Raw genomic sequence first — 144,179 nt, 5'->3', positions numbered from 1 at the left:
CCTCATTTAGAATTCGCATGTTTATCTTCTTTATTTTTCTTCCGAGAATAATGGTCTTCGTCTTGTTTGCGTTCATCTTCATCCCATACTTCTTACAACTGTCATTTAGTTCCAGTATCATATCCCTTAAAACAGCTCCATATCATCAGCAAATCGTCGGCCTGGTTGGCGCAGTTGGTATAGCGCTGGCCTTCTATGCCCGAGGTTGTGGGTTCGATCCCGGGCCAGGTCGATGGCATTTAAGTGTGCTTAAATGCGATAGGCTCATGTTAGTAGATTTACTGCTTGTAAAAGAATTCCTGCTGGACAAAATTCCGGCACACCGGCGACGCTGATACAACCTCGGCAGTTGAGGGCGTCGTTAAATAAAACATAACATTTTATCTTCAGCAAATCTTATGCACTTTATTCGTCTTCCTCCTATTATTACCCCTCCCCTGTTATGAAAACAAGTAAATGTTTAACAGAGTAGGTGATAAAGGGCATCCATGTCGTACTTCTCTCCCTATTCGACTTACCTCTGACGTTTCTCCTATCCTGACATTGACTTGTTGTTTCATATAAAGATTACTTAGTTGAATTCATCATTTAATTTTAATATAACATGTGTGCCAAATAGATCTTCAGTTTTCTTCGAAAGTGACATGTGATCTAAGATAACACGTGTTTGAATGAACCGATTTTGACAAAAATGTTATTATTATAGCCTCTACTCATTAAGTTCATAGGCTAAGCCTAATATTTAATCGAAAGTAGTACAGTGCTCTATGTTATTAGCAGGGAACGGATTTATATGGACTAAAAATATATGAAATATGTAAATATATATGTAGTTATTTTTACCAAAATATGGAATTAAATATGGATTTTTACCAAAATATGGAATTAAATATGGACTTAAAATTATAAAAAAATGACTATGTACGTTAAATATTGGTACATTTTAATCAAACTAAACAAAAAATATAATGGACGTACCTTATCTTCCAATGTAGTTTCAACAAAACACAATTTTTATTGTCTGTTACCATAACAATAGGTTACAAACATTTCTTTCAAGTGCTGAAAAGTGAATCTTCTTCTATTGTCTCTGAGGATAGATTTATACTGACTAAAAGAGCGTTCGACGTCACAAGAAGTAACTGGTACATAATTCAATTTCACAATGTCTGCTGGGGATAAGTCCAAGTTAATCTTCACTGTTGATTCACCACTCATCACAGCAACAACCTTTTGTAGTTCTTCATATCCAGGGTTTTTTGAAAGTACAGTGTCCACCTTAGCTCTTACTGCATCTGCAACTTTACCTCTACCACGATTCAGTTGTTCCACAGTACTATTTATAATTTCAAAACTTTCAGATAGTGAAAGGTGCCTATTTTGGAGACTTTTGAGCGTTTTTATGATGCATGAAAATGTATGCTGAATGTGAGCTAAGTCATTCTTCACACTTATGTCACAGGTAACTGTTTTCGCAGTATCAATTGAGACTGCATCTTCAGAGTCCAATGCAAGGAGAACATTGTTAATAGAGTCTATATGTTCGGCATAATATTCAACTGCTTCTAGCCATGTACCCCATCTAGTTAAAATTGGCTTTGGTGGCAATGGAATTTCAGGGTACATTTCTTTCAACACGTTAACTCTACTGGGAGCTTTGAGAAATACTTTTTTCACTGATGAAATCAACAAATCTACTTTAGGGAAATTGTCTCTGACCACTTCTGCCACACGATGAAATGCATGCGCCACACAAGTAAAATGAGTCAATTTAGGATATACAACAGATAATGCTTGTCCAGCTTTGACCATATAAGGGGCAGCATCGCTAATAAAGAATAACACATTATCGTACATAATACCCTTTGGCCACAGGATACCCATAGCTTCGTTGAACAGTTTAACTATAGTTTTGTTATTGCACTTTTCTAGAACATCACAATGTAAAAGAATTCGTTCAGAATATTGTTCACTTAACAAACCGATAACTACATTACCAACAAGTCTACCTTCTTTGTCGGGAGTCTCATCAATGGAAACCCAAATTGAACTATCTTTAATTTCATCTCTTATCTTCTGTATTGTCTCATCGTAGATGGATGGAGCATACGTCTTCCTAAGTGTTGACTCATCCGGGATTGTATGTTGAGTATATTTTTCAAGGAATTCCCTGAAGACCTTATTCTTTAGTTTGTAGAGAGGAATATCAGCAGAGATGAGAGAACGGCACAGGTCGATGTTAAACTCAGATCTTACATTCGATGTTGTTGGTTGTGTTAAAAACAATTGTCTCTGCTTGGAATTTAGTTGTTTGTTGGCCTGATGTTTACTAGTTGTAATGTGTTGTTGCACCAGGAACTTTTGTGTAGATGATACTGCACACTGACACAAATTACAAAATAATATTTTATTGTCAGTTGATAAACCATCTTCTTTAAATTCTGAAATGTAACTTGTTAGTTTTGATTTTAAATTGACTGAATGACGTACTTTTGGCATATTTACCGTCTTTATAGTATGATTTACAAAACTGAACCTATGTGTACTCTGACTGGCATTTAACTGTTGAGCTGCACAACTGAAGTCTGTTAAAGATTTTAAATTAAATTAATACAGTTTTGTAACTTACTTTCCCATTGTTGATAGGACTGCTAATTTTCAAATAACTCTGATGTTAAAGGGATTACTGAACATGTGTTTAAATCTCTATTGTTGAAATGTATTTTTAAAAGTTAATGGAATTTTGTTTTGTTTTATTGTTAAACCTAATATAATATGGACTGTTTTATATGAAATATGGAAAATATATGGAAATTAACGAAAATATGTACTAAACTCTAAAATATGGAAAAATATGGAAAATAAAAGTAGGATTTTTCAACCCTACACATTGTGAAACATAAAGATAATGCAAAATATAAATTATATTAGCTTTATAAGTAAATATGTATTTACATATAAATCCTTTCCCTGGTTATTAGTTTTGTCACCTTGAATTGGACGGAGTTACGCAATAAGAGACTAAGCGCCAGAAACCTGTTTCGAGATATTGGCCATTGAAATAAATCTGTTTTTTTTTATAAAACATTTCCTGCAAGAAGTATTATAACATTCATACTATTACAAAAAATAACACAAATAATACCAAAAAAGGCTAACCGATTTTTAATAAGAGACCAGCAGTTGAATTAATATTTCAAAGCAAAATAAATAAATGAATTTTATCCAATAAACGAATTTTTGCTTATAAATAGCAGCAAAATTCAGATATCCCAGTCTTGATTTTTTTTCCGAGTTAAATTAGTCTGCCATCAACAGATTTGTGCAAATATCTCATTTTTTCAAATTGTCGGTTGGTCTATTATTGCGTATCTCCGTTCAATTGTAGTTTCGGTCCATTATGCGCCGCTGACCGATAGCATTGTAGTTGTGATTAGATCTAGACAATTATTGAGTGAAAAATGTCTGAAAGATGATGATGGTAATGTTTCATTTTTATCATTATTTTATTTGTGTTTATTGTTTTATTTATTATTGTAGTATTTTTTTTTGTGGTCTATTTAAGTGCCTGGTATGCGTATCTCAGTTCCGAAAAATTACGTTGGTTTTTAACTAAATTATTCTCGTCGTGCTGTTGCCATACCGATCTTGTGTGTCGTCGAGTTTCATAAGCATGAAATTTTAGATGACGCAGGTCATGCTCCCTATTTCCAGGGTTAAAAATGGAAGCGTCCTCAGCCACTAGAATACCTATTTATCTGTCACGCTGCCTCCGGCAGTGCTGGATACTGCAACAAGTGGCAAAGGTTTGCGATATCATTCACTGTCTCCTGCACATTTATCACAAAGTTAATAATAGGCTAGAAGGTTAGCGCAGTTGGTACAGTGCCTGGCTAAAGCCTGAAAAGTAATTGCGAATTACTTATTAACCATTTACGTTCAACTGCAGAGGCTATTCGGACAGGATAATTAATGCTCAAATTTTATTATCTGTATGTTCCGTGAAACGAAATCATTAGTATCGTACGTGGCATTAATTTCTGAATAAACGGTTCACCTTATGCAAAAAAGACAGACATAAATTGTATTCAGTAGCGGCTGGTGAACGAAATCCTCGGTGAGGCCTGTAGTAGGCCTAAGTAGTTTAAGCAGGCTACCTTCCATACAAAATATTTATTACTGATGATACTTTATTATTATTATTATCATTATTATTATTATCATTATTAATGAAAAATAATAACATGTCAATCTTCAAATAAGTTGCTATGCTGTGAATTGATTTCAGTAGGCTTAACTATTTAATTTTTATAAAGCAACGAATACTATGCTAAACTGAAGAAGCATGTGTTGAAATTCCCCTGGAAATATTTTTCAGATCGCTGAAGTTTCAGTAGACACACTGTTCTCTCTTTTTTTTGTTTGTTTTTGTTTTGTTTTTTGACAGCAACAAGCATGGCCAACAGAAAAGTTTATTTCGCACCCCATTACCAAAGACTCACACCAGGATGCATTGAAAGTTCGCGTTTTAAGATTATCTTTCTGAAAAATTTCCAGTGATGACGTAGGTCTCTCTTAATTTAAAACTTTCCATTTTTCAATATTATTTCATGTCGATAACAATGAATTTATTACAATTATCATTATTATTTCTCGCATTTCTTTCGATTTCTATTTTCCCGAAACACATAACAACAGTGGACCACACGACGATTCACCACTGTTATTCTCATCCCAACCGACACTTGAGATCGGCATTGACAAAAGACCGGGTTCTGACTGGGAGAAGTGAAGGCTGATGGGCGTGGAAATACCTGCTAGGCCACGAGGCCACAAGAAATGGGCCTCAGTTTCAGCTTTCCGAGTGCAATCTTAAAACCCGTGCAAACATACGAAATGCAGAAGCCAGACCCGGCACGAGCGATCCTGGTCTCAGGAACAAATTTTACTGCAAGACAGGTCTAAATACATCACAAAGTTTTCTACCTCTACAACTCTATACGCTTCATTGAAATAACTAATATATGTTATATACGACTAAAAACCACTCAACTCTTGAGTTTAAGGAAGAAAAGTGACTGAGGCCCAGCCTCACTTGTCTCAGCCAATTAGCCGCCAGTGATTATTTATCTTTTTAATATCTATCGCGACATTCATAGTAAACCTTAAAATTTTATAGAGAAACGAAAATATCGACAACGAAACTTTCCACACAACTTATTTTTTATTGGTTGAACTATGCGTTGTAGAAAAATATTTCATTATAAGTATTGGTTCTATTTCATACAAAGAACTCAAACCCCTAACACTCTGTATGACGCGGAGGTGGTGGAGCAGTAACGGAGTGAGTACGTATGGCAAGAGAAATGCCATAACAGTATAGAGATTTTTGGAGAAAATGTACCTCTTTTTCGACAAGTATCACACATATCAAAGTTTAAGTTTTGGTAAGAATACATAGCTCAAAGATGATTAGCTGTCGTAGGAATTCAACTTGGAAACACACCTTTTCATGGATTCCTATATTAAAGCCTTTGATATGGCGAATAGATTCAAATTATGGACAATACTGTATGAAAAATAATACCCCTTACACTTAATGATACCACAGTCTAGTCTAGTATATACAGTCACGAAGCTCAATACGTAGTAAATATGCATCCATAGATAGTTGCTAACCACTAGGATCGCTACTATCGCCTCATCACAGACAATGCGAAATAGTACTTGCACACTTTACTAAAGATTTTTATTTATTATTATTATGTTTTTTGGTCATACAGAATATATGATATGGTAACAATTAATAGGCCTATTAGAGGAGAAAAATTCGCCCCGGCGCCGGAGCGAATTTTTCTCCTCTAATATTAAGTACTTGCACAGTCTATTGTTCCTAGTACTCTCATAAACTCAAGCTTCGTGACTGTATATACTAGACTGTGATAATACTATATAGAACATATATGAATATACAACGATATAGGCCTATACTGTATTAATTAGTAAATCAAATAGGGAAGAAGTAAAAACTAAACAAGGATTAGAATAGGAATGCTTACTATCCCCAGCGTTATTCACTACACACGATGAACCGTAAGTAATGTCATTAATTTCAGGGGGTTATTTATTTATTTATTTATTTTATTTATTTTTTTTTTTTTTAGAAATTTTCGAACAAAAATTTTAATAAAATTTCACTCCTTTTGCTTTCTTTTCGAGATAAAAATTGTTCTATATTAAATATTTCGTAACGTGTTTTCGGATAGTCATTGATTTACTTTCCAATATGCTCAGTCAATTTAAGAGAGCAGTTTATTATGACAATAAATGATTGAAAGAATTTTAGTTTTGCTCTTTTAGTGTGCAGAAATTTGATCCGAATTTTCTACTCACATATCATCCCTGTTCATTTATTATTGTTGTTATTATTATTATTATTATTATTATTATTATTATTATTATTATTATTATTATTATTATTATTAAGCACAATGTTAAATTTTTTAGTAGAATCGTAAGATTCCAAACTTCAGAAACCAGTCGTTGTGAGTACAGGTATGTAAATCTCATTGCAGATGTTAGCAGCATGTAGATTTCAAATGAAATTTGATATTTAGCCATGCCACTAAAATTTATGGGCTATATCCAAGTCCACTTTTAAAGTACGACCACAGCTTTTCATTCGAGTAATAATCCTTTCTGATATTCCTGTAATGTAGTCACAGGTGACAGCTGAAGGAGAAATGAGATTTTTATCTAATTTATAAATTTATGTAGCTGGTGGTTACTAAAGATTGTAATTTTAACATGTAGATGGTAATATAAATAATTATCAATAGTTGCATAGTGCAGTTACTGAGGTGAAAATAGTGGTTGACTGAAAATAAACTGAATTGTGAATGATAATTGACATTGGAATCTGTCACGAATCGAAATAGATATTACATTACTTAGCCATAGGCGCCTCACATATCTTTCAAATTTCCCTACATTTTTAGGCTTCACTTCGATAAAAGGGTTCGCTTGTATTCAAATTTATGGACACTTGGACTTTTTTTTCATATGGATTGCCTCATATTTACTACTTATATGCTTGATACAGTGAAGCTTCTAAATACTCTAGTGGAAATTATAATTGTCCCATTGCTATACGAAATTAACATAAAATGAAACTACCTTCTTTTGACACATGTCTTGTTTAGTTCAAATGTTTAATAATGACAATCATTTTGAATGCAGAATTTTATACAGTAGCACTTATATTAAAACGATTGAATAACGTACAATATTTTACATTTGAAAAAATCTAAACATGAATAATTCGACTGAAACGTTTAACATTAGCATATCTAACGTTAGTGCAAACGTTAATGGAATACGGAACTACATGTTAGGATCCCTATAGAATATATCAGGTAAATTCCTTAGAAAGAATCCAGTATAGGGCAGCTAAATTTGTTAAAGGTAAAAGAGAAGATGTAAACGATACGATAAAAGAACTTAAATGGGAAACTTTGGAAAACAGACGTAGGAAAACTAGAATAACATCATTGTATAGAGCACATCTAGGTCAGAAAGCAAGGGTAGACATAACGGCTCGGTTAGAAAAGCCAACGTACTATGGTAGGAACGATCATGATTTTAAAATCAAATGTAGGAAACAGAAAACGGATGTAGGTAAATTCTCATTTTTAAATAGAACTATAAATGATTGGAACGACCTACCTGCAACGGTCTTTGAGGGCTGTCCTTCCTTAAGGAGATTCAAGAATAACTTAAAAAGTTGTGTATAAAGTGCAAATTAAAATTAAGGTGACATTTAACTTTTAATTTTTTAAGGTGACATGTATTTACTTAGCCTGACGAGTTACTCCCTTGCTTTGAATTGTAAATTATTTAAAAATAGCATGTAAAAGGGTCTTAGACTAGAAATGTTTAGCTTAAATGTAGGTAGTTCTGTTTATAAGTATGCATAAGGGTGTAATTGTTTGTCTTATTTGAGCTGTTGTATCAGTGAAGCGTGGTGAGTCAGTGAAGTTATGGTTTTACAGTGCAGTGAATAGTTCCGATCAGTGATAATTTATAGTGTCAATGAAATGTGCCCTAAAGTGTCAGTGAAATGCGTCATAGTGCCACTACAGTGAGTGAGATGAGAGTAAAGTGAAAGACTATTGAAACTTATGTAGGGCCTATACATATGTAGGTTGTATTGTAAAATTAGGTTATTTTATATTTTATTATTAATTGTAATTATTGTGTTAAATTGTATTGTGTATTCTTATTGTATTGTGTATATAATTGTATTGTGTATTGTAATTTTATTGTGTATTGTTTATATTGTGTATACCACTGCCACCTGGTGCTTGCCTACTTGCAGTGTAAATAAATACATACATTAGTTATTTAAATGTTAAATAAATCTCATAATTTTGTCCGTTTTCTTGTGGCTTTCTGAATTATACTTCCTAGGTAGATATATTTTTACTTCAGGGGCTGTTGCATAAAAGATACTAGTGACAAGTGATAATTTACTAATATATGGATGACAAACGACAAGTCTTAGTAATTTATATTGCATAACACAATTTTACTAATGTCTCTTGAATAGCATATTTTACAAGTGAAAGGCAGCCATATTGATGAATTCTGTTTTAGATTATTGCGAGGAAAGTAGTGTTATAATACTAAAATCAGATTTAAGTATTATTTAATTTTGCATTTATTTAATTAAGGAAGAAAAAGACAATCATAGTCTGTTATGCTCACAAAATATTCAACATTTATGTGTTTCATTGTTGTAAAAATTACGCGAAACTATCTTTGCGTCATGTTTCTCAATAAAATAAGAGAAGAAAACGATGTATAACTATTTAGACAGTTTTTTTTTTTCAAATTTGACAAAGGAAGAAAAATGAAAATAAATGGAAACAATTACACACGTACGCTCAGTCAATTGGTCGGGTACTTACTTACTTATTGGCTTTTAAGGAACCCGGAGGTTCATTGCCGCCCTCACATAAGCCCCCATTGATCCTATCCTGAGCAAGATTAATCCAGTCTCTATCATCATATCCCACCTCCCTCAAATCCATTTTAATATTATCTTCCCATCTACGTCTCGGCCTCCCTAAAGGTCTTTTTCCCGCCGGCCTCCCAACTAACGCTCTATATGCATTTCTGGATTCGCCCATACGTGCTACATGCCCTGCCCATCTCAAACGTCTGGATTTAATGTTCCTAATTATGTCAGGTGAAGAATACAATGCATGCAGCTCTGCGTTGTGTAACTTTCTCCATTCTTCTGTAACTTCATCCCTCTTAGCCCCAAATATTTTCCTAAGAACCTTATTCTCAAACACCCTTAATCTCTGTTCCTCTCTTAAAGTGAGAATCCAAGTTTCACAACCATACAGAACAACCGGTAATATAACTGTTTTATAAATTCTAACTTTCAGATTTTTTGACAGCAGACTGGATGACAAAAGCTTCTCAACCGAATAATAACAGGCATTTCCCATATTTATTCTGCGTTTAATTTCCTCCCGAGTGTCATTTATATTTGTTACTGTTGCTTCAAGATATTGGAATTTTTTGCACCTCTTCGAAGGATAAATCTCCAATTTTTATATTTCCATTTCGTACAATATTCTGGTCAAGAGACATAATCATGTACTTTGTCTTTTCGGGATTTACTTCCAACCCTATCGCCTTACTTGCTTCAAGTAGAATTTCCGTGTTTTCCCTAATTTTCTCCTAACATATTCACGTCATCCGCATAGACAAGAAGCTGATGTAACCCGTTCAATTCCAAACCCTGCCTGTTATCCTGAACTTTCCTAATGGCATATTCTAAAGCGAAGTTAAAAAGTAAAGGTGATAGTGCATCTCCCTGCTTTAGCCCGCAATGAATTGGAAAAGGATCAGATAGAAACTGGCCTATACGGACTCTGCTGTAAGTTTCACTAAGACACATTTTAATTAATCGAACTAGTTTCTTGGGAATACCAAATTCAATAAGAATATCATATAAAACTTCTCTCTTAACCGAGTCATACGCCTTTTTGAAATCTATGAATAACTGATGTACTGTACCCTTATACTCCCATTTTTTCTCCAATATCTGATCAATAGTCGATCTATTACGCCTAAAACCACACTGATGATCCCCAATAATTTCATCTACATATGGAGTTAATCTTCTCAAAAGGATATTCGACAAAATTTTATACGACGTCAACAAAAGTATTGGTCGGGTACTAATGGTACCAATTGGAAATATACACGAGCGACAATTTTGCCGAACTTTAGAAAGAGATCTGTGCTATGTATTTACATATTATGTTTCAAATGAATATTATTACTAATTTTTAAATTATTATTTTTATTTTAAATACAGGGTTTAAGTACTGTCAAAATAGCCTTCTCTTGGTTAGGGGCCTATGAGTAAAATCGTGTTGCAGGACCTAAATAAGGCTTTGCAATAGCAAGCAATATCTCAAATATAATTTTTGACATACGAAATCTTTCTTTAAACTGGAAATCTTGAAAATCAGTATTTTTCCTTGGCCTAACTTTTTTCCTCTGCGTTTATATGAATTCTTCTTCACTCTCACAGCTTGAAGATGAAGTCATATTACATTAAAAATAGTATTTCTACACAATTAAGAAAGTTTACCAAGAACAAAGGAATGATAGAAAACGTTCTCGCGATTCTATTAGTAAAAGAAATGAAACTGTCAGTGATTACTCGTGCTTATTACATGTCGTGACAAATTTACCAATACAGATTTATGAAAGAGAAATGACTTATTTACTAATTTGTCACTAGTAAAATAGTAATTTTAGCTTTATGCAATAGGCTCCAGAAGTTAGTTTTAAGTCTTTGGACATCACCTTTCCCTATAAAATATTTTTTAACTTTCCTCATCTATCCTACTGCAGTCCCACTTTTCAGGGAAGCTAATAACATTGGTGAGGGAAGCTCTGCAACGCACGACTTTTCTGTCGCCAGCATAGAAGTGTGATAAGAAATAAAGAGTCGCAGTACAGACATTTTGTTGCAAGGCGTAAGAAAGTATAACTCGACCGAGGCGAGTGGAGACGCGGGCGTAATGTGAACTATCGCGACGACGCTATACGAAAGCAGGAGAAGTAAAAGTGGCGCTCCGGGCTGCAGGACTCCACTGGCTTTGGTCGAGTAATACGAGTAGAGTTATCACATGACTGACGGTGGCTTGTGTGTCTCGTGTCCGGTACACAGCACCGTCGATATAGGATAAAGCCAATGTCTACCTACTTAGATATAATACTCGGAGCAAGTCCCCAACAATCGGCAAGCATCATGGTTAAGTGCGAATATATTGAATAAGCAGTCGTGGACAGCCGATAAGGGGTAGTCCTCCAGCTTGGGGGTTGGGCGAAGGGCTAACAACCCATCACCGTAAAAAACAGCTTGTTACGAATCCCTACAATAAGCCTCGGAATAGGACTGATTCTCTGGCACGACCACTAGTCTTTATAGAACAGGAGGGGTAACATTAGTAGCAAAAGAACTAGCTAGATATAGAATAGACTTCTTGGGAGTACAAGAGGTTAGGTTAGATGGGAATGGCATATCACAAATAGGAGATTACTTGTTGTATTATGGGGAAGAAAACAATAATCACCAATTAGGAACAGGATTCTTTGTTCATAAAAGAATAAAATCAGCAGTAAAAAAGGTCGAATTTATCAGTGACAGGTTATCATATTTAGTACTTAAGGGTAGATGGTGCGACATCATAGTTATAAATGCTCACGCTCCTACAGAAGAGAAAGACGACCATATAAAGGATAGCTTCTATGAGGAATTGGAACATACTTTTGATCAGTTCCCTAGATATCACATGAAAATTTTATTGGGGGATTTCAACGCTAAAGTAGGACGGGAGGATATTTTTAGACCAACTATTGGAAAAGAGAGCCTACACGCAATTAGCAGTGACAATGGAGTTAGATTAGTCAACTTTGCCACATCGAAAAATTTAATTGTCAAAAGTACATTCCCCCATAAGGATATACATAAATATACTTGGACTTCTCCAAATGGATTGACACACAACCAAATAGATCACATCTTGATAGATAAACGGCGACATACTAGTATAGTAGATATTCGAACTTTCAGGGGTGCAGACTGTAATTCTGACCATTATTTGGTGATTGGAGAATTAAGAGAAAGATTATCAGTAGCCAAGCGAGTAGAGCAACAAGTTAATATTACTAAATTCAATATTTTGAAATTAAGGACGAGGAAGCTAAGCAAAATTATCAGGTCGAAATTTCGAATAGGTTTGCCACTTTAGAAAGTTCCGACGAAATTGAGAAAGAATTAGATGTTAATAGCGTGTGGGAAAATATCAGAGATAGTATCAAAATTGCAGCTGAGCAGAGCATAGGTTATTATGAAACTAAGAAAAAGAAACCGTGGTTTGATGAAGATTGTTGCATAGTAGTAGAAAGAAGAAAGCAGGCAAAATTGAAATTCTTACAGGATCCAGTTGAGGAGAAGAGAGATAATTATTTCAATGAAAGACGGGAAGCAAGTCGTACACTTAGGAATAAAAAGAGAGGTTACTTGAAGGAAAAACTGAATGAGGTTGAAACAAATAGTAAGAATAAAAACATTCGAGATTTATATAAGGGTATAAAGGAATTTAAGAACGGATATCAGCCAAGGGTAAACGTGATCAAGGATGAGAATGGTGACTTGCTTGCAGACTCTCCATCAATCCTAAACAGATGGAAAAACTATTTTGCGCAACTACTAAATGTACATAGGCCAAATAGAAATGATCGGGACGAAATTGAAATACAAACTGCTGAGCCATTTATACCCGAACCCACGCTTTCAGAAATCGAAATTGCGATAGAAAATCTGAAAAAGTACAAGTCTCCAGGTGTCGATCAAATTCAAGCAGAATTAATACAAGAGGGTGGAAGTGCATTATATAGCGAAATTTATAAACTTGTACTTGCTATTTGGGAGAAGAAAATTGTACCAGAACAATGGAAGGAGTCCATAATTGTATCTATTTTTAAAAAGGGGGACAAAACCAACTGTGGTAACTTTCGAGGAATATCACTTTTGTTAACGTCGTACAAAATTTTGTCCAATATTCTTTTGAGAAGATTAACTCTGTACGTAGATGAAATTATTGGGGATCATCAGTGCGGTTTTAGGCGTAATAGATCGACAATTGATCAGATTTTTTGTATTCGACAGATAATGGAGAAAAAATGGGAGTATAAGGGTACAATACATCAGTTATTCATAGATTTCAAAAAGGCATATGACTCGGTTAAGAGGGAAGTATTATATGATATTCTTATTGAATTTGGTATTCCGAAGAAACTAGTTCGATTAATTAATATGTGTCTCAGTGAAACATACAGCAGAGTCCGTATAGGTCAGTTTCTATCTGATGCTTTTCCAATTCACTGCGGGCTAAAGCAGGGAGACGCACTATCACCTTTACTTTTTATCTTCGCTCTAGAATATGCCATTAGGAAAGTTCAGGATAACAGGCAGGGTTTGGAATTGAATGGGTTACATCAGCTTCTTGTCTATGCAGATGACGTGAATATGTTAGGAGAAAATCCACAAACGATTAGGGAAAACACGGAAATTTTACTTGAAGCAAGTAAAGCGATCGGTTTGGAAGTAAATCCCGAAAAGACGAAGTATATGATTATGTCTCGTGACCAGAATATTGTACGAAATGGAAATATAAAAATTGGAGATTTATCCTTCGAAGAGCTGGAAAAATTCAAATACCTTGGAGCAACAGTAACAAATATAAATGATACTCGGGAGGAAATTAAACGCAGAATAAATATGGGAAATGCGTGTTATTATTCGGTTGAGAAGCTCTTATCATCCAGTCTGCTGTCCAAAAATCTGAAAGTTAGAATTTATAAAACAGTTATATTACCTGTTCTTCTGTATGGTTGTGAAACTTGGACTCTCGCTTTGAGAGAGGAACATAGGTTAAGGGTGTTTGAGAATAAGGTTCTTAGGAAAATATTTGGGGCTAAGCGGGATGAAGCTACAGGAGAATGGAGAAAGTTACACAACACAGAACTGCACGCATTGTATTCTTCACCTAAGATAATTAGGAACTTAAAATCCAGACGTTTGAGATGGGCAGGGCATGTAGCACGTATGGGCGAATCCAGAAATGCATATAGAGTGTTAGTTGGGAGACCGGAGGGAAAAAGACCTTTAGGGAGGCCGAGACGTAGATGGGAGGATAATATTAAAATGGATTTGAGGGAGGTGGGGTGTGATGATAGAGACTGGATTAATCTTGCACAGGATAGGAACCGATGGCGGGCTTATGTGAGGGCGGCAATGAACCTTCGGGTTCCTTAAAAGCCATTTGTAAGTAAGTAAGAATATATCTAGCTATGAAATTGCTGGAGAGCAATACCCTTAAAATTTGCGACGTTTTCAAGGCGTTGAATAATATTTACTTCGTGGGTAATACTCAGACATGAACGTGTTTGTGACATGATGCCTTACCGGTATGCGGAGACTTGGATTCTCTTCACAACAAGGGACCACGTTACACTGTTCTGCTGCTTTCTTTAGCCTCAAACGTATTGCATTGAGAAATTTTAATGTGAAAAAAAAGTTTATATCGCTGCAGCGCGCTGTCTGAGTCCGTTTATAGTATGTCCGCTATGAGAAGTCATTTCTCCAAAAGAGTGTACGTAATTATACAGGAAAAATTCAACGTTATTAAGAGGTGTCGTTTAGGAAAATCACTGGAATAGGCCCTATGACAAAATCAAAATTTATCTGACGATTTGACGATTTCCTGAGATGTTGATAAAGCGTCGTAAAATAACCTACTTAAAAAATTGACGATTTTATTTATTAAACATGTACCATAGGCCCAGTTCTGCAGGGTTATTCACGAGGACGTACCGCCATTTACGGAGCTTATTTCCGAAGACATTCTGAGCAAAAAATGTCATATAAACATGGGTCCTATTCTCAATATTTACAGAGTTACGTTTCGTTATTGGAACGCATTGCTGTGAACGCGTGATCTTGGTCAGCGTGCAGTCAGCAACTAGCGCGAACACTACGGAAATCAAAGATAGCCGAGTGCAGTTACGTAGAGCGACAAGTGCCGTTCACAAGCGTGCGGCCAAGTGTACTCAAGTGGACGGTGTTTTTAAAATGTGTTGTAAACTCTCCAAGACTATAAATTAGGATACAAAATTGAACTGCAAATAATTAAATCTGTGGAATTGGTGTGATTTGTAATAATTGTTGTGATAAGTGCGTAAAAATAATGTTAATTTTCTAATTAAAAATAGAAAAAGATGTCTGTACGAAGGAACTAAGGACTTCACAGCACATTTTTAACTTATTAATACTTGCCAATTAAAGAAATGATACTTCTGAATGATTCATTCTCTATTTGTATTATTCTTTTACCTTCAAACTAAAGAAAAAACGTACTTTACAAACAACTTTAAATTAGTGTACAGTAACTCTGAAAATATTGAGAAGAGGAACTATGTTTATATGACATTTTTTGCTCAAAAGTCTTCAGAAATAAGCTCCGTAAAGGACGGTAAATCCTCTGAATCCCCCTGTATATTGTGTAGATATGGCAATTCATCTGTAAGAAAAGCATTATCCATGGAGGCGTATAATCTTAACTAAATTTGAAAATAGTACTCATAATGCTTCAATTGATTATACTTACACTATGTTCTCTGATGAACCGTTTGCAGCCATTTATTCACTGAAGATTTTCTAGGATATTAGTTCGCTACGTACTTTAGTAATTGAATGATGCAGATCATTGATATGATTTGGTTGAATGTGATGTTCTGAAAAGGTTTTAATGTATGACCGCAACAGTCCACAATTAGGAGGACCTCATTATGCTTTTCCTTATGCAATTACTCGTTCAATGATGCTTTTCAAGCAACGAACTTATTTATCGCCATTGTGTTTTATTGATGAGAATAGAGGTATGGAAGAAGCGCGATGTATTCAGCGAAACCTGTTCTGCAATCGTTTTGTTCAGCACATATCTCGTTAGGGTCATTGCCTTATTTAAGTAACAATAACTCATTGACACGGGCCGCCACTGATATAAGCCATGACTTTTCCGTCTGTTTTCCCTGTCTTATTATCCTAGCCGCGGGGCGGTTAACCGAGGTTTAGTGTACAAGTTTGGAGAAAAACGCCGGAATTGGGTTTGGCCGCACTGCAGCTTTACGAGCCACTTGTCTCTCCGCTCATTCTAATTAAGGCGGCCGGTTTATTGCCGGAGTCACTGGCCGCGTGCGTGCGGTGCTTTATTACTCGTCGTTACTGCAACAAGACAGAGGCGGGCCCCGTCAATCGGCGACCGGGTCGGGGCCGAGCCGCCGCGCCGCGCCGCGAGCTCATCGGAGGCTGTTCAAAGTTGATGAGGAGTCATATGCGTGAGAGGAGGACCCGAAGACTTTGAAGAAGGAATACTGTTGCTTATATATTTCACAAAGTATGCTGAAGCTCGAAATCTGGGTTCTTTGATGTAATGGCATAAGTACTTTGTCCCAGGAGGCTACTATGAAACGGATGAGTGCGTGCATGTAGCAAGTGAAGTGCTTGTCGACTCACGCGAATCCTGTTCTGTCAAGTTGGACAGAACAAAACATGGACCACTTTAACAATTACACTAATATTTACAATTTATATTATTGAAACTATGTACGCTAGAATACGCTATTTTTACTATTTACATTACGATAAAGAATGTAGGTCTACATTGATAAAACATTTTTACACTTATTATTTATTCATTATTTATGTACAGTGTTGTGCATTGTAATGAAAGGTATTTTATTTTATAATTCTATAGCCTACTTATTTTGTAAATAGTGTGTAAAGGGGCTTCAGCTATTGACTACTCTCAGAAGTCGATTATGAAATAAACTGCTTTTAATCTGTAGAATATGATTTTTCTTCAAATATAACTTTTGTGAAATGTGATTTTTATTTTTCATATATCAATGAAATATAATTTCTTTGATACAAATTATTGTCTTATTTAACACTAAATTGTAATTGTTTAACTCTTCAAATTACGTGTAACTAAACACATCGACATTTACTATTATTATTATTATTATTATTATTATTATTATTATTATTATTACTACTACTACTATTTTTATTATTATTATTATTATTATTATTATTATTATTATTATTATTAGCATCATTATTATTATTCCATTGTTTTCTGTGATGCTGTTATTTATGTTTGCTATGCTTTTTTGTACTGGTTAAGTGGAAGAGAAGGCCTTATGATCTTAACTCTGCTAGTGAAAATAAATGAAATAAATAAAGAAATAAATTTAAATTGTAGGAAACATCATTGTAGTATCAGTCTTTATCAACAGTAATCTCATTAGAGGCTTTGATTTGTCTAGAGAAAGTATAAAATCGAGCGGGATTTAATTGACTATTACACGATTAGACTCTAATACAATTAAATATTAACTGACTTACTAAAATTCTATTTTACTAATGTTAGTTTCATCAAAACGTTTGAACGGAGCAGCCATTTTCATTTGGCTATCTGTGCCAGGGCTGGGCACCGGAAGTGAATCCAAACTCTAAACGGGAAGCTTAATATTCATTCGTGACAGCATCAACGCTGCGCTATGTTCGACGAGGAAGAAGGGTTGAAGAGAAGTCATATGGCTTCCCATGAGAAAGTAGAATCCGCTCTTTTGGTGTCCAGCCATGATCTATGCGGTAAACAAATGACGATCGCAAAGCATGTTTTATAGTACCGTGAAGAATTTGCAGTTTGAAATGTTGGCGAACAAAGAAACAAATGGTAGGGAGCTGATAAAAACAGAAGAAAGTATATGAAGATTAGAAGAAATGAAGTACTCTAATATAATAAAACAGATATTAATTGACTTATTAAATTCTATTTTACTAATATTAGCTTCACCAAAACGTTTCAACGGAGCCGCCATTTTCAGTCGACTATCTATGCGAGAAACAAATGATGATCGCAAGGCATGTTTTATATAGTACCGTAAAGAATTTGCAGTTTGAAATGTTGGCAAACAAAGAAGCAAATGCTAGGGAAGTGATGAAGCAAGGTGATAAAAATAAACTTGTGCCAGGGAAGTGATAAAATTGTATCGATAAGCAGCTATGATTGGTTGAAACACGTCCTTTCGTACCGTTTTATTGGTCAAAAGTAGTAGTAGTAGTAGTAGTAGTAGTAGTAGTAGTAGTAGTAGTAGTAGTAGTAGGAGCAGCAGTAGCAGTAGCAGCAGTTTATTTATTTATCCTGGCAGAGTTAAGGTCATAAGGCCTTCTCTTACCCTCTACCAAATCACAAAGTATACAAACAGTGAAAATTTAATAAAAAGTTAAATCACAGTATACTAGCATATTAAAAATAATAATAATAGCATAACAAAATCGACACTAAACACTTTATGTGTAGTATGACGCAATAAAAGTGTATTAGTCACTATAATGCATTGTAAACAGTCTGTGAGGTCTAGTTTTGAATCATGAATAGAATGTCACTTCAGCACAAACGAGATGCTGTGGCACGCGTCAAGTATGATGTCACGTCAATATAGTCTATGAATAGCTAACCTTATATCCGTACGCCCTAGGACAAAATACGGTCCCTAGACATAAGATACTTGACTAAGTGAGGCTATGAGTGAATGGATGGGAATGTTGTTTGAATGAGTGAGGAAATGAGTGAGAAACTGTGTTATTCAAAGTTTCATTAAATGAATGACTGAAAGCATGAAAGAGTGACTGAACAAGTTACTGAAAGAAAGATAATGAATGAACTAGCGTATAAGTGAGAGAGTGGTTGAGAAAGTTAATTATTGTGAACGTGAGTGAACGTATTTGTGACTATACGAATATGTGAGAGAATGACTTAACGAATAAGGGAGAAAATGGATGAATGAAGTTTATACCATTGTGAGTTAATGCAGTGAAAAGTGAGTTAGTTTATTGAAGTATGATTGAGTGAGTGAGTAAAGAAGAAAGTGAATGGGTCACTGAGAGAGTAATAGTAATATCGGATGAACAATTTATCTCCCGTCCGGAAAGCGGCAATTTTGACTATCGGGAGGCGCACTCTCACACACTGGTTAAGAAGGAAGCAGAGTGTGTGATTCGACGAACTGTTAATACTAAAATTACATGGATATGATTCTCCGTTCCTCTTTGGTGAGTTAATGGAGAGGGAGCGAATTTCTGTCTTATTCCAAAAGGATTCTGCGATAGCACTTATCAGTCAACTATTACGTACGAACTTCATACAGTGTGCAAGGATAGAGTTATCAGTAGGAATGTGTAGCCTTCTGGATCCAACCCCTTTATCTTTGTGTAAATTTAAAAGATAAAGTGTATAAAAATAATCCACGTACCGTTGGATAGCTCAAAAATTATATTCGGGGGGGGGGGGGACATCGTCTTCATTTCTCAAAAGTAACTGGAACGAGTGATGCTTCATTCCATAAGCAGGTGCCAAAAATGTTTGCAAACAAGAAAGCAGCTAGGTTCAGGATCCACTTTCCTAATGTAACTGGCGTTATAACTGTTTATATTTAATAATACTGGGAGAGGGAATGAGCTAGGAAGGAAGAAGGAGGTAAGTGACCGAGTAAGTGGTGAATATGTGAAGGAGGGAATCAATGACTTATCGAGGGGAAAAGAGATCATGAGTGAATGAGTTACTAATTTTCTTATTGAGTGCGTAATGAACGAGTTAGTGAATGAATGAGTAGATGATTTCCTGGGAGGGAAATGATTGAATGAGTGAGTTGAGAACATGAGTTATAGATTCAATGAATGTGTAAAGGAGTGAATTACTGGATGCTGAGGGAGAGAATGAGCTAGGGAAGGAGGTGAGTGAGTGACTAAGTAGTGAATATGTGGAGGGTTACTGAGTGAAAAAGAGACTATGAGTGAATGGGTAAAGGAGAGAGTACGTGGAGGAGTTACTGAAGGAGAATGAGTGAATAAATGAGAGAAGTGAATTTAAACAACTAATGACTGTTTAAATGGATGAATTTAATGGATTTGTATTGGCGTGTCTGACTGTGAGTCACGTCTTGCAGCTGCAAGTATGTGTGGGTGCTACCAGTGCTCGATAGAAGGACCCTCATTTCTAAGAGTATAATTCCGCACATCCCTCTTCTGGTAGCTTCCCCTGCAAATTAAGTAACTCTCTACACCCCCTTCAACCGCGAGACCTGTTCGCTCCATTTAACAGTATTGCATCCCCCAGTATTTCCTTGTCTTTGCTTATCCGCACCCTAATTTAGTTCACCCGAGCGTACAAAGGGGTGAGTAGCGGCATTTGGACATTCATCCACTACCCTGCAACTTATTGACGTCATCAGCTCCAAGATGTCACAGGATCTTCATTATAACTGAGGCGCATCAAGGTAATGGAGGAAAGTCGTGCTATAAGCGACTTTACAGTTGATATTCGTAGGGATGTTTCATTAGGGAAGCTGGCTTAGCTAGGGTGGGCGGCACTCGTGGGTGCAGCCTTGGATTTGTGGAATAGCGTGAGTAGATGCTTTACATGACTTTTAATTTTTACATGTTGCCGTGTCCGAGGCTAATGTTACACTTGTGAGTAGTTAATATTTTTACGTGGAGAGGTTGTCGGCCTCTCGCTCAACCCCCAATATGGAGGACCGGATTTTTCTGTTGGGTTTTGCTTCAAATAGCTGATAGTTTCAGTTTTCAGACGTTGGAATTTTGCTTCCACTATCTCACGTTTGTTGAACTAGAGATTCGACCTGGATGTGGGAATCGGTTGCTGGCAGAGATGTTAAATAATCGTAAAATGGACTTCGCTCATGATTTGAAGGGCTCAGAGCCAAAGGCGACCAACCCACAATTTTGTATTGTACACTATTAAGCCTTTTTTCAAAACTATACATTGTTGTTATAGATTCATGCTATATTTTTGTATTTATTCAATGTAGACCAATTAAAATAAATTGTGAAACCAATCATTTTTTGTCAGGATCCTCTCAATTTCAACACTTATTTACTTATTTTGTAATTGTGGGTTAGTCGCCTTTGGCTCTGAGCCCTTCATTTGTGGTTTTCAAAATATATCACCTGTGAGAGCTCCAGAGGCGCAATAGCAGCCTTTGCCCTAACATTTTCCAGAACGTGTGAAACAATAAAGAACTGCTTTAGAACGACGTTGTAGAATAAAGACAAACAAAATTTAACAAAATCATGACCATGCCTGCTCTTTGTATGACAGTGAAATATGGATCCTGAAAATTGAGGACAAAAGCAGAATTCAGGAGACTGTAATGAAATTTCTCAGATGAGTTAAAGCATGCCAAACTTCATAAGCAATGAGAGAGTCTGAGAAAAACTGAAGGCATTTTCCGTAAATGATAGGCTAAAATTGAAGAATATAGATAAAGATGGCACCAATATATTCTAAGATCGGGAGACTATATTCTGTCAAAGCTAGGCTTTCTTTCACTGTCCGCCAAATGGAAGAAGCATGGGGTGACCGAGGAAAAGGTGGAGCAATGGACCGGAATACTGTAAGCAAGAATGTCTAATCCGTGAAGTAGATGATGATGGTGATGATTACGTGTCACTTATTGTTGCGGCTGTGATGTACGCAACAGCTAAGACGTATGTGGCGGTCGAGTATTTAGATCCTACCTAGGGCATAAGTGTTTCTTCTCTGAGTGATGTCCTATGTTGGCTCATGTGAAGATCGGGACATCGTCTTGATTTCACATGGAGGTAGTGCCACTATTTGTTCGTCTAGTATTTTTATATTCGGTTATTTAATAATGCTGTATCAACTACTAGGTTATTTAGGGTCGTTTGAATTTGTGATAGCGAAGTGTTATTTGGCGAGATGAGGATTCACTAAGCATTACCTGGCATTCCCCATCTCGGAAAAAACTCAATCAGATCATCAGTCTAAGCGGGAATCGAATCCAAACTCGAGCGCAGGTCTAGTATTAGATCGAGAGAAAATTATGGACCTCGACCGTCGACCATTCCGGACTGTAGAACTAAAGCAAAAGGAGACATTGTGATGAAAACTCTAAGTATTTTAGCAGTGTTTAATTGATTAGAGCTTAAACTACAGGAATTCATTTAAAAATTCCGTTCCCAAGTACTGTGGGTATAAAGGATCTATCAGGATAGATAATTCATTCCCGTCTTCAGCAATACTGTCTGAGGTTGGAACATGTGATGTCAAAACGTTCGAGAACTTAAATTTGAACACCCAGTTGAAATATTACGATCTACCGAAGTACATAAGATATTTCCGTGCAGGAATTCTACGTTATCATATGATGAATGATCGCTGAAGCGGCCACTTAATCACTCGTAATGAGAGCACCTCTGGACATCAGTGTGTTGGACATTGTGCCACTGTCACACATCTGTGACACAATGCATGAGAGTTGGCCACTAAAGGAAAACTAAGAGGTGGAGCTTAAACTGAGAGGATTCAATCCTGCATCGGAATTGGAATCCGGTGTGGCTTAGTGGATAGAGCGTCAGCACGTAGAGCTGAAAACCTGGGTTCGAATCAAGGTGCCGGAGAGAATTTTTCTCCACTCCACCGATCCTTCATCCTTCACCCAGTTGAAAATTGAAAATCTAAAAAATCTCATCACAACCAAATCATTGTAGAAGACTGAAATGTTTCTAAAAAGTGTAAGTAGGCCTGCCCTTATTACCAGGAAGCAGCATCTCGAACTGATTCGACTTTTTAGTTCAATATTATGAAGTAGTACTTATTGCTTACTTTCTCCCTCCGTCATTTTAGATGACTGCACTCTTCGCTTTGTACGCCGATCAGAAACCAGAAAGATTATATTGCTGAAAATCTGTTTTTGTTACTGTTATTTCCGTTATTACGTACTTCATATTCGCCATGCACCATCGTATTATCTGTCATCAACGCTAAAAGCAGTTTCTTAGATTTTTAAAGTGAACCTGAACACTATTAAACGATATGCAGAAAATGCACCTCAAGCTTTGGTGGCAAAGTGACACCGGCAGGCTGACTGAACAAATGACAGCTGACCGATGGACCGATTGATTAAGTTAGGGATTGACAAACAAACCGACAGACCTTTTGGCCGACTGATCGACTGGAAGACCATCCGACTATCGACTGACCGAGTGACAGATAGATTGACCGAATGATCAACATACCGACCGACTATCGACTGTCAAACTAATTAGCTGACCGTCTGAACGAATGACTGATTGGCCGACTGACGGCGTGACCCACAGATCGATTAGAGACAGACTGAGAGACCGGCGGAAAGTTTTTTTTCCAATAAGGTGCTTCTTCAGCTTCGGAAACAGGTGAAAATCCGAAGATGTTATGTTTTATTTAACGACGCTCGCAACTGCAGAGGTTATATCAGCGTCGCCGGATGTGCCGGAATTTTGTTCCGCAGGAGTTCTTTTACATGCCAGTAAATCTACTGACATGAGCCTGTCGCATTTAAGCACACTTAAATCCCATCGACCTGGCCCGGGATCGAACCCGCAACCTTGGGCATAGAAGACCAGCACTATACCAACTTGCCAACCAGATCGACAAAATCTGGAGATTCCAAGTCCGGACTGTGGGGTGGTTGCTCAAAAATTGACCACGAAGCAAATCCTTTGTCTTTGTGGCAGTATGCGGGCGATTATTGTCATGAAGAAAAGCAATTCCACCCAAGAGCATGCCTCTGCGGCGGTTCTGAATAGCCCGATGAATATCTGATCGAACTTCGCAGTCGGTGGAATTATCAACATGTGGGTTGATTAAAAAACGCTACACAAATAATTAATATTTACGCCCCAACAACTGCACCAGCCAAATGTTTACATTATGCTGAATACAGCTAACGTGAGGCCGGATGCAACGAAACAGCTGCGTAGTTAGTATGCGCAAACGTTATTTTATGAATCACCTAACCTAGTAGCCTATTTCCTTGAGGTACTTCTATTTTCCTGACATCACGTCATCATTTCTTCATTTACTATCATGCATAAAATGAATATAGTGTTATAAACATAAACGATATTTTAGCATATTCAACCAAAAAAAAAAATAATAAAATAAAGGGAATATTAATACCAGAAACCAATTCATCCCAAGGAGATAATTATTCGGTTTAAATAAAATTACCAAACAAATACAATAAACATTTATAGGGCAATAATACTACTGCTACAGACTCTAATATCAAGTACCATGATGGAAAGCATTCCCAATATACTTGACAAGTACCAACGCACTTAATCTACTGGACATGTGGATAAGTCGCACATATATTTTTTTATGAGGCCTAGCAATTAAAAATGTTTGTGCTTGTCGCCATTACGAGTTCGAATCCCATTTAAGCACTTGACTATTTACTTGTTGTCTTGTTTTTTTTTTTAATTAGATGTACAGTATATGTCTTCGCACCCACTACGATTCACAGGTGTCACACATATCGGGTGCCCGTCTAGTGTCAGTTCAAGAACTACAAATATGCAGTTCAGTATTCTTCAAAGTCTATAAGCATCGTGGAGTATAGGCTACAGAGTATTTTGTAGTGCGAAACTTCAGACAGATCGGGCCTCTACAGTGGCTGCGTCATCTATACCAGCAGCCTATTACGCAGGCGGTTCAGATTCGAGTCCCAGTGAGGCCTGGGTCCTGTTGCGTAATAATTTACAAACTAATAATATTAGTAAATTTACTTGTGATTTGTAATTTGTAGAAAATTTCTGTTGCATAATGCTAAGAAGGAAACTTATAAATTACTAGTAAAATACTAATATTATTATTAATAGGCCTATATATTACTATGATTATAGATAATTAAAAGCTGTTGTTGCATAACTGAAACTAATATTATTAGTTATTAGTGTTTACTAATATTTTTCCTACAAGTTTGCGTTCATTCATTGTTACAGATTATTAGTTAGGTTACTTTGTTTGTAGTCAATAATAGCAAACTAAATCGTGACTAATTTTTTCTAGTTTTGGATTCATAAGATAATATAAATTCCACAAGGGTAGCTGCCCTTCAGGAAGGGTTACCAAAAGTCACAGCATACTAAAGAAATACAAATAAAAATAAACATTTATGTTATCAGTATTTATGATTATTTTCAAATGGAAGCTACCCTCGGGAAAGTATTTTTATTAGTAATCAGACAGAATATAAAGAAATTATCAACTACTCCTAATATACAACAAAAAGTGTATTGTTCCGATTGATTTTCTATATTCACACATTTCTTTCCATTAATTTTGTCGTTTTTAGTTAATGTGTCACTAAATCGGCCAAATAATATTGATTTTTTTTTTACATTCAATTTTCAGTTTTCCTTGCTGTTTTCTCTTCCCCATTGCAAAAAAATTAGACACAACAATACTGTATATATTTTTTTAATTTACGCGGTATTTACATTCACTGCCGTCGTGATTATCATGGCACTGGTATACATAGTTATAATCCAAGAGGCTGTGAAATTCCTATGGGTTCTCTGACGAACTTTTAATTTGTAAAATTTTTCTAGCGAAAATCACTTATAGGCCTAATTTTTAGTAAACTGATGGATATTATACAACAAAAATTATTAGTATTAGTAACTTGTAATTTGTAAACGTATTCTAATAATATTAGTAAAATCATGCCCTGTAATCCATAGCGGCACTTATGTCAGACAAGGTCGCAGGTAGGGTTTTTCTTGGTGTTCTCCAGTTATCTCACGTTAAGCATCATCATCATTCCGTCTAATCTCAGTTCCAATATCTTCATTCAATAGAATTCCTCGATAGCTGGCTGGCGACGGCCGGAGAGGGCTGGTGTGTAGGGACGAGAAGGGTTACCTGCTTCTGGATATTCGATGAACCTTAGCGTAGTTAGCTGGTGTGGGTTGGGAATGAAGTTGATGATGGCCATTGTATGAGTTATCTCAGCTGGACTTAGCGCTAGGATTCGCCTAATTTTTTCAGGATAACAATAACTTGAGATGGTCACTTCACTTTGCCTTCAGTACTGTAGTTCGAGGTATAGAATTACCACAACCTGAATGCCGATTAAACAGTTTCTTTGGGCTGAGTGCGGTTGTTGCGTGTGTTACGTAAACAAGGACGTCAAAGCGCCTGCACTGCGCCTGCACTGCTCTCAATAACCTGCACAACATTTCCTTAAGAGCGACGATTGCACTTTATCTTGCTGATAAGTGAACCTTGTTGTATTTGTATTGCTTGTAGTATGAGTACGTAATACAGACGCTTTGACATCCCTGTAACAGAGACTCAAATTTCTTCGATCCATAACTACAACTTTTTCGATCTATGAATGATTGTAGCATTTCTTTGCTTGCATTAGGAGCAAACTTACGTGAGATAATGTATACCTAAGAGGAAAATTACAAATGATCCCACCTGGACAGTTAGCTATAAGAATCGAAGTCTAGATCTCAGTATACCACGTCTCTGCTCTCCCGTGGTGCAGCTTGTCCATGTGCATGTTAATTTGCATCGCCCTGTGGATGTAATAAGTCTCGTATCTGTTATCTGCATCTGGGCCGCCATTCTGAGGGAGTCACGACGCTGCTGTCCTCTGGTCCATATTCCGAGAAACTCGTATCTGCTCCGTGTGCTGCCTCCGGGCCGCAGCGACCGTCATGACGCCGCGCCAAGACAAATATTACTAATACCGCTCTGTCACGCACAGTAGCGCCTGCTACGAGAGAAATAATATTTGTCTGACACAATTAGTTTAAAATTCTACACTTGAGGAGCTTGGTATCAAAGTTGGACAACTCTACTTTTGCTTTTTTTTACAGGAGAGGCGAAAAACTAGCTCCTTGGAAACCGTTATACGTACTTTTTTTTTTAACATTCTCATGGGTCATAGAAATATTTTTTCAGTCTAAAAATGCGATTAAAATTAATATTCAGGTCGAAATTTAAGTTTAAAAAGTGGAATTGTCTATCTCTGAAACTATATAATGGAGTTATCTGTTTTTGAAACCAAATGAAGCCATATTTAAAGTGGAGTTGTCTGTTTTTGAAACCACACGGTCATATTTAAAGTGAAATTGTCTACTTTTGAATCTACAGTATGTCTCTTCTAACTCGGTTTCGAAGCAAATTTACGTAAAACAGTTCCTATTCATCCACAAACCGATTATATAAATAATCAGCCATATTGGATTCGCGATGCGTGATGGGAAAAGGTGGTACGAATGTGGGCTTTTCATTGGCTACTGAAGGAATTGTCCTAATTTGAAACCAAGCCACAGTGGAGTTGTCTACATTTTGATTCTTAAGCGCACAATTAAGTGCTATTTTCGCTCTGTTCTGTCCGTTTTTAAACCTAAACAGTTCCAGAATTGCATTCAGCACACAAAATTCTATGAGAAGCAATCAATATCTCGAAATCGCAAAAAATGAAATCGTCTAACTTTGATACCATGCTCCTCACTTGCATAACTCACTTTATTTTTTCGTTATGCTCACGAACTGTTCTGGTACTGCAAAAATGTAACTTCCTACTTTTCACGTAAATAAACGTTTTCAGCATGACAGCGTAAGTATTAATATAAATATGGGGTAATTATTGTTTAGAAGAGGTGTATATTGGACTCTTTCCATTGCAAGTTAATAGAAAAGAAAATTACAACGTTTTGAAGATTGGCTCTATGTTCGACTTCACGTGATCAAAATATGTGGTGATGGAGTGAGAAGGGGTTTCTATGTGTTGGGATCATTAAGTAGATTCAACTGTTTGTGCGAGCCCAACGAGTAGAAACTCTTTCTCATCATATTTTTCTTTCTTTTTTCCTTGTTTCTTCTGTTTAACTTCCTTATTTCCTGCCGGCTTACAATCCAATGCGGCATAGGGGAAGTATAGTCTATAGTAGAGACCAACACTAGACAGGCATACATTGCGGGAGTGCTTGGTTGTGTGGTCAGCACGGCACAGAGACACCACTGAGGCAACACAGGACAGCACGTGACAAGGAAGAAAAACCCAGAACCATGGACGGAATATGTTTCTTCCATAGCTCTAGTCGGGAATCAAACTACGTGCCACTTAGTTGGGAAGCGAATATCGCTATCCACATAGTCACAAGGGCGAAATTTTTAAAATGGTAAATCAAGAAATTTGATATACTGGAAATAATAAAATTAGCACAATTTCTTAAAGAAACTAAATTATGGAAAATACTTGAAAAGTACCTAGTTGTAAAGAATAAGTGTGTGTCACATTCGTGGAATGTAATTAACTGATTTTTAATGTAAATAACTTATTGGTAATAATAAGTGACTATCCAAGAAATTCCTTTGTGACTACGTTGCGGGCCACATGGCGGAAGCTGGTAGCGGAATAAAACAAGTCCATTGTATGCCCTATTTAAGCCATTGATTGACCTGTTTCGGCGTCCAGATTTATGAATCAGCAGAACATATTTTTGTTCTTTCCCTTGGTCGATCCTGCATTCGTTGAATTTAGGCCAAACTCTTCTTGTTTCATTTGGTATCACATCCTGTTACAATGCCGTCTAATATTTAAGATCTGTCGCTGGTGGCTCTCACTTTGAAGTGGTTACCGATGTTACTACAGCCATAACTGACAGAAAAGGACATATCATTATAGATCGTTCTTGCTCGGAGGTGTATTTGTGAGTGTGAATCATTAGGATTCTGACGCCATGTAGGAATGCCTTGATGTTGCTCAGCGGTGTATCTGTTCTTTCGGCAATATTTTTGTTTCTGGCTTTCTTCCCCCCCCCCCTTTCTTTGTTCACATTTGTTACCGTCTGTGTAAGATTCTAGCCATTCTTTGAATACATCATTTGCACTATTCTATCTTCTCCTTTTAAAGCCGCTGTTAATGTTATCGCCTTCATTATTATTTTTAACAGCAGTATTTATTTTTACTGCAGGTTTGTCAGCCGCATTGTTTGTTCATTTCTATTTATTATTGTGTTTTGTAATTTCTTCTTCTTTTCCTTTTTTTCAGCTCATTCTTTTTTTTATTGGTCATTTAGAGGGAGTGACTTGAAAATACTGTGGATTATACAAGTATTATTAAATTTTAATAATATTTACACCGCAGATCCGGGTTCATATACCGACGAGTCCAAGTGGGATTTATAGTGAGTTAAGAGCAGATTTTCTGGGAATGTTATTTTGTTCTTGTCAGCCAGCACTCTTAAATCATTCACGTGTTTGTAATAAGACACTCATATCTGTACAAATGCTGAAGCTTAAAACAGATTCAGAGGTAAAGAAAATACGAGTAGGCCTATTTACTTCTTTATTTATTTACTATGTTCATCCCTAGTTAGGAAATACAGTAGTATTGTGTCTTACGTATAGTAACCAGAAGTAACTGTTGAAGTACATTGGTGATTTTGCTTCTTGTCGACCATATGACCTTAGTTCCTGTACTTGCATGTGGTCGGTTGTTTTGTAGTCATAATCCTTATAGAAAAGAAGAGTGTACGTATCAAATGTTTCGTGAAGTACTGAGGATGGTTTGTATCTGTATTTGTTAATGCTCATTTATTTTTATTTATGTACCTATTTTTATACAGAGTGAAAGTGAAATAATCTTGCAGAATGAAAGGGACGATAGAGTACACTTAAAGGAATAGAAAACCTATATTACGTTTCGTGATTAAATGCACGTCAACATCGCCGCTAACAGTCCTCTTTCTTCTAGTAAGAAGTCAACAAACTCAGATCTGTCTCCCTAAGCGAAACTTCCTCTCTGAATACAACGTTACAATCTGGTTGCATCGTTCAGTGGCTTGAAATTAGTGTGTTTTAATTAAATTTACACGAAAACCGTCAACACTATTGAAATACGCCATGGGAATAAATTATTCTTTATCAGATTTTCTATCGATATGGACAAAAATCACGATCCTACTCGGAATAGTTACCGATTTAAGTATGACTTTACTGTTTTTGTCATTGTTTCATTGTGTATTTCACTTCTGGTAGTGTAGAAGAGAAGGTCTCATGGCCTTAACTGTACCAGAATAAATAAATAAATAAATAGATAGATAAGTAGATAAGTAGATAGGTAGGTAGGTGGTTAGGCAGATAGAGAGATAGATATAGATATATATATATATATATATATATATATATATATATATATAGATAGATAGATATAGATAGATAGATATAGATATAGATATAGATAGATAGATAGATAGATAGATAGATAGATAGATAGATAGATAGATAGATAGATAGATAGATAGATAGATAGATAGATAGATAGATAGATAGATAGATAGATAGATAGATAGATAGATAGATAGATAGATAGATAGATAGATAGATAGATAGATAGATAGATAGAGGTATAGATATAGGTATAGATATAGATATAGATATAGATATAGATATAGATATAGATATATAGATATAGATAGATAGATAGATATAGATATAGATAGACAAATAAATAGACAAACAAATAAATAAATAAATATTAATAAGGTGTTTAATATTTGGGAAAAAACATTTTTTCTGAGAAAACTATGAACTTACCACCAATATGGCATAACACTTTTTTGTTACTTACAACATGAGCTATTCGCTCTGAAAATCTGCACGGTTATTTCACTTCTACTCGGTATATTGATGGCTATAGTATCGATTTTCTTTGCCATAGGTCACAGTTAAAACTCCTGCGATTTCGAGTAAAATTTGTGATGAGGAATATGATGTTTGGGGATGATTTTATTTGAATACTCGCTTTTACCCTGCTATAATTTTTTAAAATTAGTTTTCAAAAATATAGGCACTTAAGCCTTTTTATGTCCAGTCTTCAATATTGTTATACAGATGTCTGCTTTTCAATAGTAACTCTTTGTTTCTTTTTGTTTTAAATATTTAATTTAAAATTTGTAACATAAATCGGAACGAAACCGCACAGTCCAATTCCTTACTGTTGATGTTCCTGGGCCCTTTATGTAGACAAAGAAAACGAATTACTGACGCTTTTCACTTTTGGAGCATTCTATAAGGCACCATTCGCTTTTCTTTTTAAAGTTTTTCGGAGTAACAATGATAGGTATACCATCCACAAACAGAAATATAAAGTCTACAATGTTCCTAAAGCGAGTTCCGGCCGGTACTCCCGTTGCACATAGTAAGTCTCGGCCGATTTTCATTTCAACTGACCAAATAAAACCTACTTACTTACTTACAAATGGCTTTTAAGGAACCCGCAGGTTCGTTGCCGCCCTCACATAAGCCCGCTATCGGTTCCTATCCTGTGCAAGATTAATCCAGCCTCTATGTTTCATGTACCAAATCTCATAACCTTATTCCTTTGCTGTGGTCTTGACAGAGAATCAGTCCCATTCCGAGGCTTATTGTAAGGTTTCGTAACAAGCTGTTTTTACGGTGATGGGTTGTTAGCCCTTCGCCCAACCTCCAAGCTGGAGGACCACCCCTTATCAGCTGTCCACGACTGCTTATTCAATATATTCGCAGCTACCCTCCAGTGATTTATATTGGGTGTGCAGTGTGTTGTAGTGAAAGTGCAGTGAGCTTATACTGTAAGTAAATTCTGAGAGTTATACTCACAGAAAAATAGATTTATAGTGAACGGGTGTGAGTTATAGTGATCGTCCTAAATTGCTTGTAATGGGGTCTAGGCTAGCGATTTGAGGTTAATATAGGAAGTACAATTCTACGGAATAATAAGGATGTAATTGATGTTCTGTTATTTGAAATGTATCAGTGAAGAAGTGTGTTGTGTCTGTGAAATGTGTTGTGACAGTGAAGTGTGTTTCTGTCAGTGAAGTTCTATAGTTTACAGTGGTAGTGCAAAGTATCTGAACACAGAAATGTTTTTAAAGAGTTAGTGAAATCAGGATAGTGTCAGTAAAATGTGTCTTAGTTCCAGTGCAGTGAGTGAATTGGTAGCGAAATGAGTGTAGTGCTGAAAGGTACTAATGCAAGTATGAACACATATCATATATACTCGTTTTAAGTTCTAACTTAGGGTTAAGTTATAAATTAGATTTACTTCAATTAATTATGTTATATAAGTGATTTATTTAATTTAGGATGCTCCTTGTTAATATTATTATATATTGCTATTATTATTTTATTATTAATATTATGACTATTTTATTATTATTGTAATTATTGAGTGTAATTAGTTATCCACTGCCACCGGGTATTTACCCATTTGCAGTGTGAATACATACATACATACCTACACACATACATAGACACATAATAATAATAATAATAATAATAATAATAATAATAATAATAGTAATAATAATAATTATTTATTTATTTAATCTGGCAGAGCTAAGGCCAGTAGGTCTTCTCTTCTGCCCAGCCAGACTCTAATTCTAATTGGATACAATTGCTTACATAATTATTACATTAATATCTAGATCATAAAACAACGTGAAAGTAATAATGAAAATTGGATAACTAATGTTAGTGTGACAATAATAAACATTGGTAAGAAATAGTTATAATAATAATAATAATAATAATAATAATAATAATAATAATAATAATAATAATAAGATAATTTAGATATTTAATTCTGTGATATATAATCATTAAACATTGAGAAACCTGAAACAGCTATTATTGTTAACAAGAATTGTTTGAAAAATATTTCCTTAATTTATTCTTAAATTGGTTTGATGTCTGACAATCCCTGACATTACTCGGTAGGGAACAGCCACAGTGAAAGAAGATGAATATGATGATGTTCGGTGAGAGGGAGTGGATAATATTGAGGAGTGTTGTGATCGTGTGTCTAGGTTATGATGGGTGGATAAATTTTGAAAACGAGACGCAAGATAGACAGGAGTGGAGAAATGCAATATGTGAAAGAGAAGGGAAAGACAGTGGATTTTCCTACGATCTTCTAGACGAAGCCAGGACAACATTTCGAGGGATGGTGTTACGTGATCAGCGCGGCGAATATTGCAGACGAAACGGACGCACATACTATGAACACGTTGTAGTCTCTGCGCCGAAGTAACGCTTAGGTCAGTAAGCAGAATATCACAGTAATCGAAGTGGGGCATCACGAGTGTTTGCACTAACATTTTTTTCATGGAAAAGGGTAGAATACATACGTACATACATACATACATACATACATACATACATACATACATACATACATACATACATACATACATACATACATACATACATACATACATATCTGGAGGTCGTGTTCTCTATCCGCAACCTGAGGACGCGCCATGCCGTGGTGATAGGGACCCACAATACATGGAAATAAAACCTACACATAGTTTATATGGAGTCAGCAAGATTTGACCTTTACCTGAAACAACATAATGTGATACATGACAGTGGAAAAACATGAACTGTACTCTGTGGGGCGAATTCGAAATCCCGTAGATAAGAATTCACAAAACTAGGAGTAGGCCTACATTTAGATTTTAGACCCTGGCCGCATCACGGATGATAGCGTCGTTAAAAGCTTCTCCTTCTGTAGCATTCTTACTTTCTTCTTGCTAATGTGTGTAAAATGGTATAAGACTCGGTCTGCCTAGGGGAATCCCCTCTCACAAACAAATTGAAGCGCGAGCCAGCTCAATGTATTCCGCATATGAAGTAAGAGAATTAAATTGCCTGCCTCGTTCGGGACACGTGTAGGTAGCGGCGACGTAATGGGCGACCATGATTTACAGATACGTTGTCATGACAACGACCTGGCCGTTTCCATGGTCCTGTTCCTTACAAGCTATCTTTCATCTCAACAAAAAATGAGTAAACTTAAGAGATCGTATTCCTGCCTACATGTCTCTCTACTGCCCGTGGTGTACGCGGCTGTTAAAGCACGTAATTGAGTCCACTGTAGTTAGTGGATTCAAATTCTGAGTAATTATTTATATCGCCGCCTTGGTAGCTCAATTAGCTGGCTTCGATGACTGCGGATCCGGCGATGACTGTGTCGTATTTCTGGTAGACAAAGCTAATGTTCCTCAGGGTTCTTCTCGGTGTTACTCTGTTCCTCATGATTCCACCGGCACTTCACATTTCAATAGGCCTATTCATCCAAACGGTGCGGCGTGATGTAGTATTGTGACTGACGTACAGATGGCGTCAGTCTGAGAAGGTGCTCTATCCTATAAAGCGTTTGGAGTTAATAAAAATCCACACATATTTCAGATCTTATAGGCCTAGTACTTATAAATGGTGAACGGGAGAAACGACATTAAGGTTTATGGATCATATGCGGAGACTAAGGACGGCAGAAAATAGGAAAGCTTGGAGCAGGCTGGATTTGCAGTGAAAGACCTGCCATTTTGCAGACAAACACAAAACAGAAGACATGGATACAATACGTTTGTTTGAATCCAAGTGTTTAACGAGCACTGCTTTTAATCATAGTAGTAATATCGGCCCTAGAATTTATAACCAATTGTCGCCTTCGGTAGCGTAGTTGGTATAGCTCTGGCCTTCTATAATCGAGGTTGCGGGTTCGATCCCGGCCCATATTGATGGCATTTAAGTGTGCTTAAATGCGACATGCTCATGTCAGTAGATTTACTGGCATGTAAAAGAACTGCGGGACAAAATTCCGGCACACCGGCGACGCTGATATAAAATCTGCAGTTGCGAGCGTCATCAAATAAACCATAATTTTTTTATAACCAATTAATAAAAGAATAAAGGAAACTCCAATAGTTTCAAATTTAAAAATATATGTAACAATTTGTTATGAGTAAATATTATTTTTTTAAGAAGTTATTTTATTGTAATTTATGCATGTAACTTTGTTCCGTATCCAATTCTCTCCTGAGCATGAGATCATTCCAGTTCAGGGGAGTGCTAGAATTTTATAATAATAGTAATAATAATAATAGTAATTTTTATTTGAAAGATAATAATAGTACACTTTTGTTTGGCACTCCCGATGAAGCAGAAACTTGTGGCCGGGAGTGGAGTTTACATTAAATAATGAAAAAGATATATTCACAATTTCATTTTCATAATTTCATAATCTAGGAAAAATGTAACAAACTTAACAATTTAGACCCTATATAAATAGTTGAAATACATAAAACGAATAAAATTAATTGTATTGCAAATTGAACTAATTCAAATGTGTAGTCACGTTAGGGTACGCAGTATCATTACCTGTTCTGGATTCCTGATAAGAGAATCTGGTAACCCTGAGCACAACCCTATAATTTATATGAAACTGCGAGAAGAAATAAAAAAAAAATAGATACAGGCTGATAGAAAGGTAAATAAGCTTCCCTCTTCTTCTTAGCTTTGTGTTTGTTTCTTCTTTTTTTTTCTTCAAGTATTTTTCCCTTATAAATGTTTTATTCTTTGTTCTTTCCGTTTCAATCATATATACTAGAAAAAACGGACTATAGTATAACTCCTATGATATAAGATCAGCACGCCTTCAGTCCTCAAGATACCACACTGACAATAAGGAAACATCCACACTTCAGGTGACATTCAAATTCAATACCGTTGCTTCTGTACGCTGCGCTTTAGCTACTCGTACGTACATCGTGACCGATCACTTTTTTAAAACACAGAATTTTCGATAGAAAATTAACGAAGCTACAATGATAAAACTAATTCAGCCAAGTGAAATGTGGCCCTTCTTCCATTATCGGACACCCAACGCAGGACTGGGCGTGATGGCATCATCACGCATTATGGTATAACATTAGCTCCATCTGGTGCTCTAATGCGGTGTGATTGCCATGTCTGTTTCGTCTCACCCTGTGGCTTCAGGGTTGCATTCCTCTGCAGGCTGTGTATTATGTGATTACCGGCAGGAGGGAATGACGCTGTAATCCCGTGACGTTGTATTGCATGTGGCATTTCATGTGTTTTAACGTTGCGTGGCAATCACGGTCATAGGTTGGAATCCCGCCTAGGGCATGAATGTTTGTCCCTTGTCAACTTGATGTTCAGAGTTGTCTTATCTGGAAAGCAATCGGGGTCCGATCATGTGGTCGTCTAGCGTTTCAGTGAGAAATAGTCTATATATCTGTGGTGTTCGGGTAAAGGGATATAAGTCATTTTTTTGTCCAGGAGGAATTTTGTTTCCCAGATGAACACACAAGTTAAATTATACAAGTGGGTGTGCAAAAATCAAAGAATACTAGCAGTTGATGTGTTTTATTTGTGTAGAAAATTATTTGTAATAAGGGTTCCAAGTTTAATTTTCATTTATCTCCGAACTCATTTTTATGACTTATCTCCCTTTACCCGAACACCACAGATATGATCTTGTATCTGATTAGTAGGGAGCGGATATTTATGTGCTAAAAATTTAAATATATTTATTTTTTATGTGTTAAAAAGTACGAAAATATTTGCTAAAATAAAAAAATATATATATTTTTTAAATAAGATAAAAATACTTGACTTAGCTCACCCACCACACTTGAGTGCTAGTAGTTGGCCGAGAATTGTAGTAAACAACAAAGGTCATCTCCAAATTCTCCATCACAAATGCATGCCGATTATCTCTGAACAACGACTTATGCTGTGAAAACGATCTTTCCATGTCACAGGACGTCAGACGTGCATATTTAAAGAGAGGAATGACACAAACATCGTCAATTTCACCTACAGGCACACCCTCCAATACTTGAGCAACTTTACACATTTTTTATATCCACTGTTTTTCCCAAACACATTCTGGAATTTGTCCCTTAGTACTTGTACTTCTGAACCTGGTAGCGAGTCTAGTTTAATTTTCACGGCACACACATCCCTGTTTCAGACAACAGGTTTTTGGATGTTTCGAGTTTTTTTATGGTGTCACACAAAAAGCTTACATTTGCTAATAGGAAAGCCAAATCGTTTTTTAAACAACCATCTTTCAGTATATCCTGAAGGATATCGATTTACGAAGCCCAATAACAGGGAATTACAATAAGACGTATTGCCTTACTTGATGGACATGTGAGAGAGGCGAGAGATTTGTTTAAATTAAATAATATTCATACCCGAGCTCTTATCTGTTGTGTTTCACAAACAAAGCGTGGAATGAAATCATCTTCAGCAACAATAAACATTCCTAATTATGTGTTGCAAGATCTCTCCTTCTTGTCCATGTTAATTTATTCTCTAATAATAACACTGATATGCTGTCTAGCAGTTCTCAGAACTTCTGTCGATACTATTACAAAAATGGATCACGGATACACCACACAGCGCTTAGAAACACGAAGCAACCAAGAATTCTTTAAAAGATAACGTATATACTTCTGAGTGACATAATTGATTTAGTTTTAAAATGTTTAAAAGTTCTTTTAAAAAAATTATTTAAGTAAAAAAACTCCAAGATTTATGTGTTTATAATAGATTTCCTGAAAATATGTATTTACATATTTTTTGCGTGAAAATATGTGTTTTTATGTGAAATAAAATTCGGGTTTTAAACTTGAAACTTCATGTTCGGAATTTTTAACTTTGTTAATTGTGTTTTATCACACGCAAAAATAATAATTAATTACATAGGAATCCGCTCCTTACTGATTAGAGAGCTGAGTAAGAATAATACCTTGGCTATTACGTGCACCACGGCCAGCAATTACATTTATAGGTCCGTGTATCTACAGCTCTAACATTTGGTCATATAAAAGCATCTATTGCGTGTCTGAAGAGGTAATTATATAGATAGAATTAATGCATGCAATATTCTGCAGTGCTTGGTACCTTTAATACGACATAGCGAATCTAATGTTCAATTATGCATTAATGAAACTTAACATAATGTTTGTAGTAATGTATACGTTCATAAATATATCCATGGATTGTGATACAAGACTATCCCATTTGAAGCCTTGAAATAATGCGTTTGGTATTTCAAATATTTGTAGCAAGTTTTTTTTATAGCTGGCGGGATATTCTGAGAGTGCAGAACAAACCGTGATTGAAGATTCCGTCTCTTCTAATTAAGTGATTAGTACTAAAAGCATTCTGTTGTAGATTTAAGCGACTAGCGGACCGATCACTTGTATGAGATAAGGGATTTCCAAATGATCATAAGCATGGAATGCAATAGTATTAGTTACTCTCACAATCAGAGTCGCCCTATTTACAAGTGATACGAGTTTCGATCTATAAATTTTGTTCTTTGTTTGCATTTTTCAGTACTGTGAAAAACTGGAACTTCACTTACAAGCAAACATTCTCACGGGGGCAGATAAAAAAAGTTAATTTTTTTCTGCCACCATGTTAATAATGTCAAAACAAGTGCTTATATAAATTTTGGCTATTCGACCGCAATTACGAGGCCGTCCAGAAAGTGATTTTCCTTGGGACTGTTTACAGAAAGAAAACGCAGTTTCAAGAAAAGATTTATTGAAACAGATACAGCAATTGTTACGGTATTTTTCAACATATTCCACACCGGAATTGAGGCATTTGTCATACCACGGGTTCAGTTTTTGTATCCTTGTGTCGTAGAAGTCTGCCGCCTGAGATCGGAACCTGTGTGTGACAGCCGTCTGCACCTCTCACTTGATCTCACGGTATGATAAATGTCTCAATTATGGTGAGAAGTATGTTGAAAAATAGCGCAACAATTGCTGTATCTGTTCCAATAAATCTATCAATGAAATTGTGTTTTCTTTCTGTAAATGGCACCAGGAAAATCACTTTCTGGACGTCCTAGAATTGCGGTCGAGTGACAAAAATTTGTATAAGTACTTGTTTTGACATTACTAACATGGTGAAAGAAAAAAAATAACTTTTTTATCTGCCCCATGAGAATGTTTGCTTGTTAGATAATTCTTAGTGTTTCATTTTACAAAAAAGAAATGATTACTTATTTATTTTATTATTATTTATTTATTCTCTTTACCTGGATTGCTTGCATACACACACTTTAGGCTCATCGGAAGCAGGAGGGAATTTCCTAATGTCTTTTAAACTGATTATCTAACGAAGTTGTATAAATTCTTTTTATACCGATATATATATATATATAAAACAAAATTGGTGATAGTGTGATGATATTTTGGAGACATGAGCGCTAGGATTTGTTATGAGATTAGCTGATATTCGCCGCCTTACACTTTGGAAAAACCTAGGAAAGAACTTGGAATAGCCTCGAGCACAACTCTTTTTTCGATTTTCAGTTACAAAATTACATTTTCCTTACGCGCTTACCACAACAATTGTTACAAATCACGCCACTATTGTAAACTCTTTAAGACTGTACATTAGGATGCAAAATTGAACTGTAAAGTGAAGAATGGGTAGAACGGAGAAAAATTATCTTCGGCACCGGGATTCGAACCCGGGTTTTCAGATCTACGTGCTAACGCTTTATCCACTAAGCCACACCGGATTCAAATTCCGATGCCGGATTCAATCCTTCTCAGTTTAAGTTCTACCTCTCTGTTTCCCTATGGTGGCCTACCCTCATGTACTGTGTCACAATATGTGACAGTGGCACAATGTCCAACACTGTGTACAGAGGTGCACTCATTACGAGTGACTAAGTGGCCGAGGTCCGACGGAACAAGGCGCGAAGTGATTACTTACGCTTATCATATTACTATGATGTACTGAAGCACATTGATATTTCCGTGCAGGAATTCTGCGTTAGTGGATAAAGCGTCAGCACGTAGAGGTGAAAACCCGGGTTCGAATCCCGGTGCCGGAGAGAATTTTTCTCCGTTCTACCCACTCTTCACCTTATGGTAATGCAGAATTCCATGCACGGAGACATTATAATATGTACTTGTGTACATCATAGTAATATCACAGTCTAGTACATACGATCACGAAGCTCAATACGTAGGGAATATGCATCCAATTACAGATGAACTTTAGTTGCTAGCTATTAGGATCGCTACTATCGCCTCCTCACAGACAATGCGAAATAGTACCGGCACAGTCTATTGTTCCTAGTACTTTCAGTTGCTAACCGCTTGGAGCGCTGTATCGCGAGAAATGCAAAAATCACCTCAAGCTTCGTGACTATGATATTAGACTGTGGTAATATGAACTGTAAAGACTCAAGTTGCTAGAAGTTGTGTGATCTGTAACAACTGTTGTGATAAGAACGTAAGAATAATGTAATTTTTAGTTTAAAAATTAAAAACAAAATCTGTAGCCTAATTAAGCAACTAACAGATTCACAACACATTTTTGGCTTCAGAACACATAAATGATACTTCTGAGTAGTTCATTCTCTATTTGTAATATTCTTTTACTCTTAAAAATTAATGAAAAAAAAAAGTATTTTACAAACAATTTCAAATTATCGTAACTCTGAAAATATTGAAAATAGGACCCATGTTTATATGATGTTCTTTGTTCAGAACGGATCTGTGGTCCTTTGGGGTAAAAGATGGCCAAAATATATGCTCGCCACTTCATCTCTCTTTAGAGTAGTCTTTTTTAACAAAATATGAGAACTGTGAGTCTCTAATACCCATACCTACATCAAGTGATTTGTTCGTGGTCATCTTTAACTTTCACCCACCAGTTTATTTTATAATTTCTTGAACGCAGGTTTCGAAACCAATATAATTTCAAAGAAGGTGTAAAACATAATATAATATAGTATGACGTGCGATTTTTTTACACTAACTTACTAACTTTTCAGTTTTTTTCCGTCAATTTCATTCTACTGTTGCTCCATTTATTATCTTTGTAGTCATCGAGGCTGAATAGTCATCATAGTTCAAGAATTCATTGCAGTATTTGTTAGAGAAGACTTCCCAAATAATAGATTTTATCACATAGAATACCTCTTTAGAATCTGCTGGGGATCTAATTCTGTTCCATTTATTGAGAAGTGTGAGCTCAGTAAACTAAGCTAGAATTGATAACATTGATGAATAGGCCTAACAGAATATTGTGTAAAATGATATGGTCCGGTGATCCAGCGGCTTCATAACACATGAAAACAAAGGAACCTGAATAAACGAGGCAATATATTTTATTTAAGTTGGTAGCTCAAAGTGTTACTTTGGTAAAACTGTTCTCACGGAGACAGTGTTTTGTTTTCCGGTCTGATTGGCTCTGGATTCTAATTTGAGAGATGAAATATTGCTCCAGTCGGTGACCAGTTCCCGCCCGGGTCCACATCATGCAAATGCTCCATCTCCACAAGAATGTTGTTTTCTATAAATCTCGCCGTGTAATTTTAGTGCTGTAGTGTTGGCTGACCCGTCTGTCCAGTTCTGACTCTTAGCTTTAGTGTGAGCCCTGCGTGTGGTATCCGAGTGACCTGATATTTTTACAGAGCTATAAAATTTCTAAACAATAAATAATACAGCTTTTTAACACATTTCCTTCCGACATATGATATATATTTTATGATTTATAACTGGATGTAAAAATGTCTGTTTGTGGAACAATCTTAAACAGGTTAGGACAACGGTTGTTACATTTTTAAGGCTGTGGGACCACTTAGACCACTTGCTGTGAGGATTTACCTTTGCGCACGACTCGATTCCTACGTTTTTACACGAAGTAAAAGAAGTTTTCAAGTGACTAAAATATATAATTAGACATATTCACAAAATTAATAAGTGGTTTAGCAGCTTTGAGACCGAAAATTGCTTTCTGATATGCTAAATGCCATCTGTGTGTAATATTTTCTTTTTCAGCAGATAAAGAGCCAAATTGAAAACGAGATGTAAGCAGACAGCATAATTCTTGCATGTTTACTATGTATGTAGAGGTTTTTATTACGAAAATTAAAAATGCTTGTAAATAACAAAAAAGTGGTAATGTTCTACTTCAGGGATGTCAAGGTCAGAGCACGTAAAAGACTCTACGTGCTACCAAGCGGTCACTGGTTTCAAGGAATCTATTCTGCAGGCAGTAGCGGTGAAAAAGAAGAGGTGAGCAAAATGAACTCTATTGGCCTACCACTGCAAGATGAATTAATATGTAATAGATATGTTACACTCATAAAAGAAAACAAGAAATAAAAGCATGTTTTGCAGCATATACCCCTCTAATAAATGAAATTAATTATAAAATAGTATATAACAGATAATAAATATAGCTTCTCTTTAACTTAAGCAGTTTTACATAATGAGGCCTATAATTAGCGTAATTATTATTAACAGTTACATAATCATGTACTACTTATATGAGCAGCAGCACACTTCTAGAAACAAATTTAAATTCCTGACTTCTCGCGTAATTCAGAAGTGCTTTTTCTGCTTTTTGCCGACATCAGCCTTCTTATGTCCGGTGAAATGTTGTTTCCTGCAGCAAAATAGTTTCTAATGGAAGACCAGAATTGGCTAACGTTCCAAGTCTATTGAAGTAAATTTTTTAGGACTGCAAAGACTATATAGGCTTGCATTATGAGTATTGAAATAAATATTTGTATGATCTAAAACACAGGGTTAGAGTCGGACTTGGGATATTCTTTTTTACAGAATGATAGCCTATGTAAAACACAACTTGTAAGGTAAAAAGTCGAATTCGGTAAATTTTGGACTTGGGATGTTTGTCAATTCAGGTATTCAATTGTAACTGTGTTGGTATATTTTCTGGGTTTGATGAGTAAGGATCACAAAACAAATCCAACTTGGGCTGGAGCAGGTCAATATTGCAGTGGCCTATTTTACACTCTTGAGCAGGAGTTCAATGACTGAAGGCGTTGAAATTATAAAAATTGTGCTGTGAGGTCTGTGACATCCACAATAAAATCTTCATCTGAAAGCTTTTAACAATATCAGTAGACATAAATTAATTGATTCTTTCCTTGCGATCTCAAATTCAAAACGTTCAGATGCTCGAATATATTCTTGAGAAAGTTACGTTCCTCGATCCATGTAGAGTCAACTAGTTCTGGACTGTCTCTATTATGTATTCTGATAAAAATTCACGCAATTCAGAATACCTGGACAGAATTTTTTCTTGGTTTATCGTAATGGTAAGAAACATCGTCAAACTGAGAATTTATGTACGGAAATCTGGACAATTTATAGACAACTCGTAACTGACATGTAACGAGTCTGCGCCATTAGCAGCACCACACTTTTGTTTGTACTTTATTCTGCAAACATAAATACAATTCTGTGAGGAAGAAGCTCTACAATACATCTTCACATACATGTACTAGCATTTAATGTCAATAAAAACAAACTACAGTAATTTGAATATTACATCATTCTGTAGATGAACTAATAATTTCAGCCGTTCGATACTGCTTGTTTTTGTAACTAAATAATTTCCACAAACCAACAAAGAGCATCACCTCATCTTTCACTTATATAAGAAATCAAGATTCTAGTCAGCCTGCAACTTACTGAACGACTTCTTCGTCAATGTGTAATGTACAGCCCTTGTGTTCACCAGTGACTTGTACCTGCGTGCCTTACATGCTCTGATCAGCGCATACGGCTGTGAGCACGTTTGCGCTCTCGTTGACATCACATCTGTATTTACTGGGATATTAAGCCGTGTTGATGGATCAATTACCAGAACGGTGGCTTACGAGACCGCAGATCCAGCTTTAAATCTCGGCTATGACGGAATTGTATTTGTGGTGGACAAAGCCAAGGTTGTGAAGATTATCGTCCTATTTGCAGGAGAAAATATAACATTCTTCCCTCAGCATTTCCTTGGGCTAGCTGGTATACCTCGGCGTTACTCTGATTATCCCGATGAATACAGCCTGGAATATAGTCTAGTGGGTCTATAATTTCATTTGTTGGTTTTTTAATATTCATCGTCCTTTAAAATCCATTGCCTCTGTCAGGTTTAAATCCATAAACATCGGATCTAAAGACCGTCATTATAGACTACCAATGGTATTTTCCATTGATGCAGACTATTGTACAGTACGTACAACCTTTTGGAGGGAGAGGTGAGATGAGAAAGTACGAAGGATGGATTTAGAAGTCGGAATGACTGCCGAAACAGGCTCAGTCAATTCTCTAACGACCATAAGATATTACAGGTGAACTATCACATTTTATTTATTTATTTATTCATTTATTTTGCTAATAATTGTAACATAAAATATAAATAAACAGAAAAACTTTAGCTCGTCGCTGAAAGAGTAGAACTCGTGGTCAGGGGCGGATTCCTGAATTGAAATTAAGAACAATATAATACGAGTACAATTTGTCTTATGTCTACTACGCAATAAGAATATATAAATTTAAATTTACAATTTTTCAGTTTTTATAAAATCCATACATAACTTTTTAAATTTAAGACTAGAACTATTAGAATTGACAAGATTAGGATATTTAAATATAAATTTGTTATATATTCTTGGGCCTAAATTACTACTATGATTAAATACTGTACAGTGTTGCATTTTGGTTCAAACAATCTTAAAGAATTCATATCTTTTGTTTCATAACTATGCAAATATAATTGAAAATTATTTCTATTTTTATGTATGAATTTTATTAATACAATATAATAAATGTGTCTTATTTTAAGAACATTAAAGTGTAAAAGAAATTTTTCAGATGGAAAATCAATAGGTTTATGAAGACATATTTTAATTATTTTCTTCTGTAATAAATAATGTGGATTAAAATTGGATTTAAATAAGCTACCCCATCCTATAATTCCATACATAATTACCGATTAAAATAAAGTTAAATATATTGTGCGTAATAAACTTATTGACAAGTAATTCCTCAATAAAACAAAATAATATATTAGTTTACGTAATTTATTATAAAGGTAAATTAATATGTTGGTTCCAGTTTAAGTGATTGTCAAAAATTATGCCTAAATACTTAACTTCAGAGGACATCGGATATTTACACTGTATAAGGCAAAAATTAGGCCCATTCGCATTCAGAATTCTTTCGAAATTTTACTCAATTTTACAACACTTGGGCGTATTATGTTTGTAAGCTTGGAAATACCTTAGTTTATAAAAACTGCATAAATCGTGTTCATTCTTGCAGTTTTCAATCGTGTTTTGTTTTGATTCGCAACAGTAATCCCATAGCAACAACTAGCCAGCTGGTGAACAGTATAGTCCCTGGTCTTTCTCACTCCATATAAACTTATTGACGAAAATTAAGTTAGCCTAAAGAAGGGTGAAGGAAGGGAGGGAGAGTGGGTTCCCCGTGGGAATAGCCATCAAGGTGCGGCCACGCAACCAGATCACGGAGCCCGGAGCGAAGTGCAATGTTACGAGGCGACGTAATCAGGTTACTCGCCTGCCATCTGGTGGTGGCATTATGATAAGTCCGTTATGCTTGTAAAGCAAGTTGCAGACGTGTGAACGCACTGGGAGAAGGTATGACAGAGTGTCAATTTCGCTTCCCTGTCACTTCTAAATCAAACTGATTGATATGTTCTTTTCCGAACGTCCAATTTCAGCGATTCTCATTATGTACAGCCTCATAATATGTTTCCACTTAGAAATAATATAGTAAATTAGATAGTCGTTTCATGTTTTTTTTATTTAGTTTATTTTACGACGCTTTATCAACTATTATGGTTATCTAGCGTCTGAGTGAAATGACAGTGACAATGCCAGCGAAATGAGTCCAGGATCCAGCGCCGAAAGTTACCCAGCATTTTCTCTTGATGGATTGAGGAAAACCCCGGAAAAATCTCAGCCAGTAACTTGTCCCAACTAGGATTTGAATCTGAGCCCACTTGTACCACGGTCAAACATGCTAACCGTTACTCCACAACGCTGGACGTTTCTTGTTCTCTGCACCAATTGCTACGGGTGCTAGCGAACTTAGAAGAGATAGAGGACTCTGAATAAAAATTAGTCCAGTATACCTAGGCCTTTAGGGTGCTATTCATAGACATTTCGCTAGCCCGCGCTATGAGCGTGGTAAACTAGCTCCGGCTATCGACTGATTACTTGTACAGGATTCATATCATAACATATCGCTAACACTGGTTTATGAATACGAGAAACGTTAGTTCGCTGATCATCCACCGGAAGCCCGCGCAGAGAATATCTATGAATATGGCCCATAGTGTTTTCGGCCACAAATTCCACTTTGACTGCCCAAGACTTAAATTCTGAAAACCGGCTAGGAAAGTCATAATCACAATCAATTCACGAATCTAGGCAAAAAGTTAATCCATTTCGCTTCTGCGTAACTGCCCAAAAGTATTCTCACCGGAAAGATCGCTTTCTCCCTTTCGTTTCATAATTTAGCAGTTTGCAATCACATGTCCGTACAAATCTCATGTTGTAACTTATGTTTCCTGTACGCTGGCATTTCTTATATGGAATTAGGTTATAGTCCATCGGATATGCTATCATTTATTTTATGATCCAATGATGTGTATCCGGTAGACTAGCGTAAAGCACTATGCATATCCAGGGGCAGGTATTTATGGAGATTAATGTTATAATTTGTGTTTTTTAATATTGGTGTCGGCGGAGATTGTTGGAGATTGATTTGTATTCTTGGCTGAGATTAATGGAAATTTTGGAAAATACAATTATTTTGGAATTGGATTATTAACTCAGTATGAATATTACTTTTCAAATAATTAACATTAAAGTTTCTTTCGATTCTGGTATGGCCAATAGACAATATTTGTTGGATTCAGACTGTATTTAACGCACATTCATTAAAAAACGAAAAAAAAAAAACTTGCAGCCCTCAAATTAACACTTGCGAATTAATAGTGAAATGTTGAATTATCCGTCTCTTGAGTTCACTAATGTAGTCAGAACACCTGAAATACCATGTAATGTAGCCTACTTGGGTATATAATAAATTCAAGTGAAAAAAAAAAATCTAAAAAAAACTCAGAATATGAAATTCGTTATAAAATGACGCAATAGTAATAATTCGCCAATGTGTTCATATTTCGCTATTAGAACTCTATTTCGTTTTATCCGCATATTATTTATTAATGAGAATCACTCAATTCGTAAAGATTAGTAAAACATTATTGTGTATCTAAAATGTCGTGATTTTCGAAATCTTCATAAATACCCCGCCCTGTGCATATCTTAATCCATCTATATGGGAGGAGGACCCATATCTCACTTGCATGTAATAGAGTTGAATGTACAAACTGCTTTCCGTCTCCTACCTGAACCAAATTAGATTTCATTACACCGTTTACAAGTTTCACCATTTTTGTAAAAATTGTAATTTTCAACCAAATTCATTCTCATTTTGATACGACACAAAAAAACTCAAAAAATGTGTGTGTGTGAGAGTGTATCTAATGCCTACCCACTGCACTTGCGTGATTCGGGTTAACTCAAAAAGTTACGTATATTATCGTTAAGAGTTTGGTTACTTTGCATCCCTGACTGTGTGTATAAAACCATCGGCCTCTCTTGCAAGCAGTTAGAGAATAGATAACATTTTGAGTTTGTACTGTCCCAAGTTTTTCTTTGGGTTCTTCCGTTTCCCTATGTTAGGCATCTACATAAGGGTTTCTTTATAAAACATCCTTTCACCACCCGCTGAATTTGCTGAAACTGCAAAATACTTCAGGGTTAAGGGTACTAATATGGAGAAATAACTAACCTTTGTTTTCAACCATTCCATGGGATCACTATTCCTTGGAATTAATGGCTCATTAAATATTCTCTACTTGTCCTGACGAACTATTATTATTATTATTATTATTATTATTATTATTATTATTATTGTTATTATTATTATACTACAAAGTAGGTACCTTTGTGTAAACAGTATTGCTCTAAGTAACTGCTTATAGACCTAAGAAAAATGGTATTTTTCTACATCTGAGATTTATGTTTGCCCTTCAAGCGAAGGTGTATTTTTTCCCCTCTTGCTGGGCCTGTATTTCATATTACAACAACTCCATTCGACTAACATGGTATGTGCATGAGGGCAGAGTACTACTTTGCCAGTTGCTTTGTAAACACTGTTCCATCCTGTGTCCACATAACTTAAGAGATACTGTGCCCCAACTTCGAAATCTACACATCACATATAACAGAATGATCAACCTTATGAGCTTTGAAGGCAACAACTTTTATCAGTTTTATTATGCTACCATCTAGTGACTGTATAAAAAATCACATAACTCCCATCTGAATTGCATGGAGCAACTGTACTTCCATCTAGAGCAGTGGTCGTCAGCACTCGCTGAAATGGTTGGAGTGCATGGAGGATAAGGAACTTTTCTCCGTCGTGCACAAGGGATAGAGAGACAGCATACCCGCCAGCAGCGACGATTGCACGCTAGGGCTATGTCTTATCCGTGGATAAGAGACGCTAGCCCGAGCGTGCAGTGTTTTGATGACCACTGATCTAGAGGTTATTACCAATCGACAGTGGCGATCCTGGTGGCTGTTCTCTTCCACATGTTATATGTGATCAGGGGTGTAATGCTAACCACTTACTGACCTAAATGAGATAATTTTATTTTATTTTTTTAAATAGGTTATTTTACGATGCTGTATCAACATCTCAGGTTATTTAGCGTCTAAATGAGATGGTGATAATGCTGGTGAAATGAGCCCGGAATCCAGCACCGTAAGTTACCCAGCATTTTCCCAAATTGTGTTGAGGAAAAACCCCGGGAAAAGCCTCAACTATGTAACGCCCCGACCGGGATTCGAACCCGGGCCACCTGGTTTCGTGGCCAAACGCTCTAACCGTTACTCCACGAAAATTTTATTCTCCGCCCTTATATATTCCTACTTTTCTCAGAGCATAATAATGTATTTTAATTGCAATTTAATGTTAAATGCATACCTGTACTCTCCATCGGGGCGCGGGAAGGAGTGAACTAAAACTTCCATCTTTTCTTGATCTCGACAGTAGGAGGAAAGTATCACGCACAGATGATACACACTTTATGAGTTGAGAGAAATATGAAATCTTAAAACAAAATTGTGAGACAAAGGAAACTGTCATCTTCAACTGAGATTGAAGCTAGTCTCGTCTAATTCATAGTCCGTCACTGCCGAAAACAACTTGGATCCTTCACTGTAGTCTATTAAACACAATATTAGGCCAGAGAACGGTTGCTATGGTAACGTAGCACATTTGTATCATTCCATCTATGGGAAATAACATTTAGAGTTCCGAACCATTGATTTTGGAGCTCAACCGTTCCGCGGGTCGAGAACGTTGTGTATATGGTTGGAAGATAAAATTCGCGGAGCGCCGCTCGCTTGTTTTCATAAACACCTCGCAGACTGGCTGTGATATAATCCGCAGGATCGATTAAAGCGAATTACTCCCGGCACATTAAACCTCAAAGACGCTGCGGGATTTCCGGAAGTGTGCGCGCCCTGAAACAAACAAAAAGCACGTCTTGTGAACGAGGCTCTCTGGTAAATGTTGCGCGGCTAATCGGGGGATTCCCCTCGCCACATAAACATTTGCGGGCGCCAACCCATCCCTTAAGAAATGCAATTCCAATTAATTTCTTTTTATTTTCTCATACGCAGACCACAGAGAAAATGTCGCCATGGCGGCTGTGTGGAGATTTTACTGTTAAAATAGGCTTTGTTAGTTTTGTTCATCTATGTACAGGATGTTTCAGAAATACTTTGACAAACCTTGAGGGCATGTTCCTCACACCAAAACAAGAAAAAAAGTTCATATAAACATATGTCCGAAAATCCTTAGTTTTTTAGTTATTAATGAAAGAACATAATGAAACATCTATTAGATATTGTGCGCTTGGTAGCAAGCGTTGCAAATTTAATCAATTCAGAAACTCATAACAATGAAAGTTTACGTTCAACGCCTTTCGAGGTACAATCCAACAACTTAACTTAAGTTTTTAACCGATAATAATTTATTTTGTTAGATAATCGAAAGATGTTATCGATACAAGTCTGCTGATGCACCCATTGTATCCTAGATGGCTATATGTTGCCAAGGAAACTTGTTTACTACAGTCATTTGTCATTTGAACATTTCTTATGATTTTCTGAATTGATTGAAGTTGCAACACTTGCTACCAAGCTGACAATATCTAACGGATGTTTCATTATGTTCTTTCATTAATAACTAAAAAACTAAGGATTTTCGGACATATATTTATATGAACTTTTTTTTCTTGTTTTAGTGTGAGGAACGTGAAGGTTTGTTAAAGTATTTCTGAAACACCCTGTATGTGCTCTGTCAAGTGAATAGCCCCGAAGAGAGAAAATAAGGTTTTGTAGATGATCATGATTATTTTTATCAACTGTAGTAGTTCTCTTAACCTACGCGATTTATGGAGTTCGCTGCGATGCGTGTTTGTTTATTTAATAAACTTCTGTCAATTAACTTATTGGTCATGGCTCAATGGAATTGAATTTTCGGGAGAGGCACTATGACAGAGAACTGCGACTTTTCACGATCTATTATACTAACCCTCAACTAGGCGCATTCCCAAATCCACACCGTTTGACTACACTAAGGTTCACTGCGTATCCAGGTCCGTGCGTCGGCATACGGCGTTCGGGGAATGCTATGGAATGATGACGAAATGGAGAAATGTTGACGGAATGGTGTAGATGACTAATATGGGGAAACGGAGAACCCCGAGAAAACCTCAACTGCGACCCTGTCCGCCACAATTGTCACTATGGATTTTTCAATAAAAAATCCAGGTCTGTTCGGGATTCGAACCCGGACTGCCTGCGTAATAGGCTAAGGTTTGACTACCACAGGGGATAAGAACAGCAAAGTATAGCGATGGAATTTTAATGACTCAAACTGTGGACGGAAAGTGACATTGAATGAGATGGCGATACTGGAGAATGGTGCAAAGATAATGATCGGAGAACACAAAGTATTTGAGTATATTTGCAATTTTTCCTTCCTCTGCAAAGGACTGGATGTAATGTAGCTTGTCTTGGTTGCTCCTTTGTTACCTTACGCTCCATTATTGAATCGTGCTGACCACATGATATCAATAAGATTAATAATTCTATAGGAGATTTGAGCTGAAGAACTTAATCTTTGTTTGTGATGACAATGATAGGAATGCATCATATACGTAAAACATTTCATTAAAATCTAAAAGACACAAATTCAATTTTGAAATTACATCGCCATATTAATCAATTCAAAGATCTGTTCCAGCTCTCCATCTTTTTCTCCTATGTTTAGTTCATTTCTATCTTTTGACTGGTTATAATTTAACATTTATTTTCGCAATATTTCATTTTTTATTCTCAGTGTGTGTGAATTCCAATTCTCTTTATATCTGTTAATTTGATCTTTAAGTAAGCTAAATTCATTTCGAGTATTTGAATCGTTTAGCTGTAGACCTACAGGATAGGGCATTTTAAGAGAACTACTTTCAAAATGAAATAAAATCATTTTAAAGAAAATGAAACCTACATTTAAAAAACTCTATAACCTATTTAAATTTTAAGATTTGTATTATTTACATAATTTAAGTGTTATTTTAACCCCTTCAGGCCTGATGTACATTATACTGTACATTGTTTCTTTTTCCTTTCTTGGAATGTCTTCGGTATTTTTAAATATATTGAAAAATTCAATGTGATAGAAATGGAGAATATTATTTTTGAAACATTTCTATACCTGAATTAAAAATAAAATTTAAAATTTTAGGGCCTCAGGGGTCAAAATTGGCCCCAAATTTTGATTTTCTGTGAATACTTGATTTGGGATTTTTTGGATCCTCAGAACGATTCTGTGATCAGTTTTTTTTTTTTCAAATTTTTTTAAATATAAATTCCGGACTGAAGGGTTTAAAAAATTACATTCTTCAAATGAGCTCTCCCAGTTGCTGATAGAAGCTCGCCATGACACGAACACGTATCTCAGAACCAATGTTGCCAATTTAATACCGAATCTTCTACTTCAACTCTTCAGTATTACTCGGTCTGTAAGAGAGTAAGAATATCACATCTTTCTAATATCCCCACAAGGAAAAAATCAGGAGTTGTCAAATCGAGTGAACGGGAAGGACAAGAAATCCCAAAAATTCGGGAGATAATGCGCCCAGGGAAGAATGTGCGCAAAGTCTGCCCACTGCAATGACTGAATGGGCGGTTTCCGCATATTGTTGAAACCACACGTTTTTCGGCTGATTCTGCAGTTTTTGAAATGTGGGAATATAGAAATTCTCCATTATTTGTGAATATCGGTCTGCATTCATTCTTACTGTTTCAGCATTAAGAATTAAAAATAAATGTAAATACCAACGATGCCGAAAGCTCCTAATATATAATACAGACTTTTTGCTCTGTAGATCTAATGGTTCTTCATGATTCTCTCGTGGATTTTCAGTTGTGATCAGTGTCTGTGTTTCTGTTTCTTACAGAAAGTACACAGAATGAAAATCGACTTCATCACCCACTAAGAAGGTTCTCAAATTATGGATGGTTCTGTGACAATATTTTATTTCAAACCAAATCCAATAAGCTTACCATAAAGCAGTTGTTGCTATCTTTACTATTTCTGCTGTGGCCTTCATTAACGAGTAATTACAAATTAAAACTACTTTGTTTAAATTGGTCATGTTTAGTTAAATTAATTTTAAATGAAATGTTACAATTAAAAAACAATAAATTACTGAAATCAAAATACATCTACAGACCGATTATTTAGTCCTGACAGCTCAGCGACGCGAAAGAGGGGAAGTAATAGGAATAATGGAGAGAGTTCCGGAGTAGGATAAGGGCGAGCGGTCAGTAAAGGAATGCAGTAAAACTTAAATGTACTGGAAACGCAACGCTATACCGCATGCGTGACATTCGATTGCTCTGAATGCAGGCGACAGACTAACTTGAACATCCCTTGGCGTAACTTAATGGACTCGCCTGACCCAGGCGCACATTGTCAGCGACTGTTACGACTAAATAATCGTACTGTACTTGTGAATTGTAAAGATTTACTTCGCACTTTCTTCACAGAGAAAGCATTGATGATGTCATCAAAGTCGATCTGACGAAGTACATCAGATTCGATGCAAAGAAATATATTTAAACTTATTGATTGTTGAAACAAAATTGATTTGTGAAAGGCAGGCTGTGATCTATTTTTAAGCATTGGTTTTGTTGGTGGTATAATTATTATTACAAGTATTTCTTACTTCGATTGGAAGTATAAAGTAAATTGAAAAACAAACTCCAACTCTTGGGGAATAAACCTTTCATAAGCTTATCGAATTATATAGTGCACATGCTGGAAGGTAATTAAATAGTATTGTTGACGATATACGAGTATATTTGTAATGTAACTGAGAGTTGTGGTTACTATTCATAGCGATAAATAATAAAGATATCCAATTTGATTTTCAATAATGAATTCTAGTTTATGCGAGCAACTTCATAGTATAATAACGTGATACCGGCATTACAGTGTAATACTATACACCTGCACACTTTCCTTTTACTCCCGCCACGACCGCGACAATGCGATAACAAAACAATATCCGATTTTCACAAGGTGTTCAAAAACAAATTTCAGAAAAAATTTACCAACATGTGTTTTAAAAGCAAATTTCACTGTTAAAAAAAAAAAAAAAAAAAAAAAGGGAAAAGAAAGAAAAGAGAGCAAGCGAGAGAGAGAAAATGCCGCCCTTCCTGTAAATTACTGCCCTGTCTAAATCCGGCACTGTTTACGTCCCTTGAAACTTCGTTTCTATGACTACCTTACCCTATTATTTATGTTCTATTTATCTCTACCCACATCTCTGATTCATATGAAGGCATTGAGTTGCTGATAACATGTTATATGTAAGACTTCTCTCTGTTTTTCCTTGGTCTATAAATTTATTTTTGTTAACTTAAATAAGAAACAAAAATAGAAACGTTGAAGAGGTATAAAAAATCAAAAGGAAAAACGGCAAAATAAATGTATTTTGTTCATTAAAAATTGTCACAGTGCGTATGGGGAATCATAATTTAAAAGTTAGCAGCTGACAGCCGCTGCAGGTTGTGCTGTGATGGAGAGAATGTGTTGAACATAAATGTTGTTACGGCAATGTGCAGAAGAGCAGCACAAAACAACTGCATGACAATGTAAACAGTTTCTGCCTTCCCACCGGTCGAATTAACACATAATACGAGCGGGTTCCCACACTCAAACAATGCAACACGGAGGCGCATGTCGTGTGCACGAATACTTACTTGTTCGCTCGCCGAATAAAAGCTCTCTTATACACCGGCATTTTTTGTTATTAAGTGGGCCTACTTCAGATTCTTAAAGGTTCTTTGGGGATCGCCATAAACTTATAATATGTAAATGTGTACATTTAATACTTGCCAAACATGTCATAATCTCATAGAAAATAATCGGAATGGCTCCTTTAGACAGTTCCATGACGCTAAGAATTTTTGTTAAAAAGTGAACTCCGTTTAGCGATATTCGTGTACAGTATATCACAGAGAAACATGTCCATTAATACCGTAATACAAAAAGCAACTTCGCTGCCATCGAAAGTAAAGTTTTAAAATGCAATTATTAATAATTAATATGATGAATACTTACTAGAGATTTTGCTTAACGCAAAAATTAATTAAAAACCTATATGTAATTACATTTTAGGAACTAACACTTTTAATATCGACAATAGCAATAACATGATTTGCTTGATTAAAAATGTAAATTTTTAAGCCTACATAACCTTACATAATGTTCAGTTCAAAACTGTATCAAATTTTTGATGATTTACAAATAATTCCTGATTCGTGTCACATTTTAAAATATCATTATGGAACATGTACTACACAGACTATGAGTGAAATTAATTTTCATTGACTAGAACATGCGTTGTTAGTTATTATAATACGTAGTATTCATTAACATTGCCATCATTAGAGAAAGCTGTAAACTTTTTTGTCACTTACTACAATTTGTGAAGTATATCAAATTATCAAAAATAATTTATGTTAGTAGAGAAATACTTCCTGCCAAGTTTGAAATCTTTTACGTTTTATCACATTTACCCCAATTTCCTGATGAGCTGCTTCGGATCTTTTCTTTTCTAGTATCCAGAATTGGACAACAATTCAGCACTTTTTAGCAACAGTTTTCATTAGAACACCACGCTTTTACACACCCAAATTGCTGCATCTCTCTGATTTTATAGCTTCAGAAATCCATATTCATATGTGCTGCTGATTAGGACCTTAAGGAACCTGTATACGTTACAGTAGAAGGAAATCATTACATCATTATAGATGAGAGACATTTCAATGCACCTCAGTCTACTACTTTGAGTTCTTCACTATCGCATTTCAACAGCATTTCTTCTTCAGACTGTATCATTTTAATACACTCAACACATTTTGTGCGAGATCGTGCGTATTTCCTTGGTTTCCGCACAAAACCAATCCGCGGAAAGTCTGAAATTCCACTTTCAGTATTTCCAACCTAACACACATAACAATTTCCCTTTTCTTACCGCTTAAGTGACATATTGATTTTACTGCTTTAGGCTTTTAACATATTATTTTTAGAGACGTTCAATATAGTAATAATTATAAATTGGAAACTTACCACTGCAATTTCACCTAAATTGCACTGTTATTATTGTTTTTAAATATTTGCAAAAATTAAGTAAACTCTACAACTCCACTAAAGTTACTGCATTCGTAATGCAAGTAACATTAAGAAAGCCGTGAAAAAATCAACCAGATTCCAGACTCAACATAGACTGGGGGAAAAAAAAGACAGACGTATATCACGGCCTGCTGGAGTATAATAAACACAGAAAACATTTTAAAGCAACAATGTTGAAGGTAGATATTTTTGTTTTGCAAATTTGCCGTCATTGAACAGAAACCAAGATGGAGATTTCATTGCAACTAATTAGAAATTCCTCTTTCAGGTATGTAATAAACGATCTTCGCACAAAATAATGTACTCAACTACGTTTCGCTTTTTCAAACTTTTCCTCGAACATGAAAACTTCAACATACCGCTCTTGTAACGCATATTACTATTCTACTTTTCTTTACTTTTTCGAAAACTTTGTTGCTGATGTAGGCCTAACTTGAAATAGAAACACAATTTTAATATAGTAATAAATTAAGTTTCCTTATGAAAAGGTCGCCAGACTTGACAAAGCGTATTATATATAATTTGGAAACACATCTAAAAGATAAAATGAAAAACTTTATCCACTTTTCCCTTGATGTTTGTCTTTTGGAAATTTGGAAGTTGAAGTATCAAATATTTTCCAGGTACACAGCACTTACGATCCATTGCAGAAGAAACCATATGTAACTCGAAACAAAGAAACCAATATAATGAACAAAAATACAAATCACAACTATAAATACAATTACGTCGTGGAATGCTCACAATACTGAACTTGAAACGGCTATTATCAACGAACTCCTGTTTCTCTCTAGAACTGAGAACTTAACACGTGTTGACCATGCTCGGCCATTTTGTCTACTATCGATATGTGCATTATGATCTGAAATATTGCAATAGGTCTTGCCACAACTGTACAAAACGGGAGCCATGCCATATACTGCCGATGTGATGAATGAGAAATACTCCGTTGCCATGGAAACTTCATTACAGACCGGCAAACATTGCGTCTCGCTCCATATGAAACAAAGAAGTGTAACAAAAGAAGAGTGAGAAGACGAGAAATGAGATTTGCGCCCACGGTGACGTCACTCTTAGACAATGACGTATTGAAACAAGGGAAATAACTGCCCCTATCTACACGTTGTCAGTGTCGGTTCTGAGAAATTTGAGATATCACAATGGCAGCAAATGGTGATATCGGTTACATGCGGGTTACTGAAACAAGAAATATAACATTCAGTGAAGACATGTAGGATGCAGCAGAAAAACTCGTATTTTAACATGATATGAAATTATACTAGGTCGAGTATTGAATAATTTAAGAATATTTCATTCTTTACTTCCTCATACGAAAAGAGAAGGTAATGTGGCGCTCCAAAAAATCGGTTTCGAAATTTTCGGAGAAATACACGTTCTCATCATTTCTAAGGAACCAAAAAGTTGGTTCTGATCATTCCTTCTGTCTATATACGACGATCTCTCTTGAATTGTTGGTAGATTTTGTGAATATTCGATATACAGAACTTTCATTTCAAAACTTCCCAGTCTAAATAACTAATTATTTAAATTAAATTAAATTTAAACAAAAAACACGTCAATTTAGAAATCGAGGGGGAAGTCTGAAGCCAGGCTTAATTGCATTTTAGATTTCACACCCACCCTCCAGCCATCCCTCACTTTGAAATTTCAAATGGCACCTCTATATTTTTATACTTAAATATGAAAGTGCATTCAATTGTTTATGGACCTCATTCATTTGTTTTCGCATCTGTTGTTTTCTGTCGTCGCCTGGCAACCTGTATTTTTGTTATTATCAATTGACTGTAGGATGAAAACACAGTTTATTTTGTATAATTTCCTAAATTTAATCAATAAGGATTCTTTATATTCTCCCTTGAAGGATATACACAATTTTAAAATAATTTAATACACAAATATAACTATAGGGTGAATCAAAAGTCTGGAACCATATAAATATTTTTCATATACTTGATTTTCGATTAAGCTTACTATAGGTGTTATCAGTATTTGAAAGACCAAATGCTCTACCAGTGACACATTCGAGTCTAGCCCTTAGCTATCTCAAAAGCCGCCATTTTGGATGAAATTTTGAAATTTTAAATGGAAAGGGGGTCATGTAGGTACTCAAAATCATGTGAAATTTTCTAAAAAAAACAATGGTGCAATCTGTTTTGAGATATCTCTAATCTTTTCCAAATTATTTAAAATTAACTGTCATTATGACACAAACATTAGTTACTGCATCTACAGATATTTTGTAACGTGGTACAGTACTAAGGAGGCTTTGGAAAATATATTTTTATGCAATTCTGGTAATTAACTTTTCCTGCTTTTCACTTACAGAGATATTTTAAAGCATTTTCATATTTCACATCAACAGAACACTGAAATATAATGCAAACGTCTGGAACAAAGCTGCCAACTAAATCAGTTAGATGCCTGTCATCTTGCAACACAAAGTTTATGATCAGAAGTCTCCTGTCTGGCTATTTTTACAGTAGCTGCCGGTGACCGAAATCCTTGGTGAGACCAGATGCAACTAGTTCAAGTGCCTCCGATAGGAAATGTTTATTCATTATATTAATTAGTACTGTTATTATATTATTAATGTCATTATTACTGTATTATTATTATTATTATTATTATTATTATTATTATTATTATCATCATCATCGTCATCATCATCATTATTATTATTTGTGATGGAGCAATCCATATTATGCTCAGCTGAAGAAGTATTTATTGAAATTCCCCTGGAAATATTTTTCAGATAGCTGAAGCTTTCAGTAGACACTTCTTTCTTTCTTTCTTTCTTTCTTTCTTTCTTTCTTTCTTTCTTTCTTTCTTTCTATCTTTCTTTCTTTCTTTCTTTCTTTCTTTCTTTCCTTTCCTTTTCTTTTCTTTTCTTTTCTTTGACAGGAACAAACAAGGTTTATTTTTTTTTAGTTTATTTTGCACCAAATTACCACTTAATCATTTATGTTGCCCATATCAGGATGCAATAGAAACTCGCGTTTTAAGATTACTTGTCAGAAAAAAATGTCAGCGATGGCATAGGTATCTAGGTAAGCTATCTATTTAAAACTTCCTTTCTTTCAATATCATCGCTTCTCGAAAAAGAACACTCTAACATTGGATTAATACATCATCATTATTTCTCGCATCTATGCTTGTTTATATTTTCCCGAAAAATATAACAACATTGGACCAGACTCACTATTGTACTACTGTACAACACCCTCCCTTAAGTCATAAACTGGGGCATAAGGGGACAGTGTGGGTCTCCGCCTGCCAAAGAGCGGGAATTTTTGTTATTTATGGCTTATCTAGGAAGACAAGTCACCACTGCTATACTACTCCATTCCACCCTTGAGGCCGGCCCATGGATGGGAGGAGTGAAAGCTGACCAGGCCACGAGGCCAGACGAATTATGCCTCAGCTACAACGTTTCAAGCGCAACCTCAAAGCCTGCGAAAATATAGAAATGCAGAAGCCAAACCCGGCACGAGCGATCCTGGCCTCAGGAACAAATTTTTACTGCAAAATAGATCTATATACATCACAAGCCAGACCCGGCACGAGCGATCCTGGCCTCAGCAACAAATTTTACTGCAAAACAGGTATATATACATCACAAAGTTTTCAATACTTCTACAGCGATATATGCGTCATTCAAATAACTAATATATCTATATAAAAACACAAAATTTGATTTTAGTTAAGCCAAGTGATTGAGGCCTGGCCTCACTTGCCTCAGTCAATCAGCCGCCACTGTATTTTAAGCATTTTCTATAAAGGCAAAGCTGTAGTTTGGAAACAAGATGGTAGGCCTATGTTGATAAGAACTTTGTTACTGTTTGTATCTTGAATCAATCCTTGGAATTCTTTCTATTTAACGTGGTTTTATTCTGAACGATATGTCAAGAAAACTTAAATATCATTTTTTAAAGGTAGAGGAATTGCTCATATTTACACTCAGGATGTTGCTAGTGACTCTTCAAATGCACTTTAAAATAAAAAAAAAAAATTGAGTCCGAATGTAGCTGATTTATTGCTTATATGCCGTGTACAGTTTTTGTTCCGTGCATGACGAAGCCATTTCAAAGATTACGACAGTGATGTCTTGTATGAGAAAACTGTATGATTGCATCGTTAATATAACTTGTCGCTTTAACCGGCAATACAAGGAAACATCACGAATATTACCATGTCTCGCGTGCTGTACCTAACGGTTTGGGAACAGAATGTAAATCCAAAGGACCTACATTATACATCCTTCACATACGTTATTTACTCTATTCTGTTAATGAGTTTGCTTTTGTAAATGCGTGTCCATAGTAACAGCACATGAACTTCATGTTACGCATGACAATAAATTGGTAACCCGAGAAGATGCATTCGCTTTGTAAAAGCGTATCCATGAAAACAGTACACTAAAATGTATGTTACGTACAACAGTTGGCAACCGGAGAAGATGTATAGCAACGGAATTTATACAGTAATACGGAAAAAGTTGCTACAGCTATGGGACCAATGTAATACCTACTGAAGAATTAATCTATTAGCGTTACATAAAAAACCTAAGATGTTTGATAGTTTGTATTCACTTTTAAGTCTTTTAGATTCGGGAAAGATTATGTACAAAATAAAGATTTTAATTATTCCATATACAAAAGCAGGTTGATATTATTTAGGCGACGACCACTTAGCAGAACAGTACGACCTACTAGTATTACCACAGTCTAGTACATACAGTCACGAACCTTGAGTTGTGAGGGTACTAGAGACAGTAGACTGTGCAGGTACTATTTCGCATTGTCTGTAATGACTGCAGACATCGGATTCTAGGGCAAATGCCTATTTTGTTTCTTTAGGAGAAAAGTAAAAATAATTATTAATATTTGTGTTTCATGGAAATTGAAAGGTATTCAAAGAGTTTTATAGTGCCCTAAAATGCCCTAAAACGGTTATTAGAGCCTAATTTGTTAATATTCGCCTAAAAATGCCTAACTCACTGTAAAGTTTCGCACTTTACTCTTACTTTTTATAATTTATACATGCATTCACTGCGAAATTTAAGGCATTTAAAAAGTGGAAAGTTTGCTTCACACCGGCCATGAAACCATTGATAAAGGAAACAAAATGTTTTGAATCTCACGACACTCGCAATAGATTTAACATGTTTGGAGGCATAAATGCCGACAAAGAACCAACCTTAGTTTTGAAGCAGGCAACAATCACAACATGTGCTGCTACCGATTCAGAGATATACTATACTATAAAAATGACTGTTTTCGGTCTGAAACCGATTAGCTGTACTGCCCTTCAGAGTGTCATAAAATCACAATTTTTGGAGAAAGAGTGTTTTTGAAATATTTATGAAAAGTCGTAAAACTGCGAATTAGTAGGGTAAACCGTTACAAAATATTTAAAAGAATGGCCCTCCTAGTGTTAACACTACCAGGAAATGCAACAATAAGTGGAACTTTGTATTTTTGTCCAATTGAATCTCAATAACAACGGTTCATTTGAATGCTCGTTAACAGTTGCTCTTTCCCTCACCTTATTTGTGTTGAGAAGTTTTGAGCGGTAGGACGTTTTCCTGTGAAGTTTAACGCGATAATGCCGAAAAATATAAGTGCAAAATCTACATTGATCCGGCAATGGCTAACAGAATATTCAGAATTCACTTTATGATGGAAAAATAATATTCTGCAAGATTTGTAGCAAACAGGTATGTAACAATAGTTGAAATATATAAATTCTATTAATTTTAATGAGTAGGCCTATAATATTTATACATTGACTGAGCTATCCTGAGGTATAATTCTTTTTAAGACCACTACACTTTAACCTTTTAAATTCCGATAGTTAAAGTATTTGCAGGTCATTAAAATTTTGATTGTTCGAACCCACTAACTTTGTGATAGAAATACGGCAATACAACAATTAGGATTTTATTTTAATTCAGTTTACTTTACATTTTTAGATTTCGCAAGAAAAGAAGTGCCACCTAAAGCAGCATGTGCAAGGAGCGGCTCATAAGGCTAAAGCTCAGCAGAAAAATCAACTGCAACAAACTTTACTAACACAGCCTACTTCATCCAATCTCAGCAGCAATTTCTATGCTGATTTAACCAGAGCGTTTGTTGCTGCTAACATTCCCTGGAATGCAATTGAAAATCCGGTTTTAAGACAGTTTTTACAAAAATACTGCAAACAAAATATCCCATGTGAGTCGACCCTAAGAAAAAATTACTTAGACAGAATATACAATGAAACTTTAGCTTCCATTCGGGAGGATATAGGTGATTCTTACATATGGGTCTCTGTGGATGAAACCTCAGATCCTATGAATAGGTATATAGCAAATGTGGTAGTAGGAAAACTTAGTCCTGATGGACCTTCGATTCCACACCTCGTATGTGTTAAGGAACTTTCGAAAGTGAATAGCCAAACCATTGCTTATTTTGTAAATAAAGGCCTACAGTCTTTATACTCAGGTAATATAGACGATTCTAAAGTTCTGTTGTTTTGTACTGATGCTGCCTCATACATGGTTGCTGCAGCTCCACTTCTTAAAACATTTTATCCTAACCTCACGCATGCAACCTGTCTAGCACATGGCCTTCACAGGGTTTCTGAAACAATCCGGAATGAATTTCCTCTTGTCAATTCGTTTATTTCTAACACAAAAAATGTTTTTGTAAAGCCCCATCCAGGATTTCAATATTCAGAGAGAACTTTCCAGATATCTCACTCCCACCTCAGCCGGTTGTTACACGATGGGGAACCTGGATTCAGACAGTGGTGTATTATTCTAAGTATTTTAAAGAAGTGGTCACAGTTATTGATAAATTACCTGAAACTGATAGTGCAGCGTGTGTGAAAGCAGTGAAAGATTGTCTGAATGACTCACGAGTGAAAAACGATATTGCCTACATAACATCAAACTTTTCTTTCATACCTGCAAGCATTGAACAATTAGAACGTGAAAAACAATCTCTTTGTAGCCAAATAGCAGTAGTAAAGGAAGCTCAAGTGAACATACATTCTGCTTTGGGCGAAACTGGGAAAAAAGTTAAAAATAAGTGGGACAACGTATTAAATAAGAATGTAGGATTTTCATTGTTGGAAAAAGTATCAAGAGTGATATGGGGGGAAAGTGTAAATGTTCCAGTAAGTATTGATGTTTCTATTGTACCTAATTTAAAATTTGCGCCTCTCACATCAGTTTCGGTTGAAAGAAGTTTTTCTGCTCCAAAATGATTCTCAGTGACAAAAGGCAAAGGTTAACTGTGGAGAATTTAGAAAAAATTCTGGTGGTGTACTGTGCAGATAATTATAATAAAGTCTGAGCATGGAACTGAATTTCAATAACTTAAAATGAGTAATCTTGATATCAATAATCATTATTTCATTAGTTTCAATATATTAAATTTGTGCAGCTCTGTTTATAAATATAATATAGTATTCTTTTGTAATGTTTAAACATACTTTTTTGTGCGTATTTTAGTGTATAACTAAAAATTTCAGTGAAAGAAATAAGTATGATACCTTGATGTGCCTAAAATGCCTATTTTCATTAAAATAGAGCCTAATTTTACAAATTTTGAGCTTATTTTAGGCGCCTAAAACTGCAATTTTTAGTGCCTAAAAATCCGATGTCTAGTAATGAGGTGATAGTAGCGATCCTAGTGGTTAGCAACTATCTATGGATGCATATATAGAAGAAGTCATTGAGCTTCGTGACTGTATACAGGGTGTTTAAAAATACGGGGCATAATTTCAGGTATGTATTTCCCACATGTAGACAATCAAAATAGTTCATTACAATATGTGTCCGGAAATGCTTCATTTCCGAGTTATGGCCTTCACAACATTGAAATTCACCGGAACGTTTTTCTTTCCGCAGGTCGTTGTCATTACAGAAGATGTTCAAAATGTCCACCTCCTGCTTGAATACAGACCTCACATCGATGTCTCATTGACAGAACCTAACTCGTGAAGGGTAATCTGCTGGTGACAGGGCCTGTACACGTTGCAAATGATAAAGGATACAATTGATACTCTTTCAACAGTCGTATGAGGAACATTAACTTGCAACGCTACCCTTCGTGTGCTAATAGAAGGAGTCATGTTCACAGCCTCCAGAATCTCCTCCTGTACTTCTGGAATTGTAGATCTTGGTCGTCCCCTTCCCAAACCAGGAGAGTTAAATTTTCCATACTCGCACAGACGGTAATGGAGACGTACAAATGTCTTCCGATCTGGACATTGTCGCTGTGGGTACCTCTCCTGGTACAAACGACGAGCCAGCGCAGCATTGCCGTCCGCCTTACCGTACATGAAGTGTATCTCTGCCAGCTCTTGATTTGAATACATGTCGCACAGTCTAACGCCTACACAACACTGAATGTAACCTTCGCCTCGGAATGAACTGTGAGAGTGCCCTCTTAATGTCTCCTTTGACGGCAACGACCTGCGGAAAGAAAAACGTTCCGGTGGATTTCAATGTTGTGAAGGCCATAACTCGGAAATAAAGCATTTCCGGACACATGTTGTAATGAACTATTTTGATTGTCTACATGTGGGAAATACATACCTGTAATTATGCCCCGTATTTTTTAAACACCCTGTATACTAGACTGTGGTATTACTTCGTTTAAAATAATTATAATTTGCAAAATATATTCAGAATCAGATAGGCAATGATGGAATAATGTTGGAATGAAAACGATAAAAGAAAGTACTCGGACGGAGAGATGCACTGTTGTCACTTTATCCATTATTTATAAGAGATTCTGCTTCATTTCATATGGACTTGGCCTGTTTTTTAACTGAATGACGGTCTTCTTCAGCGTAGAGCACATGATCAGGCAGTCTCGCAAAAAATTAATGATTATTGTTGGTGAACTTTTCATGTAAGAAAAGGGACTCGATTCACGTTTCAGTTGGAAGAGTAACTTAACTAATGTGTACATTTTACTTTTAAAGCGAGCATATTTTCTACAATTGTCTTTGTTTTGTTTATTTTGTCAACTATCCGAAGACAAGTCTGAACCTCACAAGTGATACCAACATGGCACCACTTATAAGGCAAATAACCCAGGACATAATGGGGTAGGGTGGCCAGTTTCTTTCCCCCTCCATTGCAAACATCGCCGATTAACTACATGTTACACTAATCAGACTTCAGTTGCATACGAACAATTGCTTTTCTTCTGACATATATCGTCAAGTAAGATGTACTACCTGATAACAGATGTAACTTACATTTCAGTCAGAACCTCAGTCAGATGTAACTTATCCTTAGGTAAAATTAAAAGATATAACACTATGCGTAATGGAAATAAATAGATTATTCTTTAAATTACATTAATGAGTAAATAGATGTCAATAAGAGTTAAACTAAAACAATTGCTGTCTTATTTGCTGCAGTTCTAGTGTTTGATGAAGATATCAAATTTAATCAAATAAGATGTATCGGTAATATTTTCCGATTAAGAATTAATTTCGTTTAGCAACTTTGCATAATATATAATCGCTTCTTTAAATTTCTTTAGCTCACTGTATGAAGTTTCTCAATGGAAATGAGATGGCATTGTGTAACGGATTTAATAAGTGCTTTGTAAACTTTTACTTGTGATTTGTAAATTGTTAATTTGTAATGTAACATTTCGAAGTAGGATTAAGAGTAACCAAAGAAATCAGTGCTTGATTGAAGAGTAATCTGATGTTAATAACTTAGGACAAAATTTATAAAATATATTAATTAATCAAAGAGATATTTTAACTATGCTTTGGTCGACCATTTTTGTATGTATTTGATTGTGACTACAGAATGTTATCTTTAAAAAAACGTCGAAGTTTTAATTATGGATGAATGTCTTATCATGCTTCCAAACGTCATCATCATACTTTGAAATGTTTTCGTGGTTCCGCCTGAAGGACCGCCACGCCTTCAGCTACGCGGTCTGTCACTATTGTTCCAAATACTACATGCGTCCACTCCTCAGTATCTTGCTTTACGTTTCCAAACATTGTCAATCTCAAAAGCAAGTGATTTAGGTCTAATTATAATCCCCCACAATACAGTGTTACTATAAAATATGATCTTTCCGATTACAAACTTTAACTATCGTTAGGAGACACTTAGAAACATGATATTGGTATCAATGGAAATAGAAACTCAAATATTTTTTGTTATGCATTCGGATAAATCACATGTGCTATTCTTAAATCAGCAAAAATTAGAAAACATGAAATTGGTATCAACAGAAACAGAAACTCCAATTCTTTCACTGGAAAACATGAAATATGAAACAGAAAGAGTAACATTTGGTTCACAATCGTAAGTAAGTCACATGTGCTCTATGTGAACTCCTTGTGTCACACGACACACATCAAGTCTGTAGTCAATTTCCTGCCATACACGTTGTAGCATTGGACCATCCACCAGTGCAGTGGCCTCTGTGATGCGGACACGAAGATCCTCAATGGTAGGTGGTAATGGTGGCTGATACACTTGTTGTTTTATAAAACCCTACAGAAAAAAAATCACAAGGAGTGAGGTCGGCGGAACGTGGAGGCCAATGCAAACATTCTAAATCTTCACGGCCAACACGTTCAATCCATCTCCTTGGACGTCGTGTATTCAGTTCATTTCTGACATCTAAGTGGTAATGGGGTGGTGCCCCATCCTGCTGAAAAATGAGACTTTCGATGTCCTGTTCCAATTGTGGAAGAAGCCATAACTGTAACATGTTTAGGTACGACTTACTTGTGACTGTCGCCTCGACAAAAAAGAAAGGGCCATATACCTTTTCACGGCTGACAAAAAACTGGGATATATGAAAATCTAGCACACAAAATGCCGTCCTGTCTTCGTTTGCAGCCATTTTTCTGTTATATCGTGTCCTAGCAACGAAATTAATAAATATGCGACAGGTTCACCAACATAACAAAAATATTTGAGTTTCTCTTTCCATTGATACCAATATCATGTTTCTAAGTGTCTCCTAACGGTAGTTATTCAAGTTTGTAATCGGAAAGATCATGTATAAATTCTGTATATCCTTTTCCACTTTAGTGTTACGCTCCCCCGACTTTGGAATGTTTCAGAGTAAGCTCAGAAAGTTATTAGATAGGAGCTAGACATGTTAATTATATTTATCCTTGTGTATAAGTTAGTTTTTTAGTAGGTTATTTTACGACGCTTTATCAACATCTTAGATTATTTAGCGTCTGAATGAGATGAAGGTGATAATGCCGGTGAAATGAGTCCGGGGTCCAGCACCGAAAATTACCCAGGATTTGCTCATATTGGGTTGAGGGAAAACCCCGGAAAAACCTCAACCAGGTAACTTGCCCCGGCCAGGAATCGAACCCGGGCCACCTGGTTTCGCGGTCAGACGCGCTGATCGTTACTCCACAGGTGTGAACTATAAGTTAGTTTCCCTACGCTTATTAATATAGGATATTTTGGTCCCTTAATGATGTATCTTAAAATTTATTTTTATTTGTAATATTGTAGCAATAGTACACTATACGTTATTTTTCTTAATTGTTATACAGGGTGTATCTAAATTGTTGTAACATACTTCGGGAGGTGATTCCTAAGATCATAACAAATGAAAAATGTCCTATGAACATGTGTCATACCATGCATTGTTACTGAGTTACATGCTAAAGCGATATTAGGATGCACACTGGCCACAACACAACACATCGCAGGAGATGCTGAAAATGTTCTCCATGAGTAGCAATGCATGCGTGGCAACGTCTTAACATAGACCGGCGAATCCATGAACACCATGTCGCCTTGTTCTTGGTTCGAATAATGCACCATGTTTACACGCAGCCGGTTACTTGCTCTGTTTACCTTGCACTACTCGCTGCAGGTACAGAACTGTGTCATCCATCCTGTACACCGCATATTGTTGTCGTGTTTGACCACCGGTGCCATCTGTGTACTGTAATACCGTACGTTCTGTATTGCTTTAGCATGTAACTCTGTAACAATGCATTGTATGACATATGCTCATAGGACATTTTTCATTTGTTATAATCGTAGGAATCGCCTCCCGAAGTTTGTTACAACAATTTAGATACAACCTGTGTATTCTACATTACGAGTCTGTTTTAAAGTTGTATTGTTAGATTATTATTAACGTCTGGATCATAGATAATATTGTATATTATTAATTATATTGTACGAATGACATTGCACCTCACTTTGACTTATGACGAAGTGGAGAAGAAGATCTGATGATCTTGACTTCACTCTAATAAATAATGCTAATTCTAATGATTCTAATTCTACATCAGACATGTCAAGTGCGGGACGTTTTCAGCCTTTAAACGAGGTACAACAGTGACGAAAAAATATTTCAATCGTGTGTCTGCATGCGATTCTGTAAGCGTAAGTTCTCTAGTAGAGATGAACAACAATCGAGAAAGCGAGACTAACAGAGCCCGCAAAGCCGAAAACCCGCACGATAATGTTGTGTACGTCGCCGAGCCGATACAGATCCCAGAGTTCACTAGTCATCGAAGACTGTCGACGGTTTTCATAATTTTCTCTTGTATTTCGTATGGTTCCCACTGACATCATTTGTCTTTATATTTTTCCCGAACTGCTTGTATAATTATCTGTAGTAATGTCATGAGAGGTCTGAGATTTATCTGGGAAATCAAAGACCTCGCGTGACATTTATTAGGACTATTCCATGAATAAAATAAAAATGTAAATAATATATCCTTAAAATTCTATCACAAAATGTTAATAATTCTATATTAACGAATACTTAACCTATTCAGACATTGTGGAGTTGAAATACTCGTAGATGAATATCGATTACTGCAATAAAGAAATTCGATATTATTATTCAGTAATGCCAATTGCGAAAAGCGAAATACAGGTTTAACAATGTTAATTACATGTACTGCACTTTTTCCTTATTATTATAACATAAATTCATTCCCATTATCTGCTGAAATCATAATTTAATTTAACAGTAACAGTGGGGAAAGCTATATAGGCCCTACCAATGCTTATGTATTCACAGCGAGACATGTTGCTACACAGTGAGGCCATCTCTGTATAGATAGGCCTAATTAAAACACGAATTTTATTACGTCATATGGAAGGCAATTTGATCAAAGACCTTATTATTACTATGCAAGGTCTTTGGGTTTGATATGCGGTGATGTTACATAAATTTGAACATCTGACTTTCTATTAATTGTTTAATTTCATTCACAAAATGCCAATTTTATAGGCTACAATTATAGGTTAAGTTACCTGTGGAAGCAGGACCAATGTCAGCTGTGCCTTATTTTGACGTTACTTACAATCAGTACTACACGAAAGCATTTTTTATAGCTCGAAAAACGCATTCTCATTGTAGTGTGTAATGGAACTAAAGCTGCATCTATACAGTTCAATATTCCAATCGAGTATGCGTGCAATCTGGGAAGAATATTGAAAGAATCAAGTTTAAAGGGTAAGTTCAATTAAGATGCATGAAGATTTTGAGTCTAATAAGAAGAATATTACTTTCACACAACAAAGCAATGAACAATAGCAAGGAACACGTGCTTCCAGAATCTGTTTCTTTAATAATGAGCCCCATGTTTTTTTATTAGAGCCGTTATTTTGTTCTGCACTGAGAATAATGGAAGTACTTGCACACTTAAGTTTTCATTCAGCTGGTTGAGGCGGCAAAATATATCTGCCAGATAGACCACTCGGTCAAACTATGCAAATAACTTCACAAAATAAATAAATGTGGGAGTCCACAGTTTCGGCTTTTCTTCACATAAAATAACCTTGGTCCTAAGTCTTTACTGACATGCTTATTTTCCGATAAGTTGTTTAGTTTTACAAGTAGTGTCTTCGGAACTATGTCATAACAGAAAACACTGAAGTGATAAATGTGTGATAGATCCCTCTAAATAAATGTTTGATTACAATACCACCCTCCTTAGAAGGACCACATAAGTAGCACATAGCTGGAGGAATGGCACGCGCCTCACTGCGACTGTAGAGGTGAAATCATTACTGTAAATATATAAATATAGGGAATATATAGGAATACACTCACGTTTATCTAGTTTTAATGTATTATGCATTTTGTTAAGATAAACTTATTAAAATTTGAGGCACCCACTACTTTCTGTATGGAAAGAAAATGTAGGGTAAAATTGCCTATTTTCGTGATACCACTAATCCCGTGATACTTTTTTAAAACTTAATGTCAGTCAAAGCTTTGCCGTTCGACCATAGCGCCAGACATCTTTCTCGAAAGATTGCATCTTTCGCCTACTTTTGAGACATCGGTGAACTTCCTAACAAGATACCCAACCCTGTGACATTCAGTGAAAAAAACGTATCACGGAATTAGGAGTATCACGGAATTAGACTACTTTACCCTACTTATCTACTGATTGTAGTGAAATATTTTACTTGATTAACATAAAGGAAACCATGTAGGCTAGTGTTTTTATTGAAATATTATGTCATGTGTGACGTTAAGAGTGCAATTAAAATAAAGATTATAATGTAACTGAGTTCTTCCATGTATTTTACTTATATATTTCATACATACAGTGATGAAGACCTGAATTCCTACAGTGTTGTTGCCTATAGAATACCTAGCCTATATTTCTATGATTGAGAGTTAACACTCAGTCTAAATTGAATTCGAATCATGTCGATATGGATGAAGAAAATGCTTAACATATGAGTATGTACAAATTTTTATTTTAATGTTTTTACACCGTTTTAATACTGAATCGAATTTTGCGCGGCCAAATAGCGTTAAAGGATGACTGTCGCGTCGCGTTGTTGACGTAAAGACTGGTTGTGAGGGTTCGAGACGCCGAGATTGATCACTCCCGAAGTCCCGAACGTCAAGCAGCCTTGAATTGCCACAGTTTTTTTTATACCTGACTGAACTTTTATCTACTTTGGCAACTGTTTTATATATATATATATATATATAGCCTATATACTAGTGGCTTGTGCAGTAAATGCTGCAAACTAAGTTCATTATACGTTCAAATAAACATTTTTTTAGACTTATTTTCAATGAAGAATACCAGACATTCTGAAAGTTATTTGCTTCCATAATAATGAAAGATACTTTCTCTCTCTCTCTCTCTCTCTCTCTCTCTCTCTCTCTCTCTCTCTCGAGCCAATACTGAAGAGAACCACGCATATAAATATCTACAAGACACCGCCATTAAATATATGAAAAAGACCCAACCCCACTTGATTAATAACTATAAAAAATTTGATTTTTAATAATATTATTATCTTACGTAAGTTTTATAGCTTTCAGTAACATATACTATGTATACTATATAGCTGCCACTCAGTAAAATATAGGAATCAAAAATCTAATTTAAGTTATTCTCTACATCTACTTATATAACCCCAAAACGTTTCACTTTCATATCACCAATATAGCATTAATATGTATAATTAATGAAAAATAGTCACACCATGGCATTAACTACAATAATATTTCATTTCTAATGGTAATGTCATCAAATCACCTCAAGTTTTGTAGTTTTTAATATCCAATACACAGCTGCACCCAGAAAATTACACAACACAGAATCGAACCTGTAAATTATTTTTAGTAAGTTAAGTTTTTAATAACCAATTTAATTTGAGCTCTAAATATGTCAGCATTCTTGCAGATCATGGCCTTCGTGTATAATTGTTTACTGTAGTGTGTGTTTTGTTTTATTCTGAAATGCAACACGGCCGACTTGATAAAGTAACATCAAGTCGGCCGTGAATGCAATTAGCTAGTTCTCAAAACTGACGACAGATGGATTTTGGAAAATAGGAAAAATATGTTGAAAAATTGACATTTCACTGAAAACTACTATTTTTCTGAAAAAATTTGAGTTCCAAGCTTCAAAATGAGAGGTCATTTATTAAAATCCGTTCAGCCGTTATTCCGTAATTCCCATTACCAGTTCAAACAATTAAGTATTAAGTAGCCTATTTGAAACATCATCTCTATCTTTCAGTGTATAATAATCCGTTCCCCAATTGTTTTTTAATTACTAGGCCCTTATTAAAAGGCTAGGAATTTTCTTTTGATATGTTTGAGATCAAATGTGCAATATCAAGTGAAAAGATATTAACGTTATGTTTTATGTTTCTTAGAAATGCAAATTTATTTGAGAATTGTTTTTTTTTCTATTTATATAACCATAGGTAATATATAATAGAACCAGAACATTTTGATAACTAAAAACTGTTCTGTTTTGTCTTTTTGTCTCATTTAAACATTTATAATATTTATTTCAATGATGTATGTTATTCAAAGTTACGAAATATTTCCATGCCGACCAAATGCTATTTCGAGAATGATGAGCGAGACTCGAAGCGCACGAGAAGGACGAGTCGAGACTCGAAAGACAAATGCAACTAGTTTTGTTCATCTGTAGTCTCTAGACTGCTTGCCAGAGAGAACAATACTCCCGCGCTTGACATCTCACACAACTCCATATCCGTCTAAATAGTCACAATTCTTCATAATCCAAATGACAAAGGTGTTATGTTACAGTAATCAACATCCTATCAACTTCGTGATTAAATTTTCAATTTAAAAACAACTTTTCCTTTTTTGCTAATGCAGGTACTGGACTGTTCGTCATTCATCCATAATGAAGCCAGTTCTGTACACTAATTTACCGACAGTGTTGTTGCCCAGGGTGCGCCACAGGAGGCTGATCTACGTTACACCCACAGCGAGATGATGATGATGATGATGATGATGATGATGATGATGATGATGATGATGGTTTGTTAGAATGTTACCGGGGAACCGGAGCTCACGAAGTTTTAAAATATTGGAACATACTAGTTTTACGAGGTAACCACTTACCCTTTCATTTATTTTAATATTTGACGTTTACGTAACTTAGTAACCTTACTCTTTTTATATGCATTTATTTATGCAAGCTTTAACATCTATGGTCATATCTCGTGTGTAGGATCTTATTTCAGTACGTCGTTGAATTTCTGTTTCTATTGTGTGTTACAGACATCATGTGTTCATGTAAATGATTTAGATTTTGTTTTAATTTTTATGATATTAATAATTAAGGCGGTTATGAATCATAGTATGTAAATTTCCAATCCTGCATTTGTCTTTGTGTCTGAGGGAAATATAGAAAATTCCAGTCAGATTGGCCGGCCATGGGGTTTGAACCCGGGATCTCCCGAATGCGAGTCTCAGACGTTACCGACTGAGTCAGTTCGCTCAGCACCGTATTATTTTATATGTAGAAAAAAAAAAACATAACTTATTTTCTGTGTAACATATTCTTCAGCAACAGACGTAGAAGTTTCAAAAAGAAAAGTTTCAGACTGGCTTTCAGTAGGCCTACATATATTGCAAATTCACACACACATACACACATATTAGTATTTATCTTTGCATATTGATGGCTAATAATTGATACCTCGTATCTGTAAATTTGCAGGTGAGTAAAAAAAAAGTTTTAAAAATTAATTTTTCTCAAAATAGACGAACTTTTTATATAGGCCTATGTTCCTGCTTTGCAAGATCTTCTATTCGAGTGCAGTTTTGTGAAAATAATAATAATAATAATAATAATAATAATAATAATAATAATGATAATGATGATGTAGTTTAAATAACCATTTTTGTACATGTGAGGTATCACTTCTTAGCCACAATATATATTTCAACTCTAATACAAGCAATTATAGGATACCGGATGTTTGCGATAGTGAGTATATTTTAACTTTATGTGTAAAGGGGTTAATTTAGTTTTTGTTTGGTGTCGAGGTGTTTTGTTAGCGACTGTACCAGCGCTCCCACACGGGGCTTGTTCTTGGAACAGCTGAATGAAGCGTGACCCGTCCGTACTTCAACGATGTGTATTTATGGGATACCAGTGAAGTAGGTGAGAAAGGCACTCCCCTTCCTAAATATCAGCCAATACCCTCTGTAGAGAGAGAACTGGAAGAAATGATTTGGTCTGAGTCATAATAGAAATTGGTTTCAAGCTAGTCTTTTATAATTTGCAATTGCTGGAGAAAGTTAGTCAAACAAATCTGATAGTGATTAATGATTTAAAATGACATCCATAGCGATCTGATAAGGTAAACTAATATGCCATCATTGTCTTCTTCCTACTCATACATTTTCTCTTTCTCTTCCTCATAATAATTATCTTATCCTTCCTCATCTTCATTTTGGGGGGCAAAGACTAATTGGGATTTCTTGGCCTCTAATCGGGTCAGAAATCCTCATAGAACTGATATTTAACCCTTGAGGCGAATTTCGGTGAAGTCCGGAGGGCCTAATTAGTCACATCCAGTCTCCTTACCTGCAGTTGGGTCACCCTGGTATCTTTTAAGATGCGAAAGCGGAAACCAAAGGAAGCTACCACATTTACCTTTCCCAAGAAAAACTGCAAACATGGGATGATTCTTTCCACGGTTATGCGGAGACTAAGAGGAAAGCAGAAAATAGGAAAGGTTTGAAAATGCTGGATTTGCAGTGAAAGACCTGCCCTGGAGCAGAACACTATGTAGACTATATATCTTCACCTTTAGCAACCAACACTACCAATACTACCACTACCGCTACCAGCACAATCATAATCATCATCAAGTTTCAAGGCTCATATTCTTATCAGTTCCACACTCTTGTAAAATGTAGAACCAAAATACAAGACATTCGTTCGTAGCCTCTTGGTTATGTCGCTGTGATACAAGGCTACCTAGTAAATTAAGGGAGCTTTAAAAACTACATTCTACAGACATGGAGTTCTGGAGGAGATCTGCATGAGTATAAAGGAAGGACAGAATTATAAATAGTGTTATAAGAGAAAAAATGAAAGTGCAATGATCGCTTTAGAATCTATCAAAACAAAACAATTAAGGTGGTTTGGTCATATGAAGAGGATGACAGGAGATAGACTGCTGAAGAAGATGTAGGAATGGATTACAGCAGGAAAAAGAAAGAGGGGAAGGCCAAAATTGAATGGACACAAGAAATAATTAAAAAACAATGAAATAGGATTCGAACAGGAGACATGGGAGAATACAGAAGAATGGAGAAAGGCTGTAAAATCCTGAATATTGGTACAGGAATATGTCGTAGAACAGTGTGAAACTTGATAGTAAAATTTAACAACTTCAAAATACAGATGTGACTCAGAATCAATGAGGTGATAATATGGCTGTAATAACGGAATGGAAAAAAATGAACTAATGACATAACAAAAGAGGCTCGTAACCATTTTTTGTACTGGACTCCTCTTAGAATCTGCCAGACTTTGATGAGAAGACATGATCTGAGTTACGGTTAGGCCGTCTCATATAATGATACTCTAGTCCTAGTGGTAGTGGTAGTGATGGTAGTAGTGGTTGTGGTGATGGTAGTGGCTGTGATAGTAGTGGTAATGGTCATGGTGGTGATCGTGGTTGTGTTGGTGGTATAGTGATAGTGGTAATGTTGGACATGATTGTGGTGGTCGTCGTGGTCGTTATCATAGTTGCCAAAATTTTTTACTGAAGAACTGAAAGGAATATGCATTGTACTTATTTTAACGTGGAAAATGTCAAGTTGTTTTAGTGTCGATTTGACGTTTGTGTCCTAATTTAATTGCTTGTGTCTTTTCAGGATTGATTTTAAAGGCGAAATTGCTTTGTCCATGTCACAAACTAGTCAATGTCTTCGTTCAGTTTGTCTATAGCGTTTTATTAACATCCATATAATAGCCCGGGTTAAGTTAACGGTGCGGCGTGCTGTATTTGTACAACAGCGAGGCCGTTGGCTACCCAATCATTCACAAGAATAGGAGTGTTGAGCACAATAAGCCTCAGGCTGGAGTGGTAAGCCTTCGGGTCCCTCCTCTGTACAAGAGAAAAAAAGCGGGAAGAGATTAGCATTGCAGTTCGTGAGCATACAATGCCTTACAAGTGATGCAATATCATTTTGTCACAGTCTACTATATACAGTCGCGAAGCTTGAGGTGTTTTTTTGCAAATCTCGTGATAAAGCGCTCCAAGCGGTTAGCAACTAGAAACAATAGACTGTCCATGGTCGACTTTTGATTGTGTCGTATTTCTATCGAGTGCTACTTGCTAGCTCGTTGCGTATTTCACATTGATGCTTGTGAAATGTTCGTTATTGGTTATAATGAAAATGTTAATGGCTAAAATATAATAATTGGAATAATAATATGGGACAAGGAGGAGACGTTTGTAGTGCTATAAACTGTAGCAACAGTAAGAGAAAGAGGCCAGAGTTATCCTTTTTCCGATTTCCGAAAGATTCAGAAAGGTTCCTGGGTTTCCACAAGAATGCTGTGCAGAAACAAAACTGTTAATTTGAAGTTCTTTGTGACTGTTAGAATACATTATATCCTTAAATTTCACAATGAAATGTTTCAGTCTAACCGAAAGGACATTAGATACCGGTTAAAGTTCTGTCACTTAGGCTGCTAAATTTCCAGAGAAATAAAGGTTAGATCTACTTTTTTTTCAGAGGATATATTTTTAATTGTAGCTATTAATTTTGTTATTATTTTTATGTGTTATTTTACTAAAGACGTAGAAAAATTAAGTTTGTTTTAATGAAATTCATTGATCACGTTTTATTTTCAATTCTGGTGGGATTATTATTGCTTAGGCCTACTTTCTTCTTCAAAGAAAATGTTTTTAATTGTAGCTGTTAATTTTGTTGTTATTTTTATTTCTTGCTTTACTAGAGACGTAGAAAAAGTCTGTTACAATAAAATTTATTGATCACGTTTTATTTCCAATTCTGGTGTGATTATTATTGCTTAACCTCATCCCACTTTGTTAACTACGTAAGCCTACACTACAAGTGCCGGTACACGTAAGTTGCTCCATTAATTCATATTTCCATTATTATTGTTGTAAAGAGAAATGCAAATTAATATTTATTGGTTTCATAATTAATTATCTCTATAATCTTGAATTAGTGAAGCTATTATAGTAAATTTCAGTTCGTTTTGCACAAACAAAAATTATATTAACTTATTTCTTGCAGGTATCTTCGAGTTTATGGTGGAATTTAATATACTTCATTAAAATAATAAATTAACTTTATGCATTTAATATTTCAATAATGGAAGGAAGTGTTAATTTTTCCAAAAGAACACGACAACGAAAGTGTAACATATTTTGTCGGCTGCTAGGAGAGAGATCTGCGATGATGAGGCGATAGCAGCGATCCTAATGGTGGACAACTACCCATGTTTGCATTTTTACTACATATTGAGCTTCGCGACTGTATATAGTAGACTGTGATTTTATATTGTGAACAATAATGGTCCGAGTACCGATCTCTGTGGTACACCTGATGTTACGTTAAGCCAGGAGGAACTTCGGTTCCTGGATGAAACACATTGTTGTCTTTCCCGTAAATAGGATTCGAACCAACTCACAACAGTCTCTGACAAATTTTAATGCATATTTCTCATTTTATGGATGAACAGGCCAAAATTTACTCCGTCTTTACTCTCCCCCTCTCATCGTTGTTACTGTCAGAATTAAATGGAATGTGTTTGTATTGCAACAACGAGAGTAATAATTTTTATTGTATTCCTGAGTTATTTCCTCCGCCTTACATGTCGCAGGTTGGGCACTCCAACTTTGTGTTTCCTAGAAAATTAATTCTTCATACGAAACATGCTTCTGAGAATCAAACACAATTGTTATTGCAGATGTTTTTAAGGCAATTGTTTTGGAGTCTTTACACGTTTGTGCGATCAGGTTGGGCACCCTTGAATATGCTGAAACGTGACAAGTGTTGACATCGCTGCATATTTATGGAGCTTAAGGTTTCATCATGGTAACACTATCGCAACGAGTGAAACGTGTGCTCAGATTCTGTTTACTGTGTGTGACTCCGTGGCAGGAGGTCTCCAGGTTTTGGAACAGGACTCTGGCCAGACATTAGCCCCATGCGGACAGGTTTACGAAATCTCTTTCTCAACCCAGTTGATTCATTGATTAAAACGCCCAAGATAACGTCAACTTACCTAGTCTAGTCTTTTGCAGTGGTCATTCGACTGGAAAGAGAATTCCACTGCATTTAAAGCAAACATACTGTAAACTTCCTTTATTCATTCTTTCTTCCTTCCAGTCTTCTTCTTTCTCCTTTATTTATTTATTTATTTATTTCTTCTTTTCCGTTTTTCTTCCTTTCGATTTCTCTATTTATTTTGTTCATCAATTTTTTTCGTTATTCCTTTTTGCCTTTTTTCGTTTCATGTTCTTTTTAGAATTTCCTCTTTCCCTCTTATGTCCTTTCTTCTTTTTTATTAGTATTTTTTCGTTTTGTAATTTCATCCTTTCGTAGAAGTTTCTGTTTCGTAAACAAATAATTCTTATTGTACAGAGTGATTTATATAGAACTAACACATTTTTTTTTTTTAGTTATTTCAAAACGAATGATGCTAGCCACAATTTGTTATACCTCAAATGTAGAGTATCTTTGGGAGATTACTAACAAATGTATAAAATGTACCCGGTTTCTTGCGACAAACGTCTTAATGACTTAAGGGGTGACCGTTTCTGTCGTGCCCGGACGTCCACAACAACCGTGGGCAGTATAGATGAACGATGTTTGCCTTTTTCACTCACCAGAGATCCAGTTGTTTCCAATTTGTTTACCAGTCCCAGTATTGTGTTTCTTTGGGGGGGGGGAGGATTACGAACACCAAATTCTCTCTGATATGCCCTTTGAGTACCTGTAATAATTGAATTCGTAATCCAGTACTGCTTCACAAGGAAGAGCCGTTGATTAATGTGTACCGCATTTTCAGTGACTAAAACAAAATGTCGAAAACAGCTGCCAACAATAAGGAATAAAGAATAAACATCTGCGCATCTAGTGACAGGGAATCATAACTCTTACTTAATTTGACGTTAAAAACTGGTCATTATGTGAATTTCCAGCCGAATAAATAAAGAATTTTGAACATTGCTATAGAGGTTAGAAATCTTACAAAGATACTCCACATTTGAGGTATAAAAATTGTGACTAGCATCAGTCGTTTTGAAATAAAGAGAGAAAGAAAGAAATGTATTAGTTCTATATAAATCACTCTGTATTATTTTCAATTGATAAGTCTATAATTTCATTATTAATGAAATGAATGTAAAGAAAATGTAAATAGAATTTTCTGTAAAGAAAAAAATTCGTGTAAGTTGTCAATTAAACTTATCTGTAAACCATAAACAAGTCGGCTGGGTGGCGCAGTCGGTATAGTGTTGGCCTTCCGTGCTCGAGTTGCTGGTTCGGTCCCGGCCAAGATAGATGGCGTTAAGTGTGCTTAAATGCGACAGGCTCATATCAGTAGACTTACTGCATGTAAACGAATTCCTGCGAGACAAAATTCCAGCACACCGGTGACTTTGATAAACCTCGGCAGTTGCGAGCGTCATTAAATAAAAACATAATTTTAAAAACTAAGTATAAACAATTACTGTAGCTGAGAAACTAAGCGAAATTGACCAGATGTTTACTGTATATGAACTTTGCTGGTTGTTTTTATGTCATATATCAATTCCCCATAAGTCTCCCACATGTTTAACTACACCCTACATAATTATTAGTGAGTTATTTATTTTGCTCATGTGGCGGTAATTCGTTAAATAAAAAAATTGAAAATAACGTCTCTTTTCTTAATCTTATTGTTGTTAGTTTGTTATTTTTAGTTATGTTTCATGTTTTATTGCTTATTTCTTTATAAATAGACTCTACGAAAATAGTTACAAATTTATTTAATTTTTAGTGGTTTATTTTATTAACATCTGTGCTTATCTAGCGCCTGAATGTTATGAAAGTGATAATGCCAGTGAAATGAGACCAAGGTCCAGCGCCCAAAATTACCTAGCATTTGCTCTTAACGAGTTCAGGGAAAACCCCGGATAAAACCTCAACCAAGTAACTTGTCCCAACCTGGATTTGAACCTGGGCCCGCTCGTTTCATGGTCAGGCATGCTAACCGTTACTCCACAGCGGTGGACCACAAATTTATTTCGGAAAACGTATTATTTGTCTTTCTTGTGTTAAATGTTACATTACCTCGCTAACATGTTTCAGCCTGCTATCGGCCATCTTCAGAACTGGTTATTGCTGGTCTTGGCGTCTTTTGTGTTTCCTGTGGGGTTGTGTTTGTGTAGTGTAATGTGAGTCAAAGTGTGTCTGTGTGTTCTGAAAAGGCGCCAAGACCAGCAACAACCAGTTCTGAAGATGGCCGATAGCAGGCTGAAACATGTTGACGAGTTAATGCAACATTTAACACAAGAAAGACAAATAATACGTTTTCCGAAGTGATATAGTGTTAAAAGTAGTGTAATCAAGATGTACAAATTTATTCTTTTTAATTAATTGTTATGAAAGACTATTAAAAAAATTAAGTAAGTTAAAAATCCTGTAAAATTTCGCAGAATTTTTTCAGAGTGATTAATTAATTTTGACTGTGCTATGTTTCATGGAGTCTTCGAAAGTACGTAAGTATAAACATTTATTGGAATTTCTAATGAACGGCATTGTATCTAATATTAATTTGTGATGCTGTTACCGATGATGATGATAATGATATAATGGTAACTATTATTATTATTATCATCATCGTATAGACCAATAATGACTCTTCAGAAATGAACTCGACTATTTTTTAGTTCTGCAGTTGGCCGTCCGAGAGTTGAACAATCGGAATGCATTCATTTTCACGGCACTCTCCTGTGTATCGAGAAGCTATCGGAATGCACGCATAGCCTTCAAGACGTGACGGCAGTCTATTCATATAAAATACTACGCCCGTCCGAGGCTTGTCGAAACGTGGTACGAGGCCACATTCTGTTTCGAATGAATAAAAGATACTGGCCCCTAAGTCGGATCTTTATTTACTCGTATTGGTAGGCCTATTTTTGTAGCATGATCAGATCTTATACAAGATATAATGACTTCAAAAGCTCGTTTTCAGATTTTCTTCTTCTTTATTGGCGTTATAGTTCTTGAAAAGCCAAGCCTAAATTCAATTTCTAAGTTCTCAGAACCTGATTTTCTGGATAAAAATACGGCCATCAGATACTTTAATTTGCTTTCATTGGTCTTGCCGAGTGAGTCAGTAGGCTGTTGATCTCCCTCAGATTTTGGCTTGAGAATCCATTGGGGCGGGCTATTGAGAACATGGTAAGTGGCTAGTTAATGTCCTTTGGTTATCGTTTCAGATTTTTTTTCTAAATTGTAAATTCAATCATGTCACTTACATATTTACTCTTAGTTTTATTTTTATTGTAATCCGGACAAATATTCAGAGACATCATTTTATTTTTACTTCAATTTTTATTGTATCTTAGTTTCTGAATTTACTGCACTCCCACTCCCTCTACTAGTAAACTTCCAACCGTCCTCCACACAGAACTAAGGCCGCGTATGCAGTCAAAGTTGCCTTACGGTCATAGCAAACAGTACTGAGTTAGTGAGTATAGTAAGTTCCAGAAATATGTTCGCGTTTTCCAGTAACGAAAGAGCTTTCCATATTGAATCATATTTTCGCACAGATACTGTCGTCCGTTTGGCTGCGTCGCATCCCGGTTTCCCCCACCTGCTTATGCTCGCCCCTCTGTAAAGGCTAGTGGCTGGGCTGTCTTAGCTCTTTTCTGAAAACATTAATTTCAGTTATGAATTGGGCGTCACAACTGTTTAAAATAACTTAAATAAAAGGGTCTCGTTAAGTAATTAACTGTCACGTGATTTCCCCTCTTTCTACGATCCTGCGACAAAACCACTTGGACGGACAGTAGATAGCATGTCTGAGTAATTTTATCTTATCGGATCGAGCAGAAGTGAAGATTGAATTTACGGCACGTAATATACTCTTTTATAGAGTAGGTAGAGAACTTTTCAACATGAGTATTAGTACGAAGGACGAAACTGCTAATTGGAATTAGATACAATAGTTTATATTGCGATAATATACACAAATGATCTGAAGCCTGTATCGAAATGAACGTTCACCATTTTCAAAAATGTGTTTAAATATTCATATTATGATTATTTTTCAATTTAACTTCATTCTCTGTATTGTACTCTAATGTGCTGTAGACAGTATAATATACACTGCATAATGATTACGACCGAATGGATAGCTCAGTTCGTGAGTAAAAGCACTTATTGTTAATACAGTACTGTATTTTTTATTAAACAAAAACCTAATTAAAATTATCAAACTCAAAATCGTGATATTTCCTACTTTACGTAAATGGATGAACTACTTTTCTTCCCTCCTATATCTAGTAAAGTGATTTGTTTGTATTTTACGCCAGTATCATCGAACTCCAGTCGTGGAAGGGGGTATCAAACGGTGTTTCCGGTTCTCAACCGTTAATCCAAAGGTATAGCCAGGTTAATATTGGAAATGTTAGTAAAAATAAAATGATGTCCTTGTACTTTTGGGTCTTTTATTTTGTCATAATAATAGTATCTTTGTTTAATAATAATAATAATAATAATAATAATAATAATAATAATAATAATAATAATAATAATAATAATAATATTTTGCAGTGTAGGCTTTCACGGCCGGAGTCTATAGATGTAGATTCATTTTCCGGGCTGAGAGGCCGTGGTCTATTAGTTGGTTTTATACCAGACTTGTTTAGAAGAGTCTTGCGACCTCGGATACCACTCCACTGAAGATGTCTGCCGCAGTTGCAGACGAAACGTCTGGTATAAAACCAACTAATAGACCACGGCCTCTCAGCCCGGAAAATGAATCTACATCAATAATAATAATAGCCTAATAATAATAATAATAACAATAATAATAATAATAATAATAATAATAATAATAATAATAATAATAATAATAATAATAATGACAGATGGGGGCCTCGATATAAACATCGGCTAACAAGGGAATTTTAGTGAGCTCATATCGAAACCTGCCTTGAAATTTCGCTGACAAAAGAGGCGTCTTGCAAGAATGCCACTCACCAAAAATCGGCAGCGAGTTTCAACTGCAAGGTCCTGAGATCTAATATGCAATGTCGCCTGATAAAGCAACATGCAGTAGCAGTTCGGCACCCCTGATCAGTTATAGGGGGAGACGGAGCGTGCTGTGATACTGTGAACAGGCCGTACAGGGGAGTACAAACCCAGAGGTAAAACTTTTCGCTTTTCCCATAGTATTTTTAATAGAAATTCCTGTTTCGATATTGGGAATTTTCAGTTTCAGTTTGCAGGTAATTTTTGGTGATGGGCTTTCTTTAAGGTGTAGATTCTGCCAGCGAAATTTCAAGGTAGATTTCGATATGAACTCATTGACAGTTCCTTTGTAAGCCGCGCAGCCTTGAGTCATTGCGTGGAAATAACGGTCGTGTGTGTTCGAATCCCATGGATGTTTGTCCGATGGCAATGTGATGTCTTGTATTGTCTGGGTGGAGGCTCGGCGTTGTCTCATGTCACAGGAATTCCGCCATTTTACTGTTTAATGTTGGGACGAAAAGAATTAAAAAAGAGGAGGTCAAGGTTTCGCAAGGGCTATGGCGCCATGGACTTATATTGGTAGATAGACCTCGATTAGAACAATATTATGAAGGTACTCACATGGGAGTGAAATCTTAAATACATTTGTGTTTAAGAAGTTATAATACCTTCAAACTAAAGAAATAAATATGGCAGTATTTAAATATTGCATTTCAGATCGTTCATATTTGTATGTTTATTATCAGGCAGTAAATCTTACTTGACAATATGTGTCAGAGGGAGAACAATAAGTATGCATCTGAAGTCTATAATACGTAGCTAATCGGTAATGTATGCATATAATAATAATAATAATAATAATAATAATAATAATAATAATAATAATAATAATAATAATTCGGCCTAGTTGGCGCAGTTGGTATAGCGCTGGTCTTCTATAGCAGATGTTGCGGGTTCGATCCCGGGCGAAGTCGATGGCATTTAAGTGTTCTTAAATGCGACAGGCTCATGTCAGTAGATTTACTGGCATGTAAAAGAACTCCTGCGGGACAAAATTCCGGCACCCCGGCGACGATGATATATCCTCGGCAGTTGCGAGCGTCGTTAAATAAAACAACATTTAATACTAATAATAATAATAATAATAATAATAATAATGATAGCACTGTTAATAATAATATGAGACACAAAATACTCGGAGAGAATATCAGCTTTCGCTCGCCCATATTAGAACTCGGGCCTTTATTATGGAGGAGATTTTCTTGCTAATTTTGCGGGTTGTAAATCGCTAGCCTTCATCCTTCACGCCTTGGTCATCCCTGTTCCTCTGCAGGACAATATCTAATAAATTTGGAAATGTGACGTGGCGTAGGTCGCAGCGGCGAAGTTCTATTGTTTTGTGTTGCACAACATGCCATCAAACGCCGCATAAAGACGTTATCTGCAATTATGTTTCCACATTCTTAGTCTCCACGGTTATGCCTTGTCCTTAACCTCATGCGTCTTGACATGTTGCTTCTGGGACACGACTGGATATTTTGAAGAATAATCTCATACGGACACTACCATAATGACTTCCACGAGAAATATATCGGATGGGCTAGAGTTCTGCCTTTATATTCGTTGATCCTGGGATCAATTCCCAAGATCGGAACTCGTCCTGTCTAATCTCTGTTCCATCACCCTTCAAGCATGCTGTAATTTCAGTATCACTTTTTTAAATTTGTTATTTTACGACGCTTTATCAACTGCAATGATTATATAGCGTCTGAGTGAGATAAAAGTGATAATGCTGGACAAATGAGTCCAGGGACTCATTTCGCTGGCATTATCACCTTCATATCCTACAGAAGCTAGATAATCATAGATTTTGATAAAGCGTCTCAAATAAACCACAAAACCAACATAGAAGAGAAGATTTACAATGTGTGTGTGTGTGTGTGTGTGTGTGTGTGTGTATCTAATGCTCTGGATTTAACAATGAAGTCATCATCCTTCTTGCTTCCCAATATTTTGATGGAAGGTCCACAAATGTCCTAAGAGTTTCACAATTAGCCAGGTGCTCCATCTCCATGTCCTCTTCTCTGGTGCACAGTAAGCATTTAGATGAAGTCAGAGGTGGGAAAGTCGGTGGACTCAAGTAAGCCCTTCCGACTAGGTCCGAAGGACCCGCTGACCAAAGACAGGTGTGGTCCTCCTTTCATATAGGGGGTTGAGAAAGGACAGTACAACCGCCAACTCTTAAACACATGGTGTCCTTCAAGAAAATGGTTAAAATCAGCTCATGAAAATGTTGCATCCCAAAGATTTACAATGTGGTTATCATTAAACTGTTCATAATATTGATTTAGAGAAACAACTGTCGATGAGCTCACAAGTATGAAACAGATGACAAACACTCAGCACTCTGAATAACATATTGAATTTCATACCATGTAAATAAGTAATAAATGTAATAATTAAGTAATTTATCTTCCCTTCTTGCCACTTATAAGGCTTGTTATGCGTCACATTCATACAGCCATTTCTTCACACCTATTGAAAAATAACACAGGTTTATATGAACTTTTTCTACTATTTCTTCTGAATCGACCTGTCTATATGATAGTAAAATGATATAATATAGTGTGTGTGTGTGTGTGTGTGTGGATAACGAATAGATTAATTATTTAACAATGGATAAACAAACAAGTAAGTAATATGTGAGTAATGGAATTAGTGTATGAAGATATGAAAAGTGGATTAATGACTAAATGAGAAAATTATTGAACGAATAAATAAATATAGAAATAAATAAATAAATAAATAAATATAGAAATAAATAAATAAATGTAGAAATAAATAAATAAAAATAAACAGAGATCAAATAAGGACTGAATGAAGCAACAAACAAAAAACGATGTGGACAAGGTTTGTGAGAGCGTTGAACCTGGTCATAGATGCAGAGACTATAGTGTTTCAGAAGTGTGTCGCTTCAACATCCGGCAAGAAAAAAGAAGGGGAATCTTGTTGCTGGGTCCATTATTATCAGGAATTTTTCTCCATGACTTGGATATTTTTGTCTGTTCGTTTGTCTACCTTGTCCTTCTGATATTGAGATATTTTTTTTACTGGAATAACTTATTTGACTAACACATAGGGCTATGGTGGGACTTCTTCAGAACCTCCACTTAGGACAACATGGAGTGTAACATTAACAGTCGACGAACATTCATGCCTTAAAAGGGTTTCGAATCCTTTACCATAACCATTACCACTGCAAGATTAAAGTTGTGTGTTATAATCGTCGTTACGTACACCGCAGCCAGCATGAATGAGTGAAATATATAATGAATATAGCCCGGATGTTAGGCAAAATGCCTTCCTCAACTGAGTGTATGTATGAAAGATCTATTAGAGATAAACACGTTTCCACACATTTGGAGACGATAGACCCAATTTTTATTTTGCCATTTTTGCCTGTTTTAGCTCTCGTTGCCTATTTTAGGGTTAAATGCTTTTTTTTTTGGCCTTTTTACGTCATTATTGTACATTTTGTATATTTTTAATGCATTTAAAATAAACCGCACATAAATTATATAAAAAAACAAAAAAGAACGGTTGTACAAATTAAAAATATATATTCACCTCACACAAATATTTGCTGAGAATCTTATTCTCCAGCAATACATATGTTTCCAAGAAGTCGTAAACTTTTCTCCCCTACCGATTCCATCTTTTATGTCACTTAAAAAGATGTTTGAACAATATAACCCTCAGTGCTCAAATCATTTCGGGATTTACCAGCGAAAGAAAGGAGATGAGGGAAGTATTAAAAGCAAGTCTCTAGGTCCCGTTACTGTTGTCGTTTGCACGCACAAGTCACGCGTACTTTGAAGTCTCTAATCCCTTCTCACACCCCCCTTTTCGGTCTCTGAAAGAAAGTAGTGACAGTTCTTCTGAAATAAGTTGTTTTAAGTTTGCTCCAATCACTTCAGTAGAAGTAAAAGATCTTTTTCCGCCATGAAAAACGTTTTCTCTGACAGGCGGCTCACTATGACAGTTGATAACTTAAAAAGCATCTTGTTGTGACATGTAACCAAGGAAAGTGAGTACCGTATGGGATAGTTTATTAAGTATTTGCCTATTTTTTTATCTGTTTTCATGAATAATAAATGCCTATTTCACTGCCTATTTTTACTATTTTAGTGCCTATATGCTTGCTTATTTTAACCAAAATAAATGCCTAAACATCCGGGCTTTAATAATGAATAAAGAAGAATGAAAATAAATACATTTATACCTACATAAATAACATATTACAAAAATAATGAAACAAATAAAATACAGTAAATAAATATATACACACATACACAAAAATCTCTGTTGGAGAGCTTGCTAAACCACAAATTTCATCGTCAGTAATCCATCTTAGAGCGTGCGCTGTCACGCTTCGTGGAGATTGAAGACGTCTCAGTCTCTTGCAACAAACATTTCATCTGCAGCGAGAGCCATGAGAATTGGCCACTCCGCACAGAGATCGGAGCGTCGTCATTGTGTTGTCATGGCAGCCGTCGCTACCGAGTTGTGATGAATGTGATGTAATATCAGCGGCAAGAGCTCCCCGACGGCGTGACGTATTGGCAGCCATCTTTCGAATGCTCTAAATTGCCTATTGTGTGCAGAATCCTTGAGTACGCTTTGTTTCATGTGTCGATATTTGCTGCTTCTTTGAGTACAATTTGTGTCGTCATTTGTGCGGCAGGAGTTATACTTTCATTCTTCTGTTGCACAGAGTGTCCACTAGTGTATCTAATGTTTCAGTGAATGGGGATTGTTTAGAGATCTTAATACTCACATCAAGGGATCAATATGCAGCTCACAGGCATCTTTGAAACTGCGGTGGTTGAAATAAATTGTATTTATCATTGTTGTTATCATGAATAGAGCCTATATGTTTAGGCCTATATGCGAAATGCATATTCTAGGGACCGGATTTTTAGGTTTTTACCTATTTTTTTCCCCTTCCTTCTGAACTCCTAATTTCTTCAATACTTTTCCGAATCATGATCGTAGGAGTCGTATATGTGAATTCTGTTAAGCCTAAAAAAATCTAAATTGGATCTTAGTACCTAAAGAAGCCTAAATCATTGTTGATAAGCGTTATCCTATATTTACTAGGTGATATATTGATATTTTTTTATTTTGAGAGAAATATAAATATATTGAGAGAGAGAGAGATAGAGAGAGAGAGAGGGAGGGAGGGAGGAAAGAACACTCTAGAGTCTAGACATGCCTCAATCCCTAAGGCAAAATCTTACTTTGGAGTATGGTTCCCTTGCTTTCCTCAAGGCATATTTCAGTGATCTTCCAAAATATATTGAGTACTTAGAATTTTCTTCGCTACAACTGAAAGATGCAATTGGTGTCATTGACTCGCTTCTACATAAAAAAGTAGCAGGACTCGTGGGTGAAGAAAGTCCTGCAGAGGAATCCAGGGTTTGAAAAAATGAAAAATGTGTGCTCTATTCTCCAGACGGAAAGCTTCAATAATTGTCAGTTACCATGGGTACCTGCTGCAGTGGCAGCGATGAAATTTGCACCTATGACATCATGTGCTGTCAAAAGAACCTTTCCGTCATTCAAATGTATTTTGAAAGACAGTAGAAAAAACTTATCAGTCGAGAATCTTGAAAAGTATTTGGTCATATATCGCAACCAGGAACAGTAACAGTAAATAATGTTGTTTTGTTTGTGTGTTTGTTACTTTTTAAAATAATTCTTGATCAAGTTTGGACAAATGTAATTCAAAAGTTGTGTGTGGTGTATCTTTTATCTATTGAAAATTGAAATAGTTATGTAGTTATATCAAGGCAAATTATATTAGATAAAATGTTAATTGTTGCAATAATTTATTCAAACTACAAATAATGTTAAAGGGGAAGGAGCAAAAATGTCGAATCTTATAAATTTTGATAAATAGTTTGGTTCTTGAAACGATCGGTTTCGTGGTCCAAGTTGCCTTAATAAATAAATATTTTTTTAAGAATAACTGTAAGGATACATTGTTAACGATCGGGCAGATTTTGCAACCCCTTTCATAGGTTGGACATAAAACATAAAATACCTATTTCACCTATTCCAAAAACCTAAAAATCCTGTCCCTACATATTGCACATGGCGTTCTATATTACTCGAATAAACTGGTACATACTTTGATAGATAATTATTTTTCATGCATCTTCTCCCATGTCTGAGACAAAATACGTAAGTTAATTCTTGTGATATTTTCTATTTTAAAATTAATATTTATTAACAGAAAAACGCTTTTGTATTTTACAATAATTGTTACTGAAAGAGAGGTCTTAATCATTTCTTGTTTTTGACTAACAAATAAACTTTTGCCAGAATCACAGCTAAAGTATTCCATGAAATAATATTTATTATATAAGTGGATTAAATGAATTTACGAGTTCATCACTGTGGAGTAACGGTTAGCATGTCTGAACGTGTAACGACGGGCCTGAGTTCAAATCCTAGTTGAGACAAGTTACCTGGTTGAGGTTTCTTTCTGGGATTTCCATTAATTCATTAAGAGAAAATACTGGGTAACTTTCGGCGCTTGACCCCGGAGTCATTCCACTAGCATTATCTCGTTAAATCTCACTCAGACGCTAAGTAACCATAACAGTTGATAAAGCGTCGTAAAATAACCAATTAAAAATAAAGAAATCAATTTACACGCAAGTTTAATCGAAAATTTCATCCAACACGTCTTAACAATTCCTTATAATAAACAAATAAGTTTCTTATAATAATTTGCTTAAATGTTATAAATATAGGACTATATTTACACAATGTTCCACAGTGACCAGTAACTTGTAAAATTTTATCTACGCGCTCATAACAACAGTAACATGAATATAAAAATAATAACCAATGAAACGAGCGATCATAAACATTGGTTGTTTCCTGTCACATTAAGATATTTTAATTGCTACCAATAAAAATATTTCATTCTACAACAGTTATGAGGAGCTTTAGATGAGTGAAGAACGTTCGTTTACCATTAACACGTATTTAAAAAAAATTGGGATAGTTTTATGGCTGCACAACGGCTATTTCGACGCCACTACAACATCCATCGCAATGTTGCGGCACCATCAGCTCATACCATCAAAATTAGGTATAGAATTTTGGAGCAACTAATTCTACGTTGAAGAGGAGGCCTCTAGGTGAACAAAGAACTATACGTATGCCTGAAAATATTAACCCCAAAAGAGTTGTTATGCTGCTTAGCTTTCTGCCCGTCGTTATTAGAATTTCACTTGGCTTGTCGAACACCATGTCCAGAGAACTCTCCATAATGCACCTTCAAAACAATACTGTTGCAACTACCAAAAGTTAGTTTTGAGTAAATGCAAGATAAACATTTAAAAATCATATGAAAACTCAGGATTACCAAGTATCAACTTGAGTCCTGCAGACTTTGCACTTGAACTTAGATATACGACAGTTCTACTGTTTGATAGAGGATTAAGTAAAGATATACGACAGCTCTACTGTTGATAGAGGATTAAATAAAGATTACAGAACTTTGATATACGACAGTTCTACTGTTTGAGAGGATTAAATAAAGATTACAGAATTTAGATATACGACATTTCTACTGTTTGATAGAGGATTAAATAAAGATTACAAGACTGTATGTAACTCAAAATTCAATTTTTGGGTGTTACGACAGCGTTCTAGGAATCCGATTTTAAGGATTTACACTTCCATCAATACAAAATTCAAACAAAGGAAGGTGATATATTCAATCGTATGGCTTTTTTCTCCAACTCTTGGACCTTATAAACGCTAACGAAGACGTTTTTTTACGATTTGATAATAAGCGATGAAGCACATTTCTATCTGTCTGTGCATGTTAATAAACGAAACTTTCGATACTAGGCAGCAATCAACTCTCATGAAATGCATCAGGAACCATTGCATAGTGCCGATGTCACGGTATGGTGTAGAATAGCGTCCTTTGGAATCATCGGTCCTTATTTATTTGAGGACATGGATATTCTGTTACCGTCACATCAGAGCGATATGTCCGAATGATTTAATAATTTTTATCTCCTCAGTTTACGGAGAAACCTGAAATTAATCCAGACACTTGGTTTCAACAGGTTGGATCAACCACTCACAAGACTAGACAATCAATTGAGCCCTTCAAAGCAGAAGTGGTGTAAGTCAAAATTAGGTAATGAGGTTTGAAGCCAAAAATTCTGTAAAATACAGTGCAAAGTAGCTATTAATATGTCCTTCGTGCTATCCACTGACTACTAATAGTTTAAATAAATTGAATATTAATTGATACTTTGCGCTATATTTTACAGAATGTTTACTTTAACCCCCATTACCCATTTTTGACTTACACCACTTCTGCTCTGAACGGCTCAATTAATGCAGTCAAGCGCTTGCTTCCAGACCACATTATCTTCAGGTATGGCAATATGTCATGTGGTGCGAGATCCCCAGATCTGATTGCATGCTATTTCTTCCGGAGAGAAGTATTTGAAGAGGAAGATGTTCAGAGAAACATTGACGAATTCAAAGGAAGAAGATTTTAAAATTCCTATAGATATATTGCTTCATATAATGGGGAACATAAAATCTAAACTTTAAGTCTGTATTCAGCAAAATGGAGGTCACTTTCAGGACGTAGTTTTCATGGGACACATAGACAGAGTATCATAATCTTATGAAGTAAGTTAAATGTCATTATATGTACGTAATTTAAATTTAGAGCAAATGTTTTTTTTTTAAATCGATCAGTGTCACTTAATAAGTAAAACTTTAAAATTGTATATTTCATTGGCTCACTCTTTGTTAAATATCAACAAAGAAAACGGGATATTTTATTGTGAGGTATGTACGAGTATGGATTTCTGTAAGTAGTAATTTAAATGGAGTAAAAGTTTTTAAGTGGAAATATATTTATCTCTTTACGAAATTACAACTAAAATGAGACATATCTCCAGATGAGTTCATTTTATCAAATCACCTTAATATCTCTTGTTTCTACACTGAATACAGCGATGATTTGAAGTTGCCGCTGATGCTTCTTAAGAGATTCGACAGAATTGAATAAGAAAATACCGATAAGCAGGAAGTCTGTCTTTTTGGCTAAAGGGTAAAAAGCAGGGTTTAAGTTAGAAAATAAATAATTGTCGCAAAAATGCACAAATTAAAAATTATGCTTGTGTAATATTATAAATAATTATGTAGAAAGATTAAATTAATAAAATATACAGAAACAAAAAGTAATGTAATTTGTTTCTTGGAGTTTTATTATTTTCAATCCATTTTACCACACTCTAGATATAGTTTACTTATTTAAGTAGCCTAAGTCATTAAACGTAGGTATGTATGTTTAGAATCAATTACTGCTGAATTTACATTACATTACAATAAATTGTTTTATGGGCACTCTAAACATTGAAATTCTTTACTAGTAGAAACTTCAAGATTTATTGTTAGCAGAGTGCTAACTTTTTTTTAATGAAAGGCGGTTTCTAATTACAGTTTTTACAATGTTCATGCAACTAAATCCTCGCTCACAATTTACAGTATGCGATGGAATTATATAAATCAATTACAAGAAATTGTTAACTTAACTTACACGAATTGCACCAACTCTTTGAAATCAATTGCTGAACATCTACCTTTTTGAACATGCCCATATCATTAGCATTTCATTTAAATTCAGATTAGTTTAAACACATCTCTGATTTAATTTTCTCCATTACCATATTCGTTTCTGAAGTCTAATGTGGTTGTCGCATTTTTGCACATTTACATTCAAAGTTTGTTGCATTTCTAGAAGTCTAGTAGCAAAGTCCGACAAATGCGACTGTGGCTTAGACTCTTGTAAAAAGTGACATTCGTTTTAAAATTTACAGCTTCGGCTAGGCTTTTTGAATTGACCCGGCCTGAACTAGTCTGATGGAGACTTAACTGGTAGTTCTTCTGAGTACTATGCTGTGAAGAAAGACAGAAATAAAGAAAAGGAAGAAGGAATAAAATGAGAGGAAAAAGACAAGAAAATTAGTAGGAAAGAAAGAAACTATGAAGAATAGGAAGTGATTAAAAAGAATTGATAAAGAAAAGAAATGAATATTTATGTTGTATCTTACGATATTTTACGATTATGGAAGGCTTTTCAAGGTACTGTGAAGAAACAACTTAGGAAGCTGAGGATTTTTGTATAACTATCATTATCAACAAAATTAACAACATTATTAATATCATAATCAGCATTATTATTAATATTATCATCAAATTCAAGATTGGCTGTTTGATAGATCCCTAACTATTGCCACAATTTCCTAATGTCATTCATTGGCCTTCAGTGTCACCTGTACTTCTCGATATTAGTGCACTGAGTCAATTTGTTGTTTTATTAATGATGTTGGACATTGATTTGTACTAAACTTATGCCTTACCTTCAACTGCTTGGTAGTACTCTATTAGATAATGCTGCATTGAACTGAAAATCCAATCGAGTTTGTATTACATTTTAATATGCTGCAAGTAATAAAACAATGTACATTGAATGGACTCGACCAGTTGCAGTGCAAGGGAGAAGGTTTAGAAACTAAGGCCATGTCTCAAAGATCAAGTCCAAACTACACACTAGTGACTAGCAACTAGGTGACTTGTAAACTACACACTAAAATTATAGGTGCAACACTGATTAAGAAGGCAGTATCCTAATGCAGTTTCATTACGAGTTATGTGGAAAAGATAAGGACTTAATATATTACAATAATTTTTAAAACATTGTACAGAAGGTACTACAATGTCAGTGTTCAAAGTTAACGTGTTATTTCTACATTATATTTACATTATTTCACTTCCAAAGCATTTTCAGATTTCATAACCCCAATTGCTGATGAGGTATCCATGTTTGTTTAGTGAACAAGTCAACAATCAAGCAAGCATTTTCGTTTACTAGCTACTACGGACTTGATTGCTATGCACTATGTAGCTTTGGATCATAACTTCTGACGTCACATCCGGCTATTTAGTCAGTTATCTAGTTCATTTCAGCTGAAAATGTAGCTCTGAGACACAGCCTAACTGTAACTATAAAAATGATCGACGATGATTGAGCAAAAGCATTAAATTATTTAAAAATTGAGAAAAGAGTGTCTAGGAAATTATAATACATACATACAGAAGCCTACATACATACACACATACATACATACATAGGCCTACATACATACACACATACATACATACATAGGCCTACATACATATGCATATGTACATACAAACATACACACATACATTCATATGCATACGTACATACATCTATACGTACATACACGTACTTTCGATTGTTCCCTTTTTGCATGTATACATCTGTTAGGTATAGTATTCCTAAACGTTATTCTTTTTTTAATGAAACAAAAATTAAATATCAAGGTTAACTTACAATTAAATGAATTCCGCACAGAATAAATGGAATGAATTATTGGCTTTTTTCCTGAGCGTTAAGTAACTTCCTATGTAGTAATACATTTGAAGAGAAATAATATTCCAGCAACTTACCATGGCGACGGCGAAAACAAAGAAATGCCGCTTCGCTGAAAACAAATCTCAGTAGTAGGTGAAATTCTTGTTATGTGATAGTGAGATGTTCTCATTAGCCGTGCTCTGCCCAACGAACGCAACACGTGTGGCGATCGGCCACCCAGGCAGCTCTCTACCTTTGTTTCTGGATTCTCATTTCGGCAATTAGTGTTGGCTCCAGGTGCTCATGTGACAACAGATTTTGGCAGGAGTCAGCACGGTGGGGGTTCCAAATTTAAATTCTTCAAATATTCCATTTATTCAAAAGTAATTTTTGATCTTACGGTTTAGATGAGATGGCAAGTTTTCTCAAAGTCAGAGTAAAAAGAGGTTTACTTACTTACAACGCAGTAACCACTTTGCTTGTATCATAATTTGATTTCCTTTATGTATTAAGTAATCTTTCTTCCAAGATTTTTTTTCTCATCGCTAGTAACTTACTTGACTTCCGTCATTCTCTCATATGAAACCAGTTGTGTAGACCAATTTACCGACAGAGTCGTTGTCCAGGGTGCGCCACAGGAGGCTGTCTACTCTAAACCCGAGATGAGATGAGACGAGACGATGATGCAGAATTGTTGGGATGGCATAGAGAAGCCGGAGCTCCCGAAAAAAACCCCTTTGTGTTACCTGGACCACGGACTTGCCCAACACATGTTATAAATCGGGAGTACATCGGTGACCGAACCTGGGTCCACAGGATAAATTCAGCGCACTAAACTACCGTGGCTGTTCCAAGAAATTTGTAGATCTGAAAATTGACATATTTAAATACATACATACATACATACATACATACATACATACATACATACATACATACATACATACATACATACATACATACATACATACATACATACATACATACATACATACATACAGTACATACATACACACATACATACATTGCCAACGATTAAACATTTTAGAGAATTTCATGTGCCCCTGCAGTACTGGTGACAAAACAGTGAATTATATAATATTTCTTTGTCCAATTTTACTAACTCAAGGAGACGCCTTCCAGAAGTGCATTTCACAACAAGATACATGGCCGCTGAACAAGAGTGTGTTAGTGAAAAAAATATATGAAACAATTTCTACGCTTTGCACAATCAATAGACTTTGAAAGACTTTGAAAAACGCTAACCTATGAAATTTGCATCAAGAATTCTAGACAGAAGCATGTATTATTACTCCAAGTAATAGAGCATGCTGTAAGTAAATCTTAAAAAATACATACATACATAACAATTTACATAGCATATATATGTACTTTACACACACACACATACATACATACATACATACATACATACATACATACATACATACATACATACATACATACATACATACATACATACATACATACAGGTTACACCATAGCCCTCTCTGATCCTATACTCTGTGCATAATAATACTACGAGGAACGTGCTATGATCACATTTGATAAAATTTTGAGAATTGTTACCTTTATCTGTTATAAAGTACGTATTATGGTGATGTTTATTGAAATAGCACATAGCACTGGCTCGCGTTACAATTTACTTTCATACCTATTTATTTGCTTTAATTTAGTTTTAATAACGATACTAATAATAATAATAATAATAATAATAATAATCATCATCATCATCATCATCTTCTTCTTCATTATCACATCTCCTTCTACGTCCATGGATTGGTTCCCTTAACCCTTTTCTGTTCTTGTTACAACAGTAGTAGATCTAGTGATTTCCTGGTCGTGCCCCTCTTCTCTAGACCTGAAATAGAAATTGTCATATCTATTCACAGCTAATCATTTTAGCCGTGACGAATAAGATTATATATTATTATTATTATTATTATTATTATTATTATTATTATTATTATTATTATATCTCATGTTACGTAATATCAATGGAAAGTGTTTTTGTGGTGCAAAATACGAGTTGTTGATTTTCATGCAAATACGCGTTTTCAGCATCCTTCATACCGAAAAAAGTGATTTAGCCATATCGTTTGTGTGTATAGCAATTTCTTATAAATTATTAGACGGATCTTATATATATTGTCTATTTATCCGCTAATGGTGCATATGAAATATAGCTACTAACTTCACGAAAAATTAATAGATATTTTTTCTGAAATAAAGAGATTAACTATGAACTCGAAATCTATAAAGAAGTTTTTTTTTATTAAGATGAAAAGATAAATGATGAATGGATTACGCAGCGAAGTCTGTTTCCAGATCCCTACAGTTGCAGTAGTTTAATAGAAATAATTAATTACCTGCAGACATATTATTACTTTTGTTTTGGACTATTCAATATTATCGGAGATCAGTTACATTATAATTACTTTTGCCATTGCTACATGTGCTGTAAATATCTTTCTGACAACTATCTTTCACAGGACCCTTGTTGCGGGCACTGTGCTGTAGTCTCCAGCATATTCTTGTCGTGGGAAACTTCATTATTTGTGTGGGATTCGGATTTCTTTATATGCGTAGGAAATGGAAGGTAATAGTTTCCAGGAATTGTTTATATTTCCTGTAACTTGCGGCGTCTAGTTCGCTTCCCGTCTGTCGCCCTGATTGAAGACCATGCTGTACATTTAGAAAGTAATGCACTTGTGTGTGTACTGTACATTGTATTGTGTTGTGTTCAGTTGCACATCTCTTTATCTCTGATCCACATCTTTGCGAATTATTGTCGGCGTGCTGTCGTTTATCACATCCTCAGCTTCATCACAGTTGCATATGACCTTGTTCACTCACTTCTTTAATTAATGGTACTGAATGGAGAAATACTGCAGTGTTGGCAGAGCGAACGGGAGAGTAAATAATCTGCTTCTGCACAATTTTCTTCGTTCATCACAAATTCCACTTACATTCACTACAGTTTGAACTTCGGTTCCTGGTTTGGAAAAAACTATGTAATAATTTTTCCGACGTTATATTGTATTTAAGCTTTTACTCTCAAGAAAATAATAATAATAATAATAATAATAATAATAATAATAATAATTATTATTATTATTATTATTATTATTATTATTATTATTTATTTATTTATTTAGAATATTAACGTGCAAAACAACAGCACAAGACCAATTACAGTTTAGCATAAAATACAAAAAACAATACAAAACAGAACAAATTATGATGAGAATGAATAACAGAAAATGGCAGTAAAATGAAATACAATCAATATAATAGTCAACATTAATCATTGACCAATGCAACAAAATAAATAGCAATATCTAACAAATAATAAAAGATATTAAGTAACAAGTAAGGATACGAGCATATCATGCATAAGTAAAATCAAATCAGATCTTGCAAATTGGCACTTTCAATACACTTGGCTACTGGAGAAAGAGATTTAAATAATTTAGTGGAGAAAATTCTTTGACCACGAAAACCTTTCACGGGAATTCTAAGATAAGTGTTACATATAAAAGAACCGCAATCAACGACACCATTAATAGCATTACTAAAGAAAGTAATAATAATAATAATAACAATAATAATAATAATAATAATAATAATAATAATAATAATAATAATAATTTGAGCCCGGATGTTTAGGCATTTATTTTGGTTAAAATAGGCAGGCATATAGGCACTAAAATAGTAAAAATAGGCAGTGAAATAGGCATTTATTATTCATGGAAACAGACAAAAAAAATAGACAAATACAACAAGATGCTTTTTTAAGTTGTCAACTGTCATAATGAGCCGCCTGTCAGAGAGAACGTTTTTCATGGTGGAAAAAGATCTTTCTACTGAAGTGATTGGAGCAAACTTAAAACAACTTATTTCAGAAGGACTGTCTCTACTTTTTCTTTCAGAGATCGGGAAAAACCGAATGTGTTTTGTCTCAAAAAGAGGGTTGTGAGAAGGGTTTAGAGACTTCAAAGCACACGTGACTTGTGCGTGCAAGCGACAACAGTAACGGGACCTGGAGATGTGCTTTTAATACTTCCCTCATCCCCTTTCTTTCGCTGGTAAACCCCGAAGTGACCTGAGCACTGAGGGTTATACTATTCAAACATCTTTGTTAAGTGACATAAAGGATGGAATCGGTAGAAGAAAAAAGTTTACGACTTCTTGGAAACATATGTATTGCTGGAGAATAAGATTCTCAGCAAATATTTGTGTGAGGTGAATATATATTTTTAATCTGTACAACCGTTCTTTTTTGTTTTTTGATATAATTTATATGCGGTTTATTTTAAATGCATTAAAAATATAGAAAATGTACAATGTCGACGTAAAAAGGCTAAAAAGGGCATTTAACCTTAAAATGGGCAACGGGATCTAAAATAGGCAAAAACAAGGCAAAAAAAATTGGGCCTATCATCCCCAAATGTTTGGAAAGTGTTTATCTCTAATAGGACTTTCATACATACACGCGGTTTAAAAAAAGGACATTTTGCTCTAACATTCGGGCTTTAATAATAATAATAATAATAATAATAATAATAATAATAATAATAATAATCATAATAATAACGGTGATGATTTCTGTCTGGGATTTAGATTCGAAAGGATGGAACACAGACGAAGTTGGGAAGATTTTTTCAGAGTACTCTCGTGTAAATTCACTATTTCTCCACTGTCATCACCTCATTCTATGACACGTAGTAAGAACTTCTGATCTGACTGGATATTTACTGTGTAATGTAAGTAAATTGATAGAAGTAGACATCATGTTATAGCCCTTTTTCTGTAATAAAGGGCCTACAAGAAAGAAGTAAACGAATAAAAAGTTCATCTTATTCTTCATCATCATCATCATTATCATCATCATCATCATGCTTAATATAGCCTGCATACAGTATCCTTTATAAAAAAATTATTCAGAAATAAGAACAAGTTCATCTGTTTGTAATGTAACCTTCCGTGTTCTCATACCATCGAACCTTAAAAATCTTCTCATACTTCAAAATGATTCACAGACATTGTAGCTCTATATCAGTGGTCGTCAGCACTCGCTGAAATGGGTAAAGGGTAAGCGGAGCAACGTTTTGTACCCCGTCATGCAGCAGGAAGAGGTAGAGAGCATACCCGCCAGCAGCTCTGAATACACCATAGTGCAGTGTCTCCACCGCGGGTAAGAGACGCTAGCCCGAGGGTGCAGTGTGCTGATGACCGCTGCTCTATATAATGGATTGAAAAATTTACCATGAAAAAGTTCTTTTATTGGAATATCCCAAGATTTGTCTGCTCTCATGTGCAACAAAATTCCAAAAAAGCAACCATTAATTACATCTATTGATATTTCTTGCCAATTTATTTCCTTCAGTAGGTAAAACCTTTTTGCTTCTAAGTTGATATATCTCACAGTTTCATCCAAAATACTCTGTGAGATAAATAAATCCCAGGCACCTCTGAGAGTAGCAGTTCCTATACTCCTTGAAGGACCTGATACAAATCTTACAGTGTTGTGGACAGGAGGTTTACTTTGAGCAGGAGTTTCTGTCCTCCATGTCATCCTACTAATGTGTTTTGATTGTCGACCTGGTGTGAAATAGGCATCCAGCTTTCATCTTCATTCTCACACCATCATTATCCAGTTCTGCAGAAGAAACTTCCTTTTCATCCGGAGTATTGTCATCAATTGCTGGAGATATATATTCCTCATCGTCGTCCGAAATTTCAATTTACAGCTGATGCATTCTTGCCAATTCATGAAAATATGCTCTTGTAGTTCATAGGATTCTGTTTAGATGGCAGACGACAATAATTCTTACGGTAATAAAATAATTTAATGCAACGGGTCTATTGGACCCATGTTATGTAAAAGTGTACTATATGTGAACACGAATAAAAAACATATATAAAATAAATGAATAAAATACCAAATGTGCTACAGATGTATAAAGGAAGTAACAAGAGTAGCATACCTAGTGGGCAGAGTCACAATGTGAATTAGTTATTTAGATAATAATTATTAAATATTCCGCTGGGTCCAATGGACCCATGTTAAGCATCCTAGGGTTAAAATAGCTAATAATTATCTGTAAAATAATATCAAATTAAATATCTTCACGATTCTTTTATTGGAATGTTTTAAAGACCTATGTCAACAACATAGTCTAGGATCTTTTACCTATTCCTTCAAGAAATATTCTCTTTCCTAATCGTTACCTTCAATATTAAATTGTCTAAAATTTTTTATTAACAAAAACGTATTTACTGAAGGAATAGGTAAAAGTCCTGGACTATGTTGTTGATGTAGGTCTTTAAAACATTCCAATAAAAGAATCGTGCAGATATTTAATTAATTACCGGCATATGTTTCATTATGTAAATGCTTTAATGTTGTAAAATAACTATGCAAATTTGATATTATTTTAAAGGTAATTCTTAGCTATTTTAATATTCTGAATAGTGTTTTCTAAAGTGTAATGTATGTACATTAAGCATTAAAAGTTTTGTTCAATTAGCTTTTATAGTAGCTGAGATATAAAAAATTGAATTTCCCTAAATTTTTGCAGGTCAGTGATATACCTCCCCTATTAAGCCTTTTCCCTTCAAGAGTCCATTCGCTATTCATTAAGGGATTTTTTTCCACACTGACATTATACCCATGTAAGCAAAAATAAAACTGAGCCAATTTCAGTTATAAAATGACTGGTACACAAAATATTAATAAAATGTAAACAACGAGTAAATGTACAAAATAAATCCAATTTAATGTTACATATTTTGTTGCGCTATTAATACGATATCTCCAAAAATATTGTAATAAGTTGTTAGTATATGCAACGGGAGGTATAAAAAACATAATATGTAGACTTGTGGACCTGAACTTTTGTGTTACTGTTTTGGAAACTCTACATATGATATAAAGTAACTTTTGAATAGGATAAGAATTTTGTGTTTTACCAAAAAGGCCCACAGTCTTTTCTTTCTCACGAAAGAACAGAATTGCTTATAGCTGCACGTGGCCCAGTGATCGGTTGAATCACCCCTGACATGTAGCGATGTGTTACACGTGTGTGCCCCTCTCCTCCCCCTGCACCTGGTTCCCGAGATTTATTGCGTTTTGTTATTTGTTACCTGAAGAGAGAGACCAGCTTCTTTGCTGTGACCAACTGAAACATCTGAGCATCACCGCCGCGAGCTTCCGTTGTCTCACACCAGAGCGCGCATCGCTCCGGTCTTACATTTTATCTGCAGTTCGCATCCAGATAATCCGAGATAGACCCGTAAAACTTTAATCTGGTTTTTATGCGGCTGCGAAACTTATTTCATGGTATTATGAGAGCGGCAAACCGCTAAAGAGAATATGTGCGTATAGACAAATGAAGGAGGAATGGAGAAAAGCAAACAATTTAACGTTCGTGGTTGGAGTTACTCACCGACTATTGCTGAGATTTGTTTACACTATGACCGCCAGATGTCCCCGTTTTACGCGATAACTATTTTATGTTTTTGTATTATTTTTTGAATGACATTTTGTTAGGATTGTTTATATATACTCCTTGTAATTACCTGACATTCCCCTTACAGTTGAGGAAAACCTCAGATAAACGCAATCCGGTAACCGGCCCAAGTGGGGAATCGAACCCACGCTTAAGCGCAGCCCCGTAGCAGTGCTAAACGCTCCATTACCTAAGCTTAATGGATCTACTTCGTCATAAATTAACTTATTTTTTCGTCATTCTGACTAATTTGTTTTCTGTACAAGGTCAGGCCCTTAACTGCAAACCCAGTTTTCACCAGTCTTCCTCTTTTCACTTTCCTCTTTGTCTCCGCATACGATTCATATATCTTAATGTTGTCTATCATCTGATATCTTCTTTTCCCCCGAACTTTTTTTTTCCATTCACCATTCCTTCCTGTGCATCCTTCAGTAGACAGTCTCTTCTTCAGTTAGTTGTTGTTTAATCAACCGTCCGAAGACAGAATGGAACTTCATATGTGACACCAATAAAGCGTCACTCATGAGGCGACTAAGCCAGGATATGAGGTAGGGTGACCAGTGACGCAGCTAATTTGTTTTTCTCTTTTTAATTAGTTAGCATTCTTGTCTCTTCATCCACAGCTTCATTTCATATTTTGCCCGTCCACTTCACATGGTCTAATCTTCTCCATATTCACATTTCAATTGCTTTTCGCTTCTCTTCACTTCGTCGTAATGACGTTATTTCTGCTCCATACAATGCCACGCTTCATTAAAAAAACCTTCAACTGCCTCTTTCTTAGTTATTTTCCCAAAGGTTCACGGAAAATGCTCCTTTTCTATTAAAAACTTCCTTTGTCATTGCTACCTTCTTATTGCTTCTTAGCAGCAGTTCATATCGCTACATAGTAAATACACTCCAAGTATTTGAAGCTATCCACTTGTTTCACTGCTCCATGTCGTTTTCACACGTTTACCGTATTTATTTCTCTTCCAATAACCATGGTCTTCATTTTGTTTGAATTTATCATAATTCCATATTGTTCACAGCTGTGATTTAGCTGCAATAGCATATTCCTTAGTATCATCTCCTGTTCTAACAACTCATTCTGCCTGAACCATTTTAATTTCATTTGGGAACATTAATACATTTTTGTTTTCTTTGGAGGTAAGTGCAGAAATTTATCTTCTATGCATTGCTTCCTAAAGCAGCTTATTTATATTTATATTAGTTTCTTTATTGAACTCAGTGTGTTATTTTTATACATTTAGCACCATAAGTATGTTGTTCATACAAGACTATTTTACGAAGAATCCAGTCAGATATTCAAAAATAATAATATAAATACTAAATTTCTACCTCCGTACTATAATCCATCGTCTTCTTAGTACTGTAGACTGCAAAAATTTGCCTAGCGCCATGTTTAATTGTACAATTATTGAATACAGCAAAACAGTAAAAAATCTTGGAATCTTTATGGATAATGATCTTAACTGGAACACTCAAGTTACCCATACATACAAGAAAAAATTGTCGCTGCTCCACCCTTTGAAGCACGTAAAACTCTTTCTACCACTTACATTAAAAAAGAATCTTATACAGACACTCGTGATGCCCCATCTCGATTACTGTGATTACTTGTTAACAAACTTAAGTTCTAACTCAAATGAGAGATTGCAACGTGTTCATAATGTATGTATAAGATTCGTCTGTAATGTTCGGAAATTTGACCATGTAACACCGTCTGTTGAGCTGCTCTCGTGAGCTCGTCTAAAGGAACGAAGAATCATACACGCTCTTTCATTTCTTTATAAAAATTTTACATAACTCTTCTTCCAAATTACTTGTCTTCACGCTTTCAGTTCCTAACTACTTCACGAAATCAGCATCAATCTCTCCTTTCTATTCCTCGTCACAGAACTTCCCTATACTCATCCTCCTATACTGTATCATTGCCTCGCCTCTGGATTTCGTTACCTAGTGACGTCGGGGATTGCCGGACACTGTCACAGTTTGAAAGTAAATGAGAAATGTACGTTTTATCTGAAATCCGTTTCTGAGAAGTTGCTAGATACAGGCTATGCCGAGGTTTTTTTTTTCTTTAGTATTTTGTCAATAATTTCCTTTTGTTAGATTAATTCTTTCTCTTATCTTTGTGCCAGGATACTGGAACAGCTTATTGTCCCTTAGTTAATAACAATGATGCTGACTGACACTGTTATTTTGTGTCTGTATTTGTTGTATGTTTTTACTTTTTGTGTTCCTTTTTTGCATCATTTAATATGCTAGATTAATTTTTATTATTTTCAATTTATATTTGTATGTTCAGTTGTTTTTTTATGTCATATTCATTCTGTCACTCGTTATTACTGTAGATTAATTGCATTGATGTATAATTTTTCTTGTAGTTGTATTGTATTTCTGGTGATGTGGAAGTGAAGGCCTGATGACCTTAACTCCACCAGAGTAAACAAACAAACAAATAAATAAATAAGTAAATAAATAAATAAATAAATAAATAAATAAATAAATAATTCTGGAACATAAGTATTGAATGTAGGCCTAATGTCTAAATTACTGTACTGCACATCGATTGAAGTGTTACTATTTCACTTTCTCTATTCTGTAATTAAAATCGAAATCGAACGTCTAATATGATTACAACGTAAACATCTTTGCCTATCACATGTAGGCCTACTGTATATGGAATATGTTTCAGATTTCTTAAGATTGTTCTCCGTATTTTATTACTGTGACTAATTTGTCGCTATTTCTTTCACGTACACTTAATTACTATTAAACTTATTATTACTAGGATTATTACTGTTACGTTGTGGTTTATAATTCTCAGCGATTAATCAAGATGAAGGCCGAGGTAGATTGTGAGATGTTGTTATCCGACCGAGATCGGAGATAGGCCACCTGTTGGCGGTTAGCACTGGCTCGGAGGAACGAACGCGACGGCCCAGCCAAGACATGCGTAGATAATGGAAGCAAGTTACGAGGGAAGATTCCTGCACGTCGCTGCTTCCTCCTACACCTGCGCCCTCTATGTGTTTCGATCTCTCCACTTGATAAAACAACCTTAACAACAATAGCAACATCAAGAAAGAAAGTGTTGAATTTCAGTCTTAGAGCGTTTCGACCGAAATCCCGTCCTATTTGTAGCTGGTAATTTTTGGCTTTTAGTTAGAAATTAAGCATTAAGGGCATCTTAATGGGTAGGCTATTTTCTTTAATGTTACAGACAATAAATCATTACTGGTTGTATCTCGGATTTTCTTACGAGATAAATAACAAGGTTGAAAATTGTAGGCCTACTCCTTCATTTACCAATTCAAGCGCATTCGTGTTATAATGTTGCTTTGTATTAAGGCAGTGGTTCCCATACTTTTTGAAAACGCGATTCACTTTTGAGCGAGACTTCTGTATAAGATCCCCACTAACGAACAAGTAGGGTACTTAACCCCATTCGAAAAATATAAATCAACGATACTTTTACTCAAAATCATTGAATGCCACAAAAAAAAAAAACCGATCAAACTAGAAGAATATGGTGCAAAAATGACACAAAATAATACATGAATATCATTTGTAGTAGTCTATTTTGCTGAAATTTTCACATGTCAGTACTTTGAATAGTAGTTTGCAAGGCTAAGATGTTATATAATAATAACCTGGGATAAAATCAAAGAACTTATAAAGAAACCAGATTTATAGTCGACATCACTTGACAAAGAGGAATGTGATCCACTCCACTGTATTAAAGAACTCGTGGAAAATTTGACTATGTACTCATATGATACAAAAAAGATTGAATTTATTTTTGCGAACAAGCAATTAAGTTTGCATAATTCTGAACAACAGCTTTTTGAGTATTTTTCGGAGGCACTCAAACAGTACGACAGTCATAGATGGACACTAAATCCATTTTAGACAGTAGCCCTGGATCTTTTGATTGGCAGTTCACAGACTAAACTACGAATGAATCTGACATATTTATAGGCTATGATGAGGACCGAATCCTGGTTTCTTTTGTGAGCAGCACATAGACTAAGTTGCGAATATATCTAGCGCATTTACACGCTATGTTACGAACCGAATCCTGATTCCATCGATAAGAGTTTGGACTACTTAACATACAGAACAAGATGCTAGTATTTTTTTTTTCTAAAATGGCAGTTGAAACATGTTAAATCTTTCGTCTTATTTCGGTTTCACGTACGACGATTCGAAGTGACATGACGGTCTCTTGCTAAGAATGTGGTTCGTGCAAACAGCCCAAGGCTCGAACCAGTGACGTCAGTAATTACAGTCCGCAATTTGCCCTCCTCCATTAGTCGCGGTGAGGATTATCAACTTCGTAATACAGATGTCAGTGTCGGCGCGCGACTGTCTGATGTTTTTATTTCTTGTGAAACGAGATCCACATCAACTGGAAGAGGTTTTCAACGTGTGTTTAGCAATAAATTTATACATCTTTACACGGAAATTGTTTCTCTTTAATGTTCCCATAACTTTACAAGGTTTACATGGAATTTGATTTTATTGTCCAGTTCAGCTGACTTCTGATACTCAATTCTGTTTCCTAACACTACAGGAGGCCGTGCATGCGTCGAGTAGTTGGAATGTAGTCTAATAGATTTTACCCGAGGGCCCTGCTTTTCTATCTTAAATTAATTTAACTTCTCTATTCTTTTGTTAGGAATGCCTCAGTATTTATATTCTATTAGCTGGAGAGCAAATCTTTTTATAGGGACCTTCGTCAATGTAAATGACACTCGGGTGGAAATTAAATGCAGAATAAATAAGGGAAATGCTTGTTATTATTCGGTTGAGAAGTTTTTGTCATCTAGTCTGCTGTCAAAAAATCTGAAAGTTAGAATTTATAAAACAGTTATATTACCGGTTGTTCTGTATGGTTGTAAAACTTGGACGCTCACTTTGAGAGAGGAACAGATATTAAGGGTGTTTGAGAGTAAGTTTCTTAGGAAGCCACTCACAAATTTGATTAAAATTCCAGAAAAGGGACACTGAAATGTCAGTGTTAATAGGAAGACAACTACTGGTAGGACTTGTAGATTAATAGAACAATGTATATGATGCTATTAATAGTAATAATAATAATAATAATAATAATAATAATAATAATAATAATATCATAATCTGACCATATTATAAATAAGTTCTCCTCCGGTTCTTGAAACCAGCCTAGACAGGTTCTAATGTAATAATTAAGGAATTATTATAGAACAAGGATTTTTATACATGTTATTTGCAACAAATCTAGACGTATGCAAAAGTGATGATTACCATTTTTCGTCACTGTATTGTATTGTATTTATTTATATTCCATGGTACTCATACAACACTTCACAGCTAGAATATGGAGCATGTAAAAACTAAATCGTAACAGTAGCATATAGTCTGAATTATTATAGACACAGTCTAGTTGAAATATATACGGAAGACTTTTACAATATAGTCTACTAGTACAACACAAAGATTTAGTATCAGTACTTAATACAACACAGAAATATTCATGATACACTGTTGAATGCAATAAATTCACTTACAGAATAGAAGGCTTGAGAAATTAGATACTTCTTTAATTTGACTCTAAATAATCTTATGTTTTGAGTTTGATTTCTTATATCCAGAGGGAGGCTATTACAAATTTTTACTGCCATATAAAGCACTCCTTTTTGATGAAAGAATATCCTGACAAGCCATGGGCATTATTTGTATTTTTTTTAATAGTCCTACACGATTCCCTATATTACTCTACTATTACTCTAATTACTCTTTTTTGTAGTAGGAATATACTGTTACTATCTACTATATCTTGCATAGATGTAATAGCAAAACTTGCTGAATTTAGTTTGGGAGTAATTTCTTTAATATGACGTTTCCAATTTAACACATTATCGATTTGTAAGCCAAGAAATTTAGTTGTTTCTATTAGGAACCTGTTGTTAATACAGTTTGGGTTTGATATTTGCGAGGTTGAATTTTGACAGGATTTAAATTGGATTATGCTAGTTTTGTTACAATTTAATAATAATTTATTGGCTGAGAACCAATCACATATTTTGAATTGTCTCTGTTGAAGATTGGAATGTGTTCGAGTTATTGACTGTAATTACTATACTTGTGGTATGTGCAAATAATATGGGATGACCTACATCTTTTACTAGGGGGGGGGAAAGATCATTTATGAACAGTAGAAAAAGTGTTGAGCAATTTCTTGAACTCTCTCCAATTCTGCTTTTACATCCTCAGTCAGTTTTTATTCAGTGGGGTTCATGATTCAGATACTGTGTCATACGCAGAACATTTCTATGAAGTGAAAATAGTGTAACATTCTTTGAATGATCAGAGTGCTGCAAGTATTGTGATAGTCCAAGAATATTTGCTATAGATGACATGGAGAAAATGGTTCTGTACATCCGTAATCCTTGTCGTCTGGAGGCATGAAAAAATTATTTGCAACATTAATTCTCCATTGTATGCCAAACTTCACTAACAATATAGAAACCCACGGTGTGTTACCAGACTTGTATTTGATAAAACGTTTAAGGTATTAGCACAGTCTAGTATATACAGTCATGAAGCTCAATACATAGCAAATATGCATCCATAGATAGTTGCTGACCACTGGGATCGGTACTATCGCCTCATTACAGACAATGCGAAATAGTACCTGCACAGTCTATTGTTCCTAGTACCCTCAAAACTCAAGCTTCGTGACTATATACACTAGACTGTGGTATTAGGTAAAAATCGTGGTACGAAAACATCAGTAGAACTGGTATAGAAGTGGAAATAGAGTAGGTAATCCAAGAAGAAGTGAGGTGTTTCTCATACGTTCCGGTAACATCGCGTGACGCAGTGGAAATATCATTCTTCTTGTATGAAACAATCTTTACTGATGTCCGTAGAGATTTCACAGAGGAAAATCTTTCGTTGTGTACTGCAACACTCAAGATTAAAAAATTATGTCACGAAACAAAGAATTCATACAGTTTTAATTTATTTATTTCTTCATATAAAGGTGTATATACTTTTAAATTTTCTTCTTATATTTGCATGCATATTTTATAATTAGATTTTGCATACAAATTGGGGCTCTAGTTAAGACAGATAAGATGGTAAATTACAAGAAGGCCGACGTTATCTTAAGTGAAGGAGTTCAAGAAGAAAATAAGTCTACAGGTACTGACGTTCCTTCCATTATTAGGCCTAGAAGGTGTTATGCCTGCTAAAGTTTTGAGCTACCAAAAATTTGAAAATTAAATTCAGAGATTCCGGTTGCTAGAATTTTATCAGCATCAAAAACAACAGCAAAATCACTTAAACTTACCACACAATTACCAGAATTATCCTTATTATTAAATTATTAATACTAGGCTAATTTATCCAACAGTTTCATTTTCAAGCTCTTCAGGAGTGTGTGGATTGTTCACATAAGTCTTCGTTTTAAATTTCCCCACAAATAAAAATCACAAATATTTAAACAGTAAAATTACCAATAGAGTTGCAGAAGGTGTTTCAGAATTTCCTACACCGATGTGATTTTTGCATTCAGAAAGGTGAACATAATTTTCAACATATGCTTCGATAAAATGTAAGATCAACATAATGTATTCTTATTACTTCTTACCGATGTGTTATTTGTAAGGAACTATAGGCCTAAGTCACCACCATTCACCGCTGATTTGTCTTCCTCCCCCTGCGAGAAAGCGGTCTGATCTCCCAACCAAACACGCGCTACGATCGCCGTTCATAAGTTGTATATGCTGCGCACTATACATAACCTATTTGGAAGAATTTCTTATAGGCCTAATTCATGAGGGAAGAGGTATTAAAAAAAATTGGACATGGACGCGAACACACGGTTTGCGGGCCTTTCGTCCACTACCTTTTGTCCACAATTTGTTTCGTCCATTACCTTTCGTCCACGTTCTCTTGTCCACAACCATTTCGTCCATACAATTTACGTCCATCAATACATTTTGCCCATACCTTTTATGTCCATAACATTTCGTCCATCTTAGAATGCATCTGCTGACAGTGATTGTCGCCGAGATGCCGCAATGTTGTTTGGGCTACCATTTGTACCTTTACAAGATGTTTTCGAAATATTTGATTTTGTGGCAGAAAGAGCAACAGAAGAGATTGAAGAAGTTATAGAATCGTGGAAAGAGTTTATGTGAGAGGGATTCGTCGAAGAGGAAGGAGAACGGGGCGCAATGCAAGATTTCCACCGGAAACCTGGAATGTGTTCGAAGCAGTCTTGAGTGGGGAACAGAGGACTAAAAATACCGTCTAAGGTTGACATAGAAAATTTAAAAAACTCATGGTTGTTCATCAACCCAGCTTTTGGAAGTTTTCGAAAGGCTTGCTGGATGAACAGGAATCAAATGAGCAGGTGATTACTCAATTGTGGGCAGGACACACGCGAGTCCGTGCACCATTAAGTCAGAGATGTTAATAATCATGAACGCATCAAAGAAAAGGTTACACGGTATGAAGACTACAAGAACGACGGCCGGCAGGAAACATATCAGAGAGGAATTTCATATAGATTAAAAATTAACCCTGCTGAAGTGCTTCAGGAAGAAGGAAATGATGACTAATCATGTTTATAATACAAACAGTATGTACATCAACAACACTTCTAAATTTAAATAAATTACATTTTCACCAAATGAAATATGTTTCATATCATCTATTTTTTTGCCATAGTGGACGAAATAGTTAGTAGACGAAAATATAATGGACGAAGCATGAAAATGGACTAAATGGTCAGTGGAGAAAACAAAAAGTGGACGAAACGTAGTGGATCAAAGGCCCTATAACGGAACACACGCTTGTAAATATACAGTTAGGTGCAACTATAGGAAGTTTATATAAGCTTGGCAATACTCACAAAGAGATAACAAATCTTATTTACGGAATATTATTCTCATTTACATAATATAGTATACCGGTATCAGTTTTAATTGTTAAGCTAAGTATGTGACTGAAAAACAGTTTTTTACTAGTCCTCTTAATAGTACTGTATATTCTGCTTTAAAGGTTTTTGTCATTATTGGACGATTGACTGTTATTCACATCTTATTTCGTTCCGTTATCAGTCACAATTTCAGCAAATTGTATTTATTTATCTTAATTCCATCACCTTAATTCCTGTATAGACGTGACACGCAATCATAGTAAATTCTTCAAATTTCCTATCACTTTTTTCTGGAAAAGATAAAATTTTCTCAACTTACCATCACTGTTGTTTTACTTCTAGATGTGAGTACATACTTCATTTGCACGAGTTCTCTCTCTACAAAAGCCGTAGACAACAAAAATGTGAACACTTACACAGAAAAAAGTCGTATTTATTTAATAATACTGCAGTTCTGGGAAAAAATAAGGGATGCAGTGGTTTATCTCAGTTAAAATTCAGGAATATCGAAGGTAGAGTCTAAGTTTGGGGATGTCTTTTCTTTCGCATTTCTCATATTTTCCATTTCTGTAAATCCAGAATTTTTCCTTAATTGTCATATAATCCTATCCCTACTTGTGTATCACATCTCAAGGATGTCACCATGACGGTAACAATGCTTCCGGTTAAACGACTAAAGAGAGAAAAACAAGATAGGGAGGAAGAGAGAGGAGACGGATCCATAACTGCATTCAATTGCTGGAGCATTTGAAAGCCTTTACATGTAAAACAAATCTGTTAGTCAATGCAAGAACAACTTCGTTTTGTAGAGAATATTTATGTCCGTGAAGTAGAAATGCTAGAAGGATGCACGCTACAAGGATCGGCCTGCATTTGTCAGCATCACGCAGGGATTATGGGCAGCACGAAGGCGGTAAGACTTGAGCTGTGCGGCCGGCCGTCTATTCAAGTTCACTTAACAAAAACTTGCGCAATATCGTGCAGGCAGAATAGCTGATTCCCATTACCTGGAATGGCGGGCGCTGACGATACATGCAAAGGCTCTTCAACGCTCTATTGTTTCTGCGTTTCCATGGCGACTTATCATTCCAATAAAAACGAGCCTGCAGCCAGTCTCAGCTGTCACTAGATAGAAGCGAACCTTATTGTTACTACCAGAGCTCAACATCAGCGCAGGATGTTCCGTTATTCGACGTTTGCGACAGATCATTTGACATCGGAGGATTTTATACAGAGGAATTTAAAGTCGAACGTGAAATGTTAAGTGACGAGTTTTGCTTCCGGGTATAAATACGGAAAGTTATGTGACTTTATTTAATCGGAAAGGTTAATTAAAAAATGTAATATAGGCCTAATGCACGTCATGCCATAAATATGATCATTTAATAACTGAAACTCATCTTAGGAAGAAACGTGTGTTGTTATTATTATTATTATTATTATTATTATTATTATTATTATTATTATTATTATTATTATTATATTGTGAAAAATAAGCTGACTACCGTTACTAACTGTACAACATTGATTACTGAAGACCAAAGTTTAGAAAAGGCAGATGATGTGCTGAGGGTTATTTCACTTTAAAGCTTATATTAGAAAAACGACGAGAATTAATTTAGGACTATATAACTTATGACTTTCATAGAATATGGAAAAGCTTTTGACAAATCAAACAGAGAAAAATTATTAATTATATTAAACGAAAACGAGATCCCAAACCAAGTATTACAATCTATATATAATAAGTATAAGAACACAAAACTTGGCGTTAGAGTGAATAATCAACTAACAGATTATAAAACTGTTAACACAGGTGTACGGCAAGGATGTCGCCTCTGATTATTATGATCTACATGAAATCTGTGATAAGTAAGTGACGTTTTCAAAACCCAAACAGAAGCTGTGTTCCTATAAAAATACGGACCAAAATAGATACAATCCTCTTCGCAGATGGCCAGGTTCTATTGATCACTTCAGAAGATGATCTCCAAAAGTAAATATATTCATTAAACACAGTTGCAAAAGACTATAATATATTACCATTTCTGTAGAAAAGTCAAAAGTTATGGCGTTTAAAGGTAAATATCCAATAAGAAGTAAAATCTGTATTGAAAACAGTATTCTAGAAAAAGTGAACACATTTAACTAGCCTATTTAGGGTACCGTCTTTCATATAAAAAAGAAAAGGATATAGATAAGAAAATAATAATTTTGTGAAAGTTATCGGCATTATCAACTCAGTTTTAAAACCTAATTTAATACAGAAACATACAGGATTAAAGATGTACATTTTAGCACGACCTACTTTAGTCTATGGATCAGAAGCCTGGACTTTGACAAAAAAGATGTTCAACGTATAACTACCAATGAAATGAAATACTTACTTACTTACAAATGGCTTTTAAGGAACCCGAAGGTTCATTGCCGCCCTCACATAAGCCCGCCATCGGTCCCTATCCTGTGCAAGATTAATCCAGTCTCTATCATCATATCCCACCTCCCTCAAATCCATTTTAATATTATCCTCCCATCTACGTCTCGCATCCCCAAAGGTCTTTTTCCCTCCGATCTCCAAACTAACACTCTATATGCATTTCTGGATTCGCCCATACGTGCTACATGCCCTGCCCATCGCAAACGTCTGGATTTAATGTTCCTAATTATGTCAGGTGAAGAATACAATGGGTGCAGTTCTGCGTTGTGTAACTTTCTCCATTCTCCTGTAACGTCATCCCTCTTAGCCCCAAATATTTTCCTAAGCACCTTATTCTCAAACACCCTTAACCTATGTTCCTCTCTCAGAGTGAGAGTCCAAGTTTCACAACCATACAGAACAACCGGTAATATAACTGTTTTATAAATTCTAACTTTCAGATTTTTTGACAGCAGACTAGATGATAAAAGCTTCTCAACCGAATAATAACATGCATTTCCCATATTTATTCTGCGTTTAATTACCTCCCGAGTGTCATTTATATTTGTTACTGTTGCTCCAAGATATTTGAATTTTTCCACCCCTTCGAAGGATAAATCTCCAATTTTTATATTTCCATTTCGTACAATATTCTGGTCACGAGATTTACTTCCAAACCGATCGCTTTACTTCTTTCAAGTAAAATTTCCGTGTTTTCCCTAATCGTTTGTGGATTTTCTCCTAACATATTCACATCATCTGCATAGACAAGAAGCTGATGTAACCCGTTCAATTCCAAACCCTGCCTGTTATCCTGAACTTTCCTAATGGCATATTCTAAAGCGAAGTTAAAAAGTAAAGGTGATAGTGCATCTCCCTGCTTTAGCCCGCAGTGAATTGGAAAAGCATCAAATAGAAACTGACCTATACGGACTCTGCTGTATGTTTCACTGAGACACATTTTAATTAATCGAACTAGTTTCTTGGGAATACCAAATTCAATAAGAATATCATATAATACTTCCCTCTTAACCGAGTCATATGCCTTTTTGAAATCTATGAATAACTGATGTACTGTACCCTTATGAAATAAAATTCATGAGAAAAAAGGCGCGATACACATTTTGGAATAGAAAATGAAATACAGAAATTTCGGAAGAATTGAACGTCCCACTTATATTAAATGTTCTTCAAATCTATAGAGTTAATTGGAAACATGTCGAGAGAATGCCAACAGAAAGATGGCCAAAGGCAGTGCTACATTACCGCCCTTCTGGACAACGATCTGTTGGAAGACCATTAAAAAGATGGCATGAGACCATTGAGATCGTAACAGATCACTAGGTCTAGTGCTTGAATAGGATGATGATGATGATTATTATTATTATCATTATTATTATTATTATTATTAGTATTATTATTATTACTGACGCTATTCTCCATTCTGTGTCAAACGGTAACGTTTTTAACTATAATTCTATATACTATACCTATTCTAATGGGTAGGTATCGACTATGCGTAAAATGATTCATTTTTAGCAACTGCGCGCGAATCTTTTTCAAGTGAACAAGCCAACTGCTCTCAAGAAAAATATGCTTTTTTTTACTAAGTGTAAATAATAATTATTTTCTATTTTCTAATAATCATCACTATTACATCCCACGTGTCCCATGAATGTCATAAAGGTAGGTGTATCAAACAAGACCCACCTAAAGTTCGAGACCATGTATGTTTTTAATGGTTACATATGGGAAATCGTTATTTTCTGTGTCCACAGTTGAGTTAGTACTCTCTTCGAAAAAATGTTCTAAATATATGTTTCTAAGATTTTTGCCGTGGTAATTATTTCAAAATTGGTTGCCATGTGGGCCTTATTGAAAGCATAGGTTCTAAATAAGGCCCAGGACTGTATCGTTGTTGATCACAGGATTGTTTGGAGATTCTTCACTCTTAATGACTGCTGATATTAGATCAGTGACATTATCAGGATTAACTTCTGCCTCTTCGTCGGATGACAGGTCTGGTGCATCTTTATTTGAACCTGAATTTCCTTCAATAGGTCTCGGATTCAGGAATAGCTTGAGGGTTGAAAGGAAAAATTTGTTCCTCGAAACTTTACAATAAAATTACCTACAGTCATTGCTCTGAGCCAAGCAGATGAAAACAGTTCACCATATCTTGAACGTGAAATCATTCTGACACTTCATGCAACAGACAAGGTCCATAGGGCCTTATTAGAGACCAGCAGTGTTTTTTCAGTCTCTTGCTCATTACTCCCTCGCCAACAATTATATCTTAAATACAATTATATTACCTTCAAAAGGAATAAAACAGCTTTCGAAAAATGTGTAATATATGAAATATTAGTTACAAATGGCTGCAGAAATACGTAAAAACTGCACTTTTCATAATTAGCCAAACAACTCAAACACAGCAACATACAATGGCGGCAAACCAGTTATAGCTGACATGTGATATTAGCATTGTTAAATGCGCACTAATAGACGATCCAATCACCGTTGTCATCTAGCAGATATCATACATACTTTTACCACAAGAAGGGGTGGGACTTGTTAAGAGCTGGGCCTTGTTTGGTACACCTACCTTATATGCAGTTTTCCCATTTGTATAGAATTGACAAATCGAACTGAAACCCTGACCGAGTTACTACGTGAGCGCTGGCTGTCTTGAGGAGGAGCAAGTGAGAAAGCACGGGGGGGAAGGGAGAGAGCAATATGCACTATGTACTTGCAGATCCACTCACGGTTTGCCAAACCTGCTAACAAAAGCATTAAAAGGTTGACTAGTTGTCTGCAATGCTAGCATAATGGAACCTTCCTAGCCGACAGTCGAGGCAAAAAATGAAGAATCCGTTATTGTGGTAATACTGGAGAGAAGTTCTTCTATTGGTCGCGATGCCCACACACACCCTCTCAGATATTTACGTGGTGAATGGTGACTGAATGACGAGGAGCGAGGGAGAGAGAAGAAAGCAAGAGAGAGATTCCAGAAGTTGGCGTGTTTTACGGGGTTTCACTTGAAGTTGTCAAACTATAGTATATTTGAGCATTACACTATCTCTGTGCATGGATGCACATTTTAAAATAATTTTGTATCGTTTTGGCATGGAAATTCTAAGAAGAGATATTGTCGGAGCAAGGATTTATATGCAACAAACATTATCTATGAACCACTCTGTTAGATATCGATATGTAACATTTACAGTAAATTCTTCATAAAGAATGATTAGGTCGACCATTTTAATTTTACATGTATTTAATTATTCATATAAATGCAGATATAAATATTTGTTTATGTTTTTTGCTAATAAAATAAGGCAGTTTTAAATGTTTACTCACATTTATCATTTTCATGCCTCACATTTAAAAAGGAATGGGGTTTGATTAGCAGGAGCAATAAAAACGAAGTCAGAGGGAATTTAAGGAAATCCATAAGTTTGCGTGTAACGTCTGACTGGAATTGTATCGCAATTTGTTAAAAGGATATCAGTCAGAATTTCGTCAATTTTGAGTTATTTATTTTTCCTTCATCTATTAAGATAACTCTTTCATTCTGCGTTAAAAAGACATTGACCGCGTTGTAGACAGGCCGTCATCCATTGTCCAGAACTATCCTTAATTTGTTAAAAATGCATCAGTTCAGGACTCTTATACTTTTAACAAATTACACATCAAAGGATATGATGTAGTACAGGAAACAATAATATTTGCTAATTTGTTTTCTAATATTGTGAGTGTGAATAAAGTTACAACAGAATATATCTTGTCTAAACACGGATAATTTGGTCAAAAATAATAGACTATAAAAGGAAGTCAGTGTCTTCACAATATAAAAGAAACAAAATTAAATTGGTTAAATTAGAGGGAAAAGAACATATAAATCACAGTAGACAGTATGTTGAATCAAAGAAGTGGAAATCGATTTCTTGTTAAACATTATTCTTTTAGGGTTATGACAATTTCTTATGTTCTAGTAATTTGATATTTAATAAAATGCCACGAAAATTGTCATATAATTTACTAGCATAATAAATCCCTCCATTTTCTCGACTATTTTATATATATTTTTATTATTTCTCCTTTCAGTTGCAGAAAGAAATTTTGCAATGACTAGGTCATAACTCGTCGGGCATCTCCAGTAAGCTTTACGATTTACCTTCACAGAATGAGCAAATTTATATGTGTTGGTCTTATTGATGTTCTGGAGGTTTAACGCAGAAGACCAAGGAAGAATCAATGCAGCAAAGTTCAAGTGTAATTTATTGGTTGGGACAAAGTTAATGTATGTTTGAGAGAAACAAAGAGATGAAGACTTACTTTGGAATAAGTACATTCTGTCACTTTATATACAGTAGCATTAACAAAGGATATATCACAGAAATGGAGTTTATGAATGAATTTCATCCACACATTTCCTGCATGAGAAGCACCTACTAATGAAAAGGTATCATTATGAGAAAATACAGCCTAGCCATTGGGATAGGTACCAATAAGGAAAGCTAAAATTATTGCTGATATTTTCAAAATGTTACGTTATAAGGCAGAGAAATATAGACCTACTCATATAAAATTCTTTAGAAGTTTCATTGATTAGCCTGGTGTTGGGGAAAGGGATGATTATTAAGCACATTGTTGTTCACTTTTAGCATTTTTTTTAATCTATTGCCATTTCTGCTTTCTAGTTCATATATTTTCGTTCTACTGATATGAAAAATGTAATATAGATAGAAGAATTAATCTTTTTTTTTTTTTTTTTTTTTAGAAAATGAAGTTTATATATGTTCTCGAAAATCACGAATTGAGGTATATTTAAAATATAAATATTGTAATTTTTTAAAAGAGCATAAGTCCGCTGTTTATATTGTTTTATTAGAAGTAAACAGAAATGTAAAAACGAAACTCATTAACAAAAGGTTTTATTTTAAAAGTCTAAAGACAATTATAATCCATAACTACTTTACACATAGGCTAACCTACCAGTGCCACATGGACAACATATAGTTTATTTTTCAGGTTTCCAACAATTAACTTCCTTGGACTCATGACCTTTTAAAAAATTGCGATTCAATTAAGGTGATAGAATTAAGATAAATAAATAGAACTTCTTGTTAGATTTAAGTGAGTCTACTGAACGGAATAAAATAAATCACGAATAATAGTCAATCCATAATAATAAGTTAACAATTCATAGACGCAGGTGCATCAATACTTCTTGCTTAATGCAATCAGTTTAGACGTTTCTCATATTTCAATGGGTAACGTAAGGATACAGTACATCAGTTATTCGTAGATTTCAAAAAAGCATATGACTCCGTTAATAGAGAAGTTTTATATACTATTCTGATTGAATTCGGTATTCCCAAGTAAATAGTTCGATTAATTAAAATGTGTCTCAGTGAAATGTACAGCAGAGTTCGTATAGACCAGTTTTTATCAATTTTTTTTCAAATTCACTACGGGCTAAAGCAAGGAGATGCACCATTATCTTTCCTTTTTAACTTTGCTCTAGAATATGCCATTAGGAAAGTCCGGGAAAACAGAGAGGGTTTGGAATTCAACGGGTTACATCAGCTGCTTGTCTATGCGGATGACATGAATATGCTAGGAGAAAATCCACAAACGATTAGGGAAAACACGGGAATTTTACTTGAAGCAAGTAAAGAGATAGGTTTGAAAGTAAATTCCGAAAAGACATAGTAGGCCTATATGATTATGTCTCGTTGCGAGAACATAGTATGAAATGGAAATATAAAAATTGAAAATTTATCCTTTGAAGAGGTGGAAAAATTCAAATATCTTAGAGCAACAGTAACAAATTGCGTATAAATGGCACTCGGGAGGAAATTAAAGGTAGAATAAATGTAGGAAATGCCTGTTATTCGGTTGAGAAGCTATTGTCATCCAGTCTGATCTCAAAAAAGCTGAAAGTTAGAATTTATGAAACAGTTGTATTACCGGTTGTTCTTTATGGTTGTTAAACTTGGACTCTCACTTTGAGAGAGGAACAGTGGTTAAGGGTATTTGAGAATATGGTTCTTAGGAAAATATTTGAGGCTAAGAGGGATGAAGTTATAGGAGAATGGAGAAAGTTACACAACGTAGAATTGCACGCACTGTATTCTTCACCTGACATAATTAGGGATATTAGATTCAGACGTTTGAGATTGACAGGGCATGTAGCACGTATGGGCGAATCCAGAAAAGCATATGGAGTTTTAGTTGGGAGACCGGAGGAAAAAAGACCTTTGGGGAGGCCGAGACGTAGATGGGAGGATAATATCAAAATGGATTTGAAGGAGGCGGGATATGATAGTAGAGACTGGAGTGACCTTGGTCTGAATAGGGACCGATGGCGGACTTATGTGAGGGCGGCAATGAACCTCCGAGTTCCTTAAACGCCATAAGTATCTGTGAGTATAGGCCTATATTTAGGCCTATATAGTAGAACTGGGTTACATGTAACAGAGTTCTATTTCATTCTGATTTGTACGTAATTATGCACAGGTCCTGGCAAAATTGGATTTAATGACATATCAATTAATTGCGATTTGTACGTAATTGATTTGTACGCAATTCGATTTTGTAAGTAATTATTATTTAAAATCGAGTTTGACAGATCCAGACGAATACTAAACCGACATGCTTCGCCTATACAGCTACATGCTAGCTTATCTTATTTCTCACAGGTGTATTCCAAATGAAAACAAGCGTAGCAGTGAAAGGAAGGGTTACTCGGTAGAAGATAAAGTTAAATTTGTAATAGAATTTGAAGTTAATCCCCCACCCCCAAAAAAATTGTTTTGAAATCTGAGTTGATGATTGAAGAAACAGTTTCATAATAAGTCTTTGCAGTGTATTTATATGAAACATTAAAATTGTAGTCACTTACTCTTGATTAAAACGTATTTGGACAAGTTAAAAGAACGCTTAAGTGCTCTCAGCTCCCTGTATTCTGTTAAACTGACTACGTCACCAGCGTAGCTCGGTCGGCTGAGGCGCTTGCCTGCTGATCCGTAGTTGCGTTTGGGCGTGGGTTCGATTCCCGCTTGGACTGATTACCTCGTTGAGTTTTTCTGAGCTTTTCCCCAACGGTAAGGTGAATGTCAGGTAATCTATGGCGAATCCTCGGCCTCATCTCACCAAATACCATCTCGCTATCATCAATCTCGTCGACGCTAAATAACCGGATAGTTGATACAGCGTTCTTAAATAACCAACTAAAAAAACTTATTCGTAGTCATACGAAAATTAGCTTATATTCAAATCTTGTTTGTACATAGTTTTCAATTGTACGTAATTTAAATAATTCTGCGTTTACGTACAACCCATGTTTTACTGTAGACCTATATCCCATTCTCCTAAAGGAATGCTTATTTTTCCAGTCTTTGCTGTTTAGAAAAGAACATATAAGTTCAGCATACTCTCTGCTAGTGATGTTTATATAGACTGTTTTTGTTATTCCTGTATTCGAAGAATCGAAGCGAAGTGTTGTGGAAGAGAAAAGTTATGTTGTCATTTTCTGTGCTCGAATTTTTTCACGGTGTAAACTGCTCCTTGTGATGGTAGCTACAGACACGTCGACCACAGCATTACGCGGATGTGAGACTACTTCGTACATCTGATATTAACTAAGGTGTAAGGGCACACGACCATTCGTCAAGTGAATAGAAGCTGTTTTGCACTTCTCTGATAGATTGGCCGGTCACAGATGGCAAGAGAATTTCAGCGCCACCTGGTTTCTTGTTTGCGTACGTAGCGGCGTTGCTGTTATCTCATAGGACAGTCAAAACAGCGAATATGGATTACAAAGAATGGACACTGAGCGAATTTTCCTGTGTTTTGTTTCTCTGTGCGCTGGCGTTTATTTCCACTTTGAAACGCTAGAGGTTAGTGTAATCGAGCATGTATGCCTATACGCTAAGATATAATTGAGTATAGAGTTAAGACACAGGATCCAAACATCGCCTACCTTATTGCATAATCCAGTAACGCTTTGCTTCAAATAAGTTAAAGTTAACAACTTTTCCTTATTTCTCAGTGACAAACTAGTTGTAATAAGAATTTTTTAAATATATTTTATATATAATAAATTATATTATAAAATATAATACATTATAAAATTATGTATCAAATTCGTTTAATATTTGTATACAATATAATATAGATAGGCTATATGGTTTTACTTCTCATAGGAGTTTTGTTTTTCCATTTTCAGCGCTGTCAAATCATTACATATTTTAATTGTTGTTGGGGTCAACGTCTCAACTCTCATTATAAAGGAACTCTAGAGTCTACACATTACAGATAATGACGGATTTATTATTTCATCTGTCCAATTTATTTCATTTGAGTACATAATGTACCTAGATGTATTAATTGTATGTGTTATATTTCCACTGTGTCGATTGCTAGCTGGTGTGATGTCAGTGCCAACTCCTGGGAGAAAGCAGAATCTCACTCTCAAACTGGTTTGAAGGTCATTGAAATCGGTCCTGCTCCATCAAAGGTACCGACGCGAAGTGACCATACTGTATAATTAATCTATACGCTGGTCAAAAGGTGCAATTTTGTGGTGCGTGTGTGGTATATGTAGTTAGGAGAATAGTATGTAAATGTACCGACATAAAGTAGCATTCACCATTACTGGTTCATTAAATGTTTATTTTATTTACAACAAGATCTAGAGGCCAATTTCTAAATCACGGACAAAATCATGGCTAGACAATATCCGTAGGTTTAGGTCCGGCAACGAATAGAGCCGAAATGCAGTGGGCCCCAGCCCAGAACATAGATTAATTTTCTGTTTTATTACTCGCATTTTCAGTATGTCTTCTCTTTATTTTGATTTTTCCTGTAACTGCCACCGGGTAAAAACACATTTGTAATTAATAAATATTCATTCATTCATTCATTCATTAAATATAAATATTATTTTGAAAGTTTAAATTTAATTCCGCGTTTCTATGACAGTATCGTATAATACTTTCACCTCTGATTGAGGTTCTGGCTGATATGTACATCTATTATTAGGTAGTAGGCCTACATCTCACTTGACGAAATATGTCAGAGAAAGAATAATTTTGCAAATCTAGCTTGCAGGTAAAGCTCCCTATGAAGCTAATTTGAATAATTTCAAGGGAAAAATTGTTCCGGGGCCGGGTATCGAACCCGGGATCTTTGGTTAAACGTACCAACGCTCTTACCAACTGAACTACTCAGGAACAACAGATTGCCACAATTTAAGTCACACAGAGTTTGTGTGCACTCATTGTTGGTTGCTTGACGGTTGTCAGCCCACTTTGAGGTCTGTGGATATAAAGGGAAAAATTAGGTCGGTGTCGGGTAGAGTTCCTGGGTAGCTCAGTTAATAAGAGCGTTGGACGTTTAATCAAAGGTCTCGAGTTCGATACTCGGCCCCGGAACAATTTTTCCATTGAAATTATTGAAGAATAATTTTGTTTCTATACATCCGGAGGGGGAAAGGAACTGGCAACCCTACCCCATTATCTCCTGGCCTAGTTGCCTCATAAGTGATGCCTTCTGGTATCACTTGTGAGGTGCAGATCTGTCTTCGGACAGTTGACTAAACAACAACATCTGAAATCTGATTAGTGTAATATATACTAGCTATTGATATATGCAATGGAGGTGGGAAAGAACTGACTACCCTACCCATTATATCCTGGCTTAGTTTCATAATGAGTGATGCCTTATTGCAGTCATGTCAAACTCAATGCCACCATAAACTTACACAGAGCACGGTACCAGACTCGGGGCAGATGACGTAATGCAAACGAAAGTTCTATCGTACCTGACAGGCGACGTCATTCAGTGTTCTGTGACCAATCACATTGCAGTGTTCGAATTAAGAGCAAGGAAACTTCTGAATTACCAATATTGATTATCTTCAATAATACGACAGGAAGTAGAAGTTGATAAGTGGATAATATTATTCTAAGATACAGTATAAGTGTAGTAATAATAATAATAATAATAATAATAATAATAATAATAATAATAATAATAATAATAGCCTCAAAAGTGGTGCCTTATTAGTGTCACTTATGAGGTTCAGATCTGTCTTCGGACAGTTGACTAAACAAATCCATAATTACTTACTTCAAAACAATTAAATTTTGCATTAAGAGAGATGTCCTATAACGCGTATTATTTCGTTTTGGAATATGCTTTAACATGAGACCTAAAGCGAGAGACGGTTCTTCAAAAAACCTTCTTCTGTGTTGATTATCATCTAACGTATCCATTGGATTGTTTCTGTCATTCAGGACTCTGATCATGGGATTTAATAATCTTGCAATATCAATTTACCGTTGATAGTATTGCTACTGTTCCAGTACTGTACCTCCATTAAATTCCCTAGCCAAGATTTTAAACCTACCATTGCCGTGGTTGCACTTCTAGACCATGATTTCGCGTCATGGCTTCATACATCGTGTTAACAACAGTAACAAGGCTATTTAAAGCGCAGTTTAAGGTTATCGCGACTTCAACGGGTGCGCAATGAATACAGGAGACAAATGAATGCGGAAGAGAGTACTGCGGATAGAGTCGAGGCAAGAGATTTAAATTGTCTCGGACATATCTTGCGGATGCCAGAAGATCGATGGCCAAAAACTATGTATGATTGGACACCACCAGGATGAAAACGGAAGAAAAGACCTAGGAAGTCGTGGTCGGAGGAGATGTTGGCAGCAATGGGAGGGTGGGAGGGAGGGAGGGAGGGAGGGGGGAGAGAGAGAGAGAGAGAGAGGACTGGGAGTATAGTCCGGATCAGCTTACTTAATACCCTAAGGGTGAAACCTAACCATTTTTCCACTATTACTAATATGCTAGTGGATTATAGTGATTTTCTAGCTCTCAGGTTGAATTTTCTTTTACCAACTTCGTTTCGAATTTCGGGTACAGACAAATACTACAACTGGCAGTTATTTTCTAATTATTATGTTGGCAGCAATGATTTCCGTTTATAGTAAAGCAAACTGATGAAATTGCAAGTAAGTTAATACATTTTAGGCTAGGTCTCATGAATCGTAAACTCTTTAGTCAAAGCAATAAAATTCATGTTGCCTGACAAAATAAATTGTAATATTAGATCATACTAATCCTAATTACCAACATAATATGGGAGAAGTCCAGGAAGAAAATATACTATTTCATAAATAAATTATAATTATCAATAATTATTGAACCATTTAAGGAAACACTTCGCAACATAAAGATGAGATGTGGTAAATAAGTCATTGTTACTGTTAACACTATATTATTATTATTATTATTATTATTATTATTATTATTATTATTATTATTATTATTATTATTATTATTTCAGTATGTAGCATTGTGATTTTACCCTCTTTGGTGGTATATGGTATTAGTTGGCAACACTGAAGAGACGACCAAAGTAGATTTTTAGGAACTACTCTTACGTGATCCACACTATAATGGAGGCACAGACCGGACTCTGTTGAGAATGGGGACGTTCAATCGTATAGACCTAAGCCAAGAATCGTCATTAACAAGGTTTACAGCTATGGCTGTAGTGTTTCTCAACCTTCTTGATGATAAGGCTCTCTTTTCTTCACTTTACTCTAGTACGGCCCCCCTGGCCTAATAGGTAGAGTTGAACAGTGATTCTCAACCGAAGAACCACGTCCCTTTGGAGGGCAGGGGAGCGAAGAGCATTTAAAGGATGTTGGGTGAAATTTTGTTTTCTACATTTTTAAGCTAAAGACTTAATTTTTCTTGTTACTAGTATTAATGTACGCAAGTTGCATTAGTATCAATTTAATACTTTTTGAGTTACCACATAATTTTTTTGTATTTGATTTTTTCAAAAATGTGTATTTTGTGGGAGTACATAAGTTAGAGGCCTGAAAAAAATTGCACAGCATCTTTGACATACATACAATTTAATAGCAGAGTCATAATTTGAATTTTAAATATATAAGTGACCTGAAAGTCAGTTAAAAATAAGTTTCTTTAGTCTCCGGATAATATAATTGAATGTGAGTAAATGCAGCAAAGATAAAAGTGTAAAAATATGGATTTAATTTTAGTATATATCCTGACCTTCATTTTTACTTCTTTCATGCTCATCTTCATTTCCTATTCATTAGCTAGAGGAGAGATTCAGAATTGTCGCGAGAGGCGTGGAAAGCATGGGGAAAGTGTAGGTTCCCCGTCCACAGTCCACTGGCGTTGAATGACGTATCTGTGGCCTGTATGCAATCACTAAGACAGACACTGAATACAAATCCTCTCCCCTACCAAGTCAATGACGCGGGGATGGAAGGAAGGGGTGAGTGACGTATCCGATGAGTGACGCAACGCCAAAATTGTCGCCTAGTTCTGCAAGCCTGGGCTAGAGCTTCCTCCTCCACGATATATACCTGAGTTCAAATTCTGGCAGGTTCAAGTGAAATTTCTGATAAACAAATTGTATGTTAGTTTGTCTTAGATTTGCCTGGGGTAGCCCCAGTTTCCTTACCTATATTCCCCCATTGGCACATTAAGTATCATCCTACTCAACGGGAAAACTACGTATCTACAATTCAGTCATTCACCAGAGTCTAGGTTACTGGATACAGGATCTGAAGAATAATTAATTTTCATCATCGTTTTCTTTTTGTTCGAATTCATCTACGTCTTCGCTTTCTCCATCTTCATTTCAGTCTTAATTTTTATTGCAATTTTTACCTTTTCCTTCATATGATATTTTATTTTTTCCTTCATCTTTAACTTCATCTAAATTTTTCCCTTCATTTCTTGATTCTCATCATCTTCGTCTTCTCCTATATCTTCATTTTCTCCTTCTCGTTCACCTTAATTTTCATATTCATCTCCTCCTCCTTGATTCTTATTTTCAGTTCTATTTTCATCTTCTTCATCTTCCTCCTTATATTCAAATCCATCTTCATTGCCATTCTCATCATTAGCTTCATCTCCCTTGGCTACATCGTAATTAATATTCTCATCTTATCCTTGAGCTTCATTTTCATATTCCTTGTCATCTTCATCTTCTATTCATTTTCATTTTCACCGCCGTCTTCATCTTCTCCGTCCACTTCATTTTCATCTTTATCTTTCTCGCCATCTTCACATTCAGCTATATTTCCATCCTCTTCTTCTTTACAATAATTTTCATCCTCATCTTCCTCGTCAAGTGTAACTTCTTCATTTTCATCTTCCTCGTCATATATTCAACTTCATCTTCATTTTTACTTTCGTCTGTAGGCCCTACTCATCTTCATCTCTGTCTTCATCATAATTTTCATTTTCATCTTCCTTGTCATCTGCAACTTAATTTTCATCTTCATCGTCACATTCGTATTCTCCTTTATATTTTCATCTTCTTCGTCACATTCCTATTTTCCTTTATATTTTCATCTTCATCATCACATTCGTATTGTCCTTTATATTTTCATCTTCATCGTCACATTCCTATTCTCCTTTATATTTTCATCTTCATCGTCACATTCCTATTCTCCTTTATATTTTCATCTTCATCATCACATTCGTATTGTCCTTTATATTTTCATCTTCGTCGTTTTCAACTTCATTTTGATTCTCAGATTCATCTTCATCATTTGCGCCTTCATCTTCTTCGTTGTCTTTAACTTCTCCTTCATTTATCTCCATCTTCACAGTCATCGTCAACTACATTATCATCATCATCATCATCATCATCATCATCATCATCATTTTCTTCTTCTTCTTCTTCTTCTTCTTCTTCATTGTTAACTTGAAATTTCTCATCTTCAATTGTGAAATATATGGGCATCGTCATTTACCATGTTTCTTATCTATGTAGCAGAGTTACGTAAAACAATTTATAAATTTGTTATTCTTCGCCTTATTTTACCAAGCAGTATCTTGCGTAAGTTTATTTGGCTCTTTTTCAGTCCACCATCCAATATGGAATTATTATGTGGGATGAAACTTCAAGCATTTCTTTAGATAGTCAAATTTTTTTTACAAAAAAAAAAAGAATAATTAAAATATGCTTTAAAAACCTATTAATTACTCTTGTAAATCAATCTTTTTTGAATTTAGTCTTTAAAATTGAACAGTTACACAATATTGAAGCATTATCACAAAAATCGTAAACATTATAGAAATATATCATTTTTTTTTATTTACAATACCAGAAGAAACGTAATTTACCCTTAAGAAAACAAACATTTTTCACAACTGCAGGTTTAAAATACAGTATTAGTTTAGGCCCAAGATTATAGAATTCAATAATTAAAATTCACCCTAAATTTTCAACAGTTTCTGTTTTTAATTCCAATAAAAGAATCAAACATTTACTACTTATTAATGATACTTAAATTAATACTATGTATATATATTTTTTCATGTTCTTATTTTATATATATATATATATATATATATATATATATATATATATATAATTTGTGCGCATTAATTTTTGTATTTCTGTATTATAGTGGAACTACACTAATACGAGCTTTGTTCATACGGGCGTTCCTAATTTTGTATGCTTTGTAAAATTTATTATGAATAAATAAATATCAAATATCACTTTCATCTTTATTTGATCTCTATCATCGTTTTTATTTACATCGTCCTCGCCAACTGCATCATCATAGTCATCATCATCATCATCATCATCATCTCCATTTTTGATTTCATCCTTATACTTTTTTCTATCATTCCAAAATTCCAGTTGTAGAGAAGTATGTAAGAAATATTTAAGCCGTTCAGCGAGAAACAGACGACATGAAAGCTGACTTTGAGAACGTTCAAGATATGAGATGCGTCAGGTCACAAAAGCCTGAACTTTGCAATTAAAGCAACAGTACACCGGCCAGCTCGCACCGCTTGGCACTCTACCCACGTAGTTACGCGCCTGTTTTTGTCAGCGCTAAATTACTCCGAGAAATTGGATCTGCCGGGTAATTATATGTAATTAAATAAACTTTAAAACAATTCCCCCACCTAATTGTACGCTAATAATAACAAAACGATGATAACTCGCTGCATTACTCAGTGGCGTTCCTCACGGACTTGCCGGGGCGTTGCTGTAACGATTAGTGACGGTTTTAGAGTTACTGTTTTTGCTCTCTAGAAATAATTTGTCCCTCTTTGTCTACTCGGAACAAGTTTCCTATAACTGAATAAAATTTCAGGAAAATTTTATGCTTAGATAATTAACATTGGTATGAATAGAATAATTCTGAAGGAAGAAAAAGGAACTTACACGTTTGCACATCAGCAGCAACCTTGTCATCTCACCACCACGATAATCATTATCACCATTATTATCATCACCACCATCAGCAATATCATTACCATTATCAGCAGCAGCATTATCACCACCATCATCAGCAGCAGCGTTATCACCACCAGCATTAACAACATTATCATCACCTTCGTCAGCAGCATTATCACCACCACCAGCATTTGCATTCTCATCACCAGCAGCAGCACCTGCATTATCATCACCATCATCAGCAGCAGGACCTGCATTGTCATCATTATCAACAGCAACATTATCATTAGGAGCAGAATTTTCATCAACACCTTCATCAGTAAATCTTCGCTTGAAGGGCAAACGTAAATATTATGTTGTGTAGAATACATTGTTTTATAGTTTCTCTGGTGTAAAAAAATAACATTTTTCTTAGGTCTACAAACAGTTATTTAGATCAATACTATTTACAAATTTATTATCACAATATCAGAACATGAATTTGTAAATGAATTACAATATAAGAGAAAGAAGCGACATAAATACGGTAATTATAAAGTGTAAGTCACAGAAATAAATTTGTCTTTTCTTTAATTGGGTTACTCTACTACGTTTTATAAACGGCTGTGGTTCAGCGCCGAAAGATGCCTAGCATTTTCTCTTAATAGATTGAAGGAAAACTTGTCTTAAAATAATACGATAATAAATATTAAAGAAACAACTTTTAGATAGCAATGTGTTCTATTTAATATAAATCTAACTCGTGTTTGGGGGAGGGGGAAATTGAGCATACAGTAGCTTAATATAGGCCTATTATTTCCAAGAAAGGAATATAGGCAATATTCTGCTTAAAATGAAAATAATTCGAGTATTGTATTTTGTTTGAATTTAATATTAGTAAGAAGTCTGAATGAAAGTTTTCTAAATAAACTTGGTCATAACAGAGTAAACTGAGATTAAAATGAATTAAAGTGAAATATCATCAAATCTTAAGATAATTAAAATATATACGGTACGTAAAATTACAATAGTAGTTTAAATAGCGTGTTCTACATAATTCTGTTCTTTTTACTCGTAATTTGAAATTAAATTTAGAGTTTTAAAATATAGATGCTTCGAAATCATGTCCTTATACTTTTTAATCCATAATTAAGACTTTATTTTTTGCTAGCAATTGTGACGCATTTTGTTTCTTCAAAATATATATTTCTTCTTGTAGGTGTTAATTTTTTCTTTCGTGGAATAAAGTTAATAATGTACGTAGGCTACATTGAATTTCATTTTCGACATGCAATGACTTCACGTTCTCCCATCTCTCCCAGATTCAGTGCTAGTACATACCAAACCTCCAACCAGACATTGATAGAGTGCGCAAAGGATAGATCCGATAGATGGAAGAAGTAAACAAGCCCTAGCTTGTTCCTCCTATCTCCGCCTAATACTTTGTTATTAGTTAACCTGTACCTCTCCGACTGGGACCCGAACTTCGAAGTCTAGTTATCATTATTTTCATCATCAGAAACATTTTTATCACCACCAACAGCAGCACTATCATCACCATCAGTAGCAGAATTATTGTGACTATTGTCATCAGTAGCAGCATTATTATCTTCTTCAATATCAGCAACCACATATTATCACCGTCATTATCAGGAACAGCATTATCAAGATCATCAACAGCACGGTATCAACATATTATCAACATACCAGCAGTATTATGATCACCATTATCACCAAAATCTTAAAAGCACTACTGCCGCAACCACTATCGTAACTGTTATCATCGCTAGCCTCACTAACATCACTACAATATCATATTTTAGCTGACAAACTAAATTGCAAGAATAGACACTGCCCTACATATAGAATGTACCGGTTCAGCTATTCAGTTTGTTGACTTGATGTCGATATCAGTAACCTCAATGTGAAATTTATTATATGAAATAGTTATTATGTGAAAGAGGACCTAACTTAAATATAAATATGGCTGTTGTAAAAGATAATTGGATGAATTTAGCAGCATAGACGATTTATATACACTTGTTTATTGTAGAGTTAAAAGAGAATTTCAGATTTAGCAAGTAAATAAGTTTTAAGGTTTAAAATAAACGCGATTGGTTGAAACTCACACTAATACTAGACGTAAGTGCAAGTTAAGCCAACATAAATGGAATAGTTATATGATAGAAAATTCGTTATTAAATTGTATTTTTTTTTTTTTGAAATTACGAATGATGTATAAATTAGTTATAATTATTTTGTGAATGTAATATTTCTTGTGCCCGTGTGGCGTGGGTCGATTAAAGGAACCAAAAAAGGAGAGGTAAACTAAGGTAAAGAAAGAAATAAAATATTTTCTTGTGAACTATTAATAAATAATAATAATCCATGGCGCTACAGCTTGTGAAGGGCCTAGACCGACCAGCCAGCTGCTGGCCTCACGCCCACATGCCGAAGCAGAGGTGGACGATCATCCAACGAGAATGGAGGTATCGTGTGGTTAGCACGATGATCCCCCCAGCCATTATAGCTGGCATTATTAATAAATATAATTATACATTATATAATGATCGTAACCGCCGCCGCCACCATCACCGCTATTATCATCGTCATTATCACCACACATAATCATCATCATTACTTACTTCTTATAGTTATTCTTCGTGCCACTTTCTTCGCCCTGTAGCAGTCAGTTAAGCTATTTGCGCCCCCATTATGTTTGAAATTATTCCCTTCTTCTTTCTTCCCGCATTTCCTTGAAAAGCAAGAATGCCGTTTAGCCTGTTTACGTTCCCTCTTCTTACGTACATATCCAAGTTATTCTCTGCTTGTTAGTCTACTTCCTTTTCCATCCCGTCTTTTCTTTCTTCCTGTAAGCAGCAAGAATGCTGCTTACCGTGTTGGCATACCCGTTTTTTTTTTGTTCTGTCTTGGTCATTCCTTTCCTCTCCTTAGAATAGATGCTTTCAATGTCCCTAGTGAAGTTTCTTGTACGGCCAAATAATTGTTATTGCTATTAGTATTTATAAAACAATAAATAACATAATTACTTGAATCCTTTAAAATCGGAAAATGAAACATAAATAGTAACATTTAATAAATCCTGATATAAAAGGTACAAGAAAGAAATGTGATGTGTATATATTGAGTTTTTGAACTGATTGTAAACGGACTGATGACAGAACTCCCGAGACTTAGAACTATGACGAAATCGAGTATTCACCACGATAACTAAGAACATCATATTGACAACATTCGCGGCTCAAGCGATTTTCGAACTCACGACGTAGCTTACAAGCAGTATCGAAAATCGCTATTTTCATGTACATCAGATTCATAGAACGTAAATTACATGTGTTCGAAACTGGACAGGTCTTTTGTAAAAGCCCTGTATAATGTGGGAAAAAATGTGGTGCGCGGTAAAAAGGGCGTAAGTGAGAAATAGGTCATTTTGGGTTATGTGAAAACAAAAAAAATATACGTCTCTAGATGGTGTAAGAGGCATTTGTGTGTCCTCTTCTATAATGATAGGGCTCAGGCGGCCGGGTAGCTCAGTTGGTAGAGCAGCTGGCTACGGACTGGAAGGTCCGGAGTTCGATCCCAGGTGGCGACAGGATTTTTTCTCGTTGCCAAACTTTCAGAACGGCCCCGAGGTTCACTCAGCCTCCTATAAAATTGAGTACCGGGTCTTTCCCGGGGGTAAAAGGCGGCCAGAGCGTGGTGCCGACCACACCACCTCATTCTAGTGCCGAGGTCATGGAAAGCATAGGGCTCTACCTCCATGCCCCCCAAGTGCCTTCATGGCATGTTACGGGGATACCTTTACCTTTTACCTACAGAGCTTCAGATTTCCATTCCATCATAATGATAGGCCTATTCGTCCTCATTTCAAGCTTTACTTCTCCACTAAAAACTTGCGTTTTTTAAGTTATGCTCTTTTTAATCGCGCATCATAGAAATAATCAGCTAGTGATCCATCATATTTGTAGAGTTATGAAAGAGTTGGAATCGAGGACAATGTGGATTCTGAAGTCTATACAAGTTGGGGGGAGGGGAGTTTTTCAATTTGTGCTCGCACGGAAGTCAGGTGGACGAAGATAATAGCATAATCACGGGTTCTGGTAATGAGAAACAGGATTATCAGTCCTGCTGATTAACCGCCGCAGGGTCTTGTGTGAGGGTTACCAAGGTTCACTGCGAAACAATTGGTCCGAATTTACGACACCTGCTTTGGACGGTGATTTAGTGTGCACGATACTCTCGTTAAATTTTACAACTTTATGGTCATTCACGTAATAGTGGGCCTAAGCGAATGGATTCCCACCGAAAAGTCTTGGGGATCGAATCCAGGAAAACTCAGTGAGATATATTTGACAATTCTGTGGTTCTGGTAATGAGGTATCACATCCTTACAAGTTTGTGGCACTTTAAGAACGACAAAAGACAATTATTGAATATTAATAACTTACTCCGGAAACTCACCGTAGCGTCGCCATTGAAATGTTGCGCACCGGAATGTCGCGAGTTCGATTGCCGTTGGGGTTACGTCTTTTTTTCTTTTGACCTAATCTCTCGGCCGCACTATATCCCTGGGATTCATTCAGCCTCTAAGAGAAATGAGGTGGGACCCTTAACTTCCCGCTGACCTGTGAGCTCCAGTTTCTTACAATAAGGATAATTTTACCTTCGGGGCTACTTACTATTTCCCCGTCTCCGTTACAGTCCTCCGAGAATCTTAGTCCCCTTTGTATCAGATGTCCACTCTTCTTTCTTCTGCCTATTTCCTCCATATATCTCTAAGATTTTTTTTCCCAATTTTCTCCAGCCATCTTTTCTTTTTTTTCACGTTCTCTTTTCCTTTCCCCTTCAAATTTACTATTGAAGACTCTCTTCACCAGTGTTACTTTATTCATCCTTAGAAATTACGAGTATTTATAATTTTATTGTTGTTCAGTCAACTGTACGAAGACAGTCTGAACCTCACAAGTGATACCAATAAGACACCACTTATGAGGCAACTAGGCCAGGAGGTAATGGGGTAGGGTGGCAAATTCCTTTCCCCCTCCATTGCATACATCGACGACTAGCTACATAATTACACTAGTCAGACTTCAGATGCATATAAACAATTGTTCTTCCCCTGACACATGTCAAGTGAGATGTAGGCCTACATATCAGCCAGAACCTCAATCAGAGGATATATTTGTAATTATATAATTTAATTAATAAATTGAATCCATTATATAAACCCTTCACCCATAAAAGTGAGGCAAATGTATTAATTCTTTTGCTAATAGGGGCTCAACTGCAGTATTTGTCCCGCTATGCTCTAACATATGAATGTCAACATACTTCTTGCGCTTTTTTGCGCTACCAACCTTAACTCATTTGCCTCCACTGTGACGAAAGCTGTTACTTATGCCAATTTTCCTGTCGATAAAAACCCAGTTCAGCTCGAGCAGAGAGTACAAGACGCGCGAAGAGTATAAAAGACTACTGTCTTATTACGAAGATTGTGTTTGTAGGAGGGAAGGTTCATCTATGGAATCGCCAACATAGGAACCAATTAACGCCGAATTCGAGCCCCAAAAATATATAATCCATCATTATAGGTATAACAAATTGCAGAAAACTCATCGTTATTGAGAAGAGTAATACTGGGGTCGAACTCAGGAAATATGTCCTCACTGACTTCGAACTACCATTCATTAATTATAATTCTTCCACTCTCGGACTCGGGAAACTGTATCGTCAACGATTCTAAACGATGCAATATAACTGCCGCCATTTGTTATGTTGAGCTATTGTGAAATGTACCTGCTAAAACGGTTTAAGTACATGTTACTGTTAGTGCACTAGCTTTATCTGAGGTATGGTAGCTCCTTTACTTATGTGTCTTGCGCGTGTCTTTCACTGGACTTTGAAAAATTTCTTGCGGGACATTAGGTGCAGTTTCTCCGCTATAGGTTGCATCTTAGTAGTTTGTATTGATTCGAAAATTATTTTATGTAAATATCTTGTACTTCTGAGATGTCGCACATTCCGATGACTAGACTTTTTATTATTATAGTATCCATAAATTTAAATTAGATTAATACTTCTTTATGACTATATAACTTGAAATTGAGGACAATTTAGGTCGAGGAATCAGGTAGATTGACGCAACGAAGGAAAATTGGCGGTAGTTTTGAAATACCGGTAACAACATCATGATTGGGGAACTTATCGCAGTATCTCTCAAACACTTGCTCTTCAATTCACAATATCTAGTTAACGGAGGAAGGGCTCATGCCTTGAAGTTTATAATATCGTGATGATGTTGATGATAATGTTAACGATAGTAATAATGAAGGAGAAAATAAAAATAATAGTAATAATAAATGCATATTTTTTCTGATAACTAATTCTATATTTTTTTCCCTTTCCAGGTAAGATGCGTTTCGAGTTAAGAGCAGTAGCCAGTCTGCAACCTGAGCAATAACAAAAGCAGCGGAGTGATGAAGTACCGTAAGTTTAGTAGAGAATCATGTAAATTGTCTCATGTGAGAATGAAACTTGTAGATGGTATTTAGAAAGAAATGAATGATAAAAGCTATGTAAAACCACAGTGTACTATATACAGTCACGAAGCTTGAGTTTTGAGGGTGCTAGAGACAATAGACTCTGACGGTACTATTTTGCATTGCCTGTAATGAGGCGATATTAGTGATCCTAGTGGTGAGCAACTATCTAATGTTTGCATATTTACTACGTATTGAGCTTCGCGACTGTATATACTAGACTGTGGTAAAACTATGTAAGAGTATAATGGTATATGTTATGGTTGAACATAATATTATACATTTACTTATTCGGTTTCTGTATTTCTACCTGTGGAAAATGCATTAACTTTCTGTATTGAAATACCTTACAATTATTCCATCTAGGTGAACGGGATATAAGCTTTCTACTTTCACTGAAATACGTATTTAATACTTTGTACTGTTACAGTGAGACACTAATGTTCTTAAAACTGAATATACAGAGTGGAAGTAAGATTAATTGTGCAGATTTTAACAGCTTACTCCTTGTATTGAGTACAACAAAGAATTTACCATGTTAGTCGCAAATGAATACTTTTCTCAGAAAAAAAAAAAAAAAAAAAACATTTTTCTCTCAATTTTAATATTGTCTTGCTCGTGCTATCCGTACGATTCTGATTTTTAATCTTATCATGACAGAAACTGATAAGGAGTAACTTATCCCTTTATAGTTTTTCAAATTAAATATAGAGATTAACAACTATCGTTATTCCCTGCCATTAGGAAGTGTGGTAACCCCACTGGAGTGGCGAAGGGACGGAATGTTGCTACTCATACCTGAGTTCATGTGTATTCGTGGGTGAGCTGGCGATGCGCTGTTGTCAAACAGCGCAAACTTTCAATCTACTTTTCTGATTAACATGCATTACAAAATGCATAATAGATTTTTTTAATATATTTTAATGTATTCTATAGTGGGTGAAGAAAGAATGATGTTGAAACTGATCAGGAAGAGAAAAAGGAATTGGTTGGTTCAATTTCTCAGAAGAAACTGAAGAATGCACTGGAAGGGATGGTAAACGGGAGATGAGTTCGCGGCAGAAGAAGTTGATATATGATAGACGACATTAAGATATAGGTGTCATATGCGGAGACTAAGAGGAAGGCAAAAAATAGGAAAGATTGGAGAATGTTGGGTTTACAGTGAAACACATGTAGAAAACTATGAATGAATGAATGAATGAATGAACTATTGTTCCCTTCAATATGTACAGTTATATCACTTGCACCCTGTATAACAGCGTTTCCTTTTACATCGCTGTACTGTATATTGTATTTGGTCTGTTTGTAATGTACCGACATTGAAGTAGGCTACAGGAAAATAAGACTTTCCCAATGAAATCCCACTTCACGACCAGAAAATCGGCATTTGGTACGTTATCAGTGGCCAATGAATTTTAGCAGGAAATAAACTTCGATACATTACTATGACTTTTTAATTTAAAACAACTAACTCAAAGGGAGCGTCATCCTTCAACACGATTTTGCGGCAGTATATGTATAATTCATGATGTTTGAAGGTACAAGGGCTATTCATAAAGTTACTTTCATTTTATTGTAACAAAAATGCCAACGTACTTACAGGAATTGTTTACAACAGTTTGAAACTACAAACTTTTATTCATAGTTTACGACTAAACGGAGATATTTATCATAGTGTTTAACGAAATTTCGAATACCGCAGTCTTAGATGTGTCCCGCCTGTGACTGAAGCCAAACCTACGACGCTGGACTGCAAATCTTCGTCATCGTCAAAGCGCTGCGGTGCAAGTCACTTTTTCATATGCATGAAAGGATGGTACTCAATAGACGCCAAATCAGAGCTGTATGGAGGATGACCAGGCACTTCCTAGTAGTAGAAATTTTAGATTACTTTATTTATCCTACCACGATAATCCTTTATTCAGGCACTTTATTTTTATTCTTTTAAGAAAATTTTTTTCTTTATTGGTTAGTTCGGACCGCTGTTCTTCAGTTGGTTCCCAAACAAAATATCAACAACGTGAGTAGGTTCCCCATGTTCAAATATCAACAACGTGAGTAGGTTCCCCATGTTTAAATATCAACAACGTAAGTAGGTTCACCATGTTCAAATATCAACAACGTGAGTGGGTTCACCATGTTCAAATATCAACAACGTGAGTGGGTTCCCCATGTTTAAATATCAACAACGTAAGTAGGTTCCCCATGTTTAAATATCAACAACGTAAGTAGGTTCACCATGTTCAAATATCAACAACGTGAGTGGGTTCCCCATGTTGAAATATCAACAAAGTGAGTAGATCCCCCATGTTCAAATAACAACGCGAGTAGGTTCCAAAACTGTGTGGAAAGAGGATGTTTATCGATCATGTACCAGAGAAGTGATAGTGTTCAAACATCAACAACGGGGATGAAGTAATTGTTATAGCCTATAACGCCACCTATAATCGATCATTACTTCTTCCTCAGAGTGAATCTTTTCACAGTAAACTTAATGCACAATTTTATGCCCCACACCCAAATATATTTTGCATTAGGAGATGCTCTAAAGGACATTCAGTGTGATACTTATATTAAACTTAGAATTAAAGTAAATATAGACCTAAGATAATGCGACAAAAGGTAACTTTTGTGGAAGGTTTGTTGGGAAAAACTTTCTAATAACAGTGTGAATAGATATACATTCCTACGACACGTTTGTTACAAATTCTTACCAGTAGAAAAATAAAATTATGAAGTTATTCGACGGTACGTGCCCGCCAAGCACAAGACATTTTTAACCTACCCAGTACCGTAGACAGTAGTTGACAGTCCTAAGTCTGTATAAAATAAGAAGGGAAATTTTTTTCTGGCTTGGTCTAGCGAGGGAACCAATTGCAGTACACAGATGAAATCAACCTGGAACCGACTCGAGTATAGCTCTGGAACTAACTGGGAACCGATTCACAGATTTGGGAACCAATTCCAGTACGCCCGTTCGGACACAGTACGCTGCGCAGTATGCAAGGGGCGTTGTCGTACGAGAAAGCCGCCCCAGAAGGTAACATAATGGATTTTAGCCGCTTTACAGTTTTCGCCATAACAAATCATATCACCGAGCGTATTTCTTAGCTGGCGAGATTCTCAATTACAGCACACAATTTGAACACGCGTAGCACTTCGAGTAACAGCCGCACGATCCTCTCTGTACTACTGCTCGAAGCGAACTGAATCATGCAATATTCACTGCAAACACGGCACCGCTATGCCGATTACTGCATGCTTCATAAGAAAACGGAAGTTACTTTATGAATAGCTCTCGTAATACGATTACCAATAATGTGTGGCCGCTACGATCCTCTCACTTTACATCATGTGACTATTATCTCTGGGACACAGTGAAGGAAAGAATATATGAGACAAACTCACACAATTTAGACGAACTGAAAAAAACAATATCCGATAGGAAATCCTCCGTCTCACAATGCCGACTTCAACGAATGATGGAGAATTTTCGATGTGGAAAATGTATAGAAAAAGGAGGACAATTTCAACATCTTCTTGGATAAATTAAATAAATAATGAGCCCGCGCGCGGTTTCGAGGGCAAAAGCAGCGCCACGCCGCGGACCCGGCCTCAACTGATTGCCCGGTAATATAATTATTACAATTCTAATAACTGACTGTAGTTCAGTTTAATTTCTAATTTTACTTTTTTTAATTTTTTATTTTACAACGATTTATCAACTGCTTTGGATGTCTAGCGTCTGAGTCAGATGAAGGTGATGATGCTAGCGAGATGAGTTCATGGTCCAGCGCCGTAAGTTACAGAGAATTTTCTCTTAATGGGTTGAGGGAAAACCCCGGAAAAACCTCAACCAGGTAACTTGTCCCAACTAGAATTTGGGCGCGCTAGTTTCACGGTCAGACGTGCTGATCGTTACTCCACAGCGGTTGACATCTCTCTTCTTTGTATTTGTCATATAAGGCGACTCCGGGTTTTGTGGTTTTTTTAATGATTCAATTATCGTCTTATCTGAGAAAATGTTGGATAGTTATAATTCGTGTTATTGTAATGAATAGGCCTATATGTAATGAATAATGAATAATATTATTCTTGTAAATAGGGTATAGTAAAACTAATTATTCTTATCACGGCATATAGGTTAATTTGGGATACAGGCTACCGGTCATACTAATAAAAACTCTATATACAGACGTTTAACAGTCTTATACTTAAACAATGAGTACCGGTAGTTCGTTTATAAGTCGTGTGTAAATTCCTTACTAATAATCACTACATACGTCGTGTATAACAGTATAACTGTTACACAGCTACGTCATAGTTTCGTCATTACTTCATTACGAAAGATAAATATCTGAGGTTCTCTTTTGCATCCGGTAGAGCGCTCTGGTGTGCCATATTAAGTATCGATAGTACAACTGGCTCTGATCGATTACCACACCATATTTTGGTCAAAGAGTACAAGCTACAGCAATATTATTCTAATTATTCTATGCTCTTTGGTTTGTTCTTCTGTGGTCAAAAGACATCATCATAAAATGACAGTCGATACGAACAGCTGTTAGAGGGACGGCCATTTTTTCTCTATATACAACGCTTAAACAAGGGGTTTCGTGTATATGACTACTGCAGAACAATTCCCATTGTATAGTTACAGGCTGTTTATACATCCATCGCTTATGCATGGTTTATTAGTAACGTTTTCTCTCTCAATTCTCCATAAGTCTCGTATAAAAACTATACACGATTTATTAGTAAGACCGTACATGTATAACATTTGCCCTATAATGAAGATGTTTTTCTTCTATTGCAGAATGTAATAATGTTGTTGCAATGCAATGTAAAAATGTTTCAATTTTTAAAATGGAGCAGATTATGTTTACCTTACTTAAAATTATAAATTACATAGTGTAGTTAATTTCTTATGGATTACTGGTATATATTTTTGTACTTGCTGTGAGGCAGAGCATAATATCATCCTATGAAGTGAACTATATTATAATTCCTCTTCTGACATTGAAACTGAAACTCAATATATTTTTTATCCTTATAGTGCAACATACTATAGTCGTCCTTCTTAGGTTGCGTTGTACCATAGCGCGGTTGTGTAACACGGTGCTGTATAGCAAATTTGTTAATTCCCATGGTCTCCACTCCTGAGGGACGGGTCGTGTTACCCGGCGGCCAGTGGTTAGCCACATGTTTATAGTTGTTGTTGCAGGATCGCCAACATCCTGCCTGGTAACTCGCGAGATTTCGACTGCAATAAAATATTCCACAGGGGCCATAACTTCTGCATTCTGCAGGACACTTCCATCGCCATGACCCGTGTTAAGGAAAATGAATGTAAATTCTGACGCGGAATTAATTTAATTGCTCTGCGGGATTAGGTTACCATGCACAGTGTTGCCATCTTGCGGGCTTTGGGAAATTTTTACAAGCAAAGTTCACCAATTTTTACCAATTATTTGTGCATGTTGAAAGGACCAATTTGCATGAATTTAAGGTAAGGAATTACATATATTTAAAGTGCCTTTAATAATTTCAAGCAATAAAACTTATAAAATACAGAGTTTGCAGAAACCACACGCATCCACAGTATGGTAATTCTCTGGCATTACTGATTTAACCATAATTTATATTCATGTAAAGAAAGGTAGAATTTAAAGTCGTAAATTACCAAAATTCACAGCCCACACTCAACAGATATAATTACATTGTGAAATAATACAGGTCCAACCAATGATTGGTAATTATACACCGGAACTCAGCGGGTAGACCGTCAGCTTTCTAATTCAGAGGCCCATGTTTAAATTCTGGCAAGTCCATGAGAAATATAAGACTGAACAAAGACAGTGTTGAGGAAGGTTTCTCAGAATACTCTTGTTTCTTCTAGCTACCATTATCGGATAGCTATTTATAATTTACAATCGTTCTCACTTTCTTATCAACTTTCCAATAGACAAACTCGATAAAATTTCTTCAACGAAATAGATAAGCCGAAATCCTTGGTTATGTGCTGACGCCCAGTCTTCAGTGTCGGTGAGATGTAGATATTTTAATTGGTTATTTAATGACGCTGTACCAACTGCAGGGTTATCTAGCGTCTCTGAGAATGGTGACAGTGAGATAGCATTTTAACGAGATGAGTCAGAGAATGCTTCATAGAATGACCTGATATTAGGGTTACTAGTAGAGATGAACAAAACTAACTGCCGCTCTCGCTCGCTGTGTTCGTTGCATTTGTCTTTCGGGCCTCGTCTCGTCATTCTCGTGCGCTTCGAGTCTCGCTCATCATTCTCGAAATAGCATTTTTTCGGCGTGGCAAGATTTCGTAACTTTGAATAGCATACATCACTGAAATAAATAACATTATAAATGTTTAAATGAGACAAAAAGACAAAACAGTATCTTAGTTATCAAAATGTTCTGGTTCTGTTATATGATATTATCTATGATTATATAAATAAAAAAAATTCTCAAATAAATTTGCGTTTCTAAGAAACATAAAACATAACATTAATTCTTTTTACTTGAGATTGGACACTTGATCTTAAACATATGAAAAGAAAATTCCTAGCCTTTTAATAAGGGCCAAGTAATTAAATAAAGACTGGGGAACGGATTATTATACACTGAAGGTAGAGATGATGTTTCAAATAGGCTACTTGATCATACATATATAACAGTTGCCAAAGTAGATATAAAAGTTCAGTCAAGTATAAACAACTGTGGCGATTCAACGCTGCTTGACTTCGGGACTTAGGGAGTGATCAATCTCGAGTCTCGGAACTCTCACAGCCAGTCTTTACGTCAACGACGCGACGTATAAAACATTGTCGTGCTGGTTTTCGGCTTTGCGGGAGCTGTTAGTCTCGCTTTCTCGAACTTGTTCATCTCTAGTTACTAGGTTTTCATAATGCTAATAACTATTAAAGAACAGGATGAGGTCGAGTCTTGGTTTGTGACGTTTAACACAAGAAAAATGCACATAATTTGAGAGATCGCTATGTGCACACCATGCATATTATTGATAGTCTATACGTTTGTGCATATCTAAAAACGCTCACATTGAATGACTAATTAGCATCTTATTTTATTGTAGTTTTATTACTTGGGATTTATATTTAAAAAATTGAAATGTTTTGTGCAACTAAATTAGCAAATAAAATTACTGGTTACTAGTGGAAAGTCTACATTTTTGTAAACTGAATTTATTGCATTACTGTAGTTATAGTACACAGTATATTATGTTATTGATGTTTTATTTCTGTTTCATCATTACCTTGTAAAGTTCAGTGTATCTTAATTGCTTAAAAATGAATAACAAAATTATTACAATTTAAGGTAACTTGGACCTCAGGTTTCGTGAGATTTGTGGAACATCTGTTACTTTCATCCCTCCACTTACTTTTTATAACAAAAATATTCTTTCTACATAGGCATTCGAAGCTGAAATGCATAAGAATAGGACACCAATATTAACTTTTGCGGGACTTCACTTAAAATGACTTCGGCAAAGAAATTGATCCATTCTGTATTTACACTTTCATTGTGTTGAGTAGTTCCAATTTCAATTATGTTTTTCTTAAATTTTGAAAATTCCTTATGAAAACTGCCTATATATATAAATCTGTGCAAACACTTGTGAATTTCAAAGAATATACAGTCTGTTCAAATTTTGAAAATTTAACACATGTCAAATTTAGTGTTCTCAATGTAGTTAGGGTCTATATGATTTTTGTAAATAAGTTAAAGCAATGCTGTAAACTACCATTCTTTTACTAGTGCGTAAATAGGGGATTTTGGATGTCCTGTATGAGATTAATAAGGGATAAGGTTTTACAGTGTCAAGTACGGGATATCTCTTACAATACGGGACTGGCAACCTATCTGATATCTTTCTTACAGCAGGGAAAAACCTTGTAAAAAGCCGAACAAGTAATCATTCCAAAAGGGATTCCAACACATGCTCGAACGCAGCCTCAGATCGCAAGTTCAGCTTTCTACAGTGTGGTCTATACTGGTGGCTCGATGATAGGTCTGTTTCTGAATGAAAGGCTTCCAGGTAAAATTTACCGAATGTTTCTGTCCCATGTAAAATATAATACTAAAGGTAACACAATGAAACCTCATCTGTAATCTTTACAGTCACTACAGCAAGAACCGGTTTATGAAGTACCATTCCCGAAGTTCCTATACAACACGTCAATGAATACCCCAAAGCATGAGGCCACATGTTTACGAAACTGTTAAAATGATAGTTTATTTAAATATTTTCTATTCTGTTTGAACTTAGAACCGGTGCATTTTTGCCAACATCGACTGTACCCAGAATTCCTTCCGATCCACTACTCAGATTCGGTCAATTTTGTTTTAGTAAACCTTTAAAAAATACGAATATTGAGGAAATAAATACGAGAGTTTGAGGGTTTGTTTCGGTTTATCTGCGTCTGTTTTTCTTGGAACATCCTATACTGTCGTGTGTGTAGGAATTCGGCGGAACGAAGTGACAATTTGTGCCTGAAGGATCGGGCGATCAAGGCCGTGCTGCGTCATCCGTCACTCCTTTGTTTTATCGCTGTGTTGCTCTTAGCCCTGTTTCATCACGTGTGGGTTTCACTAGTGGTCCGCAACGGGTGTAGGTAAAGTTTTTCGACATGTTCGAGTAGAAAATGTAACATGTATGCAATTACGAATTTTTGCTGAATAATTTCATTTTGTTTCTGATGAATTTTAAACCAATCTGTTGATTTTTATGTCGATATCAGTTGCTAGATTATTTAGCATTGATGGAATTGGTGATAGTGAAATAGTATTTGGCGATATGAGGCCGAGGATTGACCATAGATTACCTGTCAATATCATTACGGTTGAGAAAAAAACCTGGAAAAGACACCCAACCAGTTAATTAGTCCAAGTGGAAATCAAACTCACGCCTGAGCGAAGCTCCGAATCAGCAGACCTGTTGATTTTCCACAGACAGTAGTTGTAACATGATTCAAAGTAACTTGTAGTTTGTATTAAATTTCCTTACTGCGAAACTATCGTAGTGCGAATACCGTTGAAGAAGATAAATAACATTTTGAGAGATGTGGCGTGGTGGATTTCAAAATGAAAACACATTTTATCCCTCCCCTTTCACCAGAGTAACTATAAAACAATGCAATTTTAATACAAAAGATTTCATGCTTTTCGATTAAATTATCGTTTGTTTCTGATTAGATTTAACTGCAATTTTTTCAGGTCTTGTGGTTGTGTGAGATATGAAGTCATAGTTTTATTACTATTGTTTGTTGAAAATTCCTCCCTCTAGACTAGGCGCATCCCCAAACCCACACCGGTTGACTATAACCAAAG

Source organism: Periplaneta americana, chromosome 5, assembly GCF_040183065.1.
Source record: "Periplaneta americana isolate PAMFEO1 chromosome 5, P.americana_PAMFEO1_priV1, whole genome shotgun sequence".
Classification (NCBI taxonomy): domain Eukaryota; kingdom Metazoa; phylum Arthropoda; class Insecta; order Blattodea; family Blattidae; genus Periplaneta; species Periplaneta americana.
This window is presented reverse-complemented; position numbering follows the sequence as displayed.